The sequence below is a fragment of the Rhipicephalus sanguineus genome, chromosome 3 (assembly GCF_013339695.2).
Source record: "Rhipicephalus sanguineus isolate Rsan-2018 chromosome 3, BIME_Rsan_1.4, whole genome shotgun sequence".
In the NCBI taxonomy this organism is placed as follows: Eukaryota; Metazoa; Arthropoda; class Arachnida; order Ixodida; family Ixodidae; genus Rhipicephalus; species Rhipicephalus sanguineus.
In genome coordinates, this window is record NC_051178.1 from 65,165,761 (window position 1) to 65,309,939 (window position 144,179).

Below are 144,179 nucleotides of genomic sequence, written 5' to 3' on the forward strand. Positions count from 1 at the left end.
GGCTGTCAGACACCGGGATCTTCTGCTCGGCTGGCCATCAAGATACACAAGTGCCGCGTGTAGATTCCAACACAAATATCAAGAACATATACCTAGTACTTTTGAAGTGGTGGAGGCGAGGTTGATGAAGAGAAAAAAATAACTGTGGGAAGGGCAGACAGGAATGGTTAAAGGATACGGTGGGAGGAAGCGTCAAAGATGGTAGACAAGTTCGCCGAGCGTAAGCAGAGGGGTTGGAAGTCTTCGCGTCGGGACCCAGCAGACCACGAGTGACGTGATGCCAACTCGTTCGTGACACAGCGTCCTCCTCACTTACAGGAGCATTCTCTGACTGGTTACCACTGGCACGCTTCAAAAGGCATAATACTTCTTTAAGTAATAATAAAAATATCGGTTGTTTCACGTGCCAAAACTGTGCTATAATTATGAGGCACGCCTTAGCGAAGGGCTCCGGAAATTTCGACCATGTGGTGTTCTTATATACGTGTACTGACATTGCCCAGTACACGGGCCTCTAGCATTCTGTTTCCATTGAAATGCGACCGCCGCTGCCGGGATCGAACCCGCGACCTTCGCGTAAGCAGCCGAACCCCGTGAGCACTGTACCACCGAGGCGGACCATTTCTTTCATCTAGCACAACGGGTTTCAGAGGAATGGTTGATCTAGCCTCTGGTGTGTCGTTAGCAAGCATCGCGGCGTTTGTATGGTGCATCGGTGCTCAGAACATGCGTAATAAGTGGGTAGGTGTCATTGACCACGTCTTGTATCCGGTAATTGATCACTCAAAGAGAGGTTAAGGGCTATTCGTACTCCATTGTGCACAGTCCGTTAAACGCATGTTGAGAAGTGGCAGTGTTGAGTCAAGCAACAACAACGTCAACATGCCCAACAACGTAGGAGGGGAGCCGTAAATGATGAAACTGGAGGAGAAAAAAGGGGGAGTGAACTTTATCAAAATGCAAGTCAATGACCGTCGGGAAAGAAGTCCATCTCCCCATTACCCCTAGCCGTCGGCCGGAACCCCTTGAGACACGGCAGCAGCAAGGGCTTCACCGACGATGTCCTGTTGGACGTTGGGGGTCTGAGGTGCAGAGCTCAGCCTTCCAGGATTCCAGAGTGTGCGAGCTGTCATACTGAGTCGGACATGTCCACACCATGTGGACAAAATCTGCTGCGTCACTACAAAATGTGCACATTGACCTGAATACTTCTTGATAGCACTTGCACTAGAGTACGAGGTTTGTAAGAACCCCAGTAACCTCCGCATAACCTTCGCTTTTTACTAAGCGTTCTGTTCGCTCCCAGATAGATTTGTCAATCGAAGAGAAAGTAATAAAATAATGACTGAACAAAGACGCGTTGCTTTGATGCCATGCTTCAGCAGCACTTCGTCAGTGCCAGTGCATCCTGACGTTCTGATGACGTCCTAATGTGCAGTACGTGCATGCACGTTGCATGTGTCGCTTGGTCGACGCAGTTATCTATTAAAGACGATAGTCTTTCTTGGGGAACTTAAACGCAGAAATTTTGGTCTGTCTTTCTGTCTGTCTGTCTTTCTGTTTGTCGGCACGTCCCTCGGTTCAGCCACTCGGCCAAAGTTGAACCACTTGCCCAAGGGCCAGCCGTCTTGAACTGGTACGGCTGTTCATACTTGTGAACGTTGTCGATCAAAAAGTAAATATCATGCATATCTGAGGTGCAACATCACTAGGTAAGTATTAGGCGGCGTGTTCCTTTAATAGAAAATGCATACATACGTAATTTTAAGGACCCTAGTTTCTTAAGCTGCGCTGAAAATGCATAAGAATGGAAGCTTGAGCGAGTTGGTATGCGTTCATCTTTGTTGAAACAGCGCTCACTAGACGACGACGAAGTAAAAGAAGGCACAGGACAGGCGCGCGAGTTGGTATGCGTTCATCTTTGTTGAAACAGCGCTCACTAGACGACGACGAAGTAAAAGAAGGCACAGGACAGGCGCTGCCTGTCCTGTGCCTTCTTTTACTTCGTCGTCGTCTAGTGAGCGCTGTTTCAACAAAGCTGAAAATGCGACTGCGCTGAAATTTGCCTTCCTCCGTGCCCTTCGCACGAGCTCATTGTTGTGTTTCGGTTTCGGTTCTGTATTGCACTGTACTAATGCCATGGGTTGGTGTTGAAAAACTTTAGTTTTGAGAAGGCCAAGAAGGTGAAAAAAAAAATCTAAAAAATGAAAAAGCAGCGTTGTGGGCGGCCTTCAGGCTGCCGGTTGTGGGCGCCGCTCTGGCGTTCCTGTTTTACCCAGGCGACGTGTAAATAAAAGAGTGTGTGGAGAGTACTCGTTGAGTTCGGACGCTTCTCTGCTTCAGCGCTTCGCGCCAAACCGCGTTTTCGGGCTGACTGGCGTCCCCGCCGGTCGCGTTGGTCACCGCCGGTCTTCGCCTGCTGCTGCGCCGGGACTACCAGCACGAAACACAGCACTCATGTTTCCCGACGTATTGCCAGATGGCGTCCATATCTCACACAGCGCCTCTTCTATCGTCTTTACACGACATTTGCAGCGAAGCACGCAGATACGCGGCCAATTTTGTCATTTGTCCTTTTTCCTTGTTTTCGCTTCGAATTTATATTGTATATCAGATAAAAGGGATGGGAAGCGAATATGCAAGCTTCAAGCCAATTTTTAAAATAAGCTCACAGGAAACGGATACACTTAAAAAAAGTACATGAACGGCCGGTTAGTTCTAGTAATTAGACCGTCGTCATGAGGACATAATAAACGACCTTTGCCTTGATTCTTAAAAGAGGACATAATAACTCAATGTTTAATTTTAAATACCTTATTGACCGATATACCATCTGAGCAAACTATCCAACCATGTTTTCTTATGAACGAGCACACGAAAATAGTTTTTGTTCTCTCCATGGAGCACGCGCTATGCGTGAACAGGATGCTCGCATGACATAATATAACGTTCATTGGCAAATAAACAAGTGCGGTAGGTGACGTAGAAATAAATGGCGTGGAAAGAGCAGAAAATAACAGGCCAATAGAGAATTTACTGCTACGTTCAGCATCACAAGGGCCTTTGTTCTCATCGGATTTAAGCTCTGAACACACTAAGCCGTGCGCGTGGTTTACCTTATTTAGCGCCTTTCTTCGATGTGGCACTGGGATCCTTCGAGCGAAGAAGCACTGAAGCAAAGGAGACCATATGACCAAAAGCGGGAGTACAACAAAGTGAGATAGCACCACAGCGGGGCTGAGACGACAGCTTGGGAGCCCGCGTTCGTTCGGAATACACTTATCGCAACACACGGATGGCGCAACACCGTAGGCTTGTCACGGTTCGGAAGGTAGAACAGCCGAAACGTCGTTTGCTCTCCGCGCGATAAGAAACCTTATTCTGAGCCAACTAATAGCGCCAAGGAAGGAAGCCATATGTGCGCATGTGCAGTAAGGTTGCCTTGGGCTTATATATATATTGGCGCGTGAAACAATAAAGCAGTTGTTAGCGCTTGTGTCGTACGTTTCTTTTCTGCGTGGGTGTCTGGTGCGTTTGCGCTGTAATTTTTCCACAGGATTCTGGTCACGGTGTAAGACATATACTGTGATTCTGGTTCAGCCGTGTTGTGGCTTCCTTCATGTGGCACGAGCCTACAAGAGCCAAAGCGTTCCCACTAGCTCGCGCCACCACGAGCCACGGGACACTTTTTTTCCCTACATATGTATACACACACACACACACACACACACACACACACACACACACACACACACACACACACACACACACACACACACACACACACACACACACACACACACACACACACATATATATATATATATATATATATTATATATATATATATAAGGGACATGACGGCGACGACAAGAATGCGCCGAGTGTGTCCATATAATTGCTATCGCAATAAAAAAAACTGAATATAAACATGGAGCCATCTCCGTTTCCATATAGTGTATGTTTGTTTCTATTAGTGTATGTAGTAGATTTTTGCTGCATGCTACTTATGTGCTGCTGCGAAGATTTTACAAAGTACAATGACGCTTCTCAGCGGATGAGGGCTGTCATCGCGTGGCGGCTTAATGCACTGCTGCGTTTTATTGCGATAGCAATCGTATGGTGACTCTCGGCTGGCTTTTGACGCCGCAGTTGCCGTCGCCGTCATGTCCCGTATTATATATATATATATATATATATATATATATATATATATATATATATATATATATATATATATATATATATATATATATATATCGGAGAGGTTACCCGCAAATTCAGCACAAGGGATAGGCTGTACCGAAACTGCGACTATAATTAAAGCGCCCAACACGAAAACACGCTAAGCCGAGGGATATTACGCAACAGTGTCTCTTTCTGTTGTTTTTGATAGACTAGCCTATAGTAATTCTCGCACTACGGGATATCAGGCAGCCTAAGGGAACTATATATTTAAGAAAACCTAGAACGCTCGTCCTCACAGCTAGTCTAAAGAAACGTCCACGCTGTTCCATTATGGAATAAATGTTGTATAAACAAAAATAACGTGCCTCATACTGGCCGGCGTTTCAAGAGGTAGGCATATGTTTGTACCTTGTCATCATTGACATGCTATTTCTAAATGCCTTGTGCGTGACGCCACGTGGTACCGTTCGTTGTCGGTGGGTTCTATGAGTATTTCGAGAAACTATTTCAATCGGCTTATCCCGGTTTAAGCAATTATTATTCCACAGTGTTTGTACCTATATTGCCCCCCCCCCCCATCTTGGCGCTTTTCTTTTGCTTATTTCATTTAATTTGTATGACAGGCATCGTGTGAAATGTGATCGCACTTCAGTCAGAAAATGGCCGCCCCACTCTTTCGATCTAAGCTTTCGTCGAATAGGTGGCGGTGTTAACTGGAGCAACGTGAACGACGCGGGCAACGGAAGCCTGTCGGACTTGCTGATGGTGAATATGTGCAGCTGCTTCTTGATGACATTGCTCATCTGGTACAAGGACAACATTGTACATTGCGGCCCAGGCATCCACAAGTCCCCCTAGTGTCCTCTCTTGGTACGAACACTGCATAGCACACTGATCTAGCATGGTGGTTAAGCGGGCTTGTTTATACGTAGTTTTTCAAACAAGTCTGAGATGTCGTCACCTGTGCTGAAACAACTGTCTCTGCTTCTTTTGCACGAGAAGTATGCGGACAGTGTACATATATATACAGATGGTTCCACAAACACCCAGTGTTCGTCCGGTGCGATGGTTGTCCCAGCAAGAGCTATTACCATCAGCTTTAGGACTGACCACTCCACGACGTCGACAGCTGCAGAACTAGCTGCTCTGCGCGCTGCACTTTGTTTGGTCAATCAGGGACCACCTCAACATTGGTCTATCTTCAGCGACTCAAAGGCAGCCCTACAATCTGTGCTATCTGCTCTGCGTCGCGGGCCATACGAACAGCTCCTATTTGAAATTCGATGACTTCTCCATACTTCACATGAGAAAGGGCACCACGTGACGTTTCAGTGGCTGCCAAGTCACTGCGGCGTCATAGGGATCGAACACGCCGATAATGCCGCTCGGGCAGCTCTTGAAAGCACACAGGAAGATAGCATATACCACTTTCAAGGTCTGATGCTGCCAGCAGTCTTCGAAGGCTTGCACATGAGATAACGCTCGCTCTATGGTGCCTACCAAGCAGCCGAACCAACCGGACCAATCGTCAACGCCACCTGTCCTCTTTGATGCATCTCTGTATGCCAACTGGACTCCGCCGAAGAGAGGCCACACTGCTTTATCGCTTATGGCTAGGCGTGGCATTTACGAAGTCCTATTCCTTTCGGATTGGAATGGCCGACAACGCTCTTTGCGATGCCTGTCGTTGCGAGGAGACGCTACACCACGTCCTGTGCGACTGTCCGGCATATAATGTTCAGAGACAGTCACTGGCGTCCGTTCTAGCGCGCCTAGACAGTGGACAAATGTCTGTTGAAACAGTTCTTGCATGCCGTCAACAGAAGACATCACAGCTGAAGGCGACGAAGGCACTGCTGAGGTTTTTAAGAGAGACGAACTTGGACAAGCGGCTGTGACAGAAATGTCGCGTACCACGCAAGAGTGACCGACTGATTATGTGTGTGCAGTGTGATGTGCTATCTTTCTATCTTTCTCTCTCTCTTTCCTCTCCATCTTTAATCTCCCCCACCCTGTCCCCATGTGTAGGGTAGCAAACCGGTTGTCCCATACTGGTTAACCTCCCTGCCTTCCCTTCTCTATTATTTCTTCTCTCTTTCAAACAGCGCAGAAACGGGACAACGAGAATAGACAACGCAACACAGGCGCCCCTTTCAGTTGTATCCGTCTATAGTTATATGGTTTTTAAAACGGAAGATGTAGGGCAAAGCATTTTCACACTTACCTGTCATAGAAATTCCGTTGCAATTTCTGTTCAGCCATTGTGGTTTCCTTAATGCCCAAATGCACTCCAAGAACACCATGCATAGGGCATGTTCATTGATTTTAGTGTATTTGTGTCCTTCTACAGAGGACATCGTTGAAATGCGTTTTTACACAAGCTGGCATAGGTCTTGTTTGCTGCTTCCTTATAAGGTGTTAAGTGTGGAGGTACAGCTTGTGCAACAAAGTTTACACCAACATGCTTAGAACCTTTTAAAGTTTCAACAGAGAAGCTGTTAAAGCTGGCAGCAAGACGTCCGTTAACAAAACCTTCAGCTGCACCGTTGCCAGAACAACCGCCACAGCTGCGCACCACCTGTGCTAAAGATAGCCAAGCCACCGCCGCCGCGCCGAGGAGCAGCCGCCGCAGAGTTTCCTCCGGCCGATAACTTGGTACGGCGGGAAACTTGGTACGGGTCGAACCGGGTGAAAAAGAAACACAAGAAGAAGAAATGGTTGATGCCTTTATTGGCGACGACGATCTACCCGATGAGTTTCCAGTCACACGTGTATGGAACGCGACTGGAAACGACGGTGCCGACAGTGACGACGGTGCCAGTCGCGCTAGCTGTGGGTCTCGATCGCTAAAATGAGCATTTATGCACACTTTGGAAGCGAGATAAAATATATTCTAAATGTTTGCTGTGTCAACACTTCGTGCTGAGTGTCCCTGCATACAGAGGAAGCCTACAGCAGGCCTTTCATGGCCTCAAAATTTGGTAACACCACCCTTTTAAGCAATCAAGCTTTACTTGTGGCAATCATCGTGACCCATTCTCGCGACGTATGTATGTCGAATTCAGTTAGCTTGCGTGAAATCATAAAAAAAGTCACAGCTTCGCCGCAAGGGCGATGCAATGAATGCGATAGCAAGAAACTAATACTATACGAAGTGATGCTCGCCAATGGATACTCTCAGTTTGAACAGCGCTCCTGTTGCAAAGGAGGCCAAAGCAGTGAAGGAAACTAGAGTGCTTCAAGTGTCGAGCTGTGACACTTGATAGTTCGCGCTCATCTTCTGTTTGTTCGTTTAGCGGCGTCCCTTGAGCTCGGGTGACTTTCGTACACTTCGTAACATGAGCGCGGACATCACGGTGAAAGCGTGAAACATCCCTGTTCCCCTCACCACGAGAAAACCGCGCTGAGCAGACAGCGGAAGGGCAAGGTTCTTCCTGCGCAAACATAACAAGAAGCGAGCGCGCTCGCCGACGACTTTTAAATCCGCCCGTCGCGCTACTAGTGCCATCTCGCTGGTAATGAAGAAATGCTTATAAGCGCCTAGCGTCTCTGAGTCCGTCCAGCGGTAAAGGGTGCGTATACAGTGAAACCTCGGTGATACGAATCTCACGGGACCACCAAAAATATTTGTATCATGCGAAATTCGTATCACCATAAAGCATAGAAAATTAGCATGCGACGAAAGAAAGCTGGCGTACATTTTCATTTATTGTTTTTCATGGCCGCAGCAACGTCAGGAGGAACCCTGAATGATTGTCAGTTAAGTTTTTAGATGTTGGCAGTCATACCAGCACTCGTAGATATACGGCTCGTACGCGCGTACTTAATGAACCAGATGTGTTGTGACCCGCGACAGCAGTAGCCCCTTGCAAATTTTAGTATGTTTTTTTTTTGCATAACACCGGAGCACTGCAGCGAAAGTAACGAAAGAAGCGTTTTGAGGCGATGCATCAAGGCCACAAGATTACAGAACCACGGTCCTGTGTTATGATTTTGTTATCGGGGAGATGTTGGGGATGTTTGGGGGGGGGGGGATTTACGGCCGTGCCCGCACAAGTACAACCTCAACGGTCGTGCATGTTGACGTTGTGAGGCCTGACTCCTTCGCGAAGACCGTCCTCTCCTTATTTCGGTCCTCGTCCACCTTTCATAGGAAATCTGATGCACGATGCAGGCACGTATAAACAGAGCACAACGACAGCAGCCCGTGTCGACGCTTTAGAAAAAAAAAAGCATGGCGCTAAAGGCCTCTGTAATCTAAACGCGAAGGCACACGGGCACATAAGAGCCTCAGAGATCCACGCCCACAATCTCGGAGGCCGTGACGCGTCTCTGAAGGTCTATTCTGACCGTAAGAAAAGAGTTTTTCTTACACCGTGATTCTGACGATTCGGCGGTGCGGCGCACATGCCCACGCTTGCGTTCCCGCGCTCGCACGTGCTTGGCGCGTCTTCCGCGACAGCGCGGACAGCACCTCTTCGCACCTAGGCGGTAACGTGCGTTCGTATCAAACGTCGCTGGCTAAAAATTGGTTCGCAACAACCGTACTACATTACATTGCAGGCCAATGGGCCTTGGCCGGGACCAACAAAAAATTCGTATCACCCCGAAATTCGTATGAGCTGCGATCGTATCATCGAGGTTTCACTGTATAACGCTCGCCGTTAGTTACGTGGAGGATCTGCGTTTCGTGGCGTAGTGGTTAGCGCCACTCGCTGCGGAGCAAGAGGTCCCTGGTTCGATCCCGCGCTTCGGAAGCATTTCTCTGAATTATTTTTCTTTGGGGCTTTTATTTATATATACATACCTATACATATACGGTGCATGACTGGCGGCGACGGCAAAATTCAGCCGAGACTGTACATATAATTGCTATCGCAATAAAAAGACGGTGTATCCTTTTCGGGTCTTAATAAAAGCCTTCAGAAGCTCTATGCTGCGTTTCTTTAATGTTCATTTGAAGTAAGCGTCTATCTACTATTCCTAAAGCAAGTTGATTCATTACGTAGAAAAGGTAAAAGAATTGTGAACAGCGTAGCGAATATGTGACATATGAATTTATAAATTTAGTTCATTGCGGTGTTGCTACTGAAACGGGTAGACTTGTTTATGACCGTGTTTTTTTGCCATGTTTCCATGGCCCCAAAGCTTCGAGTAGATACTTTATTGAACATGTATAAACATTCGCTGCATGATAGGAGGAAACGAGTAGACAGGAGCATTGTAATATACCATGCTGCCAAATGATTCTCTTCATTTACAAAAATACTTGCTTTGTGTTTGTGTATACTCACCCTCGCAGTCATTACAAGCCTAATTCAGTATCTCGCTTCAGGGAACATCGAGAGTCTATGTCTCCTGGAATTTTGGAATTGACAAGCTCTTTCTGCACGCACACGCACACAAATTTCGAAAAACTGGAGGTTCGCTTTTAACAAGCGCTGTTGTTCCTGTCATGGCAATGCTGCCAACGTTCCTTAACTGTCCCATGACATTTTTGTCAAGAACGTAAGTGGCTCGGTTGCGGGAGATACCCTATATCTTTGGCACAGAATCGAAGCCTGCTGCCGCGAAGCGCACGCCTTTGGTCTTTATGGCTGTTGGTAGTCACATTTTTCTGGCGTCCACTTACGGACACAAATAGCACGTCACAGTAGACGTCCAAGTTTATATACACACGCGACCACTGCACCACTCACTGTCACTCAAGGAGCGAGGAATCAGTTCTTGTTAGTGCGGTTCATTGGACACATCGTGAGGACCACCACCCTCGACTGCGAAGTAGAGCTTGTTTCGAATGCCGCGCTGCACACTAGTCCTTCCATCGACCGTACCCTCTGACACAGTCAAGATGTTCACCTCGTCGTGCTGAGGACGGTAAGAGATGCTGCTGCTCCGCTGGGTGCGGGCATACCGTTCGCGGCAGCCCATGCAGTTGTGGCGCGCCTGCAGCAGAAACACTGTGGTTACGAGGGCAACGAAGAGCAAAAAGCTGCAGCCAGTAATGACTCTCGAAGTGATTGTGGAGTTCCCTTCGGAGCTTGTCTCCTGCCGTTGTTTTTCAGCCACTGGTGGTGCAAGCAGTAGGCTTTGGGGTGCATTGAAGGATAAGGAAGTATGGTTATTTCTTGTTGTTGTTGGAGCTGGTACAGCCGTTTCAACTGTTGGGGGTTCCCAGATGTAATTCAGCATCGTCGTCATGGTGTGCTGAGTCATCACTGTAGGAAGAGTAACGTTACCTGTGCTGTCAGTAATGCTTCTATCTGTTGCAGATGTCAGATTACTTTCGAGGTGAGCTATTAAGCTCCCATTGCTTGCTTTCTGGTCACCTGTCATTTGTGCAGTAATATTTAGGGCTTCTTGTGTCTGTGGTGTTTGAAACAAATCTTCAGCGGCCTTTAGAGCTGTCACGCTGTCAGCTGCAAAAATGCTTGTCTGATTACTCGACACAATTGATGTTGGCTCACCTGATTTTAATCTTGCCCTCATCGTGGAAATGCTTGTTAGTGTTGAAGGCGCAGATATATTAATTGGTGTCAGGATTTCAGAGACAGTGATTGACTCTGGGACGTTTGTCAAGGGAACCCTTTTGATCAAGGCAGCACCCTTTACTTGAGGCATTGGTGCACTTTTTGTGGTGATCTTAACAAAGTCTTCCTCTTTTAATAACATGACAGGCTTGAAATGCAGTGTGAATGGTGATGCGCATCTTATGCTGTAGCTGCTGTAAAACTGGATGTTCGACGTCTTTATCCATTCCGAGAACCATCCCACTTCAGGGCCACAGTGAAACGTGTTGCCTCCCACTTTGAGAACCTTCAGTTTTGGGAAGAAAGACGGGAAATCTGGTGGCAAATGTGTGAGCTTATTGTGCATAATATTCAGCTCCTGGACGTTCCTCAAGCTGTGTAGTGTTCTCGGCGATTTGGTTATGTTGGCCACTAGATCGCTGCTGTCGTACATTTCAAGCTTGATTAGCATCTTCAGCGGATCGAAGACGTATTCTTGGAACTCCACTTTGTACGCTATTCGAGACATCTGCAGTGTTTTGAGTGCATCAAGCCCTTGAAAGCACTGGGGCTCCAGTAACTGCAGCAGATTCTGAGAAATGTCGAGCGTCTGTAAGTTGCTGAGATTGCTGAAAACGTGGTTGGGCAAATGTTGTAAGAGGTTTGCCTGTAGGTCGAGGGTCTTCAGATTCGTAAGATCGCTCAGGGCACTCTCTGAAATGTTTCTGATTTGGTTTCGCTGCAGAAACAATTGCTCCAATTCGGATAGTCCAAGAAAGCTGTTGGCTGGCAGCTCGGTTATCGAGTTCTCCTCTATGTAGAGAGCAACTAGTGTTTGTGGTAGGTTCATCGGGATCTTTGTGAGCCTGTTGCCGTTAAGCCAGAGCCTGGCAAGGTACTCCAGCCGACCAAGCGCATCATCTTCCACATCTTCAATGGCATTGTCATCTAGCACAAGTAAACTAAGGTGTGGGTAGCTCTCCAGGTCACCGAGAGTTATGTGAGTGATATTGTTGCGGCTGAGCCTGATGTCTCGAACGTAATGGGTGAGGCTTTGCGGTATGCGCTCAAGCCCGACGTGAGAAGCATCAATATACTGCAGGCGTGAGCCAAAGAAGTTGAGACGAGAAAGGCTCGTAAGTGGGTTGTTGCTGAAGATGACGTGTCCGAGATTTGACAGGTTCTGGAAGGCACCCGCTTCTACGCTCGAGAGAAGGTTCGAGTCCAGGTTCAGGTACTTGATCTGCTGCAGGCCTGTGAATGTGTAGGTATTTAGCTGGGTGAGCAGGTTGTTGTGAAGAATCAGCTGCTCCAGGTTGCCCAGGCCCTTATAAGAAAGAGAAGGGACAAGGGGGGGGGGGGGCACAGATTAAAATGTGCATTTGAATAAACCACTGGGAACATGTCATACAGTATAGTGAAGAGTTCAATGCATGGTGACTAGAGGACTGCACGGGCCGTGATTCTCGGCCAATTTCTTCTGTGACAATTTTTTCTGCATATAGAATAGATACATCAAGAGCGTTTGGCAGCATACGTTGTAGCAAGAAAAGCGATTTGCAGCTTGAGTTCAGCTTCAACAGGGAGCGCAATAACAACACAGGAGACGGAGAACAAAACACTCTTTTCACTTTGTTTTTATTACGCTGCACTCTTCTTTTTATTACCACGCACTCTTCTTGATATGTAGCACCTTTCTTCAGCATAGTAGCACCTTACCAAGGCAAGAGAACTAGAGGAAAAAATCCAAATTTACTACCTTTGTTGTAAATACGCTAACCTAGATAAATATGATAACGAACTCCGTGCACCGCGTAGGCTATATACTTTTGTCAGTACATATAAACAGCGGAAAGGGCGACAAAAGAAAAACTACTTGTTATACCATTATTTCCATATATGACACTCCTGCTAGTATATAAAGTCTATAAGTTTTTTGTGGCATAGTTTACAGCTGTTATTGTGTTACAGATGTTATTGTGCGAAAAGTAAAACTATCAAGAGATTCCGGCTGCAAGCACGTCATGCGCTGTTGCATCACATATCCTGGCACGCTAAAGTCTTGAGCTGCTTGCGCTGGCTGCATGGGCGCACGAAATCTGTCTTGCGAATTGTGAAGGTGTTGGCAGTCGTAGTGCTCAGACTTCCACCACTGGAGCAAATTTCGGACGTCTATGCGGACTTCGGAGAATGAACATAGCTTTCCAGTTCATACTTTCATTTCTCTTGTTCCGAACGTCGTGTTACTCTTTAATATATTCTATAAAACTCCTCTTTAATGTATTCTCCTTGCAGGTTTCAGCAGTCCATGTTATGCACGGTTTTTACAGTGCTCGTTTTTCACATTATAGTGGTGTATGCCTTGCTAACGATGTTGTACCGGTAGAAGGTAGCGATTGAACTATGCGGGTAGGACTGGCAGGAGGTCGACGAAGGGATTTCGATCTATTTTCGGGATTCGTTATATTTTGGCAATGAAGGCGCGAATAGACTTCTCGATGTTTACTCATTGTATGCATATGGTTCTAGGTAAGGTGACATCACCCCCCGCCATGGTATTCGTGTCTTTTTTCAAGCCAGATATATCGTCAAGTGAATATAATTTTTCCCACACCTTGTTTAATGGACTTATGCTGTTCCTGCACATTCCAACGCTGTTGCGGCAGTATCATGTAGCTTTCGCACCATATAGCGGAACACGACGAAAGCGCAGACAGTTAAAGGGGCCCTGCAACACTTTTTGAGCATGGTCAGAAAAGGCTCTCGATCTATAATCGGGGCTCCTGACAACACGCCGGCCAAACATTATAGCGCAGTACGCGACCTGGAATTTACAGTTGATTCTCAGTCAGCTAGAAATCGCTCCCTCTTCTCTCGACAAATGATGCCATATACCCAAAATGGCCGCGTTATAAACACAAAGTCCGCGGACATTGGCTGATTTGAGCATCGTGAGCTTCCTATAGTTACCGTGGCAGCCACTGGGATGCTGCCACGTGCCCACTCGCGAGCTCGCGATCACACTGAAAGAAACCCGCGTGTTCGAAGAAAAAAAAAGGAAAGTGCTCAATGTCATGACGCGCGCTGATGAAGGTGAAGGGACGCATCTTCTGGCCCCCTTGTGACTCCCCTTCGCAGCGTAGCTTTCAGCGGCTCGTTAGTACGAAAGGATAGAGAAAGCGCTTGAAGCGTGCGACAGATCCCTGTAACTCCGCTCGTACTTGACGGATTCTAGAATATTCTGAACGAGTCAATTCGTGAGGCAACAGGCTCTTTTAATGAAGGCCATTCGACGATTACTTTGAAAAGTGTTGCTGGGCCTTTGGGCACACATAGCAGGCTGTGCATGCACAAGTCGCGTCACATGATCACTGGGAGCCGTGACGGAGTCACGGAAAAAGAATGGGTCTTTATCGTGATGCTATGTAACGAGACTGCGCGCGAACCTTTGGGTTTAGTGGACTGCGAGAACTTTCAAGAACGTTGCCCTGCTTTGGAGCTGTGTGATCACTTTTCCGATGATAAGTCATAGATATCAATTTATTATATTACATTTATTACTGCGATTTGAAAATAATATTTCGGATATCAAGTAATACGAATGCAATTAATAAGACACTGAATAGTGAGATGTTAACTATATAAGCGGCTAGTCTATCAAGTAGCCCCATATGCAAGAAGCAAAAGATGTTCAGCACTTGTTGCTCATAAAACGTCCCAAATAGCTTGTCTCACATAAAAAAAAAACGTGTTTTTTCGAGATAAATTATGTGGAACATATATTTATGCACAACATATGTGGAACAATCTTAAGACCTGAACCATGTCCAAGCCCAGCCGGACCCGGGCCTACCACCTCAAACCCGGTCCCGACCTTAAGCCCGAAGATCCGGCCCGCCGTGAAAGCTACCTTACCTAGTAAAGCCCGGGCCGGGGTTTTACCAGGTAAAGTACCACTTGATAAAGTACCTTCCATTAAACCCGTGCCCGGGTTTTCAGGTAGGTCCGAGCCCGTGCAGTGCTTTAATAGTGACAATAGAACCATTGTACGCAGCTCTCATCTGCAGGGTAGGTAGGTTGGAAAACTGCACGCATTTGAGCTGGATCTCACTTTGAGTCTGAAAAAGTTGCCAGCTTGTCCATTTTAACACGAAAGTGTTTTATGCCGGGGTCCACCAAGATTTTCATGACGTATTTCCGTCACGAAAATATTTCAGAAAAATGAGCGCCATCAAATGACAAAGAAAAAACTATAAGAAAAAGTTCCGTTGACAGGAGACGAACCCATGACCTCTCGGCCGCGATGATGGCTGGTGGGCGTTTAGCCCACTGAGCTACCGCCAAACACGTAACGGAGGCTACATGAGCGCGCCTTTTATCTTTGACACTTTCCTCTCTCGGTGCTCTTGCATGCATGGATGGATAGATGCTATGAGCGTCCCCTTTATAACGGGTTGGTGACATGTGTGCCACCAGGCTCGTAAAACAAAACAAACAAAAAAAAAAACGCGCCGTTGCTGCGACCATCCCATTCGGCGCGTTTCCAAGAGAAGCGTAATTTCGTTTAAAGCACCGCTAGGTGGTGGCTTAAGCCCAAGCCTCGCTCACAGCATCCATACATATCGAAAAATAGCTCTCGGACGCTCGCCTGGCTGTCGCACCGCGTTCCCCGCTCGCCCTGTGAGAATTAACTGCCGGGCTAGACACAACGCGCGTAGCATTTCTCTTCGCGTTTCACGACGCTTTCGAGGAGTGCATATCGAGTATCAGTGTTATTATGTGCTTGTTGATGCCACATTTGCGTAAGTTTCCCCACATGCGGTGTCCACGTAAATGTTAAGAACTTCAGCTACCGCAAGGATTAAATCATGATGGGCGTTAGTCGTCGGTACGGAGATGTGCCACTAGGCGTCAATGTGAGTGCGTCCACGTCAGGCGGTGCTACATCTGCCAAACAACAATAGACATTATACAAGCTCCGACATACCAATGCATTAAAGCAATGAACTACTTCTGTGACGACACGTTTCACTTTCGTGTTATACCGATTCCTGACAGAGGGACCAACCATCTTTTTTTTGGTATTTTTAACAGGATAAATTGTTTTTGTAGGGGCTGAGATCGAAAGACGAAAGCCAGCTATTTCATGAGGGATCCTGGTCCAATGTGCCAATTCATTCTACATTTTGTTCATCGTTACCTTTGGTGAAATGCTGTAGGACTCGATTGTGGAGAGAGGAGCTGCCAGCATGTTGTTATCATTGTGTTGCTAAATGAAAAAAAATTTCCTGTAATCTCCAGACAGCTTGGGATCAACACAGGTGCTGCTTCTATCTGTTGAACAGCCTATCGTAAAACAGTAATGGCATCTGGCTGTTACGCGCAGCAGCTGGCTAGGATGTATATCCGAATTCTGGCAGCCAGCTAGTTCCGGTCCCGATTAGATACGACGTCATAGTGACGTGCTGGAAGCATGATGTATTCCAGAGAGCTGCCAGACCAAAATCCCCTGGTAAAATCGTCCTCACATCACAAATGAAAACGAAGATGTCTTTATTTGTGTTGGCACATCGAATTGCAAAACAGCTGCAAATAACCATCGCGTATACGAGAAAACCAAACAACAGGGCTTAAAGTCAAAATTTTCAATAATGCAGAGTCAAATAAATGCTCCTTTTGTAATTACCTTCACATTGTAAACCTGCTTTATTCTGTTTTCAAGCAAGAAATTGGGTACAGCTGGCATATTGTCTGTTGTCGTTTGCGATACTTCTGATAAGAAAAACAACTTTTCCCAATACGTCGCAATTTGTCTTGAAGGAAGTCTAATCTACGCGTGCGGTACTTACTGAAAAGGCACCGTCAATGTGTGCCAGTTGATTTCAGGACACGTCAAGGTACTTGAGTTGCTGTAGTCCTTTGAACGTTCCCAATGTCAGATTCTCCAGTAAGTTTTGGCTCAGGTCAAGTCGTTGCAGCAAAACCAGCTCGGCCAAGGCCCCATGTTCGACCACCCTTGTTCTACTTTGCTGCAACTTCAATTGCTTGAGAGCTGGTACTCCACTGAGTAGGTGCTGCGTGAGCGCATCTACCGCAAAGTTGCGCAGTTCGAGCCTCTCGCATGATCTGGGCAGGTCTTGTGGCGCTTGTGAGGCGCTGTCTCCGACGCAGCTGACGTACTGGCTTTCACTGTCACAGAAGCAGGCGCTGGGACACTCTGCGCTCGTTGCTTTGAGAAGGCAACACACAACAAGCAGAATGGCAATGCCTCCTGGCTTAGCAATGGTATTCATAACCTGCATGAGTGGCATCCTTGTGGGTGAACTTTTCTTGTTGCACCTCATTTTTTGGTCTTCTCAGGAAAGTTATCAGATGCTAAGTATCAGACTCCTTTCGGGGCTTTGTCTTTGCTGTCTTTCCACTTTTTCGCCAATCAGGACATCAGTTCATGGCGCATTTCCTTACTGAAGCGTGCCTGCATCTTCTTGCTTAGGTACAAGTTGTGTGGCATCAAAGAGGGTAGGCCTGGTAAATATGCCCACCTGTTGCTGTCTTGTTATGTTGCACTTTATGATGGAGTCACGGGACAAGGCCCTGATGTCGACAAGCAGTTTTCCTGTCTTGCTTACTAGTATCGCCTGGCTTGAAATAGCCCTTGCACGTCGAAAAGGTTTTGATCTGGGCCTCTTCCTTTCTGTCCTCTGGAGCCAGGTGTAGTCACTCCCTGCCCGTATCGATGACAGGAAGCACCAGGAAACGGCAGTTACCCTGTAATAAAGAAGTGAAACAGCAGCTCGAGGTTATTATCAGGTTATCAAGACAAAGAAGGCCTACTTTATTCAATTACCGAAACAGACCATTGGAAAGAACATTTGAAAATGCAGTAAAATTGTGGCTAGGCTCACGTGCAGATTAATAAATGTACCTATTTCCTGAAGCTCCCGTTGAAGCCTGTGTATGCTGTGCCAGTGTCATAATCACAACAAACTATTTTAAGTCCACCGCAGGACGCAGGCTTTCCCTTAATTATCTCCTTTTACCCTGTCCTGTGTTAGCTGATTTCATTTTCGTGACTCTGAGTCTGAGTGAGTGCGGTTGAGGAAAATTTTGGTGACTCTGAGTCCGAGTGAGCCCTAAGCACAAAATATATTTATTGAGTGAGTCTGAGTGAGCTCCAAATTTTTTTTGCCGATCTATGGTGATAACTATTGAACTTCAGCATTACTATAAGCCATATGACGGCTCACGTTGATACTCACTTCTGCTCGCAGATACTTCAACGCACTAGCGTTCATACGCCAGCTCAATATTTATTGATCAGAGGCGTGCCCTGACCCCCCCCCCCCCCGCAATAATTTTTCAAAGGAAGGTTTTGATAAAATTATCTCGTGTGAGTCATATCTTTCAATAAAAATGTCCTTACTGAATTCCAATCACTGCTAGCTCGTATGTGAATGTACGAGATTAAAATAAGTGTCGTAGAGCACCTATTATGCGAGATATTGGCGTTTAAGTGCGATGATATTCTCATCGAAAAAGCTAATTATACGCTAACGGACTCATGAGTTGACTCACTCAGACTCAGATCGAGTCGTGAGTGTGAGTGAGTCCGAGTGAGTAATATTTAGGTGAGTCTGAGTCCGCGTGAGTCCGGTTGAGAAACACTTTAGTGAGTCTGAGTCCGAGCGAGTCCGGTTGAGAAAAATGTTGGTGAGTCTGAGTCCGAGTGAGCCCTAAGGGCAAAATATATTCCATGAGCGAGTCTGAGTGAGCTCCAGATTTTTTGCCCACCTATGGAAGAGTCCACTGCTACATGCATTCCACAAAGCCGTTATGCTCGGCACCTGGCCAACAGACTATTCATTAGCACTGCGCATATCAATGTATCTAGCAAAGGCCTGACTGTACTTTGATCTAGGAGCACCACTGCACATGACGAGTTGCCATACAAATCATCTCTTCGATCAAAAACTCTTAGAGTTCCTTATGCATCCCCTTAAGGCGACTCGAAGGTTTAATCCGTCTGGTACAGTCATCATCATAATTATTATTATTATTCTTAATATTATTATATATTATTATTATTATTATTATTATTATTATTATTATTATTATTATTATTATTATTGCAAAAAAGGTGATTTTTGGTGCCACTTGTCTTGACCTCATTATCATCATCATCATCGTAGTTGATGGTGACGATGATTTTGATGGTGCCATTTGTATTGATGACGACTACGACGACTACGTTTGATGGGCATTTACGGCTTTCACCTCAATAACTTCTTTCCAAGCTGTAACATTTCGTTGAAGAAGGATCTTCATGCAAGTAATGATGAAGTGTAATAGAAGAAGCAGATCATATTTAGCGGGCCTGCTTTGAACTTTTCATGCACGTGCTCTATTTGCCCCAGTCACTGTACACGTGGCATTCCTTCTTGACGAACCATCCAAGTGGACCAAGAATGTAGCTTTCCTTTGGAAGGTCTTTTCCATTTTACTTAGGCTACGTTTTTATTGGACTCTCGTGGCTCTCATGTAATGGTATTACAGCGAAAACATAGATGCAAATAACTCTGTTCTTTTTGTATGTTATTCTTTGAACAGATGTGGACAGGAAGGAGAGGTCTGCGGCTCTAAGGACATCATTAAAATAGCTTATTGCCTCAAGAATCGACTGCCTCAAAAATTTTTAGAATCCGTCAAGTATGAGCGGAGTTACAGGGATCTGTGCCACGCTTTAAGCGCTTTTTCTCTTCTTTCATACCTGGGAGCGCGCTGAAAGCTATGCAGGGAGAGAGATAAGAAGGGGGGACAAGAAGATGCGTCCCTTCGTCAGCGCGCGCCATGACCTTGAGCACTTCCTTTTCATTTTTTCTTCCAACGCACGGCTTTCTTTCAGTGCGATCGCGAGTGCGCGCGAGCACATGGCGGCATACCGCGGCGGCCACGGTAACTATGCAGCTCACGATGCTCAAATCAGCCAATTTCCGTGGATTTTGTGCTTATAACGCGGTCATTTTGGGTATACGGCATCTATTGTAGAGATAAGAGGAAGCGATTTCGAGCTGACTTTGAGAATTAATTACAAGTTCTACGCCGGGTGCTGCGCTATGATGTTTGGCTCGCGTGTTCCCAAGAGCGTCGACTACCGATCGGCAGCGTTTCCTGACCACGCTGAAAAAGTGTTGTATGGTCCCTTTAACAACAAACGAATTCGCGACGCGTTGTGCCTGAGCAATGCCCGAACTTTCGTTTCGTAAAGTTGGCATTGCCGCATAAGCGTCAGCCTGCGGGTAAACCAGCTTTAAAAAGCAACATAACTGTGCTGTTAGGGGATATTAACGCGATACCGCTAAAGAGCTCGTATTGCAGAAATTCCGCCGTCGGCGTCGGTGTCGGCGCCGTTGGTTGTGAGCGAAAAATCATCATCTTGTCCGTGACCGAAAAATCGAAAAAGCTGCACATAAAATAAATAATAAAAATGTTGGGTCCGAGTGAGAATCGAACCCAGGCCGCCTGCGTGACAAGCAGGTGTTCTACCACGCAGCCACGCCTTTTTTTTTGCTTTATTGCCTGCTTCCAGACATAAACCATATCACAAACACATAGAATAAATAACATCAAATGTTGTCCGTCCTACTGGACAGACATCAATTTTAAAATTCCTTGAGCACTGTCAAGGGTTCCACTCTCGATAACCACTCAGGTACAATCTCCTGCGTTTTCTGCAATTCAACAAATTTCGACATACACTCTCGAAAGTACATTCTTGAGGGCCTTGCATCTGGATCGCGGTGAAATCCTGCCATACGAGCCCGCCATAGACAGTGGAGGCCGGTTAACATTATTAAGTCTAACGGCAATCCATTCTCATTATCTATTGGTAGAAACCTGATACCGTATTGATCTAACGGGAATTCCTTCTTGATTGTCCTCTGTAGTACATCCCAAAAGTACACGCCCTACCAGCATTGTAAGAAAACATGGTCAATAGTTTCTGGCTTATTACAGATAAGGCAGTCTGAACCCCAAGGTAAGAAAAAACCACGCTCCTCAAGAAATACCTTGACATGCAATGTGCCTGTGTGAAGCTTAAAGAAGAAGGACTTCGTGGAAGGCGCCACTTGCATTCTTTTAACCCTTTTTAGCACGTCCTGCCCTTGGCCTCTACTGTGCATGGCTCTGTACAGAGGGACGGGTAAAATTGCATCACACACATCTTTGTATAGCTTTTTACGTGACACTGAGAACAGATACTCATTAGAAAATCTAACAGACAAAAAGCGAATACTGAGAATCACCTCCTTGAGATACCCGCAGACTGCGCCATTCATGTGATCTGTACCAACTACATATCCAGGTAGAGCCCTGATCAGCCTCAATTGGCACACCGTGCGCAGGAAAGGGTCACTCACATTACGGAAAAAGAAGAACCTGTTTATGATTTGCCGAATGAAAAGAGGTGGCAGTCCCAGACCTCCTTTCTTTACTCGTCTAAACAGATTGGTTCGACTGCATCGTTCCCAACTAGAGGCCCACACGAAAATTGCGAAGACACGATGAAATTTCTGTATATTTGCCCGTGAACAATGCAATACCTGCATCACGTACCACAGTTTCGACGCGAAGAATAAATTGCAAACCGTAGCTCTTGAGAACATTGATAGGTGATTACCCTTCGACCTATTCGCTTTCAACTGAATTACTCTTGCGTGTTCTTGCCAATAGTTATCATTGTCTTTGTAGTATTCGAGCGGTACACCTAGGTATTTGGCAGGTGTCGTCCCCACGCAGCCACGCCTCTGCTTGGAGTTGCGCTGAAAGTAACTTTCATGCTTCCCAAAAATACGCGTCCTGTATACAGGTGTCACAGTACGAGATGTAATATCGCAGTAATATTGCGTGGTACAAGCGTACATTGTCATCGGGCGTCACACCATGTCAAAACCATAACGACTTGGTGGTTTAAAGACAGCCACCCATTACAAAAGGCACACACATTAATGCGCGTGTTAAGACCACGTAGTGGGTGCATCGCAACTTCGAAAAAGTTTCTCGCGCATAACTGCTCCTACTTTAAAGCATGCTACCCATTACATAAGGCACATACCTTAGTGCGCGCATTCTGTTAAACGCTCGTAGTGTTCGAAATGCGCACTAGGGGCAGGATATCGCTATCGCGTTCAACTCTTAAATGCGAAGCTTAAGCGTCCCTCAATTTTAACTTGCTTCTTCACAAAACCTGCGCAACGTTTTCGATCCCTAATATACGTATTCTTGCATTTGTTTTCCGTATCAGCGCAACATGGTGGAACTTTTGACGTTGCACCCCATTGTTCGTCATCCAGTACGGCACAATAATAAACTAGCACTGTCGCAACACCGTTGAGTGTTGACTAAACGAATATTGGTTATGCAGCTGTGCTACTAGTGCTGATAACTCAGACGTTAGTTTGCGTGGTGTAACTTGCACGAAGAGTAATGGTACATGCACTACTTATAATGATATGGCGCTTACGTCTACTTTATTGTTTGAAAATACTCCCTGAATATAGCCACCATAACATGACCATAATGACACAGTTTTGTGTGCAATACGTTGGTTGATCTAGCTGGGATGCTCGTGTGCATCGTAATGCTACATTACAAATGCTGCACGTCGCTCGTTTTCATCCTGCAGAAGAGCGAGCGGCGAAAATGTTACGGTATGCATAAAACGGGCCGTGCTGTTTGCTGTGTCTGGTATATCAACGGTGCACAGCAGTTTGTAGGTAAAGTGCCATGCTACGAAACGCGTTCGCGTTTAATGTGTGCGCACCCCGTGTATGAACGACCAGTTGTGCGAGTTCTGAAAAACAAGCTTCCTTTTTTAAAGACGATAGTCTTTCTTGGGGAACTTAAACGCAGAAATTTTGGTCTGTCTTTCTGTCTGTCTGTCTGTCTTTCTGTTTGTCGGCACGTCCCTCGATTCAGCCACTCGGCCAAAGTTGAACCACTTGCCCAAGGTCCAGCCGTCTTGAACTGGTACGGCTGTTCATACTTGTGAACGTTGTCGATCAAAAAGTAAATATCATGCATATCTGAGGTGCAACATCACTAGGTAAGTATTAGGTGGCGTGTTCCTTTAATAGAAAATGCATACATACGTAATTTTAAGGACCCTAGTTTCTTAAGCTGTGCTGAAAATGCATAAGAATGGAAGCTTGAGCGAGTTGGTATGCGTTCATCTTTGTTGAAACAGCGCTCACTAGACGACGACGAAGTAAAAGAAGGCACAGGACAGACAGCGCCTGTCCTGTGCCTTCTTTTACTTCGTCGTCGTCTAGTGAGCGCTGTTTCAACAAAGCTGAAAATGCGACTGCGCTGAAATTTGCCTTCCTCCGTGCCCTTCGCTCGAGCTCATTGTTGTGTTTCGGTTTCGGTTCTGTATTGCACTGTACGAATGCCATGGGTTGGTGTTGAAAAACTTTAGTTTTGAGAAGGCCAAGAAGGTGAAAAAAAATATTTAAAAAATGAAAAAGCAGCGTTGTGGGCGGCCTTCAGGCTGCCGGTTGTGAGCGCCGCTCTGGCGTTCCTGTTTTACCCAGGCGACGTGTAAATAAAAGAGTGTGTGGAGAGTACTCGTTGAGTGCGGACGTTTCTCTGCTTCAGCGCTTCGCGCCAAACCGTGTTTTCGGGCTGGCTGGCGTCCCCGCCGGTCGCGTTGGTCACCGCCGGTCTTCGCCTGCTGCTGCGCCGGGACTACCAGCACGCAACACAGCACTCATGTTTCCCGACGTATTGCCAGATGGCGTCCATATCTCACACAGCGCCTCTTTTATCGTCTTTACACGACATTTACAGCGAAGTACGCAGATAAGCGGCCAATTTTTTTGCTTTTAAAGACGGTAGCCTTTCTTGGGGAACTAAAACAGAAATTTTGGTCTCTCTGCGTGTCTGTCTGTTTTTCTTTCTGTCTGTCTGTATGTCACACGATTCAGCCACTCGGCCAAAAGTTCAAGCACTTGCTTAACGCCCAGCCATCTTGAACTGGTAGCTGGGTTCATACTTGTGAACAATGTCGATCAAAAAGCAAATATTACGCATATCTGAGGCGCAACATCAATACGTAAGTATTAGGTGGCGTGTACCTTTACTAGAAAATACATAGATACGCAATTCTAAAGACCCTAATGTTTCTTAGGCTGCGCTGAAACGGCGCAGAAATGGCCAGCAGAAGACTATCGTCTTCCGACGACATTTGCAGCGTAGCACGCAGATACGCGGTCAATTTTTTTAAAATGTTTTTAGCACAACAGCGTTTGCACCTGCTGGGTCTCTGGTCTGAGTAAACAAGAACGGGCTGGATGACGCTTTCTAGTGTAAGCGCGCTTTGCTTATGGGCATCATAACCCCATGCGCTTTTCAGTGCCTGCTTTTCTGCCTGCAGGCTAGCTGTATCTTTCCAGACATTCTTTTTTTTTATTTCTGTCTCTTCTTTTTATAAAGCTCATTGTTTTTTGCTCACTGTAGGGACCACTGGCTCGAAGCTTCATCATTATGTACATTTAAAAGAATCCTCTATTGTTAGTTCGAATGGTTGAGCAAGGCCGAGGTGTTTGTAATCATTTAACTTAAAAACGCAGCTGACGCACACGCAGTCCCAGAAAGGGGAGAAAAAAACTGTGCATGATAGAGGGCAAAGCGGGAGGGTGGGAAAAGAAATGCTGTCATGGCGACGAGAAAGTGAAGGCCGCGATAAAAATAGAACCTAATAGTAAGTGTATGCAGATGTCCTCCGTATCATGGGCATAATTAAGGCGTAAAAGAAGAGAGAAAGGTAATCAGGCTTCGCGTTTAATCAAGACGCGCCTGGCGCGCGCCCGGCTGCCAGGCAAATTATCTCGCAACTCCTAATGTAGGACGAAGGTTTTGGGGCCGAGTGGTTGTGCACTTGCTTGCAGAGTGCGCCCAATAAGGCGGACCCTCTCCCATATTTCTTTCCTTCTCCCCCTCGTCGGCCTCTTAACGGCGCTCGCGGTAGTTGGCGGAAGGGAGGAGGCGGGGAGAGGCGAAGAGCGTGCCGTGGCGAATCTGACCGCCGTTTGCCTTGCCGTCTGTGTAATCGGATCTCTCTCGTTATTCAGCGCTTATAATTGGATTGTCTGGCAATCGAAAAATGGCGTCGAGTCGCCGCGCAAGTACTCGAGGAGAGAAGTACGTGCGCCGTTACTGCCGTACGCGCCGCTGCTCGTCGTTCGAGGTGTAGGATTTCGCGTGTTTGCGCCGCCGGGGACTTGCGTGATTGGACCTGGAGGCCGCGACACTAGCATCACCTCGCACTAGAGGCGGAGGGTACAGCGATAAGAAAAGGAAATGTTGGTAGGAACAAAAGCGAAAATATATAGCGACATTAGCGCGCGCGCTGGGTCCTGTTTGCCATTCTTGATTAGAGCGGTCAGTGTCCGAGCTTATAACTGGGAAATCCTGCTTGCCTTCTTCTTCAGTTTTATATCGTCTTTTTTACACCCAGAAATCTTCTCGGGAGCTGGTCCTTTATATCTCTCCTGTTGCTGCCGTTGTCGTCGTGTTGTATTTTTACGAGAGATAGCGCGTGAGTTGCAATCCTTTTGAATCCTATCAAACTTCATCGACCCTCAGGCATGAAAGAAAGAAAGAAAGAAAGAAAGAAAGAAAGAAAGAAAGAAAGAAAGAAAGAAAGAAAGAAAGAAAGAAAGAAAGAAAGGAAGAAAGAAAGAAAGAAAAGAAAGAAAACCAGTTGCAATCGCTGACTTTATTTTTCCCTTTACTTGGCCTGTTTAACGTCACAGGCATGGACCATACTTTCTTCGTCCGCAGCATTTGTGTCTTTTCTTTTCTTTTTTCTTTTCTTTTTTTTTACCGCGCGCCTGCTCTTCTCTCCGCTGTCCTTTCCATCTTTCTTTCCCTTTCCCCCTCCCCTTAGTGTAGGGTAGCAAACCGGATGCTACAATTCTGGTTAACCTCCCTGCCTTTCTCTCGTTTTATTATCTCTCTCTCTCTTCCGCGCGCATAACGTGCTCCGACAGTGCGCGTAAAATTTTTGTACAGCTTTTTTAATCTCGATCTTATGCGAAGGTCGAAAAAGTTGGAATATAGCTTCAGCGTTAATTCGCGGCATAATCGTCACTGCACGCCGAGGGAAACTGGACTAGCTGCTGCCACCTACGATATTTCTTGGCAGTCTCATCTATACTATATTTCTAACGTGCGTTGTGTGCTGAATGTTTAACGTTTCTCTTAGCTTATTATGGAGCGGTGCGTGCGCAACATGGTAAATAGACTGGGCGTGCAAACACAGGCACAAGAAAGAAGTCAAGACACCACAAAGCTTTGAACATGAATGCGTAACAACTAGCTTGGCTCTCTGTTATTCTATGCTTTATTTATAGTACTCAGCCTTTTCCGTGTGATCCTACTTATCTGAACAATGCTGCTTCTTTGGCTTCTATATTTGATATGAAATATTACGGAACTACGTGAATAAAAAAAAAGAATATAAAAACGATGAAGATGTGCGCATTCATGAGGCTCCCAAGCGATACGCCAAGTTTTCGCGTTCGGAAAACGAGGGCGGCTGCGGGCGCCGCCGTTTTTCAGCGGCAGCCATGTTATATTACTACGCTGCCCTTAATGAGGAATGTACGCGTTGTTCACTAGTGAGGTCCCGCAGCCGCTTTGTTAATTTAAATACAACGACACCGCTGTACAGCGGGAAAGGGACCTTTCTTGATGTCCTTTTTTCCCTCCAGTTATCTCGCTGAAGGAATAGCTTACGAATAAAGTGCAGGATAGCAAATCAGGAACCTCTACCGGTCAACCTCACGGCCTTTCCATCATTTCTCTCCTTCCTCTGTCCCTCCCTCCTTTCCTTCCTACTCTCGTACGTTTCCAACCACTGCCGTCCACCTGCACTCTTCCCATCTTCTCCTCTCTCCTCACTGACGCTGAGCCGTGCACCCCTCTAGGGCTGCAGAAGTGGCGTCTGTTCCTTACCTGAGCCTCATCTCTCCTACACAAAGGTGCGCAGCGTCCACACCGCCAAAGTGTTCTTCATTCGCTCACTCTTCAACGTGGACCTTGCGAACGTGCGTACCCTGCGGCGCCCGTACTCGTGTCAAGTGTACTCGGTACACTCGAGCAGCCTTATGGTAATTAGCCACCGTTGAGCATTAAACGTTTCCTTGCATCCGTTCTTCGTCGCTGCTCCTCGCGTGAGCTTCCCTTTTCGACCGCCACGTTGTGTTGCCCCTCCCCCCCTCCCCTGGTCTTCCCACTCCGCCCCCACATCCCTCTAGCCCACGCTGTCGAGACCCTCGATTGCTTTCCGCGCTCCGCAAACCGCTGGATCATATTTTATGCAACGAGGCAGCCATGGAGTCCCGCTCGCGTGCATGGCCTGCAGGAGTCGGGAAGGAAAAAAAAAAATAAAATGGTGGCCGCCACTTGAATGAGCGTCTCTCTGTCGGACGCTCAGTGAAGTGCGGATCGACGCTTCGTGGTTTGTTGTTCGCGTTATATGGCGGTGAGCGTGAGTTTTTATCTAGACTGATTGAACGATTCAGTGCGTGGGTTGTCGCGAGGTAGGGAGCGCAAACATAAATGCCCACTTGCGGAAGTTGGAACGTCTGTGGCCAGACAACGCAGTTAAGGGGCGCCACCGATCATCGTGTAGCTGATGAATGACGCATGCCAACCATCGCTCGTTGCGAAAGTTTTCTACAACGCGCGAAGCACGCGATGGTGAATAGTGCCCGCACTTCTCCGACGGCGGGCGATTGCGGCAGACATTTTTGCCAAAGATCTTTGTCATCCCTCCCACAGCTGCGCGCTCCTTCAACTCGCTTCAGCCATGTTTGTCTGAATCAGGGACTTTCTTTCACCGGTGGTTTTTCACACAGGTGTGCTTTGCAGCTATTGGGTTGTTAACATCCGTGTCCCGACTACTACGTGCCAGTTGACAGCTGAGCTAAACAACTCTATAGGTGTTTTTGCGTCTGCTTATCGGAAAAGGCGAATCCCTGTTTGAAAAAAAAAAAAAATCTGAATTGGGAACCTGTCCACTTGAAATAGCACCTGCATGATCTAACTTCAAACAAGAAGAAAGAAGAACATGAAGATGATGATGACGACGATTATTATGATGATGCAAACTTTATTTGAGTCCAGAGAAGACGCAGGAGAGACCCCGCGCACAATGTTCTTCGCTTGGCGCTACCTACGAAGAAGAACGTTGTGCATGCTTTTTTTAATTGTCGTAATGGTCGCAGTCATATCTTTGTTAAGTGTAGGTTGCTAGTGCGACATCGAATGCCCATTCTCCAATGAAGGGGCTACTGGGCGTGCAGTGCAGCATGGTACGGTAAAGTACAGTACACAGCCTATTGCACTTGCTTTCAGGTATCGGTTTCATGAAACGCCTCGAAGGATGCGGTTACAATCGCGCGTATATATATATATATATATATATATATATATATATATATATATATATATATATATATATATATATATATATATATATATATATATATATATATATTATGAGACTAGCATGCGTTCGTGATTCTTCAAATTTACAAAAGATGTCTGCTTGGTTACAAGGCAGCGTACAGCTCCGCAACGCGTTCTAACTTATTTATTAGTTCATTACGTACGCACGACTTCCTCCTGCGAATCGTGATCTGACTTCAGCCTCGTCAAAATGAACCTAAAGCGACCCTAACGCAAGACTTAGGGGTCTGGACTGGAAGCGGCACTCGCACCGGTTCCATCCCTCTTACAGACGTTTTCGGCGCTTATGTCTCGCGCGCTGCCGAAGCTACGTAGAAAGAAGCGCCTGGCTGAGATCTTATTCGTCAGGTGCCGCGACGAGCCACATCTGACGGGATTCTGATATGTGCTTGCTGCTTACACTCATTTCTACTAATTGTATGACTCCAATTTTTACTTGTCACATGCCTTGATATCCACTATACGATATACAACCCTTCGCTTAACCCATTCCATCCCTTTTATATATGTTTTTATTTTTATCAGGGTTTTCAGACAACTCACACCGTTTGTAGACAGGGTAAGCTGGAAGATAGGAAACAGTGTCACTGGGTGCGCGTGTCACTGAAAAAATGGTTTATTGTGTCTAGTGTCAAGCCATCTCGTCTAGATTTCAATCGGAATAGGAAATTCTAGAAGGGAACAATGATAAAATAAACATCGAGGATGTCAGAATTGAGCTTCGCGCCCTCCTCTCACTGGGGTGCCTCTTGAGATCGCTGCTTGAAGTTGAGGCTTCAAGCAAGTAACTTCTCCGGAGCGCCCGTTGCGGGCAACAAGGCGTGCTTCCGACGCCTGCCGCGGGTCCGCGTCGAGAGGCAACAGAAACGCGAGGAAGCCGCAGCCGCAGGAATGAAAAGTGAAAAGAAAGGATGCGGGGGATACGGCGTTTCCCTAGCCCCCATCTCACGTGTGTGTCTGCATACATTTCTTCGAGAGTTTGCAAGCGCGTCGCGCGCACGTGCGCACCGATCCGCGCGACGCTTGACATCCCAGCGCGCGCGCGCACTTTGCTCTTATCGCTCTAGAACACGTCGGAGAAAGCGAGGAAGAGAACCGGTTCTTTTGTGTTTCGTGGCTCGCCGCTTCTTCCACAATCCTGTGGCATGAGCCGGCGGCGCAAATTCCCGATGCCGCTTCCTTCTCCCGACCGTTTTATTGAAGAAGGGTGTGTCCCCAGGATTTAACCCCCCCCCCCCCCTCCCACCACCCGTCCGCCCGCCCCTTCCTTGCTGATGATGTAAAAACGAGCCTTTCTTTTGTTTTCTCAAACCAGAAAGCGTTTGTCGGTAGGGATGGTGAATGCGGCGGCAGCGGTTGTCCGTGGAGGACACGTGTGTGCGGTGAAGGCGACCGTGCAGGGGGAGCGACTGTTTCCTTCGGCTCGTTGCACGTGATTCTCTCGCGTCGCCGATGACGACGACCATCGACCGGGCCGGGCTGATCTTTGGTTTTGTTTTTTCTTCAAATTTTGGGAGCCTGCTTCGCGTACTGCTTTACGCGCCGTCGGCAAGGTGCGCGCTGAAGGCGCGTAGTTCTTTTTCTTTTTTTTTTGGGGGGGGGGGGGGGGGGGACGAAGGAAAAAGAAAGAAGACCGCGACGATCGTTGCCTCGCGTTCCGAGCAGCATGTGTTGCAAGTTTCGATGATCGCGGTTTGAGATAGGCCGTGATTAATGAGTCTCGGCGCTACAGCGTCGCGTCTTTGGCGAAAGAGTAGCCCTTTCTCTCGTTTTGTTTCGTGTAGCTTTACGCGTGCATTCGCTCTGACTTGTTTTCTTCCGAGGTAAGAAATTGTGTCTCACTTTTGGCGAGATAGAACAAAAAAACGCCAGGCCTGCGCTGAAACCGCAGCACAGTCACAGCGAAAGCTGGAAGAGCGGCGTTTCTAGAGCCCGTTGTAAGCTAGCTCACTTGGGGCTACAATACAAGTACACTAGAAAGGCACCCACTACGCATTAAATCCCAATTTTTGTGAAGTTGCGAAGCACTACTAAGCCATTATTCGTCATTCTGCGGAGAAGCGAGGCACCAGCAGCACGTCTGGAAGGCATTATGTGCACTTTGTTGACGCGGCGACTGATGACGATGAAGAATTATGGCTCAGCCCTTTGTAATGGGTTGGAATCTTTAAACGGCCCAGCAGTTATGTAACTTGCAGTGGGTGACGCCCGGTTGCTATTTCCCTCTCCCGTCATGCTGTATAACATACGTTGCCGTGGGAGAGAGACAGGGTGGGGTGAAGAACTTTACTGAGACCCCAAGTAAATGGATCATGCCCTGATGGGCTTCATTGGCAACCAATACAAGTGCACTTGCGAGGAACCCACTACGCTCTAAATCATTGTAATTTCACTGAGACCCCGAGGAAATGGAACATCCGCTTATGGGCTTCCTTGGCAACCAATACAAGTGCACTTGCGAGAAACCCACTACGCTACTCTGCCATTTTTCGTCATTTACGGAGATCCGTGGTACCTGCTAAACGCATGTAAGACATTATGCGCACTTTGTTAATGCTGTGCCTGATGACGACGAAGAATTATGGTAGAGATCTTTGTAATGGGTTGGAAGCATTTCACAACCTACTCGTTGCGCAATTCGCATTGTGTGACGCCTGGTTACAGAATTCGCGTTGTGCGACGCTTGGTGCTTATTTTACTCTTCTACGACGCTATATTGCATATGCTAATGTGGTTCCTTCCCGACATGAAGCCTGTATAGGACCTTTTTGCCAAGCAGTTTCAAGCAGCGGAATGGCTCAGTCCCAGACCTCCTTTCTTTACTCGTCTAAACAGATTAGGCAAATCATAAACAGGTTCTTCTTTTTCCGTAATGTGAGTGACCCTTTCCTGCGCACGGTGTGCCAACTGAGGCTGAGGAGTGCTCTACCTGGATATGTAGTTGGTACAGATCACATGAATGGCGCAGTCTGCGGGTATCTCAAGGAGGTAATTCTAAGTGTTCGCTTTTTGTCTGTTAGATTTTCTAATGAGTATCTGTTCTCAGTGACACGTAAAAAGCTGTACAAAGATGTGTGTGATGCAATTTTACCTGTCCCTCTGTACAGGGCCATACACAGTAGAGGCCAAGGGCAGGACGTGCTAAAAAGGGTTAAAAGAATGCAAGTGGCGCCTTCCACGAAGTCCTTCTTTTTTAAGCTTCACACAGGCACATTGCATGTCAAGGTATTCCTTGAGGAGCGTGGTTCTTTCTTACCTTGGGGCTCAGACTGCCTTATCTGTAATAAGCCAGAAACTATTGAACATGTTTTCTTACATTGTTGGGAGGGCGTGTACTTTTGGGATGTATTACAGAGGACAATCAAGAAGGAATTCCCGTTAAATCCATATGGTATCAGGTTTCTCCCAATAGATGATGATCATGGATTGCCGTTAGACCTAATAATGTTAACTGCCCTTCACTGCTTATGGCGGGCTCGTATGGCGGGATTTTATTGCGATCCAGATGCACGGCCCGCACGGATGTATTTTCGTGAGTGTATGACTAAGTTTGTGGAACTCCAGAAAGCTCAGGAGTTTGTACCTGAGTGGTTGTCGAGGGTAGAACCCTTGACAGCGCTCAAGGAATTTTAAACTTGTGTCTGTCCAGCAGGACGGACACAACTTTTGTCTTTCTTTCATGTCCTTATTGTTTGATGTACATGTCTAATAACAGGAAATAAAGCAGAAAAAAAACAAAAAAAAACAAAAAAAGCGGAATGGCTCAGAGGTTGAATACTGGGCTCCCACGCAGAGGGCCCAGGTTCGAACCCTCGTTCCATCCTGGAATTTTTTTCTTATTTCGTTTTTTTTTCTTATTTCGATCGATACTGGTTACGGACACCGGCGGCGGCGGCGGCGGACAACTACGGCGCCAAAAACGGCCGGTGAAATGATCTCATAACAGCTTTCGCTGTAAAACATATCATGTGGATACTGTCTTTTTGTTGCAGAACTTTCTTTATAGCATTCTTCTTTTTTTTCTTAATGCAAGATAATCCTAGTACAAAGGCGCTTAAAATTAAACCGCAGTGCCCCACGACGGCGTGCCTCATAATTGTGTCGCGATTTCGTCACGCAAAACACCAGCAATTATCATTAATATCTTCTTTATCCCACACTTCTATTTCTGCCCTATTCATGGTGAATCATCTGTAGTGGGTTTAGCTATCCGTTCAGGACCGAACAAACGAAGCTGCCACAGGATCCAATGGCTGCGCAGTTTTCTCTCTATTACGGCCGTCGGCAAGGTCAAAGCGCCGCGCGGCCTTACGTGCCGAAACACCGACGGTCCTTGTCAGCTCCCAATATGAGCCGGCGACACCCAAATACCGCAGATGGACAACATGCCAGGCGAGCTGCGTCGTCGCCTATCTCAGTTGGGTGGACTGCACTGTCATCGACCGACAGCCAACTGCCAGTCACTCAGCTGCAGCGCTCCCATGCAGGACGCCCAGAAACGGCAGCACTCGCAAGTCGTAGATTAACGCCTGTCGTCGCCGGAGACTACATAGCCAAGAGCACGCAGAAAGCAAACATGCTCATTACTACACAGGAAACCGAAATGACAAGCGCGGTTCACCGGAGTACCGGTAGAAACTACAACCAAGGAACGAAAAAGCCAGCACTCGCGAAGTCGTCCAGGAAAGTGCCGCAGTTCTCGAAGCATCCATTTTCCACAACTCGCGAAGCTTCTTGTCGCCCGCACTATCAGCCTGCAGCTTTCTGCAATTGTCATCACGCAACCCTGCTATCTGTCTACGGCTGCCACCCTACCGAAGAATTCAGGCACGTTAGTCTCGGCGAGGCACTCGTGGAAGACACGATGAAAAGGTCCCGATCCAACCGCTCTTGTCGCGAGCTCCCTCACCCCAGCTCTCCATGCTCACTCTCCGATGCAACGTCACCATTTATATGGAGCGGCACCGAGTCTGAGAACGCATTCGCTGTTAAGAAGCTAAGTGTCGAAGAGAACTCGCTACGTGTGTCGACAGTGAGAGGTGTGTCTGCTTGGCACCACATCGCTTTCATGGGACTAGTGCTGCTCAGTGCCTCACTGCTTACGTTTTGCGCCTTCTACGTTGTCGGCGATATCACCTTGAACGCCAACGCTGTCGTCGAAAAGAGAACGCCCGGTGACAGTTCCAGAATAATGACGGTAGTGCCAGAGGAGGCAGCCGCTGTACCGCGAGAACTTGGCTGGAATGTCGAATCTCTGGGCGCCCGCCTTCATCGTCCTGAATCCGTCCGCTTCAGCAATCTTCGCCGTTCGACTTCTGCCAGCGGCACGCCTAGTAATGATGAATAGGGACGATGAATGAAATATATGCAATAAAAATGCTGCGTTTATGTGGAATTCTTGATATAATTACAATACTTGTGTGTATTTGATGCTTGCTTCGTCTTTTGAAGATTTCAATAAAATTCGCACCGTGGAATTATACCTGACAAAAATGGGTATTCAATCTCCATTGCCGATCTGTTGAGCTCTCATTTCCTCAATCCACAATCTGGGGATAGTCAAAATTCATGTAGTCAGTACAACAAGAACTCAAGGAAATTTCTATTCCTCATATTTCCTTAACTTTTGCCTTCAAGGCACCATATTAATTTTTCATTGTATATTCGTCCCGTAAGTTCCGCGTAAAGAAATGCAGTCACTCGTTATTTTGTTCAATATTCCGGAACCGTGGGAATGAAAAAGTAGGTAACCCTGCACGAGAAATACGCTGTAATTCGACGTGTCACTCAGGCGTCATTATGGGCATCGGTCTTCGCCCATTTACTGGAGTATAACAGCGTCCGCCCAAATTTCAAAAGAGCTCACAGGAACGAGATGGATTTTACACTTTGTATCTGGCTCAGATAGGGGTGTAGCAGAATCTACACTTTCATCCGAAGATACTGTGCAGAAACTGCACTGGAGTTGTCTGGTATGTTTATGAGTATTATGTCACTTGCTCATCTGCTCCGCCTTTCATGCTTCTGCTGTTCTGCTTTTGTCATTGCTGTCCTCGTTTTGCTTGTTAAAACGACAGGACCGATGTTCGCAGATGAGCAAGTGGCAACATGTTTACGCATATTCCTTTGTGTCTTTAATTTTTGTCATTTCATGCCATAGTTGGTAATACAGACTACCGCAGCCTTGCCTTTCACCGTTCCTACGCCACCCTACATCAGTCGCGAGCGGTCCTCGCCTGTTCGATATCGTAGGACTGCGACCACACGTCCGATATCAATCGCACCACGCTCCGCTCACTCAGAGTGAACTTTGTCGTCACGCAAGGAGACATGCTGCGGTTTTCGCGCTGCACTAAGGCTTAAAATGGTCGACGACCAGCTCGCCAAATCTTCAGCTTGCTCGAGCAGACGTGCTTGACGCGTTGACAGCGCTGTCTCCGGTAGAGATGGCTCATATCCATTCACCTCCTGCAATCGTGCGTGTTAAGCCCAGCGGTAAGACACTGGGCTTCTGATCGTGAGGTCGTAAGTTTGAAAAAATCCGCAGATCCCACGCCTTATGACAATCGGTTTCATGCGAAGCACTCAGTGAGTAGTTCTACGCTGCATTTTTTGGCTTTGAGCCAACCGTTACGAGGTAGATCGACGTATTTTTGTAAGTGTAATAGATCTGTGCACATCGTGTGCTTACCAAGCACGTTGGCAACACTTCCGTTTAAAGGGTAACTTGTGGTCTGACGCAATGTCAGCACTCACGTTAGAGCACATACGTCAGTACTAAAGAAAAGAAGTGTACTTAATGGTGCGATGATGTGAATATCATGTGTATATTTAGTTAGCGTATTCCTTCGGGGTCGAGCTATGCTTGAATATAGCTTGATGAATCAGAGCAATAGAAATGTAATGTTTATTAGACTGGTATAAAAGCGAAGCCAACACTGGAACCTCAGACGTTAACCTGACACGACGCCTGTATTGTAGAAGTACATACGATGTAGTGTTTATTGTTTTGTTAAAAAATTAGATAGGCAGCACCACAACGACAATTGACGTTGCACCGATATTACGCCTGTATGGGGTGTTTTTCCAAAGCAGTTTCCAGACTTCGCGTGGCTTTGTGGTAGAATACCTGATTGCTACGCAGAATGTTTGGGTTCGATTCCTGCTGGGATCTTAATTCTTATTCTTTCCATTCGTCGGGTCAACGCTTGCGATGTCGATTTTTCTTAACGGTCTCGCATTATATTACCAATGTCTGTTCTCGCCGTTCCTGGGTAGATGTAAACTGTCAATTACCCGTGGCGCATACCCGTACACCGCGGCCCGTGGTAAACAGGTACACGCCACACGTGTCTGGAGGAAAGGGTTTGACGATGTACGTGACAGGATTTTCACATTATTCATGTCAACACCAGACAGTCATACTCGTCAAATCCTCTTACCCTCCCCTGCCAATTTTGTTCTACACTAAGTAAAGGAGGTAATCACGAGAGCACTCAGACGTAGGCGGCTAGTCAGATAGATAGATAGATAGATACTTAGATAGAAACGCTGAAAGTGCCTTAGGTTCGCTAAGAAACGCTTCGCATTTAAAAACTTCACGTCCAACGCCGTCCTTTACTTATATTTTTACTTTTTTTAAATAATCACAATATCCCACCCATAGACGAACAGAACGTACAACAAACCCTATTGGAAAACACAGCGGTGCTTTCCCAATGTTATACATGATTATTGGACCAGTGTGGTGGTGGGCACTGGGACACGGACACGCTCAGGAGCTCAGGAGCCAGGAGGGCGGTGGGGGCCGTCACGCCAACAGGTTCAAAACCACTGGAGGCCCGCCCCGACTCAAAGCTGTCCCAACACCTCCCTCGCCTTACTCTTCGCTGGTACCAGCCGTGAGGCTAGATACTCCTTTGAATAGTTAAAGGGTGCCCCCTTCCTTGGATAAACAAAACAAAATCTTCTGGAAGCCTATAGCTTCTGACACTCTATTTGTCGGTGATTTTTCTGCGTAAAGAGCGCTGCCTGTTTTCATCTGGTTCAATGTATCTTCCATCCTGGGATAACCCCGCCACGGTGGTCTAGTGGTTATGGCGCTCGACTGCTGACCCGAAGGTCGCGGGATCGAATCCCGGCCGTGGCGGCTGCATTTTCGATGGAGGTGAAAATGTTTGACGCCCGTGTACTTAGATTTAGGTGCACGTTAAAGAGCTCCAGGTGGTCGAAATTTCCGGAGCCCTCCACTACGGCCTCTCTCATAATTATATCTTGGTTTTGGGACGTTAAACCCCAGATATTATTATTTATTATTATCCATCCTGGGGTGCTATGCAGGATGGACCCAGTTTGGCGAAACTCGAAATCTTTCCCAGCTCTGGCGTCACCGCCTTCTGAACGAGCTAATACTACGAAAACGTCAAATCCATCCCTCAGCGCGCGCTGCGTTGGATAGAAAGTGGCGTCAACCAAGTTGGGTGGTGCCTTCAAACCAAGGGCATCTTCTTTCATTTGTTTGTCGTTCCACTGAGTGCAGAAGTGCACCCACGCAGGAAAAGTGTCAGAAGTGCTAATATGTTTTAGAGGTATGGGCTGTATAAATTCATTTTAAAGGATTTAATGTCTGAACTAAGGATGCTTTATAAAAATCAGCACCATGGCCTCTGAGATAAGTTGCGGCCGAGCGCCTTACAACACCGCGGCCGGACTAATCGCCGAGGCCAAGTGTGTATCATCATGGTCGGCCTGTACATTCTAGCGCGTTCCTCGGCCCGCGCGCGGCCTCTTTGACCTCTTATAAATCGGTTGCTAGCTTCCTGAGCACGTGCGCCCGGCTGATTAGCTAATTGACTGGGTGTTATACCTAGCTAATTAAATCAGGACGTGCTGTTACCAAGCTAATTAAGATAAGTCATGCTAAAACCGAGCTAATTAAACTACACTGTACTAAAACCGTGCTAATGAAGCCGTGTAAAGGTCAAATCTACCTAATTAGGGTCATGAGAATTCACACTACGCTAATTAGGAGCATACAAATTAAAGTTGATCTAATTAGGACATTGGTCACCATAATCGTGCTAATTAACAATGCTGTAATTAGAAGAGTGCGAATTAGCGCCATATAAATTAAAACATTACGAATTAAGACACGTCTATTGCGCATCATGGTAATTAAGATCTAGCTAGTTAATTCCATCAAAATTCAGGCCGAACTGACGCGGTCTTCACTCCGAAGCAAACGGAGCAGACTGAGTAGACGAGCCACGTAAAAAGTTGGAAGAAGCTACGTAATCACAGGTTCCTCCGATGTCTCCAGCCTTGGAAAAATAGGGCAAGCTGACAAATTTATTTTATAAGAGAAGAACTACTGCTTAGTGTCCATCGCATGAAACGCTTGACACTCAAACCGGCACTATTACATTCACGAGTTCAACAGCGGCCTTCTCAGAATCAACGAGTTTGCACATGAGTTCGCGCGTCAATCAGTTTGATTGACAAACGCCCGCGGCAAAGATGGGGTCCGCCCACCGCATCTGCTCTTGCCGAGGAGCAGTGCTCACGCCGCAACGCCAGCGAGCAGCACGATTCATCTATGAGCTTAATCGCACAAACTATGCAAATTAAATGCAACCGGTAGCGAAGCTTCCATTGAAGCCCTTGGTCATGGGGCTTAGTGCCATCCGTGTGAGGAGGGAACACTTCTTGCGAAACAAAAAAATAAAGCGGATGTGACGCTATATTCGGTAAAAAAAGTGACGTCATTTTGTTAGCACTAGCGCGAAATTTGACCTCAAAATAGTTTTCCCAGGCCCCTGATCGGTAAGGACTCGCGGCGAGCCGGCGTGTCCTTGGCGAGCGTGCTTGAAGCCAACGCTCGGTAAACTAATATCGACTTGTGACTAAACAGCGGTGTTTAAGTGTACCACCGTTTAATTCGTTTTAGTTTTACCAGGAAACCTTGTTCTTGGAGCTCTTATTCTGCGTTCATGTCACCTTCCACAGCGGGATTAAAGTAAGCAGCACCGTATGTACCTCTCATGTTTGCAGCGTTGCTTATTTGCTTCGCACATGAGGAGGATTCTTAAAGAGCGCATTGCTTGTGTACTTCAGTTCCAACCAGAAGAAATGACGCCCGGTCACGCCAAAATGATCACATTTCAGTTTTACTCAATCGTCAGAATAACGCAATTTTATCACGCCCTACACAATGAGCAAGAAGTGCCGTAATAAATACAAAAAGTGCGTACACTACGTGCACTATGTTTTGCCATATATTCCGATAAATTAACCTTACGTGTAATGTATGCAGACATGCGAATTGTGGCGCGAGAGATAACTTGGCGATCTGCTCACCGATAACAGGAAGTATAGTAGGCACCGCATATTCACGAAGGAAGCCGGGCAGCAGAAATACTGATCCATGAAAATGGAGCAAGCACACTACTCCGAACCGTTGATCTAGAAGAGGTGGGTCGCCAGGCGTACGCGTGTTGCTATTGTATCCTTGAACACCACATCGTTTCCGCGAATACCGTGGAAAGCGTTCGGCGTTATATGTTGGCCGCGTCGTCCCGGTGCCCATTGAACAACGTAGCCAACACGTCCACCAACGATGAAACGAACCTTGCAACTCCGCGCATCAAATCAAGTTATTGTGGTGAGGATCAAATTCTCACCACAATAATCCAGACAAGGCGTGAAAGTGCGAAACACCAGAATACGTGAGGGGGCGTGCGGTTGCAGACAAACTTTAGGAGAGCGCCTTTCCATGCACCGCAGGGGCTGCACTGAATAACAATGACATGCGCCTCTCTGCAGGGGGCGCTAAGAAGGTTTTTCGTAATAATTAAACACTGTCATACATTCTTGGCACATTGTACCTACATAATATTGTTCGGGAAACAAATGTCATTTGTAAAACATAAAGATTGCTTTACGTTTGAATAAAACTTCGTTTTTTGCTATTAGTGTTTGTTCCCTCCAAACATAGTCGCGCTTCAATCGCAGCACCCATAACTCCCCTTGCTGGTGTCGTTGGCAATAGGTTCTGAACCGCTTTTCGCCCGAAGCTTCGCGACCTTTTTGGATCGACATTGGACTATGCACACACGCACGAAGAACTAAAGGTTATGTCATCACGTGGCTACGATTTCTCGCAATCAATTTCAGCGCGCTCACGATGTACCACCCACAGTCATGAAGCAAGCGCCCCTGGTGCCATTTGCGGTGAGAAGTTTTACTATTTACTTGTTTGTGGAGACATTGTTTTTACGGATTCATTAGTATAGAAAAATCTTCAGACGTGTAATGTAAGTAGCAGTAACCTGTTCATTTAATTATCTGTAATATTCGAGCGAAGCGAAAAGTACCGCACGAGAGTGCTGCGTGTGCGCCCTTGTTGCCTTCGAGAGTGGAAATTTCCGTGCTGCCGGTGGAACGAAAGAACTTGCCCGAAAGAGGACAAACGCCCATGAACACGCCTGTAGGAGGCCCGATGTTCTGTGGGCAGAAAGTTAGCGCGACCTACGCGCTGTCGTCGCTGCACTGTAGAAAAGTTTATATAACTTTCAGTATAGCTCGCTGAATCACATGCATAGAAATGTAATGTTTATGAGACTGCTATAAAAGGGGAGCCAACAATGGAACCACAGGACGCCTGTGTCGTAGGAGTACGCATTTAGTGCTTATTGTTCTCTTATAAAGTTAGATAGCCCGCACCACAACCAGAATTGAGGTTGAACCGGCATTACGGCTGCATAGGTTGTTTTTGCAAAGTAGTTTTTTAGACCTGGCGCTGCTCTGTGGTAGTATAGCTCACTGCCACGCATAATAATAATATCTGGGGTTTAACGTCCCAAAACCACCATATGATTATGAGAGACGCCGTAGTGGAGGGCTCCGGAAATTTCGACCACCTGGGGTTCTTTAACGTGCACCTAAATCTAAGTACACGGGCCTCAAACATTTTCGCCTCCATCGAAAATGCAGCCGCCGCGGCCGGGATTCGATCCCGCGACCTTCGGGTCAGCAGTCGAGCGCCATAACCACTAGACCACCGTGGCGGGGCTCACTGCCATGCAGAATGCTTGGGTTTGATTCGTGCTGGGATATTATTTTTATGCTTTGCATTCGTCGGGTCAACGCTTCCGATGTCGGTTTTTCTTAACGCTCTTGCATTTAAATTGCCATTGTCTGTTCTCGGCGTTCCGGGGTATCACTCTAAGCACGGTAACGTTTACTAAAGGTGCACATTTTCACAAATTTGTGTACTTATAAAATAGAAGTTATCTAGTAACCTTTAGTACCCGTTCACAGTATCGAGCATTCTCACGTAAAAATAGAGGTTACGTTGTACAGTACACGGCACACTGTTTACACAAAACGGCTTGCAGGAGATTTTATACGGCCACATCACGTAAAAATAGAGGTTACGTTGTACAGTACACGGTATACTGTGTACACAAAACGGCTTGCAGGAGATTTTATACGGCCACATCACGTAAAAATAGAGGTTACGTTGTACAGTACACGGTATAGTGTTTACACAAAACGGCTTGCAGGAGATTTTTTACGGCCACCGCTCTGCGCCTCTTCTTTCCTTCGCTCTTCTTTCTTTGACGCATTCCAGGAGGTTACGCTCATCACATGGATCAGCCAGTTGTGCCACAGCAACGGAAGCACAACCTTCCACTCTTTCGCACTTCCTGCTGCGCATGCCTCGTGTTTCTTCCGTGCTTCCTTGTGCGGTTTTAATACACCGTCCATATACGTACGCTAAGAAATGCGAACCTTTGCGGAAGGTGTCACATGGAAGGTGCTTCTCGGAACACACGCGATGGCGCATTGTAATAAATCAAGTGCATGACTGCTTATAGAACGTGACAATTGCGGTGACCGAGGCCAAACGCGTCGCCTTCGCTCATTAGAAGAGGCAGCTAACAAAACATTCGCATATTCGAGGCGACTTGGAGATAGCATGCACTACAGCAATGATGAACCGCGATTATTATTAAAATGTGGTCGACCCGTCAATATCAGTGAAGACCAGAGATTTTATAACAGTATCATGGTATACGTGTCAGGCCATCCTCTCTTGGTCCAACTTCTATGCAGTTTAAGCATAGGCTGGCGTGATTATAACACTTCAATTATTTTTCTGCTGCTCGTGCACTTTCATTGACTGTGTGATTCGTGCTTATAAAACTGTGTCTTATCCGATAATCAATACCAGCCGTCTATTTGTTATAGGGCTATTTGCCATTTTGTTCACCTTCAAATATGGGATCAGCATTGGAAACGTGGACACTGACAAAATGGGAAGTTGACAAAGCAGGGAAGCTGCTGAAGGCGGTAAAGAAGTGCGCGGAGAATTAACACTGCTCCTCACGGCGTAGAGTATATTCAAAATTTATATATACAGACCACTCGCCATACGCCACGTTAAGTCAGTTTTACGTACTTCTCGCAAAACCCAAAGAAATGTCTGAAATCATCGCGTAATAAGTAGCTGGCTGGTACGTTTGTGCATATTATATACGAATACTGAATGATATTATCAGAAAAACACACAGTAAATGTAAATGTATGCATACGCAAAACATACAATAATACCAAGAGCGCATATCAAGAGCCGGAACGCGGTTTTCTCGAGAGATGCAAATTGTAATGCTTAAGCATCTGCGTAATTGGATCAAGAGAGGATACTTGTCTGATGCACATGGCACAACTCATGATTAAGAATATCTGTCAATCACCTGCTCTTCTTAATTATCGTTTTAGTGGCAGACCGCATTTGAACGACGCGATGCTTGTGGGCGAAGGTGTGACGTTACGATGCATGCAAGCTCTAAGCCAACTCCAAAGGAAATTGTTTTGTGTTTTTTCTTGCGATTAGGGAAGCGTACATCTCTTGCCACGGACACCGCAACTGTCGTGATCTATGCAGACATGTACCAGAATTATTCCAAAGCTCCAGCGTGTGTATTCAGGACAGGGCAGGCCATATGACACCGCCGTGAAAGTTCTCATTACTCTGTGTACATATTTGTACGCTGCATAATAAAGCCGCAGAAAGAAGTACAAAAGGTTAGGCGTGCACAGAAAGAAGCCCTAAAGGAAGAGCCACGCTTCTCTTGCTAGACGACACTTGGCTGGGCCGATCATGCGTGTAGCGAGTGGTCCGAAATGTGTCGCAGAAAGAAGATCGAAAGAAAAAAGAGGCACATACCCTTTGTTAGGCGACATCTGGGTGGGTGGGCCACGGGTAGAGCTGTTATACTGAGTGGAGCCCCCTGCAAATAATACGTGATCAGCGTCGTGCTTCTCCTTAAGACACTAGTGTGTGCGGCATACCATAAATGCTGGTACTGCAGGACAGCTGAAACCCAGAGGGCAGCCAAAAAGAGGGTGATTGTCAGTCCTTTACTTTTGTTGCTCGGGTTGTGCGTGCTCACAAGAAATTTTCTGAAGAAAAAAAAAACATGCACCATTCGAAAAGAATTCATATTTCATTGCTTTATACCTCCAAAGCAGAATACATCACAGTTTATTGATTTATAGCTTCAGGGACTTGTCTCGCTGATAGAAGACCGCAGGTATTCAAAGCGTTTCTTCTTGTTTTCGCCTGTGGTTGGTACAAATTTACAGGAGCAGGTGGTCAGGATCTGCAGTCAAACCCTCTCTTGCTGCACGCACCATCATGTTTCATCAGTCAATATGTCAGTTGCTGATTCCGCAATCTCCTCGCTGGACAGGCGATCCTAAATGGAGAGGACCGTTATTGTGCACTATTCCAACGGTTACTGCCACTTTGCACACAACTGCCGATAGCACGTAAAGTGCGACACATACTCCAACCCCCCCCGCCCCACACAAAAAAAAGGGGGTGTTACTTGACCAATACATAAGCGTTCCTCAAATCTACTATCCTGCGCAATACGTTTATCGGAAAACAAGAATCTTATTTGAAAACGCACGTTAATCCCAAATGCAATTTACTTCTGTTTAGCACAAGAGTCGGCAATACAATAATGTAAGTAACAGTTTAGTAGCAGAAACACGACAGCAGGTGATTAGAAACAGAAACATTGCAATTTACATTTTTCAGTGACCATACTTGGCATTTCACGTGGAGCTTCAATATGCTCGTACCTAATTGTTTTCCTCAAGGGGCATATTCCACTTGACAGTTCACAACCTCGGCTGCACCGAACGTAAGGCATATCGGCGTCTGGAAGTTTCCAAGCTGCCTGATAGGAGATCATCCCAGCATGCCTTGGGCGGGATGTATGCTGTAAACATTTCCAACGCAACACATTTAATATGGCGGGAAAAAAAGCATTTGTGTTGTCTACGTACCTTTAAACATTCCGGCTTTGACAGTTAAATCACATGTATACTGATTCATTTTTTCTAACCACAATGACACGTTGCTTGCACCCTAGAACAGAACGAGAACACAAAAAAAGTTATCTCAGTGCCAGAGAACAAATTTTTATCGCCAAGGAACTAAGGACATCGAAAGACATATCAACCGCACTGACCATGTCCCCCTTTGAACTCCTACGTCGCACGATTGCTGGCATTCGGCGCTATCTGAAAAATCGTTAAGCCACAGCGTATCGCTTATCGCGTAACATATTCTGAGCTGCCCCGTTTTGATAGCGAAGCAGTTAGACGTAATCGAGAGACGCAGAGCAAATACTGCCGGCAACAATGCGTAAAAGCATGACAATTTATTTTTCTGACTCGACCCAACTCTTACAGCAGCGTATGAGCATGAATTATCTGAATTATGAATGCCGTACATTGTGATCTGTATGAGTGCAACTATGGAATGAAGATGACTTCAGCATATATTTGTGGTAAGGTTTCAAGTTAGGTCAAGACGCAGAAGTTTGAAGTCTGACGGAAGCCCGTCTGGTTGGGTTGATACGTGGTGACGTTGAAAACCCGAGGCACTGAGCCGACTAAAGCAAAAAGCACACACACACATACACACACGCACGCGCACACACACATACACACACGCACGCGCGCGCGTACACGCGAGCACACACGCGCACGAGCACACACGCACGCGCGAGCGCACACACACGCACACACGCGCGAGCACACACACACAAACACGCGAGTACACACGCACACGCGCACGAGCACACACGTGCGCGCGCACACACACACGCACACACGCGCGCACGAGCACACACGCGAGCAAACACACGCGCGCGCGAGCGCAAACACACACACGCGAGCACGAGCACACACGCACGCGCGAATACACACACACACGCGCGCACGAGCACACACACACACACACACACACGTACGCACTCACACACATGGAGTAGTCGGTATCAAGAGCGACTCGAGATAAAGACGTCGTGACAGTCATTTTTCTGTAGCGCGAGCACGTGCCTTCCCCCAGTCGGTTGCGTGTCCCCTGAAACGTGCTCAGCCAAAGCACTGGATTTAGCAATTTATTTTTCACGTCATAAACGTCCTTTTGTGTGTGTGTGTGTATTAAATGTTTACTTCGGTCGGCTCAGTGCCTCGGGTTTGCTACATTCAGCTACACAAGGAAGGATGCTGCGATTTCCTTTAAGACACTTAAAACTACACTTAAAACGCGCTCTTAACGCGATTTCATTGTCTTTCGTGTACTTAAAGCTTTATTCATTTCGGTGGCGCAAAACAATTTATAAAGACAAGAGAGGACACGTAGACAGGACGGGCACTAGAGATCAACTGACTTTACTGCAAGGAAACACACAAAAACCCGCTGCACAGGCGCGACGCGCTACATCACTCTACGAGGGCTTTTTTTTTTAAATGTGTCTAATTTTCTTTGCGCTACCGAAATGAACACCAGTGATCACAACCAACTAGCCCGCATTACCGCCTTAAATCCTCACTCGTCCACCTAAAACTACCGCAGCCGAGTTTGAAGCGTGGCGAAAGGTTGCGTATAGACGCCACGAAATATCATGTACCGGTGACAAGGACATGACAAACAGCCCAGACTGCCATTGACAGGAGCGAGTTACTGCGCACGCAGAGCTCGTCTGGGCAAAGCTGATCTGGGGCACTTTGTTTATGCCGCCTACAGTATTTCACACCGTGATTGCAGCCTTCATCGAGCGTGTTGAAGGTACCAAGACGGCGACAGCAAGAAGGGTTAAACTTCTGTCCATCTCTTCTCACATAAACGTGTATGATAACGAATGATCTTAGTCGGATGTTTGATAATATACGCCCAAACACTCATCTTGTAATGTCAAACGCAGAGCAAATACTGCCAATAACAATGCATTACATAAAAGTATGACACGATTTATTTAAAACATAAAAGTATGACACGACCCATCTCGTACAGTAGCGTAAGCATGAGCATGAATTCAGGTAAACACGCGACATAAGTACACATACACAAGCAAATAACGTACTGAAGAGAGAATATTGCTTACCTGCAAATCACATTTACTACTGTCTTCGGGCAACGTAACAACGGATGCAACCCGCTCGACAATTGCCAGTCTCAAGCGAAGAATCAGCAATGCAGCTCGTCGCAACGGCCGCACAGCCCATTGAACGTGCCCGTTGCAATGCTTCGTGGCTGATTTGCGTCGGATCGCGCACGTTAATGACTGTTCTTGCGTGCTGTATCACTAGTTACACGCCACTCACGTACACAACACGATTAGACCACGCACGTCAACAAAGCGCGGAGTGTAAAACCTGGATAAATCGATGAAACAAAGAACAGCACTGCACAAACGCGACTTCAACAACCGCACCAACCGCCTCGCATTCGAATGCTCTTCCCGGCATACACCTCAAGCTGTGCAAAGCCTAGGAGAGATGACGCCGTCCCTGGTTCGATAAAGTTGAAGCGGCGCCTCGAGGACGCCACATTTGTTACTCACCGCGAGCTCATACATCTCTCTACGCGGCCTTTCAACTGGAGCGGCCGTCCCACGCTGTTTTGTGAACTCAGCGGCATCTTTTTCTCCCGTGTTGGCGAATTGATGACGGTTAAGCGTGTTTGGTGCTATGTTGTCCCGTGACGTTTGCTGCACTTTACGATCCGTTAATTATAACGCGAAAAAAAAAGAAACAAACTAGACAACACGACAGCGAAATTCGAATAAATTGTATTGCGAGTCTCGGAAAAATATTTTTCTCGCGCCACGGGATGGTTCTTCGATCGCATCGTCAGTTTAATTTGGTCGGTTGTCGTGTGCTCACAGTACTTTATCTTGTCGCCATATGCGAAGCTTCCCGGGGGCAAATTAATTACTTCTGCGGCTTAAAACAAAATAGATATAAGAGCTACTTAATAAGTTGTTTAGCACAAACATTTGAGCAGCATACGGCAGTTTTTCGTTCTTGTGCTTCTGCCAATGTCTGTGAAGATTATGTCACTTCATAAATTACGGGTTTTGGAAACGGGCTCACCTTATTGAACTCCAGTTTTAGTTCATACCCCACCATCGCTTGCCTCAGTATGCCGCAATGTAAAATCGCTGCTTCTGTGATTTGCTTTTCTGCTGTCAAGACCCGTTCTGTGTGTACATCATCTGATGTTCAATTGATAAAGCCAGCCTTAAACAAGACAGATCGCGATGTGACACATTCATCAATAAACTTCCACTCCATAGTGTAGGTCCCCTGACGGATGAGTCATTGCGCTTATATAAGTTACAATCTAAAGGTTACAATGCTCATCGCGGTGCTTTAGCTTTTAACTTGGCACGCTACCGTCGATGTAACCTTTATGAGAGAGGGAAATGAAGAAAACACAAAGATAAAATTGCTGTAACAGCCATGTAACTTATAAATCATAGGTTACATGTATTTTTATGCTGTCCTAAACGTTACCGTGATTAGAGTGTACATATAAACGGTCACCTGTGGCGCATACACGTACACTATGGCCCGTGGTAAACGGGTATGTGCCACACATGTCTGGAGGAAAGGGTTTGACGACGTACGTGACAGGATTTTCACGTTATTCATGTCATGACCCGACAGTCACGTTCGTCAAATCCTCTTACCCTCCCATGCCAATTTTGATCTACACCAAGTTAAGAAGGCGATCACGAGAGCACCCGGCAGACGTAGGCGGCAAGATAGAGACGCTCAAAGTGCTTAAGGTTCGCTAAGAAATGCTTGGCTTTTAATAATATATTGGCACGAGCGGGAATCGAACCTATGCATTCTGCAAGGCATTCAAGTATTCTCTCTCAGAGCCACGCCAGTGCTTCTAACTGCTTCGGGAAAAAAACCCTATACATATGTCATGCCAAGGCAACACCAATGGGGATGGCCTTGTCGGCTATCCGCTTTTATATGAATATAATAAGCATGACATATCAGTGACTCCTCAAGCTATAGACAACAGAGCTCGAATACGCCTACGATCGCTACGTATGATATGTACATCATCGCACCGCAGCGTGCACTTCATGATGAAAACTGACATTTCCACTTTAATGCGAGAGCCACCGTTACGTCGGACCATGAGTTACCATTTACACGCCAGTGTATTCGGCGTGCCTCGTAAGCACACGATATGCACACGACTCAATTCACGCGATGACGTCGATCCACCTCGTAATGTTTGGCTCACTGCAAAAAATCCGGCATAGGGTGCTACTGACTGAATTCTTCGCATGAAATTTATTCCCGCAATGCGCAATACCTGCTGGATTTTTTCCACATATGTTCGAAGCTGAGGCGGAGCTTATAAGAGAAAAAATTCGGCAGATCCCACGTGTTGTGGGAATCGGTTTCATGAGAAACAGTCAGCGAGTACTTCTATGCTGTATTTTATGGCTTTGAGCCAAGCCTTACGAGGTGAATCGACGTGTTTTTATAAGTGTAGTAGCTGTGTGCACATCGTGGGCTTACTAGGTACGTCGATAGCACTGGCGATTAAAGGGTAACTTATGGTGCAACGTAACGTCAGCCCTCACGTTAGAGTACATAAGTCAGTATTACGAAACTAAGTGTACTTTATGGTGCAATCATATGAATATCATACGTAACATTCGTAAATGTATTTCTCCGGGATTGGGCAATGCTTCAATATAGCTTGCTGAATCATAGCGATGAAAATTTGTTGTTTATTAGACTGGTACAATAGCGGAAGCAACACTGGAACCACAGACGTTAATCTGATATGACGCCTGCATCGTAAGAGTACATATGTAGTGTTTGTTGCTTTCTTGTAAAATTAGATAGGCAGCACTACAACTACAATTGACGCTGCACCGACATTACGCCTTCATGGGCTGTTTTTCCAAACCTGTTTATAGACCCTGCGTGGCTTTGTCGTAGAATACCTCATTGCCACGCAGAATGCTTGGGTTCGATTCCTGCTGGGATCCTAATTTTTATTCTTTCCATTCGTCGGGCCAGTTGCTGTCGATGTCAGTTTTTCTTAACGCCCTCGCACTTAAGTTATCAATGCCTGTTCTCGCAGTTCCTGGGTAGATATAAACTGTCAATGACCTGTGGCGCATAGCCGTACACCGCGGCCCGTGGTAAACGGGTATGTGCCATATGTGCCTGGAGGAAGAGGTTTGACGACGTATGCGAGAGGATTTTCACGTTATTCATTTCATGACCAGGCAGTGATATTCGTCAAATCATCTTACCCTCCCATTACAGTTTTCGTGTAAACCAAGTTTTAAGGAGGCGATCATGAGAGCACCCAGACGTAGGCGGCTAGATAGATAGATAGATAGATAGATAGATACGTCAATAGAAACGCTCAAAGTGCCAAAGGTAAAAAATGCAGTGAAATAGATTGTGGTAGACACTGAACTTCCGAAAATTTTTATTCGCAGTGATGCCTGATGTTGCGCACTCCTGCTTGTTTCCGTCATGGGTACAAATCGAAAGCGCGGCATTCATAGGGCTGGTCCATGATAACTTGCTCATATTATTGCTTCGCCAGCCGAGCCGCTCTGCTTCTTGTCATCGGTCCGCTCCATGATGCCTCCTCTGTGCGGGCTTTACCAGAAGTCGCTTGGGCATTGCTTGCTGAAGCGGCGCGCTTTCGAGTCGTTTTGCTGAGACGAAGAAGGTTCGCGCCAGAGCTTGAACCATCCTCGTATGAAGACAACGGTGCTGAATCGGGACCTGGCGCTGGCTGTTGCGAGCCCGCATCGCTCGCTTGCTGCATGGTGTCACCACCTGCATCGGGCATGTCTGATGCTACAGCCACTGTGTCGGAGACCTCAACGCCCGTGAGGGGATGTCCAACTTCAGCGCCTTCCACAAAGTTCGCCGCCTCCGGTACTTGATACAAGCCGGTGTGGAGTTTCGAGCCACAGGCGAGAGAATCGAGGCTTTCAGACGGCACGGCGTCCAAAGAAGGTGACGAAGTTCCGGATATCTCCTTATAGGTAGACGTAATCGGACGGGCCATTACTGGAAACAGCTCTTGTTTTGAATACTCTGGATTCTTTGCGGCGTTGGATTCCACGACCGCTGATCCAGGCAACCAGGCTTTGTTGGTGCAGGCATTCATCTGCTCAACGCTGGTCTCGGACATAGGAGTGGGTGCAACCCGAAAATCGTGTGCAGTGGCAAACTGTAGGCTTGAATCCTGCACATTATCCGTGGCTCCACACTGCACGAAGCCTGAAGCAAACGTCGAGGGCTGATCGATGGAGGCGTCCCTTTCCTTTAGGCTGGTTTCGCGCGCCGGAGAGTTCTGCGGTAGTTCAGGTCCTTCGCAAGTCATGAAAGGCCGCACTCGGTCACTTGAATCCACAGGCACTTCGTTCACCCTCTTGTCCAGGGTGAACGTACATCGTCCGTACACCTTCAACGTGTCGGCAGCCTTGAGCAGCGCAAATAACTGGTGCTTGCCCAGAATCACTTCGCCGAAATACATAGACTCTATCAGCGTCGTCAAATCAGCGAAGCTCACGTCCTTCGGTATGACCACAGTGCCGCTGTCGGGATCGTCTGCGAAATGCTCTCTGAAGAAAGTACTGTTCGCTGTCAGCACTGTCTTGTGTGCCTTAACGGACTTGCCCTCGCACAGAAGCATAACATCCGCCTCGCAGAGGTGCTGCTGTGCGGCGGCACTCGCATCCGCAGCCTCGTGTCTTTTCCACTTGAAACAGAACTTCTCCGGTGCCATAGCGGGTTGGTTTCTGGACGGTTGCTCTTACGTGGGCTATGCTGCTTAGAAGGGCGGTTAGGACAGGGAGCTCACCATTGGTTCCGTACCTTGACCTTCTGGCCTTGCTTTTGTGGCCTCGTCCTTCAACGGTGACCAGCGTTAGAACACGCTGCACGCCAGCAGATGCCGCCGTCCCCGACAGGCTCCGTGCGGTTGCGCCTGCCGACAGCGAATGCCCTTCGTTTTTTTTTTCTTCTTTGCTGGGCTGCTCTATAATCCAAGGAAGATGACGAAACGGAAAATTGCGAAAATATCGGAAGTAATCCAATTTATTTATTTAAATTTTCGTATGCGGTGATTTCTGTTACTGGGGCGTCGAAGTCATGTGCTATATGAATTTGTATTTGGCCAATCTAGTTCACGTCCAAGGAAAGTACTCGAAAAAAAATGAAACCATGTTGTTCGTAGACAGCGTATGAGTTTTTCACTGAATGAAGTGATAATTTAGCCATATCAATTACCTGTATGAATTTGGATTTCTTGAAAAAAAAATACCCCAGCATCCTTCAAATTTAGGTTGAAGCCACTTCAGCAAAGAAGACGCACAGTAGACAGCTGTAGCCACATTTTCTTGCCTCTTGTCGTTGCCATTGTATGAGGCACATACCCACGAGGGAGCATTAGGGGGGTTTACATCTAAAAACGTAATGGGTCTGCTTTCATCTATAATGCAGTAGTGTACAATAATCTTTTAATGATAGCAGTTACGAGAGTGTCCCGGATATTTAAAAGTGATCGCGCCAATGTATTATGAGGACGCCCTCAAATGGGACAACTTAATTGCCAAAATTGTGAAAAAACATGTGTGGCTACTCTGTGTATTTGCTTTTCACTCTGCAGCATCTTACGTGCGTCGGTAGTGCTGCGGAACCGCTGCCATTTCTTGGAACAGTGGTCCCCAAGCAATTATCTCTTTGAAACATTATACGGAAACGATGAAGGATGTGTGGCTGAGCTTTGTAGGCATGTGACGTTTGGCGAGTGGTCGGCGTGTGCAAATGTTGCGCCACGTCCTGTGGTCGCTGTGGAAGTCAATTCCCGCTGAAAGCGGAGCGCAAGTTATTTTAATCCTGCTCATCGCAGTTGACCTCAGCCATGGCGCTGTAATTAAAAAACACGCAGGGTTTCTTATGCATTCGCTTAAGACGGCTCGAAGGCGAAAGCCATCCGGTGTGACTGTTTTAACGGGCAATTGATAACAAGCGAACGCCGTGAAGACGAAGTCAAAGCGCAGCTTGCACGCTCACGTGATATTTTCTCAACCTCACAACGCGACATTGTTCTTGTTCTTGTTCACCTTAAACTGTGACTCACACCCACTGTGAGGGATTGGCCAAGAATTGAGTACGGTACGGTACGGAGAACTTTATTCAAAGATCCGGGGAAGTGCCACCCCTTAGGGTGACACCGCGGGCCGCTCCCACGTGGGGAGAGTTAGACCTAGCCTAACCGCCGCATCGCAGGCTCTCTGGACAGCCCAAAGTTGATGCTGATATTCCGAGCTCTTGAGGGCCGAGGTCCATTTCTGCTCTGTGAGGTCCTTATCCCCACGTAACGAGGGGCACCGCCAAAGCATGTGCTCTAAATCGCACGTTCCCCTGCAGCCAGGGCATTGCGAGCTAAAGTCACTTGGAAATAGACAGTGCATGAAAGAATTGAGAATTGAGGGGTTTTATAAAATGTTGGAGTACTTTAGAAGCGTGGTTACAGAATAGAAACATTACAAATTTGATAGAAAATTTTGGCGCTCGATCAAATATTAAAAAAATAGTGATAATAGAATAAAATAAATCAATACCCAATTATTTAAAAAAAAAACGTGTGTCGACAGAAGGATAATAATATAGATTAGCTAGTTAAACCGATTGGTTTCATTGAGGTAATCCCTCACAGCCACGCAACCCTTCGCATTGGAGAACCCAGAAATAGAGGCGCTAAAAGACAAAATCGCAGGCATGGATAAGTTCATTCCAATAGCACATAAAGGTGTTTCCAAAAATATTTTTCGTTATGTAGTATATCGCCTGCAGGTCATACCTTGAAACATAGAGATCTGCGGCTTTCATGATTAATATGAGGTTGACTCCTTTGTCCAGGTATAGCCGAGGAACAATATAATGGCGCACAGAGAAAAATTTCAAAAGCCTTTGTTTAGTAATATTTTCTTTTGCTTGCAACGTACATGTAAATAGAATAAAGAGGGGAGTGACAGTAAGGCCGAATATAATGGCCAATAGAATACCTGATTGAAGAGAAGAAAAAACTGAAAGCCTGCATGGAACAACCATACCATAGTAGCGGCTAGATTTCGGAGGCAAATGATGATGCGAGAATTCAGTATACCATCTCTCAGAAATTCCCCGGACTTTAATCATCTATTGACACCCTGGAAAAGTTCAACATGTCATAACAGAGATCTGGATGTTATAATGACGAAGTTGCGTTGCCGCATTCCATCATTAAATTTTTATTTATATAGAGCCGGTTTATCACCATCACCAGCATTGTTCTTATTGTATGGAAGAGGAAACAATAGAACACTTTCTGATCTCTTCTCGAAAGTTTTTTGCAATACGAAAGACATCTCCAGACACGCCGTTACGCATAATAGGATTAGAGTTGACAACCTCAAATTTACTATATCTAGGTGCACTTACCCTTGGGCACAGCAGCGGGAATGTATGCGAGGCCATGCAAGATTCCATAGAACAATCAAATAAATTTACACAAAAACCACAGTTCCAAAGTTCCATAGTTAAGCAAAAGTAAAATACAGCAAGATTCTTTTCTATAATAATTTATTTCTGATTTGATGAGAATTAGTTCCACCCGCCTTTCACCTTTTTTAAATTATTATTCTCGCAAAATTACCTTGTAAAAAACCTTTTTGTTATACAAAATAAGAAATTATTCTCATTTCTAGTTTTGAAATATTTTTTCTAAACTACCCGATTCTTGGCCAATCCCCCTGAGTGGGTGTGAGCCATCAGTACAGGATCTGCATCTACATCTGCAGCAACAATGTAAGCTGGAGGAGCGGCTTTCTAAAAGCCCGTTGTAAACTCCCTTAGGGCGCCTGGTGAAAGTGCGTGTCATAGAGTGCAGCATTTTAATGAGCACGCATTTATCGAATGTTTGTCAGACGCTATTTGCAATAAAAAAGTGCGTTCCCAAGGACATGCAGTTTTACGCTAGGACACATCGTTCTTTATAAAAGAGAAGTCCACTTGAGGCCATGGTCATGCCAAGAGAGTGGTAACCACAGGTCATAGACATCCGTTCACTGTTACCGAGAACATGAAAGCGCCCACGCTAGCCGAGAGACGAGGAAAGCTATGGGCAAGCTGATGCAGCTGATAAATTGTGGCATAGCCTCTCACGGGTTGGTAGCATTGGAGCGTGTGCGTTAACAGGGCTATTGAAAAAGCTGTTGTTGGGATACTAAACGTGAATTGTGCCACAGCCATTTGTATCGATGGGAATTCGGTAGCTTTAAACATGCTACCTATTACGCAATTCATTAGCGTCACAGGTGCGGTCATGCTAAGCAAACACAAGCGATGTTCTCGATGTTGCTCATCATGACGATGTCAGTAGTCTGCTTGAGCCACATGTAATGTGGACGCCGCTTAGAGGCACTCAGTTCACTTGGCGGGACACCTAACGCAATTCTGCACTTGTCACGCAACGTTAGCAGCTGTGTAGCTGCACTCCTCCTGCAATGAATGGCCGCTGTTCATGCTACTATATGCGATAGTCATAGCTAGTTGTGGAATAACTGTTTGCAACTGGTTAACATCCTTGTGATGCGCCAACACATTTTACTCTTGAAGAGGTGTGACATATGCGGCTAAGCTACGGAAATGCAACGTGTGCACCGATGTAGCTTATAAACAAAGTTTCAACTTCAGCTTCAAATTTGCCTTTAAAAACTAACCGGTTCTTGGCCAATCCCCCAGTGTGGGTATGGGCCACAGCTTCTAGGGTCTACTCTACTCTACTTTATACTCTATGTAGCTGCACACGTGACTTGATGGTTCATGCTGCTGCTGCTGATGATGAAGAAGTGTGGCACAGCCCTTTTCGAAGGGGCAATCTTAAACCTCTTGAAGTCGTTCCGCAGCTTTATAGATCGCTACCATTGCACAAAAATTAAATTTCATGACATAACGCCTGCAGTTTTACTATGCTACTGTAAGGCGATACCGTGGCTGATGGTCATGATGGATCGTGGCTACGCCTTTTGTGATGGGTGCGCGCCTTTGAACCATGCCTTCGTTAAGCAATTAACATGGCTTGGCACCTGGTGCAGTTCCATGTTTGTGTGAGGCAAAGTCTGCACAGTTGTACATGCGCATTTGCGACGACATTGCGCGTCTACAAGTTATTTTTCCTAAGCCATTTCAATCGCATGCGTGGCTCTGTGGTGCAATAATTGGCTCCTATGGGAAATGCATGGATTTGGTTGAAGCTAGAACCCGTTTTTAGATGCGAAGTATCTTAAGGCCGAGCTCAATCCGGTGGTGTGCGGCGTGACCACACTTACTGCGCATGCGCATACCCTCTCCACACACCTCCTCTCCACTCACCCTCTCCACTATCCCTCTCCACTTTCCCTCTCCTCTCCCCCTTTCCACTCTTCCTCTGAAACGCGGGCTAGACATGCCGAAATTCTCTCCTGCGCAACGCCGTGATGAGCTCGAGCGCATGCGCGTCCCCTCCCCTTCTCTCTCCTCTCCTACGCTGCCCCCTCTCGCCCGCCTGTCGACCGCGTTCCCCGCTCGCCCTGTGAGAATTAACGGCCAGGCTAGATGGAAGATACGACGCGCGTAGCGTCCCTCTTCGCGTTCCACGACGCGAGGTCGGTAGCATGCCCAACGAACGCCAACGGAACGCGATCGTGCAAGTGCTCCGGCTTCGCATCGCCTCATGGTCCCCTTTAGCGGGAGATGGTGTAATTTTTTTGTTATTTTCTTTTCTTTAAGCGTGACAGCTGCGATGAACACTGTTCGCGGTGCACAACATTGCCCCCATGATCGAACAGGTAGTGCTCGAACAGGTAGTGCCCATGATCGAACAGGTAGTGCTACAGCTCATGTAGTGGGCTGATAACAGCTTATGCTGCAAAAAGTGATGTAAACGGCCATACGTTTACAATCACACTCTGTTAAATAAGGTTTAGAGGCACGCGTTGCTCGAGCCAGGACCATCAAATGGTCTTTAATAGCATACACTGAATTTAGCTGCTAAAGTCGTGATGAGGAACATGCACTTTGCCACGGTTCGTTTAATCAGCGGTAATTGATGTTAGATTATGTGCGCTTTACGAATGGCTCTGGCCTAATTTGCAATATGATCGTAGATGATGCTGCTAGATTTTAAAAGAAGTTTGTAAAAGCCTTCAGTGGGGATGCAGTACCTACACAAACTAGCGCGTCGAATGTCCCTGAGCCACTCAGTCGTTTGAGGGAGACCGCAGTACAGACATCCAGACAGACAGACAACGAACTTTATTATACAGACTTCCAGTTCCAGATAATTTTTTTTTTGTGCTCGCGGCTCTTAAAGGGTCATTGACACAAAAATTTTGGCCTCGTGTGTTTTTACTGCAGTGTGTTGCTTGGGGCCTGTTAGTCATAACACGGCACATCGTTTGCTGCCGCGCGCGACGGATAATCAATTATAGGCTGAGGCTCAGTTTCGGTTCGAGAGATTTCTAAAAACGACAAGTCGCCGGGTGCAACTATCACTACCTAGCGTGTGCAACGTTCGAACACGTCAGCACACAGAACTGTGACGCACTTCCAAACGGGACGCATCAAGAAGTCCGTTCGAATAGGAAACGGGACAGCAGCGTCGCCCCACACAAAACTTTCAACCCGTGCGCCGCGGCCACGGACTCTCGAGCAGCCGCCGCGTAGTAGTCTGCTGGAGCAAAGGCGGCAAAAAAAATGGCGCCTATGACGTCATCATAACTTGTATTGACTGCCGCGTGGTGACGTGAGGGAAGTAGGGGGGGTCTCCGTGGGTCTCTTTTGAGGGGCGGTGCTCGATCGCGCACGCAAACTTCAAAATTCATGTAAAATACCTTCCAAGCTACGTTCGCTGTTGATAGTTTGCAGATGATATACGCATGTTCACGGGAATCGATCCCGCAGGCTATCTCGGCCGCGAAATTTTGCTTCAGTACCCTTTAAACCTGGATGTAGAAGTACATGAGCGGGTTTATAATTCGGCTTCATCAAAACACTGCCGCCGCGGCCGCAAATCAAAGCTTCCCCTTTGTGTTTAGGATCTCAATCTGTCCCAACAACACCTTCAAGCTGAAAGCTTCTTTGTAAACTGAAATTTTGTACGCAGCGCAAGCCGATAATTTATCTCGACAAAAATTGCAATATATACACAAAGCAAAAAGTCTGCAATGCTTCCTACATACCGAGCTATTTGGGACCCAGCTTGCTTCACGAAGTAACAGTAAAGCGATAAACAACGGGAGGAAGCTGTGCACGGGCGCTTTTCGGCGTACTTTTTTTTATATTGCTTAACAATTACGATTCACCTCTGCTACTTTTTGTTTGCGTGTAGTTTGCGAGACAGCGCACTTTATGCTGCTGAAGGTCCGCAAGGCTGTATCTTTAATTATTCCACATAAGATGTGAAGAACATCGCAAGCTCCTTCACGGTGACTTTGGTCCCGCAACACGTTTACAAAGAAATACACGCGAAGTACGGCGATCATGCGAAGCGGCTGCTGTGGGCAGGAATTGATATACTGTAAGTACTCCAAAGAAGGCACCATAGAACCGTACATTGAGTATTTCATTTTCACGAGTGACAACGTTTACTTTCTCCCTACAGTGGTACGTTCCAGTTTCAGCATGCTGTAATCATGAAATGACCACTGTTTCCGTGCATGTTCACGTGTTGCTCTCAGTCGCCTTGACACGCTTTCTAACGACGCCGATATTTCTGAGGTGCGGAAAGCCCGTTTCCATACCCAGCGGCTGCTCCACTAACACCGAGCGTGTAGCTAGCAGCGTATCCTGAGGAACCATAGGGAGTGAAGCTGCTGTAGGATGGTGTACCGGGAGCTGCGTTGCTGGATCTGTAATTGTAACTTCCGAGAAGAGCGTACACGAAACCGCAAGCGGCGGGCGAGTACGGGCCGGTCGCAGACTGGCCGTAACCGTCGTAACCAGCGGCGTTAGGTGCCACACCCCTTGGGCCGTAAGCCGCAGCTGCAGCTTCTTGCGCAGACCTTGTCGGAGTAAGCTGGATTGCCGGTGCAGCGTCGAAGGGCGCATTGTTTCTGACGCCAGAGACAGTAGCACGGAAACCTTGTAAGGCGTCCGCGTAGTTCATTGGGCGGTAGAGGCCACTGACATCCGAATAGCTGTTCAGGCCGAACCGGAGAACGCCATCCAGCTCCGTTCCGTACTGCCGATTGTTGAACTGGTTCGCCGCATCGTAGCGGAAGTTGTATGGCGCCGCATTCTGGAACAGCTAGGGAACACAATACGATCAGGTTTGCAATATTGCATAGTTGTACACGATATAACGCAGGTTCACTGTCATATATTGCCAGTTTTCGTTTTTGCTTGCAGAAAACGAAATATTTTGCCCCCATTTTTCTTAAATATTGAATCTTGCAGCGCTTGCTGGGATACCCTGAAACGCTTGTTATGATATGAACTCATTTCTGAAGACGGCCTAAGTATTTATTTATTCATTTACTTATTTATTTATTTACAATACCCTCAGAGTAAATATGCGTTATAGAGGGGAGAGGCAATATGAATAGTTCAAATCATATTATACAAAAAAGCAAATCATATGTAACAATGAAAAGTTATCATAGCTCACTAATTACGTTTTATAACAACCACCTTAATTAACGCATTACCTTAATCAACGTTGTAAATCCGGATGTGTACATGTACTAGCATTCTCAATGAATGAGTATATACACACTATGAAAACGGCATACATACAATCGAATGCGGCGCCGCAGGAAATGTATGACCTAACAAGCCGGCACTGGCAACGTGGCAATTGCGTATTGCCATTAAGAGAAATAAATGAAGGTAGTGATGCATGTACTGAGTAACTTTGGGCTTGTGCTGCCTGCCAGAAGAGAACGCGACCACGAGGAGTGGTGTTAGCAGTGCTACATCCGGGAAATGTCGGCGAATAAGACACTTTCCTTTTATTGCGATAGCAATTATACAGGTTGTTTCAGCTAAAAAGCACCAAGTATTAAAAAAATGAAACATGGGTGCTACGCATCTCCAATTAATGCAGTATTCTTATGAGCCATATAGAGAATGTCAGAATATTTTTTCCATTCCGCCTAGCTTGGTAATTAACAAAGATTGCTTAATGAACTCTTTAAATAATAAAGCTAGCGAAACGTTTTCACTGCAAAAGGTGTGGCGCTTGCTCAGAAACATCGAATTTTTTAATCCATGCTAACTCCCCTGCCTAATTTTTTTCCGGCCTTTATTTAAAGCGCGCGAATTTTAAAAAAATAGCACGTGACTGCCGCTTAACGCGAGGCGCTTTTAGAGCCCTAAAATATAAGTTGAACGAATTATCAAAGGCTGCTCGGCGCACGAAGGTCGATTGTGCAGGCTACCGGTGACTGCGATGGACGCTAAATGATGATAGGGGCTTGCCATCTAAAAAAAAAAAAAAAAATATGCACGAAAGAGCGGCCGTCACGTGTGAGGGCATCTTTTATCTCCGTCCTTCATCACGCTGTCGCCCTCGCCCCTTCCCATGTGTTTCTTCATTGGTACGAAAAGAGAAGGAAAAAACGCCAGGCCTGCGCTGAAACCGCAACACAGTCACAGCGAAAGCTGGAAGAGCGGCGTTGCTAGAGCCGTTGTTAGCTCTCTTGGGCCTACAATAGAAGTACACTAGAAAGCTACCCACTACGCCATAAATCACAATTTTTGTGACGTTGGGAAGCACCTACTAAGCCATTATTCGTCATTCTGCAGAGAAGCGAGGCACCAGCTACACGTCTGTAAGGCATTAAGTGCACTTTGTTGACGCGACGACTGATGACGATGAAGAATTATGGCTCAACCCTTTGTAATGGGTTGGAAGTTTTAAAAGGCCCACCAGTTATGTAATTTGCATTGGGTGACGCCCGGTCGCTATTTCCCTCTCCCGTCATGCTGTATAACATACGTTGACGTGGGAGAGAGACGGAGGGGGGGGGCGAAGAACTTTACTGAGACCCCGTGGAAATGGATCATGCGCTTATGGGCTCCCTTGGCAGCCAATACAAGTGCACTTGCGAGGAACCCGCTACGCTATAAATCATTCTAATTTTACTGAGACCCCGAGGAAATGGATCATGCGCTTATGGGCTTCCTTGGTAACCAATACAAGTGCACTTGCGAGGAACCCACTACGCTCTAAATCATTGTAATTTTACTGAGACCCCGAGTAAATGGATCACGCGCTTATGGGCTTCCTTGGCAGCCAATACAAGTGCACTTGCGAGGAACCCACTACGCTATAAATCATTCTAATTTTACTGAGACCCCGAGGAAATGGATCATGCGCTTATCGGCTTCCTTGGTAACCAATACAAGTGCACTTGCGAGGAACCCACTACGCTCTAAATCATTGTAATTTTACTGAGACCCCGAGTAAATGGATCACGCGCTTATGGGCTTCCTTGGCAAACAATACAAGTGCACTTGCGAGGAACCCACTACGCTATAAATCATTGTCATTTTTGAGAAGTAGGGCAGCAGGCACTGTGCCATTTTTCGTCGTTCTACGGAGAGCCGTAATACCTGCTTAACGCATGTAAGGCATTATGCGCACTTTGTTGATGCTGTGCCTGATGACGACGAAGAATTATGGCAGATCCCTTTGTAATGGGTTGGAAGCATTCAACAAGCTACTCGTTGCGCAATTCGCATTGTGTGACGCCTGGTTACAGAATTCGCGTTGTGCGACGCTTGGTGCTTATTTTACTCTTCTACGACGCTATATTGCATATGCTAATGTGGTTCCTTCCCGACATGAAGCCTGTATAGGACCTTTTTGCAAAGCAGTTTCAAGCACCGGTATGGCTCAGACTTCCTTAAAGAAACCTCGCGTTTCTTTAAGGAAGTCTGAGCCATACCGGTGCTTGAAACTACTTTGCAAAAAGGTCCTATACAGGCTTCATGTCCGCTTTTTGTCAGTTAGGTTTTCAAGTGAATACCTGTTTTCAGTCGGTCGAAAGAAACTGCATAAAGACATATGCGACATGATTTTTCCGGTACCTATGTATAGGGTAATAAATAGTGGGGGCAAGGGTAACGATGTTCTCAAACGTGTTAAGAAAATGCAAATTCAGGCGAGCGCAAAAACCTTTTTCTTTAAGTTACATTCGGGCACCCTGCCGGTTCGGACCTTTTTAGAAGATCGAGGTGTTTATATGCCGTGGGGTTCCGATTGTTTTACCTGCAGAAAGCCAGAAACAATAGATCATGTATTTTTGCATTGTTGGGAAGGGGTTTATTTCTGGGACGTTTTACAGAGAACGCTCAAAAAAGAACTTCCCTTGCATTCACTTGGAATAAGATTTTTACTTTAGAAACAGCGCTAAAAGACGGGACGAAGAAAGGACACAAACCACGGCGCTGACTAACAACCAAATGTGTTTTATTCTTCCAGTCTGCCTATATATACTCCGCCACAATCTCAAGGAAACAAAAGCACAGAAACAAAGAAAAATTGATTAGCCTGCGCAGAGGCTCAAAAATCTTCAATCGGACAGAAACGTCAACTCCTTCGGAAGGAGGGAGATCGAGGGGAGGCTGACACATGCTTCTCCGCCATTATAGATATGATACGCTTCAGAAATGACACGCGCCCGTTCATCATGGTACTTCGACAGGAAAATGGAATCTTTAAAAGATGGCTGGCAACCACATTCATTACAGTGAAGCGACAATTGACTATCTCTGGCTTGTTTACGGACGTTGTTCGCATGCTCGCGCATACGGTCATTAGCGCACCGCCCCGTTTGTCCAACATAGTAACGGCCGCAAGAAAGAGGTATCTTATACACAACACTATCACAACATTCCACGTACTTCTGGCGATGCTTCTTGCTGCATCTTTTCGTCTTGGTCTCTCGATTTACTTGCTGACACAGGCTACCAAGCTTATTTTTGGCAGAAAACAACACCTACTGTTCAATCAGTGACACACCCGCAGAAAAAAGTAGTGGTCATTCCTTATGTGCACAAGGTGGCACATAATCTCAAGAAAGTGGTCAGCAGGGCAGGCGTTAGACTGTTGTTTTCTGCCAAAAATAAGCTTGGTAGCCTGTGTCAGCAAGTAAATCGAGAGACCAAGACGAAAAGATGCAGCAAGAAGCATCGCCAGAAGTACGTGGAATGTTGTGATAGTGTTGTGTATAAGATACCTCTTTCTTGCGGCCGTTACTATGTTGGACAAACGGGGCGGTGCGCTAATGACCGTATGCGCGAGCATGCGAACAACGTCCGTAAACAAGCCAGAGATAGTCAATTGTCGCTTCACTGTAATGAATGTGGTTGCCAGCCATCTTTTAAAGATTCCATTTTCCTGTCGAAGTACCATGATGAACGGGCGCGTGTCATTTCTGAAGCGTATCATATCTATAATGGCGGAGAAGCATGTGTCAGCCTCCCCTCGATCTCCCTCCTTCCGAAGGAGTTGACGTTTCTGTCCGATTGAAGATTTTTGAGCATCTGCGCAGGCTAATCAATTTTTCTTTGTTTCTGTGCTTTTGTTTCCTTGAGATTGTGGCGGAGTATATATAGGCAGACTGGAAGAATAAAACACATTTGGTTATTAGTCAGCGCCGTGGTTTGTGTCCTTTCTTCGTCCCGTCTTTTAGCGCTGTTTCTAAAGTTAATCATGAACCAACCAGCCCAAATTCGTACCTTATTGAAGATTTTTACCAATAGAAAATGAGGATGGAGTGCCTTTCGATCTAATAATGCTTCTTGGCCTCCATTGTCTATGGCGGGCTAGGATGGCCGGTTTCCACTGCGACCCTGACAGGAGACCTGCACGCGTGCTTTTTCGCGAAAGCATTTGTCAATATGTTGATGTACTCAAACAACAAGACTTTGTCCCTGACTGGCTTTCCAGGGTTGAGCCCCTGGCTTATCTAAAGGAATTTTAGGCATGTAACTAATCATAGGTGTGCACTGCTTTGACATTGCTTCAGTCGTGTCTATTGTTGTATTTTCTGCTGTTATTCCTGTGTCGTGTTATGAAACCGGTAATAATAAAAAAAAAACCGGTATGGCTCAGAGGTTGAAAACTGGGCTCCCAGGCAGAGGGCCCAGGTTCGAACCTCGTTCCATCCTGGAATTTTTTCTTATTTCGTTTTTTTTTTCTTATTTCGAGCGATACTGGTTACGGACACCGGCGGCGGCGGCGGCGGACAACTACGGCACCAGAAACGGCCGGTGAAATGATCTCATAACAGCTTTCGCTGTAAAACAGCCGGTGAAATGATCTGATAACAGCTTTCGCTGTAATAAGTGTATGGGGCATAGACTCATAATTTCTGTTGTATTACTGGTTCTACAACTTCGCTTTATGGGCTGACAAAGAATGACAAACTTCTAGTTCTGCTGCTACGGCGAGGTAAGGGCCTCATTTACGGAGGTTACGCCCCCCTTTTGCCTTTTCTTGCTGCCTAGTCTCGTACTTATGTTGCCCGAAATCAATTACTTTGAACTTAAAGAAAATATGTCAGTTTATAATCACCGAAGCATAGGCGTCATATCCTCCTCCGTAAGGGGCCGCCGCAGCAGGAAAGCCGCGTAAGCCGACACCAGGAGGTGTACCTTGTGTGGGTTGCTTCTGATGTTGCGCGTAGGCGTCACCGACGAGCCAGAGCAGCAGCGCTTGCACCTTGCGTTTAAAAGAAACAACGCCAAGTTATGAGAACGCATATCTATCCTTGTTATGCGGCGTGAACTGCGCTCGTTATAAAATGCGCGTAGCTCATTCCCCTCAAGTGCATGCTACATGTTAGATACAGAGCTTTAGGATTATGAACTTGCAGACATCCTGAAATAACTAAAGTTTGGGCATGTTGTTATTACATTTAGGCAAACAGTGCACAACAGAAGACAAGGACAGCGTTCGTCAGTTTGCGCTCTGTCCTCGTCAGGGCCTACAGTCGCCCTTCTTCGAAGAGGAGACCCTTATGAGGTGGTGACCAATGCATATATACCGGCTGTCCCAGCTAATTTGGACCAAGATTTTCGTAATAACAGTTATGTTTTTCTTTTGTTCGTTTTCTCCTTGATGTGGATTGAAGTCCCGTCAAGGAGATGATCGACGTCGATGAAGCAGGAGGCAGGTTGGAGGTAATGAAAACTTGAAGGTATATTGCAGCGAAATATTTACAGTCATATGTACATCTTGCCGAAGCACACTGATGATAACATAGACATCAACAGCATCTTACTCTTCTACTTAACTTTTCTTAAGTTAGAGCCTAGAACACTGTTACTACATACGAAGAACCGAGTCTCACTGTTCGACCACCAAGTGGTTACGGCCCAGACGAAAGTTGCATCGTACGGAGTCTTACTGATCGATCAGTTTAGTGATTACAGCCTAGACTGAAGGGAAACGAATTCCGTCCAGTCTTAAGTACCTTGCGGTAACAAAGAAAAGGGGAGGTGGCCACTGGTGGTCCGCCTCGACATTCCCTTATCCAATCCGTTCATTCTCAGATTAAGCCACTCCCTACCGGGCTGTCCTTAATCTCGACAGCAGTGTCTTTACAGCGCAGACAGGCGTTTTGGCACTCTTTCCCATCATGGCTCTCCCTCTCCTTCCCACGCTCTCAGGGATTCTCACGGTCGAAATACATCTGTATTTTAGCCCTGGTGCATTCACGCCATTTTCCCATACACATCGAGTTGAACTCGCGGTGCCAGTCGTTAAACCGTTCCGGGAAAGAAAAGGCGTCTGCGTGACCCTGCCTCCCACGCATTCGACCTTGCATTGTTGCAAAAGCACATCTTGGTCCGTGTTGGGGTCACGCATACTGTCGCCTCGAGCGACTGCTTAGAGCGGGGGATGTCCTCCTCATTTTCCCACACATTCAGGCCGCCGACCTCTGAGAACGGTCGCCTGACCGCAACCCATGCTGGCCATCGGGGCAGACAAGCTTGCTCAAAGGAAGCCGTTTGCTTTCTCTTGATAATTGCCCAGCGAAAAGACCAGGCAGGGGGAGAGCCGAGAAAGAAGCTTTGTACGACGTACCGTGCCGCGCCGTCCTGTCTGCAGGATCGACTTATGAGCGGCAAACATAACACGTCCCCCCTAAAGAGTACGCTGGGCTGTTCTACGCTCAGTGGTACGATAAATCACTGCCGCGATTAGGTCACTGGACTTTCTAACCATACAACAGTCTACACAAACATCAAACACAATTGCGAGACAACACGACAGGAGAATACAAGAAACGTAAACAAGTACATGCTAAACAATCAAGCACACCATTGCTGCTTCAAGCAGTATGATCACTAGTGTCTGTTTCCTGAATTCACAATCACACAGTCCACGATATACAGCAGCAAGTGGGCAGGAACATTCACGTCCCCCCCCAGTTGGCATGACACTGTTATTCTGATGGCTTCCATAAACTATTCTGGAGCCTTGATAATGCATCCGCATTACCGTGACATACGCCCTTCCGATGTTGTACTGACACATGATATCGCTGCAACGCCAGCGCCCATCTTGTCAATTTCGCCCCGTGCGGAGTCGAAGTTGTAAGGTACGACAGCGGATTGTGGTCGGAAACGACGTTTACTATGGCACCAAAAAGCCAGTAGTCAAACTTCTTTAAGGCCCATATTATTGCGAACGCTTCCCTCTCAATAGTCGACCAGCGCATCTGGGTCGGTGAGAAGCGGTGACTTGCAAAGGCGATAGGCTTCTCTTGCCCCTCGGCTGACATTTGCGCCAAACATGCTCCCGCCGCCGTAGCTGATGCGTCTGTGAAAAGCCAGTAGCACTGAGATGGCTCTGGAGTGTTAAGCGCCACGGCCTCACACAAAGATTGTTTGAGAATCTCAAATGCCGCCTGGGCTTCCTCCGGCCAGGGTATCTTATTAGGTACCGCTTTCTTTGTTAACAGCGTGAGTGGGCTCGTCACCTCTGCGTATCCTCGGACGCCGTCAAAGAGTGTGCAATGTCTTTGGAACACCGCCTGTATTTCCGCCTGCGCGTCAGCATCAAGATGAGCAACCTTCTCGCTCGTTAGCACCAGCTCTTCCCGCTTTATAGTGGTTGGTTGTGGAGCATATTCCACCTCCCCAAAATCATGGTCCTCATCGAAGACGACCCCAATGTGACTGACCCTTGCATAGTAAGGTCGAATGTTGTTAGCGTGGACACTTTTCACCTTTCCCTCAGATGTTTCAACGCGGTAAGAATGTTCGCGCTCACGTCCAACCACTGTGAATGGGCCTAGCCATTTAGGTGACATCTTACAATTCCGATCATTGTCGAAAACCACAACTTGGTCGCCAACGTTAAAAGCTTTGAGCCTGGTGCTGCGATTATACGCACTGGCGTAACTCTCCTGATGAGTTGCACTCATTAGCTCAGCAATATTAGCGGCAGTCTCGAGCTGCTCTTTAAGTTGCTGTAAATACTTAGCGGGGTTTTCTCTCAGTGTTGCGGGCACCGGCATTTCTCCCGTCCACGTCCTCTGCAGTATTAGAAGCGGTCCCGTGGGATTCCTTCCATACAATAGACGAAACGGAGCTACTCCGGTTACCTCATGGGGAACTTCCCGATAAGCCCATAAAACCATTGGGATCAATTTGTCCCAATTCTTGGAGTCTCTCTGAATGACATGATACAACATGTTTTTGAGTACCCGATTCCACCTCTCTACAACTCCATTACTCTCTGGGTGTTCTGGGGTTGAGAATCTTGGTGTGCAACCTAATTTCTCCAGCATCGTTTGCGTGAGCTGAGATTTGAAATTAGTGCCCTGATCGGAGCAGATCATCTCCGGAACGCCTGTGCGACTGAAGATCTCAATCAGTGCATCACAAGTCGCCTTAGCTGTCAAAGAGCGCAGTGGGACCACCTCTGGCCACCTCGTGCAAAGGTCCACTAAGCACAGCGCGTACTTATGCCCTCTCGCTGACGGTGTGTCTAGGGGTCCGATTACATCTACATTGACAACTTGGAAAGGGTGCTCGGGTCTAGTGAGCGGAGTTATAGGCACCCTATCCGTGCGACGCCTGTCTGAACGAATTTGACATCCATGGCACGAACGACAATGCTCTAATATCTCCTTCGCCATACCCGGCCAAAAGAAGTTATACCTAATGCGAGCTTTTGTTTTCTTTGGCCCTAGGTGCCCCCCACATAGTGACTCATGGGCTAAGTGCATTACCTCAGTACGCTTATCTTTGGGGACAACTAGCTGACTCACTCGAGTGCCTGCTATTGAGTCGCAGTGGTATAATAGTCCGTCTGAAATGAACATGCCGGATTTCCCACTACGAGCATCATCCCAACATTTTTTTAGCGTAGTGTCACCCAACGGCATTTTGCGGAACTCTTCTCTTTGGCCTAACGACGCCTCCCTCTCTTCATCAATTTGCGCATCTTCGCCGGAAACGTCTTTCTCCTCCAAGGTAAGATTGCAAACCACTACTTTTGGTTTCTCTACTACTTGTTCTGCCTCATGAGCAGGCTCGGCCGGTGCTCGACAGGGTGCCAGAGGGCTGCTGGCCTTCAACAAAAGTTTCCAATCTTCCTCGGTCAACAAACAATCTGTGCCCTCGACGAGCTCATCAGTTAACGCGCAGAGTAGGTCGACGCTCTGAGGCTCCGTAACCTCTCGCGGGCTATTTAATTTGACCGGCAACGTAGCTAGCCTTGCCTCGATCGTTTTACCAAAAGCAGACACCAATCTCACCTTGCCACACGACTCTATTAGACTACGCGGAAGCAGACTCTCCCGAATGACGGTTATCTCACTCCCCGTATCCAAAATCGCATCTGCGGCTATACCTACACATGATACAGGAATTAACTGCAGTTTATTTGTGCCTTGACCCTCGTGTTTCAGAGACTTCACCTTTGCGCTAAGTACTCCATCAGGTATTTCAATTTCCGACTCGTCGGCTAATATTACCTTTTGTACTTTCCGCTTTGGCTCGATAGCCTTCTTGGTGTTGCTCTCCTCACTAGCCTTCGGGCACTCCTTAGCGAAATGGTCTGAGCCGTGACATAAGTGGCATTTCAGAGCCCCTTTCTCAACACGTGTCACCGGCTTCTGCCCCATTTCTACACTTAGTTGCTTTGAAGCACGCCCTTTCCCTTTCGCTTGTTCGAAAGTTTGGAGCACTTTAGCGATCTCCGTTGGCCTAAGCCATCCCTCGCCTTCCCTTAATCTCACATACTCCAGACCCTCCGTACTTAGTCCCGATTTTATACGGTCAGCAACCATGAGTTCGGCCATCACTTCTACCGTGTCGGCCTCTCTCACTTGAAGGTAGTATGAGAAATAAGTTCTCACACGCGACGCGAACTGCGCCCACGTCTCTTCCTTCCGCTTTACTGCTCGTTCAAACCTCTGCAGATACTCTGCCGGAGAAAGCTTCAGTTCCGTCAGCACTGCTGCTTTAACTGCCTCGTAATCTGCACTCTCTTCAGGGTTGAGGTTACGCAGTAAGTAACGAACTCGTTCCGTTAGTGCTGGTATAACCAAATGCACGCGACTCTCATACGGTACTTGGTAAGTAGTAAACAGCTTTTCTACTTCCTCAAACCATAATGGCACATCCTCGTCACTCGGCAGGCGAAACCCTTTCAGCACTTTTGCACATTGCTGGACAGAATCGAAACACCGTCGCCTCTGATCACCCGTCTCCGACCCAGAGTTGGACAACGTGCCACTGAGACATTCCGCGTTCATTCTAGTTTGCAATAGCTTTTCGTACTCAATCTGGAGATTGAGCCTTTGAATTTCAAGTTCGAGCATTCTCGTTTCACTTGAATTCGGCAAAACCTGAGATGCCTGCTGCATCGATTCTTGCGTCTGAGTAGGCACTCTCGCCTCATTTGATTTATCAGAATTTAGACTACCATTATTTGATGGCTCTCGATTCCGATCCACTTCCGCTACACTCGCACCTTCATCTCCATTAAACTCCATTGTTTCAGCACCTCCGCGTGTTCTCACCATGTGCTCTACACATAAACTGCCATGCCAACTTGAGAAAGACGCAAGAAATCCTGCTCACCCTTTGCTGAATGCTCTGTCGTTCCTGGATCTCCTCCACGGCGCCGGAGTTGACTGCTGTGGGATCGTCTCGACGTTGCCGCTGGTGGCTGTTGGATGCCTTGCCCCTCGGGTCTTCTCAGCGCTGGTCCAGTGTATGGTGTTGTAGAGCTCGCCGATCCCTGTCAGACTGCGCCAGTTATGTTTTTCTTTTGTTCGTTTTCTCCTTGATGTGGATTGAAGTCCCGTCAAGGAGATGATCGACGTCGATGAAGCAGGAGGCAGGTTGGAGGTAATGAAAACTTGAAGGTATATTGCAGCGAAATATTTACAGTCATATGTACATCTTGCCGAAGCACACTGATGATAACATAGACATCAACAGCATCTTACTTTTCTACTTAACTTTTCTTAAGTTAGAGCCTAGAACACTGTTACTACATACGAAGAACCGAGTCTCACTGTTCGACCACCAAGTGGTTACGGCCCAGACGAAAGTTGCATCGTACGGAGTCTTACTGATCGATCAGTTTAGTGATTACAGCCTAGACTGAAGGGAAACGAATTCCGTCCAGTCTTAAGTACCTTGCGGTAACAAAGGAAAGGGGAGGTGGCCACTGGTGGTCCGCCTCGACATTCCCTTATCCAATCCGTTCATTCTCAGATTAAGCCACTCCCTACCGGGCTGTCCTTAATCTCGACAGCAGTGTCTTTACAGCGCAGACAGGCGTTTTGGCACTCTTTCCCATCATGGCTCTCCCTCTCCTTCCCACGCTCTCAGGGATTCTCACGGTCGAAATACATCTGTATTTTAGCCCTGGTGCATTCACGCCATTTTCCCATACACATCGAGTTGAACTCGCGGTGCCAGTCGTTAAACCGTTCCGGGAAAGAAAAGGCGTCTGCGTGACCCTGCCTCCCACGCATTCGACCTTGCATTGTTGCAGAAGCACATCTTGGTCCGTGTTGGGGTCACGCATACTGTCGCCTCGAGCGACTGCTTAGAGCGGGGGATGTCCTCCTCATTTTCCCACACATTCAGGCCGCCGACCTCTGAGAACGGTCGCCTGACCGCAACCCATGCTGGCCATCGGGGCAGACAAGCTTGCTCAAAGGAAGCCGTTTGCTTTCTCTTGATAATTGCCCAGCGAAAAGACCAGGCAGGGGAGAGCCGAGAAAGAAGCTTTGTACGACGTACCGTGCCGCGCCGTCCTGTCTGCAGGATCGACTTATGAGCGGCAAACATAACAATAACCATACGCTCTAGAAACGTTCCACCTGTTGTATATTGGTGGTAGTCGTGCGTACATACAAAATACATTTTTTTCATGACTAAGCGCTTATTACCTAATGAACTTTAATTAGCCAACTTTCTTATTCTTGCTCAAATTGGTAAAATAATAATTTTATGATCTACCTCGCCTCAAATAACCCCAGAATCAAGCATGTATTTCTTGCTGAAACCAGCCTGATTGTTTTTTTCCTAGAAAAAGAACAACAAAAGCGCGCGAAACACGCCAAATATGAAAAAAAAGCATACTCGCGCGCCGCTGCTAAAACGCCAGCCGTTTGTTGATTGTACAGGGCTTCACGCTATTTGATCGACGCGCATCAAAACACGCTGCTGACGCGTCCATCATCGAGCCTCAAGCCCCGTAGAATGCGGTGATGAACGAACGCAGCAGGTGCATCAACTACAAACGCTTGGAAGCGCTGGAGTATAGTGGCGCGCGAGCGCACGTCTATTTCATATTTAACGTGTTTCGTGCGCTTTTTGTTTCAAAGACGATAGTCTTTCTTGGGATACTTAATCGGAGAAATTTTGGTCTGTCTGTCTTTCTGTTTGTCGGCACGTCACTCGATTCAGCCACTCGGCCAAAGTTGAACCACTTGCCCAAGGGCCAGAAATCTTGAACTGGTACGGCTGTTCATACTTGTGAACGTTGTCGGTCAAGAAGTGAATATCACGCATATCTGAGGCGCAACATCACTAGGTAAGTATTAGGTGGTGTGTTCCTTTAATAGAAAATGCATACATACGTAATTCTAAAGACCCTAGTTTCTTAAGCTGCGCTAAAGGGGGTCGAGCGCCGCCTCCGGATAATAAAGTTCTTTGCTTGCCTCCCTGCCTGCCTGCCAGCTGAAAATGCGACTGCGCTGAAACTTGCCTTCCTCCGTGCCCTCTGCACGAGCTCAATGTTGTGTTTCGGTTTCGGTTCTGTATTTCACTGTACGAATGCCACGGGGCGCCGCTCTGGCATTCCTGTTTTACCCCCAGGCGACGTGTAAATAAAAGAGTGTGTGGAGAGTACCCGTTGAGTGCGGACGTTTCTTCTGCTTCAGCGCTTCGCGCCAAACCGCGTGTTCGGGCTGGCTGGCGTCCCCGCCGGTCGCGTTGGTCACCGCCGGTCTTCGCCTGCTGCTGCGCCGGGACTACCAGCCCGCAACACAGCACTCATGTTTCCCGACGTATTGTCAGATGGCGTTCATATCTCACGCAGCGCCTCTTCTATCGTCTTTAGACGACATTTGCAGCGAAGCACGCAGATACGCGGCCAATTTTTTCTTGAAAAAAAACAACCAGCCAGTTTTCAGCAAAAGATAAGTGCTTGATTCTGGGTATGTTTTAGTTGACGTACAAAATAAAGTTAATATTTTACCGATTCGAGTAAGAACAAGAAACTTGCCTAATTAAAAGTCAATTAATGAATTAGCGCTTAGTCACGAAACAAATACAGGTTGTATGTACACACGACTACCACAAAAAATTCGGCAGATCCCACGTACCGTGGGAGTCGATGTTATGGGAAGCATGCAGCGGGTAGGAGACTGTGGCGTAACTTTTTTTACTGAGCGACACGTTACAAAATGACGCTAAAGATTTGTATGAATTTTATACGCACACATATATATGTTGAAGTGCCGCATATGTGTTATATAACCAGTTGTTTACGGTTGGGTATGCAACGTGGGTATTACCAACACCAGAAGTAGTAAGCTGATATGTAGTGCTTATACGTGTCCCGAGAACGCACGCACGTTTCACGAACCCGTGTACATGTGTGCAAGAAGTTCTTGACAGTTCTTGAACAAGGGAATTATCACCGTGATCAGTGAGCACCAGCAGCTGGTCATGACTTGTTATAGGATCCGGTCGTGATCGTGGTGACGGGAGGTCCATGTGTAGTGAAGTATGTGGTATAGTAGAGCTGTTGGAATTCGTGGATGCTGCGGTCATTTCGTCCACAAATTGTCTGTCGACAGAGCCGGCGACATGTCGGAACCTGAAGCCGCCCATCGCGTTGGTAAGGTATAGGCCTTCGAGGCTGGTAGGCCTGGATAGTGCTACGTAGACCAACATGAGTGGATGGTGTTTGTCGTATTCGTAGACTACCTGGGCGTATATGGCCTACGTAGCCTAGTCTACAAAGCGGCTGTCAAGCAATCTCGGATCATCCTCGGTCACCATGAGGCCATCGCCCAACCTCATAAGAAATGAAGAGGACACTGCGCCGTTCTGGTGGACGAAGTGCACTTTACGGTGCGGTGATGTGGATATCATATGTAACTTTCGTTAATGTATTCCTCCGGGGTCGAGCAATCCTTCAATATAGCTTGCTGAATGATAGGTATACAAATGTAATGCTGATTAGACAGCTATAAAAGGGGAGCCAACACTGGAACAACAGACGTTAATCTGGTATGACGCGTGTATCGTAGGAGTACACATTGTAGGAGTATCATGTAGTGTTTATTGCTTTCTTGTAAAATTAGATAGACAGCACGACAACCACAATTGACGTTGCGCCTATATTACGCCTGCGTAGGCTGTTTTTCCAAACCAGTTTATAGAACTGGCGTAGCTCAGTGGTAGAATACCTGATTGTCACGTAGAATGCTTGGGTTCGATTCCTGCTGGGATCCTAATTTTCATTCTTTCCATTCGCTGAGTCAACGCTGCCGATGTTGGTTTTCGTTAACGCTCTAGCATTTAAGTTACCAATGTCTGTTCTCGCCGTTCCTGGGTAGATATTAACTGTCAATCACCTGTGGCGCATACCCGTACACCGCGGCCCATGGTAAACGGGTATGTGCCACACGTGTCTAATGGAAAGGGCTTGACGACGTACGCGACAGGATTTTAACGTTATTCATGTCATGACCCGGCAATCATATTCGTCAAATCCTCTTACCCTCACATGCAAACTTTGGTCTACACCAAGTTAAGGAGGCGATCATGAGAGCGCCCAGACGTAGGCGGCTAGATAGATAGATAGATAGATAGATAGAAACGCTCAAAGTGCCAGAGGTTCGCTAAGAAATGCTTCGCATTTAATAAACAATAGTGACAACTTTCTTAGAGCGCATGTTTAAAAAAAAAAATCTTGGTCCAGGTTAGCTGGGACAGCCGGTATATATATATAACTCTCTATAGACGTTTCTTTAGAACAAATAAAGATATTATTCCGAATCTATTTAGGACATTTATGTAATGTGTAGATCCAATGTAACACAGCAATATTTTATTTTATTTACAATACTGCCAGTCTCTACTGAGACCATAGCAGGTGGGCACTATGTAAAGATACTATGAATACTCATCATATTAACCAATCAGCAACGCAGAAAAAAAGAGTAACATCAACTTTGCTCTTTATATGCAATTTACGCTGCATAATATTTGAACAAAATACGAGTACATATAAATGGCAGATAAACATTATAAGCTGTATACACGACTACATACACAATGTACAAGTACATATGCTTATTGCATGAATGATGTTACTCGCAAATTGAACATGCTACGAAATTTTTTCAATGTCTGACTCAAACTGAGACAGTGACTCAGTGTTGGCATTTTTTAAAAATGATTTTTCAAAAATGACACGGTATGTAAAGGGTTAAAGATATGTGAGCTCAAAGCAAACAACTCTAGCTGCAACGCAGAACGTGATCTTACTCACTGCAATGAGAACCACAGGCACAACAACGCTATATTTTATTTTCGCGACTACTTAGCTAAAGGAGTAGGCGAAATGGATGCGTTTTGGGGTATTACACCAGGCTCTTAATGCACAACTAAACGAACGAAAATTGGCTCGTAAAGTGAAGAGACCAAGGTGAACCTTCCCTATTTCACGAACAGCTAGTGCCACGCTCAAGTGCCTCGTGAAACAGTATGCTGTGCCAGTAAGCTTAGCTGAAGAGCGTGGTGACCCGTCATGTGCAGTTTCCAGAGGAAATGCACGGAGCAGTACGAAGATACCTGTTTTCCTGTTTTAATCGCGCTACGTCAACCGAATAATAGCGTTTAAATCATTATTCACAAAATTAGAGAAGAAAGAAATCAAGGCAGCTTCGCGCAAGGGGTGCCAAGCCTGAAGGAAGTGGGAAGCTGCGCAGCCCTCTTTGTTTCTCTTCGCTTTTGTCTTTCTTCCCTCCTCTCGTTCTTTCTTTTTCTCTTTTTTCATTTTTTTAAAATCTTTTTCTTGTCTCTTTATTTCTAGTTATTACTTCTCTCTCTATCCGTTTCTTTCTCTTTCGTGCTCTTTCTAGTTTTCTGCCTATTTTTCTCTTTATCTCTCTTTCTATTTCTCGCTTGCTTCCTCTTTTTTTCTATTTTTATACCTGGTTTTGCCGGGCCCCTAAAGTGTTGCGCACTTATCATCATCAAGGCGCTCGAACAACAAGAGGAAGAAGACTTCTCCTTGGCTCGAGCACTCGCTCGATATGCTACAGATGCTATTAATGGTTTTGCCTGCGTTACGCCAATCTACAACAGCATACAATGACAGCATTCAACAGCCCGGTCCCTTAAATTTCTCCGCACTTAAACAAAAAAAAAGAAAAAAAACTTCAGCGCTCGCCGAATGGGTGCTGCAGCAATGCTACAGTCGAAGTGCCGAAGGGAGGCCGAGCACCTCCTTAATAAACGGAGGTGGGGTCGGGCCCCCTGGGCCCCTCCTCTTTTGTTGTGCGCTGGATGCTGAAATAAGGCATCCTCAACGTCAAGATCTCACACAGTGCTTAGGTATTACGTACGCTCGGTATTTTACATATTCTTCTTTCGAAATTCCCCCGAACTTCTCTTTCTCTCATTTCACTAAAGACGAAACTTTATTACGCTGTAGAGATTGGGAAGCAATTTCTTGGCTAATATACTTCAAGTGTGCTCCACTGTATGCCACCGTACTTAAATTATTCTACGTGCAGGGTTATGCGTACTTAAGTTGTACAATGCTCACGCGTACCAACTGTATAAATGAAGAAATTAAACACACAAAAACTGAGCTATTGGTCCATTCTAATAAAGGTGCCGTTTTGCGTCTTACCGTAAGAAACATTTCTGGTTTGTGAAGCTTCTTGAATTGCCCACCAACGTCGCTCAGCAGGAGAGAAGCTGAGACGATGGCCAGTGGTTTCTCTACGCTCCTTGCGGACCACCGCTACCTTTTATACTCTTGTCAAAGGTGTCCGTGTACCGGATGAGCGCACGTATCGCGCATTGCATGCAACCTGTTCTTTTTATTTTTACTGCAGGGCTCGTTTCTACTTCTAGCAAAACTGCATTTTGTTGTGTTACTTCGACTGAGGCTATCTATCACGAAAAGCGTGCGTTTGCCCTGAAACACGCATTTGACGTCCGCGACGCAAGCGCGGAAGTTTATGCGGGTAGTAAACGTGACTACAACCATCTTGCAGATCTTTAGCATATGTAACAGTTTTGCTGAAAGGCTACCGAAGCGATCCTTGTGCAGTGCCATGGCTTTAGTTCAGTGGCCGCCTCTTTCGAAAACGTATATATTCTTCATTTTTCGTTCAGGATGCGCATGCTTTTTTATTTCTTTCCAAAATACCTCAAGGATGAAATGCGCATGTTTTATGGCATTCGCATGTGAGTTTCTCTTATAGAACTGAAAACTTAGAGTACTGAAAGAACTTTTATTTAACAGTAAGTTCCTATTTACGTAAGCGCGAGCAAAAGTCAAGTAACGTGTTTCGTCCCGCCACCCGGCACTTACTCGATAAATTCCGGGTGTTAGGGCGAAGCGGATCCCAGTTGCCGCGGGAAATAATTGAGGCAGCGGGGTTTGTTAGATTGGACATGAATTGTGTAAGCGTGCCGTCCGTTACTTTGACGGAAACAGAACTGCAATATTTGTCCCTTGCACATGACAAGCTCAAGCGATGTAAGTTTTTATCGCGTATGACTTTTTTGTAATTGTCGCTATTGCTGTTGTTTTTGTGTTTTCTTAGTTCATGTTCTCTTGATATCCTTTTGCACCTCTGCATGAATTTCACTTTGCAGATCAGTGCTCCATAGCTTTGCGCTGTTAGCCTTCGAGATGCAATTTCGTCAAACCTGACTAAATTTTTCAAGCAGCGGCTTGTATTTCTTTCGACCGGCCGCGGTGGTGTAGCGGTTACGGTGCTGGGCTGCTGGCCCGAAGGTCGCCGCTTCGATCCTAGCCGCGGCGGTCGCATTTCGATGGAGGCGAAATGGTAGAGGCCTGTCTACTGTGCGATGTCAGTGCTCGTTAAAGAACACCACATTGTCAAAATTTCCCGAGCCCTCCACTACGGCGTCCTTCATAATCATATCGTGATTTTGGGACGTTAAACGCCCAGATATTTTATTATATTGTATTTATTTCCTTAAACCTTCAATCTGGACTTACAGATGGATAATAAAAATGATGTACCGTTCGCCGTGCCTAATTGTTTGCTAGTTATACGACCTGCCTACAACTCTAGAAGCTGTATTCAGGAAGAAACCTTACGTAGAGATATGCGATCAAACCTGAGGCGTCACCTTCAGTTTCCCCGCACGTAAAATACATTGTTCCAGTTCACTTGAATTGAGCCACGTAATGCGAAATGCTCTGGTGAAAATACAAAAGCTTTCGCTGCTGGTAAAAGTGGTATACGTAAAACTACTTTGTCGCAGGGTCCATGAGCAGCGCACGTCTTAATTGGCGTACTAAAAATATTCCAAGTTTAACGCACTAATATTGCAGTTTGTTCAAGTAGTCATCAGTGAGATACCTTATACACAGAACGTTCGCTCACAGTTTTAGGAATCTGGGTGCCTATATAGAGTTATAGACACCTCATTTCCATGTATTTTTGGCGATACTGCTGCTGCCTCGTTGTCTCGTGCCCCAGCTCCGATTACTGAATCTCAAGCAGTCATTCTTTTTCCGAAAAAACATTGGCGTCCACGTTAATATTGAGGACATCGTAGGAGGCATGTAATGTCAACAGTGGGGCGCTGAGAAGTGCTAGTGACCCCTAAGAATAAAGTGTCGAAACTTGGTGATGAGCAGGAATTTCGGAATTTCATTCTGCTACTCTCTTTTGAACGTTTGTAGCTTTCAAAACACAGAAGCACGTGTCACTCACGGGCCCCTGTAACCAGAAGAAGTGCACGACGTTATAGCGTAATTCTTCCCCCGTCAGTGAACAGATTAAACTATGGAATTATATTGATATATTATTTATATTTACACAATATTTAATATTTCTGTATTATATATTTGGTATAGCTACATGGCATCAGATAAGTTCTATGAAAATGTCCATTTTAACGAAGCGAGCGCAAGAAAGCTACCGTCCACTTTGAATGCAATATAATTCCCTGTATTGCTTTTCTGTAGAAAGCAAGTTTGATAGTTTGCAGCAGGCGGCAGTATTGGCTAGTTTCGAGGAATTCGTCGCAGTCAATATCTTACGCATCGGCAGCACTGTTCAAGAAGCTGCCCAGTCTCCATTGTTGGAGTCCCACCTATGGAAGGTCATTAAATTCATACGGCGTAGAACAGGCGCAAAAAGAACGATTCATATCGCCACACCATATGCCTTCATCGTTGAAGGCATATGGTGTGGCGAAGTTCATTTGTCTCGTTAAATACGGTGTGGAGCCCATTATGTTCCAACTTATTTCGACGTACTACCCCCCCCCCCCCCAGCATTTTTCGCATCAAACCAAATACAAATTAAAGACACTGCTACGGCATATCTGTCTATAATTGTAATGCATGCCTGGTGTTATTTCATATGCACTCATTTGCAAGCATGCTGCTGAACAATCACCTAGTGTGGTACTTTGCTTAAAAAACATTCGCTGTATTTCAGTTTTTGTTCACTTTCAATTTCTGTAACTATTGTATACTGCTAATAACTATCGCTTGTATGCCCTGTTGCTTCTAATCTAATGTGCACGTTGTTTTTCGTCGTATCATCCCTCTTATGCCATGAACTACAACCTTGTAACGCGTTCGGTTTGTTTTGCTGTCTGCCAGGTTCTGCCACTCAAACCACCAATTGGCTTTGGCAGGCCTAGCCGCATGTACTGCTTTACTTGAAGAAATAAAAGGCATTATTATTATTATTATTATTATTATTATTATTATTATTATTATTATTATTATTATTATTATTATTATTATTATTATTATTATTATCATTATTATTATTACAATCTCCTGTATTTGTCTTGCGATAATTATCGCCAATTATTTATATGTTTCTGTCTCAAGCCAGAGTGGGGTTCAGACATTATGGCTCCCAGCCTCAGCAGTGTGAAGCAAGCAAATACTATTTGCACGCATGCAGTTTTTTCTCGTCTTCACTAAAGCAGGCGACGGTGAATGCTTGTAGAGTCCTCCTCACCGAACATGTGTGTGGACGAACTCCTAGAGTGTAAATGAACGCATCGATGGCTTTATTTGAAACAAAATATAGGCAAAAGTATTTTGGCGCTGAGGCAGCAGGTGGTATTCAGCAACTGACTAATATGGTGGCGTTCCTTCTGCAACAATTGTTCATCCTCTTTGGCGGCACTGGCTCTCTGGGATGCAGCCTCCTCTTGGAGTGCGGATGTAACCACGTCGGCAGAAGCACCCCGCCACGCATTGCAGGGTGCACGCTTGGGGCGGTGGTCGGCCGCAGACGCGCGGACACGCAGTGCCGCATTGGGTTGAAGACCTCGCCTCGACCGCAGCGCCGACCCCGAGAACCACCTGCGCAAGGGAATGCCCCGAGTATGAAGATGCATGCAACTGCATATGACTGGTATGATATGTGTTTCAGCGGATATTTGAAGACAGGTTATCGAAATGATGGCAGTAAAGGTGAACGGCATGGAAAGGCAAATGAATTCCGCAAGCTAGACGAATTTTCATAAAAGGTTGGTTAAATCTAACATATTTACGAGGATATAAATACAAAATAGACTGCCGTTCCTGATTGTAAGACTCTAGTTTCTCTCTAGGTCAATGTTCTCAACCACTAGCCCTTTCATACAGAAAGCGGTCACTTTGTTGAGCCATAAATTATTTGGTGACTCGGGGCATTGTTTGGCAATAGTTAACATTCTAATGCACGTAAATTGCTAACTTTTCAGCTACCAGAACAACGTTTCACTTTCGAAAAGGAGGCTGACAAGAAGCATGGTATGGTATGAAAAGCTTTATTAGGTTGTGAAGGTTCACATTGGGTTGACGCGGACTGCTCCCACGTTGGGGCTGTCAGGCCAAGCCCTTAAAGGGACACTAAAGAGAAACAATCAATTGGCCTAGATCGATAAATTGTGCTCTGACAACTCTAATGTCGTTAATTTCGCCATCATAGGTTCATTATTAGAGGAGAAAATAAAGTTCAAAGTTTCATTTTTAAATTTAGCGCCGAAATCTCCCCGCGTGACGTCACGGATTTCAAAGTGTACTTACCGTATCTTGGCGCCATTGGTTCAACAAAATTGCCCCAAACTTGGTATGTTAAGTCTATGGCCCCCTCAGAGGACAATGTACTTCATTTTTACCGATTAGAAACTACGTAGCTCCTAGTAGGCGCCTTCCGAACATGTGACGTCACGGCGAATGGCGCGGAAACTTCAAGGTGGCGTCTCCACCCAAATTTTGTTTTTGCGCGTTCTCTCGCTTACTAAGCGTCTTCTCGCAGCAAGCGTGGTGCTTTGGTATCGTGATAGAGTACCTTACTAATATGGAAAAAGTCGTTTTGCTCTTTAGTGTCCCTTTAAGCCACATCGCGGGCTTTCTGGGCTGTCCGTAATTGTCCGGGTAGTGATCAACTGCGCAACATTTGCGGCCACTATTCTTGTTTCCTGTCACAGTCTGTGAAGACCGCGGGCCACGGCCAAAGCATGTGGTCAAGAGTAAAGATGCAGGGATATTTTAAATATTGGTGCCCTGTCAAGTGTCTTCACTTAGGGTAGTTTGTTTGGAATATGCTATATTTTGCTCAGAAACGACACGCCATATCTAGCAAGCCAGTGCGGTGGGTAATTACTGCTGTAAACTGCCACTAGATACATGTTGCGTTTGAATGCATTTGCCTCATTTTTTCCCTTATGGCTTCTAGCATCTTTGTCTCTTTCTTAAAGGGGCCCTGCAACACTTTTCTGAGTTATAATGGAGTAGTCTCAGTAATAGCGTGTGACGCCTCACAAATCACATGCCGCAAAAATTTTTAGAATCCGTCAAGCACGAGTGGAGTTACAGTGATTTGACGCACGCTCTAAGCGCTTCCTCTCTCCTTTCGTGCCAGCTAACGCGCTGAAAGGTGCGCAGGGAGGGGATGAAAAGGGGTAAAGATGCGTCCGTTCGTCCGCGCGCCATACAATATACAAGACATAACAATGTTTACAGCGTCTGTCTGTCCTCTTGTACTAAGTTAGGAGTAGAGGGAAAAGGAAGGGAAAGAGGAACGTAACAAGGAAAAAAAAAAGAAAAAAAAACGCCAGGCCTGCGCGGAAAGCGGTCCCTCCTTTCCTGCTGGTTGCGCAGCAAGTCGAGTTTACAGTGAGAAGGGTTTTGCCTAACGCGAACGTTCTGTGTAGTCCAGAAAGCCATGCCGTATTTTGACAACAATACAGCCTTCGCGCCCCCACCTTCCCCAAATCGGACAATGTAGTGACCCCTCGCGTCTGTAATGACCCCTCGCGTTGTGCAAGGCCACGGGCAGAATTTCTGACATCTCTCCGCGACGCATACCGTGTTAAACGAATTGGTGGGGTGGGGACTGAGAGCTTTCAGCGCATGCTTTTTCGTGCCGGCGAGGGTGTAAGATCTGAAGAGGCCGGTAGTGTTGCCACGCCGTCAATACCCATTAAGTGCATTGGCTCTTTTTGGGACAGAAAACGTTGTAGAAAATGAGAAGGGTTTTAAAGGAAGAAGACCAACTAAAACCTTATTAGTGTAATGACATGTTTAAGTACACTGCTATACGACGTACACTACACTGTACGACGTCCGGTACCACTGATCTGTGCATGCCGGCTGGGATCGAAGCGGCAAATGAATCCTAGATTATGAAACACATAAGCCTACAGCTGCGCCAAGCAGCGGTATCATTCAAAGCATTATTATTCTCGCTATGGGTGGCAAGGGGCCTGGGACTGATTAGAGAGTGGCGTTTGAGCATTTTAATGATCATAATGCGGAGAGGGTGCCTGAGTGTTCATTTACTCCGTTTCTTATCGTGTTCGAATTGTAGATAAAGTAAGATTCACGTTGTTCCCGTTCTTTAGTTGTTCGAAAATTGTTTTCCAAGAGTGTAACCCTGATACCGTGAAAGTTGCGATCTTTCAATGCGATATGTTTAGAAAGCGGAAGGCCGGGCAGAGAACGTACACGCGACCGATAGTTGTTAAAACTTCATTCTAAAAGGTGTGTCTGTCTGGCCTACGTATTACATGTTACAATCCCACATTCCAAAAGATAAAGACGTTGCTTGAGTCGCAGTCGAGTGCACCACTTATCCTATGAGTAAAATTTGAATGTGTGCTTTCCGGCACTGTCGCTTTCTGCATATGTTTGTATCCTCTGCATTGTCCTTTTCCGCAAGGGCGACAGCCGATTTGAGGCTTTGTACCTATCTTTTAATATATTAAATGATCCCTGATACTTCTTGGCCGCCTGTATAACACACCCGGAGGGGAAGTGAAAATTTTGGATATTCGCTTACTCTGTTACAATTTCCCGCTTTTTTGATCGCGCCATCAATGATAGCTGGTGGGTATTCTTGATCATTATGCATACGTGCAGCGTATTTGTGTAAATACTCAGTGCGAGAGCAGACTCTTCTGAATCTGTCTGCTTGGGAATAGGGAATGCTGGTCTTGCAGTGGCACGGGTGGCAGTATTTGAAGTGCAGGTGCTGTTGCCTGTCCGTATGTTTTCTACATACATAGTGACCAACGCACCATCCTCGTTTCGAATGTGTTCATCAAGGAAGCTTATTTCAGTTAGAGTAGGAGTGCGTAAAAGAATTTTTTTCCAAGAGGGAGAACAAACATTTATTTATTCAAATCAGGGCTTGGAATGGTTAGGGTGATTGGTGCCCTTCTTTCAGGGCCCCACTGGCTACAGCGGCTCGCCGGGCCTGGTCGAGGGTCGCCAGTTGGCTTCCCATTTCCAGTTCAGCGAGCCGCGCCTCCCACGACCAATTCAGAGAATCGTTGTTGAACAGAGGCGAGATGGCAGCCTCCGGACGTTGTGTGCACCGATATGTAATGTGTTCCATTGTCGGTGTTGCTTCGTACCACGGACATTTGTTGTTGTATCTGTGAGGGTACATTCTGTGTAACCTGTGTAAATTGTTCCTACAACCACTACCGTTGACATACATTGTAGAATTAGGACGGACGCAAGAAGTGTAGCAAAAATCACATGAGACATCGTAATATCTTTGCCCTATGTTGTATGTATCTATATGTTGTTATAATGAATGTTGTTATGTTTTTCACTGTGACGAGTCTTCTTTCATATATATATATATATATATATATATATATTGTTAAGGTGTTTAATAGACAGCACTCAACGACAATGAGTAATGGCGACAGTCACGGCAAGGCACGAACTCCCTGCGCGAGCGGCGTTCTTTCTTCAAGCAACCAAAGAGGATGACCCACTAGAAGGCGCTGGAGAGGGTAACCCATTACCATGTCCCAAGGCTTCTCTACAATTACCCCGGGTACGAAAAGGGAGCCGTCCGGCGACCTAACAGCTCGTCACTATGAGTGGGTCATAGTAGGCCTTGAGGCGCTCCACGTTGACAATGTCGCGCCCTCGACGGCGCATGTCCGAAGCTGGTTCGATGGGTTCGATCAAGTAGTTGACCGGGGATGTGCGCTCGACGACCCGGTATGGGCCTTCGTATTTCGGCAGCAGTTTTGAAGAAAGGCCACTTGCAGTGGTAGGGACCGAGAGCCATACGAGCGCTCCAGGAAGGAACGTGGGTTCAGAAGTGGTGGTGCCATCGCGAATGCTCTTCTGCAGCTCTTGTTCCTGCGTCGTAAATGTCTTGGCAAGCTCGCGACACTCTTCAGCGAGCCTGGCTGTGTCAGAAATAGGCGCACACTCAGATGAATCCGGCTTGTATGGAAGTATCGTGTCGATGGTGTGCGACGGGTGCCTTCCGTACAGTAAGAAGAACGGTGAAAAACCAGTAGTGCTCTGAGGGGCGGTGTTATAGGCGTAGGTGACGAAGGGCAGAATGGCATCCCAATTGGTGTGGTCGGCGGCGACGTACATTGACAGCATGTCGCCGAGCGTGCGGTTAAAGCGTTCGGTTAGGCCATTCGTCTGCGGGTGGTAAGCAGTAGTTTTGCGGTGAACAGCATGGCACTCTTTCAGAATGGCTTCCACGACTTCCGATAAGAAGACACGGCCTCGGTCGCTGAGAAGCTCTTGGGGTGGACCGTGACGCAGTATGAATCGGTGTAGTAGGAAGGAGGCAACATCGCGCGCTGTAGCCGCTGGGAGGGCGGCGGTTTCGGCGTATCGCGTTAGATGGTCAACAGCGACGATGGCCCAGCGGTTACCAGCCGAACTCAAGGAAGTGGTCCATACAAATCGATGCCCACGCGCCCGAACGGACGGTTAGGGCAAGGTAATGGTTGTAGACCTGCTGGCGACACGTGCGTTGCAGGTTTTCGGCGTTGGCAATCGAGGCAGGAGCGAACGAACTTCTGCACGTAGCGGTACATCCCACGCCAGAAGTATCGTTGTCGAATGCGGTGGTAAGTTTTGGATACCCCAGAGTGCGCGCATTGCGGGTCGGAGTGGAAGGCCTCGCATATATCAGAACGCAGACTGCTGGGTATCACTAGTAGCCACTGGCGGCCGTCGGCGTTGTAATTGCGTCGGTGCAGGAGGTCGTCACGAACGGCGAAATGGTGGGCTTGACGACGTAACGCGCGAGTGGATGGTGTTGCCGTCGGATCAGTGAGCAAGTCGATCAGCGAGGTGATCCATTTATCCTTGCGCTGTTCGGTAGCGATGGTGTGAACGCTGATTGAAGCAACAGCTATGTGAGATACTGAGCAGGGGGCATTGTCGTCAGGCAAGGGAGAGCGCGAGAGGGCGTCGGCGTCAGCATGCTGGCGTCCGTTGCGGTACAGCACGCGGATGTCGTAGTCCTGCAGGCGAAGTGCCCAGCGGGCGAGACGGCCTGAGGGATCCTTCAATGACGACAGCCAGCATAGTGCATGATGGTCGGTGACGACATCAAATGGGCGACCATACAAATAAGGTCGAAACTTTGTAAGGGCCCATATGATCGCCAGGCACTCTTTTTCCGTGACTGAGTAATTGGTCTCGGCTCTGGTAAGCGTACGGCTTGCGTATGCCACGACATATTCGGGGAACCCTGGTTTGCGTTGCGCAAGGACGGCGCCGAGGCCTACACCGCTGGCGTCCGTGTGTACCTCCGTAGGGGCCGTAGGGTCGTAGTGACGTAGTATGGGAGGAGACGTCAACAAACGACGGAGCTTTGCGAACGCGTCGTCACACTCGGACGACCACGAATTTAGGGGTCCGTTACTTCCAAGGAGCTTCGTCAGCGGCGATATGATGGTGGCAAAGTTTCGTATGAAGCGTCGAAAGTATGAACACAGTCCGACGAAACTGCGCAGTTCTTTGACGGACGTAGGTTTGGGAAATTCGGCCACGGCCCGAAGCTTGGCCGGATCGGGAAGGATTCCGTCTTTGGACACGACGTAGCCGAGGATTGTCAGCTGCCGTGCCGCAAATCGGCACTTCTTCAGATTCAGTTGGAGGCCGGCGTTGCTCAAACGTGTCAAAACATGCCGCAGACGTTGGAGATGCGTGGAGAAGTCCGGAGCGAAGACGACGACGTCGTCCAGGTAACACAGGCACGTGTGCCATTTCAAGTTACGCAGAATGGTGTCCATCATGCGCTCGAAGGTCGCGGGCGCATTACACAGACCGAACGGCATGACGTTGAACTCGTACAAGCCGTCGGGCGTGACAAAGGCTGTCTTTGGTCGAGCGTCATCAGCCATGGGTACTTGCCAGTACCCGGAGCGCAAATCGAGAGATGAAAAGAATTCTGCTCCTTGGAGGCTGTCAATCGCGTCGTCGATTCGCGGCAGTGGATAAACATCCTTGCGGGTGACCTTGTTGAGCCGTCGGTAGTCCACACAGAACCGCACAGAACCGTCCTTCTTCGTAACGAGAACAACAGGAGACGCCCATGGGCTGTCGGAGGGCCGAATTACATCGCGTCGAAGCATATCGTCCACTTGCTCGTTAATTACCCGGCGTTCTGTGGGAGACACGCGATATGGACGTTGCCGCAGTGGTGGTTGGGCGCCAGTGTCGATGCGATGCGTAACAGCGGACGTGCGGCCGAGGGAAGTTTGCCCGACATCGAAAGAATGACGAAATTCATCCAACAAGCACAGAAGCTGCGAACGCTGGACCGACGTAAGGTTGTCAGCAATGGAGGGACCAAATACATCAGTAGGTGACGAATCAGACGTGGAAACAGCACTGATGGTGCGGGAACTGGTACAGTGCGAGTCATCGGGTGCGTCCAGAACTTGTGCGTCTTCAACGGGTTCCACTTTGCCGAGACATTCCCCTCGAACCAACGTAACAATGCACGTGGATGGGTTGGTAACAAAAATAGTGGTGCTGCCCTGAGTGACTCGCACGGTCGCAAAAGGTACCAGCAACCCTTTCCTAGTGCAGACGCGGGCAGATGGCGAAAGGAGTGCAGTGGTGTCGGAGAGACCGGCGCAGTAGACCGACACAGCCGTTGACGAGTTTGGAGGCACTTTCGTATCGTCTTGGACGAGGATCTTGCTCATTGCCGATGGACTGTCTGTCGGCGTCAAATGTGAGAACGGTGAGAGTTCGATTTCGGCTGGTGCGCAACGAATTACGGCGTCGTGGCGGGAGAGGAAATCCCATCCCAAGATGACGTCGTGAGAGCATGCCGCAATTATGATGAACTCGACGTCGTACAGAACGTCCTGAATGACGACGCGAGCAGTGCATACTGCTGTGGGATGAATACTCTGGGAGCTCGCGGTACGAAGGGACATCCCAGAAAGTGGCGTCATCACTTTTCGAAGTAAGCGGCAAAGTTTTGCGTCCATAACGGATACAGCGGCTCCAGTATCGATAAGGGCCGATGCGCGAACACCGTCCACAAGCACGTCGATTACATTCGATGGACTTCGCTGAGGGCTTTCACAGTTCGATAGCGTCGCAGCCCTTGCCTCCTGGACTGCGACGACTAGTTTTCCTGCTCTCGTGCGACCGAACGAGGCCGCATGGGTGACAGTGACCGACGTCGGGGAGACGGAGAGCGGCGAGTAGCTGGAGGTGGGCGTGACGTCGGCGACATAGGTGGAGGTGGGTCGTAGAATGCACGGCTTGACTGGCTGGTGACAGGTGACGCGACTCGAGGCGGCTGCACGCGTTGACAATAACGTGCTACGTGACCGGCGTAACCGCAAGCAAAGCAGATGGGCCGGTTGTCGGGGGTGCGCCATCGGTTCGCCGGGGTAGGTCCCGCCCATGTCGCAGTACGTGATTGACGAGTCGGCTGCTGAAATGACTGCATAGTGGGCTGCAGTCGGGGCCGAGGGATGGCGTCAGCATATGTAGCCGGCACACCCGCCTCAAAGAACGGAGGTCTAGCGGCGGCTTCGGCGTAACTCATTGGGGCAGCCGCAGGAATTACTTGGGGCGTCCTGGCGACAACTTGAGCGTAACTCTGAGGCGCAGGAGCCGGAGGTTGCGGGTGGTACTCAGGCATGACCTCCGCAATTTCCTGCTCAATCGCTCGGTGGAGAGGAGGAAGAAGGGTGGTCGACGACTGTTGAACGTGCGGCGGGTGGGCAAAGGCGAGGAGGGAGATCTGGCGTGCAATTTCCTCGCGCACGAATGACTTGACTTCTGCCAGCAACGCGGCCTGGTCAGATATTGCCGCCAAGCCAGCAAGCTCTGCGTCGCGTGATGGGGAGCGACGGGTCATCGAACGCTGCCGGCGGAGCTCCTCGTAGCTCTGGCACAGCGTTATGACCTCGGCCACTGTGCCAGGGTTTTTGGCGAGCAGCATGGTGAAGGCATCGTCGTCAATGCCTTTCATTATGTTCCGGATCTTGTCAGACTCAGACATGGTTCCGTTGGCCTTCTTACACAAGTCGAGGACGTCTTCGATATAACTTGTGAAGGATTCACCGGCCTGCTGAGATCGCTCACGTAAGCGCTGTTCGGCTTGCAGCTTACGAACTGCTGGGCGGCCAAAAACGCTGATGACGGCGGTCTTGAAATCGGCCCAAGTCGCAAAATCGGACGCGTGGTTGTTGTACCACAAGCTTGCTACGCCCGCGAGGTAGAACACCAAGTTGCTTAACTTGCCTTCTTCGTCCCATTTGTTGGGGATGCTGACGCGCTCGTAAATTGCGAGCCAGTCCTCCACGTCGGTGCTATCGGCGCCAGTGAAGATAGGTGGGTCGCGTATACGGGGGACACCGGGACATGTGCTCGTTGCGAGAGGAGGCGTTTGCTGGGCGGCGTCTTGAGGCATGGTAGATGGCAAGGTACGGGATCGGAGCTCCAGGGGCATTGAATGGGAGCAGAGCACTCTCCACCAAATTGTTAAGGTGTTTAATAGACAGCACTCAACGACAATGAGTAATGGCGACAGTCACGGCAAGGCACGAACTCCCTGCGCGAGCGGCGTTCTTTCTTCAAGCAACCAAAGAGGATGACCCACTAGAAGGCGCTGGAGAGGGTAACCCATTACCATGTCCCAAGGCTTCTCTACAATATATATTGTCACGTGGTCGTGACGTTGACGAAGACAACAGTCAGCACGTCCGAGATGAAACTGTTTATTTGGCCGAACTTGTGGCCGAGAAACTCAAAGTCAAACTACAGCAATACGCTGATAGCGGCGAACAGAGTGTCGACCGTCGATCAACTGACAAGCGGTCAAGCGCGTCGGCTTTTATACAGGCGCTATGGAATTTTCCAGCAATATCGCTGATGGCGGCGTTATCTCTCGACAAAGCTGGAACATTCGCGTGCGGCGCGCAATCTTAACAAAACGAACTACTAAAATCGTGAAGCTTCTCGAACACTGCTTCGCGGCCAGCGTCGAGCGTTGATAACCGTCCTTGCTGGTCAAACTCGAACACACCAAAATAAAAGAAGAAGCGGGCGTGGCAATATATATATATATATATATATATATATATATATATATACATATATATATATATATATACACACACACACACACACAACATATGGCAAAGATGTTCCGATTTATCATGTGATTTTTGCTGCACACTTCTTGTGTCCGTCCTATAATTCTACAATGTATGTCAACGGTATGTGGTTGTTGGAATACTAAAGTTTAAACAGACTCACCCTGTGCTTCGGCTAAGCTGACAAGCAGAACAGCCAGCAGGGCGGCGAAGATCACGTAACGGGCCTGCATTCTTGTGTCCTGCATGGGCATATAATCACAAAAGCAACTTCCCTTTTCTTTCTTTTTTTTGATCACTAAACTTTGTATATGTACATGTACATGGCGAGAATTGGAAGTTTCTGTGGAGGCTAGAGTTTGTTTCTACTTCAAATACTGAGTGGCTGGCCTCTTTTTATTAGTAAGAGCTCTGGCTCATTGTTCGTTTGCATAAGCTATTACGTATATCGTCACCGTTCACATGCACTTGTCCTTAACTCTTCCACAGAACGAAAGGCTTCTGATGAGCAATGATCCAGGATGAGAAGAAAATATGCTTCAGAAAATAATTAGGCTTGCATTTCGGGACACAACTTAAAGAGTATAACTATTTTTGTAGAGTGGTTTACACGCGTTGTAAGTTCGAACTGCAGCGTTTTCTGGCACAGAAATGGCACTGTCGATTTATGAGACACGCCGATCGGAATGCCTTCGCTATGAGTTAAACAACTTGCGACGCTTCACCATAAGGACAATATCAGCGTACATTCCGCTTTAGCAGCGTTGGTTGAATATAAGGCCCTAGCAGTCGAAAGAACTATGTCGGAGAGTCCGGATTTCTTCACGTCTGTTTCAGAGCAACATCACGCAACGTGCTGCAGTGGTCCAATTCTTGGTCAATAAAACAATATAAGTCAATAAGCCGTCACTTCTCTCAATGTTTAACGTACGCCGCAATGGTTCAATGCCATGTCAACAACTCGTTTTATTCGTAAGTGCTCTTTCCATTTGAAAATTTATCTTAAGAGTATTTTAAGTGCAAAAGGTTTTTGTTTTGCGAATGTGGGCGAATTGTCTCAAGCTAGAATTTTGGTGTTTTATATTGCTCGAAACGTACTTTGAAGTCGAATAGCAGCCGCATGATGGCTTATAAAAGATTGCAGGAATAAAACAAAAACAAAGAAAAAAGGAGAACTAGTGTATGTACTTAAACATCGAATGAATATACGGCTGCTCTCATTGTGCTTTTTAATTTTTTCGTAATTTTCTAAGTCTAAGCGATATGTCTTCAAATCGCGATGATCGCTACATATTTGAATGCCTTGCTCGCAGTTTATATTTTCCTATTTTGTCGTTTACTTTAGCGTTGACTGTACTTCCTATTCTCTCATATGCACTGGCGACGCGTGTATAAGATCATTAGCCCGTCCTCCCAATCAACTCTGTCTTTAAAGGGACACTAAAGAGAAACAATGAATATGTTTAGATCGATAAACTGTGCTCCGAGAACTCCAGTGTCGTTAATTTCGCCATCATAGGTTTATAAATAGAAAAAAAAATTAAGTTCAAAGTTTCATTTTTAAATTTCGCGCCGAAATCTTCCTGCGTGACGTCACGGATTTCAAAGTGCATATATCGTATCTTGACGCCATTGGCTCAACAAAATTACCCCAAACTTGGTATGTTAAGTCTGTGGGCACCTTAAAGGACAATGTACTTCATTTTTACCGATTAGGAACTACGTAGTCCCTAGTGGGCGCCGTCAAAACATGTGACGTCACAGCGAATGGTGTGCAAACTTCTAGGTGGCGTCACCACCCGCATTTCGTTTTGCGCGTTTTCTCGCTTACTCAGCGTCTTCTCGCAGCAAGCGTGGTGTTTCTGGTATCGTGAAAGTGTACTTTACCAATATAAGAAAAATCGTTTTGCTCTTTAGTGTCCCTTTGTAGCATCAGTTCTCAAGAAAAGCGTACTTTTAAGTGCCGAGTTCTTTTGTATTCTATACTATGCAAGCGCTGCTTGCCCCTCTCGCCTGTAGTACTACTACTACTGCTACTACTGCGACTACAACTACTACTGCTACTACTACTACAACTACTACTACTACTACGACGACGACGGCGACGACGATGACTACTGCTACTACTACTACTACTACTACTACTACCACCACTACTACTACTACTACTACTACGACGACGACGACGACGATGACTACCGCTACTACTGCGACTACTACTACTACTACTACTACTACTACTACTACTACTACGACGACGACGACGACGATGACTACTGCTACTACTGCGACTACTACTACTACTACTACTACTACTACTACTACTACTACTACTACTACTACTACTACTACTACTACTACTACGACGACAACGACGACGACTACTGCTACTACTGCGACTACTACTACTACTGGGCTACTACTACTACTGCTACTACTACTACTACTACTACTACTACTACTACTACTGCTTCTGCTACTGTTGTGACCGATATTCTGAATGATAGTTCGAAAGAACATCGTAAACCGTGTGTTATGCGCAGTACTTATCCATAATGAGCACTATTTAGCCTTCATTAACCAGTTTACCTGCGTGCCCGACTGGGCTGTACTACGTTAGACATGTGCATATTTTTTTCAGAACTCGTGTTTTTGCATTATCAAGCTGCCTTAGCTGATAACGTTTGTGACGTCGAGGATGACATCTAAGTTTGCGAAATTTCTGCGTCAAAACTCTTTCTGAATATTGGCCCATGAACAAATGAGAGATTTGTGACAAAGTTTCATAAAGCACATACACATTGCAAAGGCCACGAAAACTTACAATATATTGCAACGGACTCATAACAAAACGCAGTGCACGGGGCGGCATGAATATCAGTCTAAAAGGTTTAAAAGAGAAACATGGGCGTGTTGGTCGACATTTATCTTTAACAACCAACAGCTCGAATTAGACGAGTAATCCTTAAATTTGCGTAATCAGACAACTCATTTGTTCCCATCTACGTAGAAAAGTGTCGGGCTCTCGTTATGGCGTGTAATTCATGTTGCGAGAAGGGGGGGGGGGGGACCGTAGGAGAGGAGAAACATCTGGCGTCTTTCGTTAAGCAGCTGGCGTCTTTTCGTTTTGCTTTAGAAACATCTCTTTTCGCTTTGCTTTTAGAAAACATCTGGCGTATTTCGTTGGTTTATTTCATCAATCAACGGCGTTTTGAACAAACTTTTTATTGTTTAATCACGCACAGGAGAAATCTCACCAGGCACTACCTTGGAGGTAAACAATGGCTGCTAATGGGAATGAGAGACAGAAGTCGGCTTTTAGCTAACACTTACACTTCTACTTCTACTAACGTTTCCTACTGGAACATGCCAATGGCTGCTAATGGGGAATGAGAGACAGAAGAATTCGGCTTTTAGTTAACGCGCACGCTGCGAATTTTTTATTGTTCAACAACGCACAGGAGAAATCTCCCACCGGTACCACCTTGGAGGTCAAGATCTGGTGCTAGCGTTAAGACTAGTTACGCACTACGACGGGGACGAACGGGTGCCGCTTTAAGGAGCTTCGCCCCTAAAAAAATAGATGCGTCGGATGTATATCTTCCGTTATTTACAGGCTGCTATTATCATGCGGGCATGTGGATAGGTCAAACTGTGCGTTCTGTGAATATGAGATTAAAGAAACACACGTCTTCGCTGAATAGTTCATGCGATTGGCACTTGCCTTCGCATTGCAGTGCCTGTGCATGTCAGTCAAAAATGAAAGTCAAAAATGAAAAATGAAAGGACCAAAGTACAAGAGGGCTAAAGAAGCCTTGTAAAATCAATGGTAGCAAAAGGGAAAGTGTGCATGCAAACCGTCTGTCACCCTTAGTGGTTATGAGTTGCGGTTTTAAATGTGAATTTCGCACGTTAGAATACCACGGGGTTGTTTTTTTGGATTAGTAGGTTCGTCATTTCCTGTTTTCTTGTTGGCTTTGGTGCATGTGTTTCCTCTCTAAGTATTGGCTTGTTCGGTCGCTCGGATGACTGCTGCGCATGCTCAGTAGATCTGTTGCCACCAGGCCGGCTGTAGTATATATTCATATCGGTTGATCAAACGAACTGTTAGCTGTGAGAGCTCGCGTTTGTGGCCTATTTTCATCCGTGCTCGTCTAATTGGCGCTGTTCCAGAGGAACCATGCAGCACTCTCGGGACCCTCGGTAGTCGGGAACATTTGTTTCTGCCGAAGGCATGGAGCTTTCATGTATACAAATCACGAATGAAATACGCGGAGGAGCAAGACCGAAAAGTTAGGTTTGAAATGACTTTATTGCCCCAAGCTCCCTGCTGACAGAATTGTGTCGCTTTTGCAGGAATACGCCCGTAACCACCATAATTTTTAGTCTTAGTGGTAGCTAGTTATGCGATACGGAATCATTGCAGATGCATATTAAAAGAGTTACGAGCGCGTTTATTATAAAATAAACATTACATACTCCAGAAAGACACCCGAAGGCCGCTGTTTGCAATCAAGAGAAACATCATGAGATCACCTATTCACTTTTAGCACGAACACATAAATTCATGTGAAGCGTTTGCGACTGTCATTTTGAGCTTGGTTTGTTGTTTGTGTCGTAAAAACGGTAGCTGATGAACTAAGAAGAGTGATGGTAAGGTCGTGCTACCTTGTCAATTTACTGGGAAACGCGTTAGTCAGAAACCAGAATAAAGCAGCGGTCGTTTCAAGTAATTTTCTGATGCCATAATAAGTCAAATGGGGTCAGCACGTTCACTGCAGCTGACATGCACGGACTATTGGTTATCGCGCTTTCGCTTCCAGAGACTGTAGCCACCGCCGTTTTAAAAAGTTGTCAAAGGTCTAGAATCCAGCCTGCTCATAGACATAAACGTACGCAGACACTGCTCAACATTCTGCTATGAAACCTCCGAGCCCTTTTGCTTAAAAGCTGCTCTGTGGCACATGAATACTAACAGGTGCGTCTCACTGTATTTCGACAATTTGTCTTGCCGCCCTTTTGAAAGTCCTGTTAAAAGAGATATTAACCAACGGAATTCAAAACTGCAGCCGTGTAATTGCTCAGGTAGGCATAGGTCATCAGTAAGCATCGTGTAAGCACCCCTTAGTAAGCACTCTCTTATAATACGTCCTTCGTGTTCGATTGTACAAGGTGCTTGCATTTAAATGTACAGCTGTAACTGTTTGATCGCAATGAAATGCAGTAAATAAAACAGCTTACATATGGCTCGAGATCTCTTCTGTGAACACGGTAACTGGCCTGTGCTGGCAACTTCAGAATAACTGACACGTCTTGCACAGAAAAGTGGATTAATCTTACCTTGCAGCAATAACAAAAAAAAGAAGTTCACGGTCACGACATTGTGGTACCAATACTCGCTTACAGCCAAAGTCGTTCGTAAGAGTTTATTTATAATTTGATAATTACTAGATTTTTGCTTGTTTTGGAATTCATCCAGTAATTTAAGCTTTTGACGCTGATCGTAATTTATAATTTTTTTCGGTAATGTGCGGTTGGCGCACGCCATTCAATAGCCTCAACCTTGTACGCAACACGTTTGTAAATTACAACACTGTCCTTTCCGTGTTGTTGCTGGTGGGTGCATAATAAAACAAGAGAAACTGTTAGAAGAAATTTTTAAAAACACTTGCTAGTGAAGAATAACTACATGTGAAGAGGTGAAGTGGGCGCTCTCAAACAGTGGGTTCAGCTTGTTCCATTCACTCTGTCTTTAGGAATACAGGCTGAGGTTGGGAAAAAATTAACGCAAATGTTACCGATTGCGTGTTAGTTACTGTTCAGGTATTTTCCTGGGGGAGTAATTTGTAAATGAAGTCAATAATATTCCGAAGCAAGTAAGCGCAATTTTGTTTTGTGGTTTTTTATTAACGGAAACCTCTGTAATACAATAGCTTTAATGCAGTAGTTGTTGTAGACGACCTAGCAGTGCTAATAAATTCATATAAATAAAATGTATACAACTGTGCAAATTTTACGCCCTTAAAGCACGACATGATTATGAGGGACGCCATAGTGAAATGCTCCGGAAGTTTTTACCATGTGGTGTTCTTTAACGTGCACCGAAATCTAAATACACGGATATCTAGCATTTCGCTTCCATCGAAATGCGGCCTCCGCGGCCTGCATTCGATCCCGCGACCTTCGGGTCAGCAGTCAAACACCATAACTAAAAGGCCGCCGTGGCAGGGTGTCCAAAGAAATGCTTACATGGTGACTAACATAACTGAAATGGTAAAAAAAAAAACTGCGTCGCCGTATCTGTTTTTGTTCTTCCAGAATAACAAAAGTTCACAGAATAAAAATACCCAACTCAAGGACTGCGCTAGCGAGCTACAATGCAAATTAGTTGAAATTACATAGCAACGTGTGTAACATAACCGAACGAACAACTGGCGAGATAAAAGCATCTATTCTGCGGGAATGAAAAAAGCAAGAAAGAAGAGGAGGACTTGCAACTGCTGTGGATTCCTTTGTTTGTTTGTTTGTTTGTTTGTTTGTTTGTTTGTTTGTTTGTTTGTTTGTTTGTTTGCTTGCTTGCTTGCTTGCTTGCTTGCTTGGGAGGGGTGACTACGTGAAAGGGGGCATACGGCGTGTTTCGGCTTAACGCACGCACGACTTAACAGGCGAAAATTGTGGAATTCTATAGCGCGTTATCTTAAATCATGGGAGCCATGCAGTTTACGAATACTTTTGGGTGCGCTCCACTTGATTTCTTAGAACCTTTGCTAATTTGGAATAAAAACGAATGGTTAAGATCAATCTCCGAAAGCAGTTTAGCATATTTGATGCTGCGTCAAGGTTGCCGTGTTAAAGCAGGTCGTGCATTCGGAGTGGGAACTCACGCCGCAACCTTTTTTCGGCAAGGCAAAACATCAACGATGTGTCCAAGCTGAAATTTCCTCATTGGAACTGAACAAATGTAAAACTTTTAAAACTTTGGTTGATCTCTCCATTAATGGGTAAATGCCAGGGGAGCAGTTTATTGCAGTCATTGAGCCGGCGGGGCTAAGTTTTATGGTCGATATTTCACTGTCCAATAAACCAGCAGTTAAGAGTTGGTTGACAATGGAAAAGCCTAAACACAGAGCGGTTGCAAAGGTAGAACCTATGCGATTGATATTAGAACACACCTTTACCAACTTCACTGAAAGCACATTAGTTACATGGTTACAGCTAACTGTGATGTAAAAACTACATTAAAATATTGAAATATATATTGATCAACAGGATCCAATTACAGATATTGCCCGCCTTTTCTAATCCGTCTTGGTGATATTTGAGTGATACAATGTGGCGCCGATAATGAACGGATCTGAGAAGGGGCGAAGTGCGTCACAACTGCTTTCTTTTTTTTTTGCCGATTCACTGCATGAATTGAAATTATTAAAGGAGGTATTTGATATACCCGTATTTCTCGTAAGCACTAGAAGTGCTCTATTTTCGACTGTGATATTTCAAAACTTAAACTATTGTGGCTGCTTTAGTTATAATAATAGTCCTTAAAGATAAGTATACCTCACCAGAATAAAATTATCAGAATGTAAAAATCGTTCTATATGTCACAGCAAATACTTTAGGTACAGTTGCTCTGGCATTTCGAATAATCGCCACAGAACACATGCCATGAGTCTATGCATACGAGAATGCAATAGCATTTCAGCGTTGGCGTGTACTGCGACATGATTCATAACTTGATGTATATTTAATGGTACATTTATTGTGACTGCTTCGAATGTAGTTGCGCTGAGCGAAAGGCACGAATTACTAAAGACAAAGAAAACGGGGCAGGAACTATGTGCAGTTGAAAATTTGCGCACATACTTGTCCTGTTTTCATTGTTCTCAGTCCTTGTTGCCCTTCACTCAGCGCAACTACATTAGAATACCGTACGAACTAGCCCAAATGAAAGATTTGTTAAGAATAATTCTACAACACTCAATGGAGTCATGGTGTTCCACAAAAATCTTTCCACATGGCAACAACTTAGATACAGCACAGCGTGAGCTTCTGCCTAGTCACCTGTCGCTACCTGATTGATGATATAAATTTAACATGTCGACGGAGAGCATTTCTACCCGCTGCTTGCGTCGAAAGCCCGCGCTATCTCGACGCTAACGTGTAACGAGCCGAACACGCCCGATGTATAAACCTATAAACCAGAATCTTGCAGCCAGCCAGAGGGGGACCGACATTATGAGGTCTTTTTAGTAATCTTGGGTAAACTTTATATTTCTTACGAGCAGCCCCATGCTCGTAAGAAAGTAGACCTTACGCCAGAGTCGTTCATAAAAAAACATCTAAGCCAGTCCTTATTTTGAGCTTATCATTAGCGAAGGCAGCCAGTGAATTTCAAATAGCAATTACGAATGAAAAGCTGTGTGAATTTAAATTTGGGAAGATTATAGTGTTACCGTTATAGTATTATAGTAAAAGATTTAGTATTAGTGGTAGTAGACAAAGTAGCCCGCTCACGGCTAGTTGTCTCCTATCGCCAAAATAACGACTGCCAGGTCTTCACTATGTGATATCACCGTGATCACTGTGCTCTAAAGGAGCCAGCACTGCTGCCGCGCTTAATTACAATTGACAGCGACGCTTCCAGAATGTGATGTCGCGATGGATATCATAACAGTTTTAAATTAAGCGTATTACCGACAGCAATTTTAGTAAATAACGACGTCATAACGCGCCATTTAATTACACTAATGGAGGTAGCGCGCACTCACGTTAAGCCAGAGTGCACCGAGAAAGCCACGCTGACGCCTGGAGTTCAGTTACGCGGAGTTTGCGCTCTGGCGCCTTTATATATGCAGTCGCTGTGTTTCCGTCGTGCGTCGCTTTCAAAGGGGCGTTCTTACGAGGAAGTACCTTAAACGGAAGAGGATGGACGATTGCCTGTCGCTTTCTCGCGAGCCCACGCAAAGAGAGCAATCGAAGCTGAGGGGCAAGGCGGCTTGAAAAATTGAACGGAGGAGAGGCGGCCTTGGCACTCGCGCTTTCTCGGCGCGTGTCTGGACGGCGTAATCAATGTGCTTGCAGCCACCGGTTCTCCCGGTTAGGCATCCACTCTTCCTCGGGACGTCCCGCTGCTTGTTGACGGCAATCGCGTGCCGCTCAGGATATCCACGAGACAAGGCGCGGCTCTTAGCAGTGCACGTGTATCCCTATCGTCTTTGAAAAAAAAAAGCACGGTCCGCGCTGAGCGGTACGTCCTTCAGGGTCGAGTTACTTGGCGCGACTACAAAGCAATCCATTCTTTTGGTATGAATCATCAGTTCAAATAGACGAATAAATTTAAGGTCAAGCGGATTTTGACATGTTTAGGGCTGTTATTTTCTTGCATGATTCCAATTAGTGTTTCCATACTTTTCATAATTGCAATGTAAGAATTTTTTCTCTGCAATTTAATATCATCCTCTCTGCATATAATTTGGTATGTTATACCCAACGCCCAAAGTGCGGCGTACCGAACACATGATTCTCGAGTGCCTATGTCATCCCGACACACTCTTTTTTTAACGGAGTGAAATTAGCGCAAATAAAGACGGACACAAAGACGAGGCAGACAAGGACAGGCGCTACTGACAACTGTTTATTGGGAAAAATGGTCTCCGAGTCATGCACTGTATCGCGCATATAACGCATCATGCTTGCGCCTCAAAAATAGCATGGTGAAACAACAGATCAAAGATCGCGCTGCATCGAATCGTATTCCGGAGAATGGAGTCCTATCGAAGCGTCGCTGACACAGATAGGGTTGTTCTTTTTTATGAAGAAAACTTCTAAAGCTAAACGAGCAGTACAGGTCTTACTACTTCTAAAATGTTTCCAGGAAACCAAGGAAACTGACAGTTTCGTGATATAATAGTACACGTACGTAGGATTATGTGCTATTAGAGAGCAGAGAAGTCGCATAGTAAAACGCTCTACAGGGGCCTCTCATATCAGAAAACAATAGCAATACTAGTAAACAACGAAAAGGAAATATTGATAGTACTAGTGGCAAAAATTCAGGGCTGTGCAGGACCGTGGTAAAAGAGAATCGTGACAGTATCTTAGAAATACTTGTTTGTATGCATTTCTGTATCGATATACACTTGAAAAATACATCTATCTCGGGGGTGCAATACATTTACAATATATCGATTGCTTCCCGATACTGCGCAGGACACGAGTGTGCGGTTGCGTTTTATTTGTCGGGAATGAGCTGACGTAAAAATAAAAAAAAATGTGCGTTTAACGTATTAAAAACCACAATATTATAATCAGGGATGCAGCATTGAGGGCTCAAGAAATTTCGACCACCAGGGGTTCTTTAACGTGCGCCTAAATTTAAGCACACGGGCATCTAGCATTTCGCCTCTTTTGCAAAGCAGCAGCTGCGGCCAGGATATGTGAGCTGTCCTGTCTCTAAAGGCGAAAAAAAGACTTTTTTGTGCTAAGCCAAGCAAGGGCGGCATGGGTTTACGGATCGCATAGAATGGCCATGCGGTAATGCGCCTGACGCCGGTGGCGGCAGAATCGCGGAGGTAGATTGCCTGCCGCTGTCGACGAAAGTCGCTGTCTCTCAAGGCTGGTGCAGTATCCTGAATTTTTTTTCGATATCTAGATGAGCCCAGCAGAAATACGGGCTTTGTTTAGGACATTCCGGCTATGATGGCGGTTATTTTTAATAACACGAACATGTGCACGTCTGCAGCGGTTGACACTTTTCTCGTTCGCCAGTCCTATGTTGCGATCGAGTGGACGCTGTCTAGAAGACAGTATCCTTGGAAACTGCTGCTGCTTATGAGCAATTTTCGAAGCAACCTTCTACGCAATACAGGTGTTGTAGGTAAAATAAAGGCATATATCTTTTTAATTCACTGGTCTTCGTTAGCGGTTCAAGATATATGGTTGACTTGGTTTCACTGCGCTGCAGTGCTGTTCACAATACCATATTGCACTCAATAAGTGTGTTTTCGGAGTATCAGGATCCCCTAAATGAAAATGTACCCCGGTATTCCGCGATGCTTTTTTGTCTTTTGGCAAATGCAGCTCTGGAATATCCTGTTACTTAAAAGAAAAATATATTTCAGTATCTGTATTCTATGCTTCTAGGACATGTATTTCAATATCTGTGTCCCGGAATACTTTTCCGAGTATCTCTGCCCAAAACTCAATGTGGTAATGAGGCAGGCAATAACATTTTTATGGAAAATACGACGATACGAACTGTAATTGGTCAGCTGAAAACAACAGAAGTAAGGTGGAGTCTTGAATGCCGTGTTATTGCAAAATCTTGTCATTGTATGAGGACTCAGTCTAAGATGATATTTTTGCATGCGTGCTTTACGCTGTGAGCTGACATGCGTGCTTTACGCTGTGTGGCACCAGAACGTCTGATGATCGAACCTTGCAGGAACATCGCAGCGTTTTAGAATACAGAATGGGTTCAGATCAGCATAAAAATGACGGCTCACACGAAACAGGTCAAGCCTGTGTGAACCAAATGTTCAATTATTATCTACTAACTGCCTGTTATTGTATGTAAGTGCCCGTAGAACTTTAGCATCATTCAACAGTTCCAGTCCGGCCTCCAACTGAATATTTGCAGCGAAGAATGCGTAGCGAAGCTTGCAATTTTTGTTTTCTTAAAATGTCCCGAAAAGCAATCGAAATTGCATCATATTCTCTCAGCGTAGCCGATACGAGATTCTGACATTCTTATGTCACTTGTATTGGGAGCCAGAGCCCACACTGTATAAAAATACACCCTCTCCTTTCAAAGTAAGGCTTCCATATTATAATTCTTTCAAAAGTTTTGCAAGCTCACAATGTAGATTGTATTGTTTCCTACCACTTTTTCTGTCGTGATAAGTAAAGTCCATCTTGTTTGTTTTTTGCAATGCTACTTAGATTTCTCTTCCTCGAGTGAAATGCCCTCACCTTTTCACGTACTCCACTCCTAGCTGACTTGTTTGACACACGATTGAGCTTGGAAGGCGCGAAGCGCTTCGATATTTGCCGAGACTAGGAAGCCCACTTAGTGAAAGAACTGTAGTCCTTTAATTCATAAAAAAAGATACGAGTGTTTGTGAAAGCTTGGTGTTAGCTTTAGAGGCACATGTCACCATGTCTTGCAAAGATAGAAGGTGTAAGCAGATTCAACTAGCACGTAGATACAAACAGCCACACAGACACAGCGCCACGTCTGTGTCTACATTTTTATTCGTCCTCGTCTAATAGTGCTTGCGCACTCCACTGCCAATCGTAACTAATCGCCTGCCAACGTGTTTTAGCCATCTCTTTTAACACGAAAGTTTTTCGTGCCGGGGTCCACCACGGCTCCACTGACGTATATCCATCACGGATATGGCGTTGTAAAATATGAAGACTAACAGGTGGCAAAGAAAAAGCTAGAAGAAAAACTTCCGTCACCGGGAGTCGAACCTACGACCCCTCGCTCCGCAGCGCGAAACGATTCGGCCATAGACGGCACACCTTCGCCATGCTAACCGCGAGCTATTTATATACACCATTTGCCGCTGGCGGTACTCAGAGATCGGTGGTCCATCAGAGTGTTTTCGTTATCACTAGCGAGATGGCGCGCAGGGCTCGAAGATTGCGCTTGAGAGGTCGTCGCCCCACGCGTTGTGGTCAGCGCACGCCTCTGCAGGGCGGGGTCGCTCGTTTGCTTTGAGAGTACGAAGAGAGAGAGAGAGAGATAATAAAACGAGAGAAAGGCAGGGAGGTTAACCAGAATTGTAGCATCCGGTTTGCTACCCTACACTAAGGGGAGGGGGAAAGGGAAAGAAAGATGTCACTTCGCTCACTGCAGCGTCCGCTTTTGCAAAAGGAGCGCGCTGCTCATACAAAAATTAGTTACAACTGGGGCAGTTCGCGCTCATATTGTGTATGTTCGTTCAATGCGTGCTTTCTGTTTAAGCAGCGCGTTGCAAGTTTAGAGCTGCTTGCCGTTCTTTGTGGTACATTACAACTTGATGCTTTAGCATTCATTCCTTCGCCCTTGGGGCGAAAGAATGCACAACAAATGCTCAACTACGTATGGGAAGACACATTTCACTTTCGTGTTATACCGATTCTTATGACAGAGGGACCCGCCATGTTTTTTTTCTTTCACGGAGCACATCAGATGGGGTCTAGTTTTATTGTTTCACTTTATTAAGCACGCAGCCAGACCATTCCAACTCATCGCCAGAATTTGGTAAGATTGCAGGCATTCCTTACCATCAGGAGGACGGGTAGACCTGATAAAGCTACACAGTTCGTTTTTTTTTCGAGAGGAATTTAGCCTTCTCGAACGCACAGGCGCTCGGGCACACAACCTCCGTTGATTGCGCGAATGAATCCAGGTCGGCAGAAGCACCCCACGACGCACTGGTATGTGCAGGCCTGCGGTGGAGGTTTGCCACATACTGCAGGGCAGGCGGTGCCGCACTCCAAGAATTGCTCATGAGGCCCACAACGCTTTGCAGGAACAACAACTGCGATAGCCAAGCGCAGAAGTTAGCATGAATGGATGAAAATATTTCCCAAGCGTGACGTTCTGTGAGCATGCAGAATACGCTGAATTACCATGTCATCAAATTACTGCAGCATGTTATTAGGCCTTTAAGAAAGCGACCAGTGGTGTGTCATTAAAGATAGAACACTAATATGAGGTTGGAGTTGCACGTTAGGGCTATTTTCTTGTGTAATAATTTATTGTCGCAACCGCGCAAACAAGCCCCCGACGAACGCACACAAAAAAACAGCAAAGCGGCCTATTGAAGTTAGAAATCATGTTTTCCTCAAGTATAAGGATAGGGTAATTATTTGTAATTGTAATGAAGTTGTTATAAAATTTCAAAAATATTTAACAATTTCCACAGTGCTCCCTTTGGCACCACTGTATGCCATGTTGGTTTGGCAGTCACAAACTAATAATGCGGTCTCTCGCATTCTATATATTTTTATCTGTAATATTTTATTTATTCCTCCGCCTGCCGTTCACGATAAAACCATGTTTGACATCCTTCGCCTTGAAGTAAAGAGACTAGCGTCTAACACGCTCCTAACATTTAAAGTGGCACCTACATCATCAGCTGATCACCAGGGCGAGATAAATAAGGCGTCTTGTAAACGAACTACTGGATAATCGTGTTCGGCGGGTATAGCTCTTGACTTTAGCAGAGTGTTACGTTGGGCGAGTTGGTGCATAGCTTAATAAAATATTTGTGGCGCAACTGAGACAAGCAAGGAAAAAAAGAGAAGACAGGATAGGGCGCCATAGCTCTTAACCTCCGTCAAAGCGATCTTCTGTTACCTGCTTGGAACGCTGCCCCAAAATTAATTTCATTGGCTCGTGTGAAAAATACTTACTTTGGGCTGAAGCAATGCCAAAGAGCAGTGCCACAAGTAGTGCCGCTGGGTACAGGAAACAGGATCGCATCTTGGGATTCTGAAGGCACTGGGCGGGGAAAATTATGTTAAAGACGCTTAGAAGGGCAGTTTGGTTAGCAAGTACCTTAAGTGAGCAAGAAATCATGTTTGAAGCAATCGTACACGGAAAGTCGGCATTTATTGCATGTCCTCATGCGATCTTTGACAGTTCTCCTGTGAGGCTTTATTTGACAGGCACAGCCCAAACTGCGAGATGGAACGAGATGGCGGTTAAATTGACCACAGCAAGGTCAATGTGGACTTTCTTTAGGAAATTCTGTAACGAAAGAATTAAGTTTTCATGAAGACGATTGCTTTTTTCGCGCTAAATGGGAAAGTAAATGAACGCGAAATAATATCCATTGAATGATTTTTTAGCAGTTTTGTGTCATTAAGTTACAACAACAGTAAGTTTTTGCAGCGCGCGAACATAGGAAAAAAATGACAGAGTAGACAGAAAGAGCGCTCTTTCTGCCTACACTGTCCTTTTTCCTATGTTCGCGCGCTGAAAAAACATGCCAGTATGATTACAAGCCAACTAGCCCAAACCTCTACACTTATAAACAACACCAGTGTTTTCTGCATCCAAAACTTCTTGCGCGTGTGTCAGGAGATTCAGTCCTTAGCGAATAGCTATCGATGAAACAACATTGTGCTCACGTTTCAACTGACTTCATTCCTAGCTACTTCGACTGCTACTGAGCGAACGGGCTTGTTGAAAAGCTTCGACAAACATAAGTTGAAAATCCGCAGCACCCAAGCACCCAACCCGCAGCGCCCAAGCTTTGGCCTATGCATGCCGTTGTTTACGAAGCCAAACACACTACTAATTACAACGTAGCGCAGAACCGTGTGAAAAATTTGCTGTGGTCACTCAGTTGCTACTGAAGAACCTTTTTCAAAGAAAGAATAAGTAAAATTGTAGTATGCATGTAATAGCAGCATTTTTCTGGCCGCTGCAAATTTTATGACGAGGACGTCTACATCCATCCTTGCAACAACATATCGACCTATTGCTGAGGCGACGTTGGTTATGATGAAATGTAACTGTCTTGGCTATGACGTTCCCGACAGGTATATTTTATATATGGGGGAAATATTTAGGAAACTTTTGCACGCAATTCTTTATTACTGCCCGTAATAAATTCGTTCAGCGCAATCTCTATGTTTGAAGACAAGCTTCTGCGGAACGACAATGTCGAAATTACTCAATTTCGCGGAGGTAACATATCGTAATCCTGTACATAAATATGCTAGGACTATTCTCCTCCATGTAAGGCTTTTGCAATCTATAGTTCTATTCACGCGCGATTTCTCCAATGATTTTGGCAATTAGTCTTGCTCAGAAATGCTTTCGTATTGTTTGCATGTAGTGACGGCTGTGTGCGAAATTCTGTGGCTTCTTTTCTGACAAGTCGCTACTCATCACTTATATCATAATTGTATCTCCCTCTTGCCAGTACAAATCCAGGAATTAAATTTTTTTCTACACCCAGCATGCAACCGCCACAGCTGCTATTTCATAGCGACTGGGGAAAGTGCCGGTATCCATGGGAGCTGGACAGCCAGTCCACTCGCGCTTTTTAGTTCAAAAGTATACCTACAGAGAAAGAAAAAAAGAGGAGCCATTAGATAGTTACATTGAAGTATTCGAATAAATGAAGAGAGCAAGCTAAGATTGTTTCATGTAAGTTGCGTTAAGTATGCACCAGATGATATTGGGATGTTTCTGTTGTACAGGTATTCGTTTATGTATTCCGGCGGCTCGAAGGTTCGCGGGCGAAGCAAGCAGTTTATAGCTGAGTTATGAAGCTAACAAATGTTTAAGGTGCGTAAATTCAACTCCGACGCCCGCTTTATTAGCGAAGCCTTACTTAGTTACCCGAAAGTATATCTAACGACGGTGTGTTCTAACTGATACTATATGCGCATGTGCTATTGAGCATCTACATAGAAAATACGTTGCTCAAGGTAGAGCGGCTTGGTCTTCATATAGAAACATATAATGGTCGGAAAAGCTGCGAGGTTCGCCTGGAAACCTTGTGTCTCGACTGCTACAGTACAACTGTGTTAGTCTTAGGTGTCGAAAGGGAAGAAAGAGGGGTCAATAAAGTGACAATGAAATTGCTGCAGTGAATGGTGCAATAGCAACGAGTTGAATGCGTGCGCTAAGGTACACACTCCATCTACCGCTGCAAAAGATGTATTCTTTCCTGAATTAGATTTAGGCACTCACGTTGTGTTCCACGGGACTTCCATAAATTCACTCACTGCGAATCCTGCACAGGCGGCCGTCACAGGCTGGTTTTCAATCGTGCAACAAAAGTTGGCCCGTCGCTTTTATATTGAAAGGCGGCGGCTCCTTACGAAAAACAAAACGGGAGAAGCCCGCGATTGCGCTCCGTAGTCACACGCACTGCGCGAGTATCCGCCTAATTAATGTAAACAGAAAGAAGGGCATTGGCGCCCGCCACTGGCGGTCGGTGGGAAGGCGATCGGGCTGTTGCCGTCCTAATCCTTCTCTCCATCTTGCAGCGCTTTCGCCGTACAACAGAACAAGTCTCGCACCAGGCACACCAGGCTCGTGGACGCAATAGTGCCTCACGTGCTGGGTTATCATCGCACGCGCCTTGGCTGCTGCCTGGCACGTTCAGTGTGAAATTTGCTCGAATACGCAGAAAAACAGTTGTCGCAATCAAAGACGCTTGCGAAAGACCAGCGTTGGACCTAACGCTTTTGCACTTATCAATAAATTTGTTTTGTGCTTGAGAACACGTTCGTTCGACATCATGAAAATAGTTCTTTTAGTAGTTTACGAAGCTTCATGTAGTTAACGAAACCATATTCGCTGAGATGAAAGTAATCCGCGCTAGCTGGAGCCGGTAACAAAAACAGCAATCGAAATGTTTGTATGGGGTAAGTTTGTGCACACATAAGCCAGCACGAGAAAGGCAAGTGCATTCCAATTGAACTTTCGGGAACAGATGCTGCCAGTTGGCAGCGCGATTTTGCGTGTTTACCATTACGAGCAAGTGCACATGCGCCCAACTTAGGCACACCAGACTGCATAAAAGTAAGCATCGTTCAACAATTTGTTGGGAGTTCTCTGCGGTAGGATCCAAGTGAAGGCATCTTGTGCGCAGCGTTCAAGCACGCCTTCGTTGTGTGCTGTGGTGAGCAGTCGCAATCATGATAACTTATTCACTATTATTGCGAGGGACTGACACTGCTGAATGTGTTGTAAGGGTATTTTTTTACCAAAGCCAACGCTTACAACATAGCAAAAAAATTGGCGACGCTTGCACTAAGTCGCGCAAGGCTTGAAAAAGTGAAATTGGACGATTTCAAAGTCTAATCTGGTTCCTTCTTGGTTGTTACTAGGCTTTAGTTAGGCTAGCCATGACATGGATGTCCGAACTACAGAACCAAGCGTTCGCACTTCTCATAGACCTGCGGGCACGTCGTCATTGGCGAAGGGCTTCCATCGCTTCGGGCTCTTCTCGTAGCCGCCGTTGCCTTTCCCTTTCCCTAGTATGGCAGCTTCGCACTGGTCGTGCCAATCCTGAAGGAAGACCACAGCTGGGTGGCCTTCTCATTATCTTTTTAAAATCGAAGCTGTTTAAGCTGGCCGTTCTTTGTGCGGCCAATCAGACAACTATCATCATCAACAGATATGCGTCACGGAAATTGGGCAAAACCTGAAAGAGATAGAGATAGAAAGCTATAGAAAGACAGGGAGAGAGAAAGAAATAGAGAGAAATAATGGGAATAAATACATAACAAGATATAAAGACAGACAGAATTGTAGGATGATAGAGAAAGAGAAAGAAAGTGAGGGAAGCAGAGAGAGAAAGAGATAAAAAAATGAAGATCCAGAGAGAAACAAAGAGCAAGAGAAGAAAGAAAGAAAAAAATAATGAGAAACAAAGAACGCCACCCAGCTGCGCTCTTCCTTCAGGCTTGGCACTACTAGTGCGATGCTGCCATACTAGGGAACCGGAAAGGCAACGGCGGCTACGAGAAGAGCCCGAAGCGATGGAAGCCCTACGGCAACGACGACGTGCCCACAGATCTATGATGGTTGCGAAAGCTCGATTCTGGAGTTTGGACATCCCTGTCGTGACTAACCTAGCTGAAGCCTAGCTACAACCTAGAAGCAACCAGATTAGACTACAGAATCGTCCAGTTTCGCGATTTGAAGCCTTGCCCGACTTAGTGGAAGCGTCGCCATTTTTTTAAATGCGAAGCATTTCTTAGCGAACTTCTGCGACTTTGAACGTATCTATCTATCTATCTATCTATCTATCTATCTATCTATCTATCTATCTATCTATCTATCTATCTATCTATCTATCTATCTATCTATCTATCTATCTATCTATCTATCTATCTATCTATCTATCTATCTATCTATCTATCTATCTATCTATCTATCTAGTAGCCTACGACTTTGTGCTCTCCTGGCCGTTTCGTTAATCGGATGTATACCAAAACTGGTATGGAATAACATGACCGTATTACGAACATAAATGACAGGTCATAACATGAAAATCATGATATTCATGTCATGAACAGCATGATTTACATTCCATGGCCTTGGGGCTCTTGCGGTCATTCCGTTAATTTAATAAATGCCGAAATTGGTATGGTATGACAAGAGTTCATGACGAACATGATGACAGGTCCTAACGGGCAAATCATGACACGCATGTCACGTGCAGCATGATTCACATGACATGATCTCGGGCCTCTTGCGGCCGTTTAAATGAATGGATATATACGAAAAGTGGTATGACGAGACATTTCTGTATGATGAACATAACTGACACGTGGTAACATGAAAATTATGATATGCATGTCATGTACGAGATCATTTACATGCCCCGCTCATGGCGCACTCGCGGCCGTTTCGCTAGATTGATATACACCAAAATTGGTATTGCGCGCCCCGACTGTACGACGAACGTCAATGAGACGAGGTAACATGAAAATCATGACATGCAAGTCATGTACGACATGGTTTGCTCATGGTGGATTCGCGGCCGTATCGCTAGCTTGATATAGACCAGTGCTGGGCAGCATCGAAGATACATGTATCTTAGATACTATCTTAGATACTCTTTGGGTATCTTGTATCTGTATCGCGACACGTCTCGCAAGACGAGTATCTGTATCTGTATCTCCGATACATTCAATAATGTATCGTGTATCTTAAGATACAAGATACTCCTATAGGAACACCACCGTGCGGAACGACGATCGTTCGCTGAACTTCGCTTCCAAAGCTAATGGTGCTGCCACTAAGCCACCCGAAGAAAACTAATGACAGCGACAGTCGTTTATATTTTTGCCAGAGTCTTCCAGCGAGGGCAGGCGATTAGGTCTGCGCGTCTCAATTGGTGGAGCAGAGTTAAGTGGTGGCGCGATCGTATACGCTCGGCCGACCTTTGTTTTCTCGATATTTTTTATCTTTATAGTTGTGTCGGTGCCATGGCACTTGCTCGTAGCCACTGTACTGTGCCGCGTACTACAATGCGTGTGGCGTCTTTCGCGAAAATTCCTATGCCGCTATATGTCGTTATCGAAGTTTCTCTTGCGTGGTGCTTCGTTGCGAAGTGTGAAGAATGCAAGAATGGGGTTCTTCTCGTCTCGCGGCTATCACACATCAGCAATTTGAAAGATCTCGTGCAGGTAGGTTGGACTTGCTTGCGATGAGATTGACTTATGTGAAATTGAGATTCTAACAACCGTGCCACCCTTTGGTGCCGATTGTAGATGTAATAGAACAAGCGTAACATGCGATATTTTTTGTTGTACTAGCTGTAATAAATGCGAAGCGTTTCTTAGCGAACCTCAGGCACTTTGGCCGCTTCTATCTACGTATCTATCTATCTATCTAGCCGCCTACGTCGGGGCGCTCTCCTGGTCGCCTCCATAACTTGTAATATACCAAAATTGGCATAGCAGGGGAGCAGTGTATGACGAACACGATTCACTGGTCATGACATGGATAACGCAAAATACCTGTCGCGTACGTCACGAAACCCTTTCTCTCAGTCACGTGTGACACATACCCGTAAACCAGAGTTAACGTTATGCGGGTATGTGCCACAGGTAATACAGAGTGTCAACCAACACAGTAACCTCGAACACACACATTGACACGCAAGAAAAGTGATAATAATGACATGTGTTGGGGTTTTATGTCCGCAAACTACGCTATGATATGAGAGACGCCGTAGCGAAGGGCTCAGGAAATTTTGACCATCGGGTATTCTTCAACATATACCGAGATCGCACAGAACACGGGCATCTAGCATTCTGCCTCCATCGAAAAGCGGCCGCCGCGGCCGGGATCGAACCCGCGACTTTCGGGTCAGCAGCCGAGCACCGTAACCGCTACACCACCGCGGCGGTCGCAAGGAAAGTGAGGAAGCTGAAGACAGAACAGCTCTGGAGCACGCTCAACTACTTTCCACTCGTCCACGTGGTCCGCAACGTGGACCACGTGGATTACGCAACAACCGGCGTCAATGCCTCCTACAATAAATTGGCTGAGAAAACTAGGCCTCTCATCATTATCGCTGACTTCAACATTGATTTATCAAGACCCAACAATGCTTGGTGCTTATACTGCGTGAAAGAAGGATTGGATGTGGAGAGGGCATCGAAAGACCTCGCTGCCACGTCCACGACAGGAGGCATAATAGATCATTTCATCGTAAGAGGCATCCAGGATTTCCACCAGCTGCACCATACCTCGCACTTCACGACACTTAGACTCCTCATAGCCGCGATTACGAAGGGATCAGATTAACAAGTTCGGTCCAGCGGTGCTCACTGTCCCCTTCTACACATACACACGGGTTCGTGAAACGTGCTTGCGTTCTCCGTCGTAACAGAGAAGTATAAGCGTAACAACTGTAATTGTGACAGTAACGTACGTGCAGTGCGCCTGCGCGTGCCACTCGACTGTGCATATATCTAGGGAAACTTTCCTGAATGAAGCTTAGTTGCGAGTAACGCCTGTTCTGTGCATCTGTGTTGCTTCTTTGTCCTGTTCGGATTCGCGCTATCTAGTTTTAAAGAATATAAGCACTACATATCAGCTTACCGCGTCTGGTGTTGTTAACACCCATGTTGCTGTTGGCATCGTTACCAACTGTAAACAACTGGTTATATAATAGATATGCGACTATTCAACATATCAGTGTGAGTATACCCCTTCCATATTTTCATAGCGTCATTCCGTAACGTTTCGCTCAATGTGAAAAATCACCATCCCGCGCATGCTTCGCATAACATCGATTCCCACGGTACCTGGGATCTGCCAATTTTTTATATTATTCCTGCTGAATTTCAAGCAGTTATTTTAATCATAATTTCATTGTTAGCATAAGTGCTCTCATTGGTGTCCTCCGTTTGCACCCTACCCGCCACGGTGGTCTATTGGTTATGGTGCTCGACTGCTGACCCGGAGGTCGCAGGATCGTATCCCTGCCACGGCGGCCGCATTTACATGGAGGCTAAACGTTAAGGCCCGCGTACTTATATTTAGGTGCACAATAAAGAACTCTAGGTGGTCTAAATTTCCGGAACCCTCTACGGTGCCCCTCATATTTCGTTTTGTGACGTTAAATCCCAACCATTATTATAGTTATTATCAGTTTGCATTCCATACATTATCTAAGCCTCTGTTTTTGGCCGTTTGCGCATTGCATTATATATTTCGTAACCTGCTCCCAAAAAAACGTTCTGCTTTATTTTCTTCTTTGACTGTCATCGTTATTCCTACTATTTATATATGTAGATTTCATTTGAGTTTACTGTTACGTCACGGTGATGTTGAGGACAAATGTAAAATAATGCGGGCATGCCTGGAGTATGCAGTAACAAAATGTCTGCGTACGTATGCAGCAATGAAAATTCTAAGCAAAATAGCAATATCGAATTGGCAGGGAACATTTTAAAGATGTTAGGAAGGGGATTTGAGAAACATAATACCAAGTACTCTGTTTTTCTCACTAGCGTCTCCACGAGCCGTTTTATGCAACTTTCCATAGGCACTGAATTTTTTCCTCTGACCTTAACATCTAAGTTCACGATGGTCATGCTCAACAGTCATTGCTTTTAGAGATGCCGCCTGTATGATGTTTATTCAGGGTGTTTCGCGTAATTGGAACCAAATATTTACAAAGAAGTGGTTAGCCTCAACTGAATAAAAATAACGACATGGTTTGCCGTCTTGTGGCGCACCTTAGGTATTATTATATTGGACTCAACTCGTTAATAACTAAGATCAATTATTCAACACTTTTAATATTCCCTTAAGGGCGAAGTGCGCTTCGCAACGTTGTAGAGGGTATTTTGGGAACGACTGATCTGATTTTTTGTGGCAACGTACATGCGGCGTAGTGAGTTTTCCAGTGTTTAAAGAAAGCCAGCGAAAAATGACCACGTGATTGCCCTCGTGCACTACCGCTCTGCAGCGCTCTCAAACGTGCTTCGAGCGAAATAACCAACGCCAGGACCATGACGAAATGAGCGGGCGCGGCTCTAGCATCGGCTTCACAGTGTGTCAATATTTTTGACGGACGCACCCGGCAAGAAAACGCCATCGTCAATGAGATGTGTAGACTGACGGTCCGCGCAACGGCTCTTTCGCTCGAAGCACGGTTGAGAGCCCTGCAGTACGGTACAACGTTACTAGAACAAACTCAGTTTCAAAGCTCCGTATCTCCGCCAGCGGAGGAGGGTGGTCCGAACGGCGGTCGCGAGAACTAGCGGCGCTGCAGTTCCGTCTTGCGCCACTATCGGCGCGTCGTCTGCTGCCACGGCATAACGCTGCGGTCCGCCGCGCAGTTGCTCGCGGCAACTGCGCGGCAACTTTCTTATTATACTAGTTAGGTGGATACTTAGGTGGATATGCATAAGGTCGTCTGTATGCATTGGCCCGCGTGCGTTGTTCATTGATTGGCTAAGAATCGATGTTCGGTCTATATTGCCACGCCTACTTCTTGTTTTATTTTGATGTATTCGGGTTTAACCAGCAAGGACGGTTATCAACGCTCGACGCTGTCCGCGAAGCAGTGTTCGAGAAGCTTCGCGATTGTAATAGATCGTTTTGGTAAGATTGCGCGCTGCACGCGAATATTCCAGCTTTGTCGAGAGATAACGCCGCCCCCAGCGATATCGCTGGAAGGTTCGATAGCGCCTGTATAAAAGCCGACGCGCTTGACCGCTTGTCAGTTGATCGACGGTCGACGCTCTGTTCGCCGCTATCAGTGTATTGCTATAGTTTACTTTGAGTTTCCCGGCCACGAGTTCGGCCAAATAAAGAGTTTCATGTCGGACCTGCTGACTGCTGCCTTCGTCGACGTCACGACCCTGTGACAATATTTGAGTTGTCTAAATTGCGCTTAACTTCCAAGGATAGGAGTTTCTAAGCGAATGAGGGTTTTCAGAGTAATTTTTATGACTACCACTACAATTTTAGCCGCTGCCGTCTTATCTAGACCAAGAACAACCCAACACGTTTGTAAAAGCCTTCATAGTGCACAAAGAAGCGTACATATTCTAGATACAAACACGTTCTAGAAAAACAGTACTCATGTTTCTACAATTTATGGAAAAAAACTTTCTCGAAAAACATGACCAATGCTTTGCAATGTTTACAAGACACTTTTTCGCGACGGTTAAAGGGATACTGACCCAAAATCGGAAAATTTTACGAGAACTCTGTAAATGAAATCTCAGTGTGCGATTACATCGAATAGATGTCGTCTCTGAGCAATTTTTTCAGCGGATAGTTGTACTTTCGGTGTGTCATCTTTCTACGTCGCATCCTTCTACGGTGCCTTAAACAATTCGAACAGATCGGCCGTGATGTGAGCACCGAGCAGTTATTGGCGCGTACTCTGTCGCTAGAAGAGTCGTCAGTATTCAACTTCAATTTTTCAACTTCACCGAGCAGATGTTCCATGCCCGCAGCACTTTACACTGTACGACATCCGTTTGCGTTTCGTGCTGTAGCCGCTCACTACGCAGTTAAACTGCTCGTCAACTACAATTATCCTTTGCACAAGTAAGTCTCCGTTCCCGAAGCAAAGTGTGGAATTGGGCTAGTTGGTATTCCATTATTAAACTGCGCAGCGCAAAAAATTTGACACGGTACACATAGAAAAGACGAGGACCAGCGCTGGTCCGCGTCTTTTGTATATGTGTACCGTGTCAAATTTTTGCGCTGAGCAGCCCGTTCCCGAGCCGGCGAGTGTAAAATATTCCGCACATCTTGTTCAATACCTCATCGTAAAATCTCTCGAAAATCCACTGCTTTGAAGGCATAGCGACAGCTGACAACTGATCGAATGTTAGTGTGATGCAGCTCTCAGTCTCGGTGGCGTATATAGGTAATCGCCTGCTTTTCGTTTTGCTGTTCTATTTCTGGCGGCTCCTCCAAATTGGGCACTGGGCTCTCGCGGGACGCCGTGCGTTTTGGGGGGGATTTGCGCCTAAACCCCGAACATTTTGGCTTTGAAATGTGGGGTGGAAGTGCTGGGAACAAGCGCGGCACGGCACCTGGCGCGAGTTCCCACTTTCCACGTGGGATCAAAACTTCTTGTCCCGCAACGACACGACGATAGTGCTTTACAATGTCGTCACTCTCAAAATGAAAGTCACAGACTTTGCATTTCGCAGTAAGCTTTCTATCTTTGCGATGCAAAGCTTGAATGGCGTCTTTTGCGGGTCCGAAGAAGTGTCGTGAAGCGGAGTCGTCGTTGCGGTAGCCGCTCTTGCAGCCCGGCGCAAAGCAAGTCGGCATACCGCACTGTGAATCTGTTCGCCCTCGTTACGCTTCGTACATCATGCATGTGTCTTCGTACAAGACGCTAAGCCTGGTTAAGAACAGTCGCAAAAATGACGAGCTAACAAAACGCAGACGACGCTGTAACCCACGTGCGCTCGTACATCGGCGGCGCCGATCACAACAGGCGCCAGCCGCGGGAGCTAGACGTGACTGCAGCGCCACTAGTTCTCACGACCGCCACGCGGACCGCCTCTCCGGCGGAGCTTTTAAACTGAGTTTGTTCTAGTAACGTTGGTACGGTAGTCCATAAGCGCATGCTGTCTCGAGGATTTATTTCATATTTCGCGGGCCTTCTTTAAAAGATGGGAAAAATCACGCTCAATGTACGTCGCCACAAAAAATTGGATCGGTCGTTTTTGAATGCCCTCTGCGACGTGACGATACGCACTTGGACCTAAAGTAAGTATTTATTATGTCGCATAATAGACATTAGTTATTTACCAAATTAGCGCAATATAAAAATACCATAACAAGCGCCACATGACGGCAAGTCATATAACGTTGGTCTCATTCAGTCGTTCCAACCATTTCTTGAATATGTGTTTCCAGTTACGTGAAACGCCCTGCATACTTATTCACTGATTCCTCATACAGACACCTTTTGCTGTTTGACTTAGATATATTTGTTTTCCCTTTTATGTCACCTTAAAGTTTTTTTTGACTGTTACAAACCACCAGGTAGTCTGAAATATTATTGCCAATAGTGTGACTAAGTGGTATCTTGCGGCGCTTTGTGCCACTGCGATGCGTCTTACACGCTTCTTGGCAGCACAAGTACTCTCAGAGAAGAAACATTTCAGGTTAGTGAATATTATGATTTGTGGCTCTATGGGCCCCACTATAGAGCACTGTTGACGTATATAGCGGAAACTGGCCTCTATTTGTATATTTAACTATGTATGGCGTTGGGCAAACTCGAAATAAAAGAAAAGGTTAGTGAATACGGTTCTAACGAACGCTGTAGGCCATCAGATAAGTAAAATACGAAAAATCATTCCAGTTTATGTCCTCAATACAAACACGATGTGTCCCTAAAATGTCGCTACCAGCGTTATTGCAGCTTTACACCTGTCGGGTGATCCGGTATTGCGAAAAAGGTAATACACTTACGGACATGGTAAGATTGCACAACGGTATTTGGGCCATCGTGCGTAGGCTTCTTACTGAAAATTTTGTAATTGGATGGCAACTCGCTCGCTGGTCGGCAAACAGAGCAGCGACTCCCATCAATTATAAAAGTGTCAAGCAAGAATCATTGAAAGCGCAGAGTGTAAAGAGCTGTCATGTTTCTAATAAGTTGTTTGGGAATTAAACTAATATATACATTCAGCAAGAAAGAACTTTTGCGATAGAAACAGATATTTCCTAAAAATTAATCATAGTTGACCGCAGTTAGGAAAGTTTCAAGCAAACAATTTTGTAGATAGGCATTTGCTGCTTCATAATATAGATGTATAACAGCAAATTTTCAAATGTATCGAAGTATCTTAAGATACAACTGGTAAGTATCGTATCGGATACAATTTCAAAGTGTATCTTTGCCCAGCCCTGATATATATATATATATATATATATATATATATATATATATATATATCCATATATATGGCGTGTTGCGTGACCAGAATAACGAATTTCAAAGAACGGGTTGTCCGCCAACAACTGAAACCAACCACATGTGGTATTCGCTTCCTTTTTGTATGGTTCGAAACTGATTTATTAGGTGTAATGTTACTGCGCAGAAACACTGGGTAGCCGGAGGTTCTTGAATGGCGGTGGGGAGGCCCTCACTCCAGGGCTCCACTTGCGGCTGCCTCTCTGCGGGGGCTGGCCAGTGAGACTCAGCTGATCGTGCAGGCTCTCGCTGGCCAGCAGCTCCTCCCATCGATCAGCTGTTAATTGCTGCATGGGTGGTATGGCAGTGATCGCCCGCCATGCCCACGTGACATGATATAGCGTAGCTTTGGCTGAGCACTATGGGCAGCGAGGAGAATAAGCCGAAGGATGAATTCTGCTAAGGGTAGGCAAATTAGGATACGCGCCAGCTTAGATTTGCCTACAAGTTACGCCGTCCTCTTTATTTTGTGCTAAGTGGGGTATGGAGTAAGTACGCCTGAGTCCTCTATAGTGGTTTAGTATGACCGATAGTAACGCGGGAAGGGGACGGGTACCTCGTGTACGTATAGTGACTGGCCGCTAGTCGGATGCTCTTGTTCTTTCACCGTGCCATACGGAACATTTCTTTCACTTGTGCGTATTCATTTTCTACCCTGCTTTTACACATTCTCGGCTTAGGTCACCAATTGCTTGTTTTGCGCTTCGTTGTCATCATTAGTGAAGAGCAAATTTTTATCTGCTACTGCAGCTTGAGGATATTTTCTTGGTTTGTTCGTCGTCCAGGAAATAGCCCTGGTTGAGCTCGGCCACAAGAAGACACACGAAACAGGCGCTGCTTCTTCTATCCTTGTTCAACCGCCGCTAATTTCTTCGACGATAATACACCAACAAGCCCAAAGTTCAACTGCGGCAGTGCTGGGCAGTATCGAAGATACATGTATCTTAGATACTATCTTATATACTCTTTGGGTATCTTGTATCTGTATCGTGATACGTCTCGCAAGACGAGTATCTGTATCTGTGTTTCCGATACATTCGATAATGTATCGTGTATTTAAGATACAAGATACCGCTATCGCAAAACCACCGTGCGAAACAACTATCGCTGGCTGAATTCTGCTTCTCAAGCTGGTACTGGCGCCACTAATCCACCTAAATAAAACTAAATACAGCGACATAATTTATCTTTCCGTCAGAGTCCTCTAATGAGAGCAGATGATGAGGTCTGCGCGCCGCTATTGGTGGGACAGAGTCACGTGGCAGCGCTCGCACACTCTCGACAGAAACAAGCCCGGAAACGTCTACGCCCAGCGCACGTAGTTTTGGTTATTTCGATTTTTTTTTCTTTTTAGCTGTGTCAGTTTATGACACTTGCTCTTAGTCATGGTCCTGCACCGCGTACTCCAATCAGTGCAGAAAATTCTTATGCCGGTTTTGTGTCGTCATTGAAGATACTCTTGCGCAGTGCTTCGTTACGAAATCTGAAGCATGCAAGAATGGGGTTGCTTTGCGTCTCATGGCTTTCACGCATCAGCGATATGAAGGACCTCGTGGATGTAGGTTTGCCTGTGCGGACATGCGAGGACATTGACTTATATGTAAATAAGATTCTAAGAACCACAGAACCACTGATACCGACGCGAGATCTAATAGAACAAGCCTTTACATAACGAAAGATATCTCGGTGTACCGTATCTTTTTTTCCCTGCTATCTGTATTCAAAGAGTTTTTGAAGAGATAATTTGATTGTTAGCACGAATGCTTTCTTGGCTGTCCTCTTTCTGCATTCCATACATTACCTAGATCTCTTTATTGTTTTTTATGCTGTGTTCCCTGCGATATACCTTGTTATGCGTGCTGCGAAAATAAGCACTCTGCTTTATTATTACATTTAGATGTTTGCGTAATCTCTTTTACTGTTTACACATTTATACTTCCCTTGAGTTTGCTGTTCTTCTAAGGTAATTTTGAAAACAAATGTAAAAATAAATATATACAAATATGAATAATTTTGATAAGAAACACAAATATGTGGGCATGCCTAGAGTACACATTACCAAACATTCTGTATAACCTTTAATAAAATAGTGAAATTTTTCGCATTATTATAATGGAAATTATTAGAAGCCATCTCAAATATGTTAGATGAGAGATTGGAGAAATTTTATACCAAATTTTTCTGATGAGCGTCCTAACGAGTCGTTTCAGGCAATTTTACATAGCCACTGAATTTTCTGTTCTCTTACCTTAACTCCTGAGCAGCGACTCCCACCAATTACAAGAAGACAAGCAAGAGCCAATATCAGCGAAGTGTATAAAGAGATGTCCTGTTAACTCTTTCGTTACCGCGCCCATTCAAATCGATCACCGGCGATCGATGCTTCGAATCGTCAATTTTGGCATTTGAATTTGTTTCTCGTGCACCTATCACGTCCTTCTGTTAGTCCGGCCACTGGACTTTCAGAATCAGTTTGAATTTACCCGTTTTGTCAGCATAGTGATTTTTGACAGACCTTTGCGCAAACCAATGTGCGTGTGTTGGGAAAATGCACTTTGCTGATTAACTTGAGAGAAATGCGTACCGCTCGCGGTTATGCTCCAGTAACATCAAATTTCTGTAATCTAAAGACATTTTTCAAGTGAAATGTCGAATTATGGTGTCAGCCTTGCAATCTGACAGCGTTGAGTGGTAATAATTGCCTGAAATTTATGCCAACTCTTCACAAGAGAGCTGTTGTTTTGAGTCGAGGAAGATTTATTGTACCAAAAAATTATTTCCGAATGTCCGCCGCATGTATGACGTGCAGACGGGGCCTTTTCAGCCAGTTTCCAGCATATTCTGTTTCGCTTCTATTGGTATATCACACACAGGGCCGCATCCCGCGTCGCTAGTCGTTCCTATGGCGTCGTCGTCACGCGCGCATGGGTGCTCACCTGCGCCGCGAGAAACGCGCGCCACTCGAAACTGTATTGCAACCGCACCTGAATTTAGTGACGACGAGCTCTGAGTCCAAAGATGACAGCACCTCAGCTTCATGTTCTGATGGCGACGATGTTTTGCATCAGTCTGGGACATCCACAGCCGTTCATGGGTTGGTTTCGTTTACAGCCTCAAGTGGTCTCCTCCGCAGCGCGTGCGTAGCTGCTGACTTTTGTGCACAATCTTAGATGTACGTGGTTACGTGAGAGGTCCACACGTATGTATATATATGAATTGTATATTCTGAATTTTCTTTGTCCTGAGTGCTTTTGTGCGTATGGTGTTTTTTATTGCTCTGTTTATCAGCTGGCAATAAGAAGTTACACACTGTCAAATTTTTTACATTCCACAATAATGTTTTTGCTTTACAACTTATATTTTTTTTGGAAAGACGATTTTATTACACATAATTAGGTATGCTGCAATGCATACTGGGTACTTTTCAAACTGGCAACAGTTTTCTTTCCGAGACATATGAAAAACAACCATTTTCTCGCGGTAACGAAACAGTTAAGCAGTTTAAACACACCCCAGTAAGTTGTTTCGGAATTGAACTAATATGCTTAGAGTACGAAGTACAGAACGTTTACTGTACAAATAGATATTTCATTCAAACGAAACAAAATTCGTCACAGTTAAGAAATTTTCATGAAGATATTTGTGCATTTGCGTTTGCTGCTACGTGATATAATAACAGACTTGCGAATGCATCGAAGTATCTTAAGATACAATTGGCAAGTATCGTATCAGATACATTTATTGCGGCAGTATCTTGTATCTGTATCTCAAATACTTCTTGCCTGAGTATTTTTTATCGTATCGCGATACAATTTCAAAGTATCTTTGCCCAGCCTTGAACTGCGCTCAGCTATATTCATTTTCCTTCCTAGTCTAGTCATCTGGATACTTCTTCCAGCTATACAGAGATAAATTTCTGAGATTGTGTCCCCGTGATTGGCGCCTTTGTCGTTCGCAATTCGCTTGCATTTCTTGTGGAACTGCATGGCGGCCATAGAATACTTTGAGATGTTCGCTAATTCATACGCATACCTTTGAAGTACTCATTGGTGATTTTCTTGTTCCAAAAGTGCTGGTATTCCTCTACCGAATCACATTAGTTTTCGAAGTCGATGAAAGCGACATAAAGGGGGTTCTCGCACTAAGCAGATTTTTCAATTACTTCGTTTATCACATGGCCGTGGTCCATTGTAGAGTAGACCTGTGCGCGGCCGCGCACAGGTCTACGCCGGTGCCGCGCCGCCGCCACCGCCTGTTTTAGATGCGAAGCATCTTATAGCGGAGTTCAAGCCGGTGATGGTGGTGGTGGTGGTGTGCGGCGTGACCACTCTCCACACACCTCCTCTCAACTTCGCCTCTACTCCTCCTCTCCCCTCTCGCTCTCCACATCCCCTCCGTATTGGCCGTATTGTCATACACTAGCGTTTTCTAGCGTGACGAGAGATTGGATAAAAAAAAGCTTAGCTGCTAGCCTTCGTTCATATAACATTATATGTTGCTATCGCATTCACTGCTTCGCCCTTTCATTGAAACATATTTTTTTCAAGATTCAAGGGAAAAATTTCTCGCCCCATCAACTCTCGGATCTACAACCCCACATCCATGCCGCGCCGCCGCCGATCCGATGAACCCCGCGCCGTTCATGCGCCACCGCCGGAGGTGGAAACACCGGCGCGCCGCCGCCAGCAACTTTGGCACCGGCGCACAGGTCTATTGTAGAGTGCCCCTTCCTGTAGGCAGCTCGACCTCTCGGTTAATTTAAGTCGAGTGTTTCTGTCAGCCTATCCTAACTTATTTTCATGAATATTTTTTTCTGTTACAGAAGGCAAGTAGACTTTTTAAAATTCTTGGTGTTTTATTCTCCCATCCTAATTATAATACTGGCATTTTTATAACTCAGTCTTACATTTCAAGCCATAAAACATTGTGTGCATGGTGTAGCAAGCTTCCTAACTATAATATAACCCACATTCCAGATCATGTAAAGGTGGCTGTCTTATTTGTCCGCTTTTAAACAGGACACACCTAAGACACGCATTTTAGCCTCAACAATAGTTACACATCGGATGTCAGTGTTCTCTTCTACTGTTGTTCTATTTCACTCAAAAATTTGTCTTATCCGAGAAATGTACAAATCAAGGAAGAAGCCTCCTATTACGCCATAATGTCACTGACAATACTAATATGTATTGGCCTTTTTATCTCTCAGTGCGTGAATGTTCGTCCGTTCAAGACAAAGCTTTATTTTAACTGTTTTGATACTGCCTTTTCTTGTTTTCTAGGGCGCCTTGTATTGCTTTGGGCTTTTCTTTCCATATATCACTCACTTTTGTGTTGTTTTTAATGTTTCAAAGTTCTGAAATTTCTATTTCACCTGGCAATGTCGCCAGTTTTATCTGTTCTCGTTTCTTTGTCCCTACAGCGAGCACGCTCTCTTCATTGCTTGGTATTTCACGTCTTACTTCAACTGCTCTTTCAGAAATCAGAGTGGTTACAACTTCGCTAATTTTTTCTAAATTTTTAGTTCCTTGTTCTTCTGAAAAAATTTCTTTGTTCTGAAGGAGAATCCTAAATTCCCATTTTTTTACTATGCGTGTACAGTGGCTAGCCGGTGTCTCAGTGCTTAATTTTGTTTTGTTATCTTTGCAGAACCATGTTCTTGCTTTCTAGTAATGTTATTAGGGAGAAGCGTTTCTCACAAGCAAGCTAGCCTAGGCAAGTCTTTTCTTTTTTCGTTTTATCTATATTTACACTCCACCTATGCAAGATGCACCCGGCACATTACACATACACCTCTCCGTGGTGTGGCGCAATATCCACGCCGGCCGACATAACGTTGGGAAAGTACGGCTAGGCCAAAACACATCAACTCACCCCTCCAAAGGGTAGCGGACTTCGTTGGGAAGTGGGACGCACTGCTCGCAAGCGAGGACTGGGGGAGCCAATAAGGGAGGGGTGGATATAGATGGATGCTATGAGCATCCCCTTTATTACATGGCGGTGACATGTGCGCCAGTGGAATCGACAAAAAGAAAAAGAAAAGGAAACATTTTTTTAAAGTTCGCCTAATTTCTTGTCAATTTCCAATAAATCGATCTTACTATAGAAAAAAAAGCATGAATTAACAGCCCAGCTCTCTACCCCTTACGGCAGAATGTCCTTAGTTTCGACACTGTTACAGCGAAAGCTCTATATGGCTAGGCGAAACGAAAATCCGTCTGTCCTGGTGCTGCTAGAAACTTCTCCATTGGCTGCGCCGTTAGTGACGTCCATCTTTACGTCGTACCCAAAAAGTGCGGCACTGGTCTGTGACGTCGTTCTCTCCGTCGTAACGAAGCATACGCGCAAGGGTGGGCAGACTCTTGGATGGTGGTGGTGGTGGTGAAAAGCATTTATTTACAAGGAGAGGCGTGGGACCTCTTTAGAGGTTCCTACAGACTAGGTGGAGTCTCTATTCCGGGACCCCATTGGTTGAAGCCGCCGCCCTGGCTCTCTGTACCAAGGCCTGTTGGGCCTGAAGGTCTGAGCAGCCGAGCAGGGCCGCCTCCCAGTCCTCTCGGGTAGGGTTCGGGTGAGGAGTAAGGGCTGAGTTGTTTTGACAGGCCCACACCATGTGGTAGGTGTCCGCCACCTCCCCACAAAGAGGATGCAGCGAAACACGGCGGTGCGGGCGGAGCAGCGTCAACGTGACAATGGTGCGAATGCGTTCGGCGGGGGCAACGCGCGCTTTCGGAAAAAGTTTCTCGCGCGGCACTTCGGCTAAGACGATCGCGTTCAGTGCGCGCCTGTCATGCACGCAGTGAGCCACACGGCGGTGTTTGACAACGAAGCCGTGAACTCGACTCGTCTCGTCTACGACACGCATTACCTAGTCATCGCTCCCGGAGAAGGGCAGGTTCCCCTTTCACTACTCGACGACGAATACGCCGAGGAGTTGTCGTTTCCGCAGATATACCACGACTACCCGCACGCCACGTCGTTCTCCAAAGCCACCATTGAGATACGGTGCTCGGACAATAGAGGCGTGGAACCGGCTCACATCTTGCACGTTGTAATAAGAGCGATTTGGTTTAGCATCGTCGAAAAGACCGTCCCATTCCGTACCAAGGATGTTACGAGAATCATGCATCACTCGTCAACAACTATAGAGAACGGTGACCTCGTGAGAGATGCGCTTGACCGAGACATGGCGTTCATGCGTGGAGCTCCAAACACGGTCCACTGCTGGCACAAGCGCCAGAAGGAGGTATTCACAATGACAAGGCAACTAGGCAAGCCTACAGCATTTCTGACTTCGTCGCCTCCGAAGTCCACTTGGAGCGCTTAACTGAGCTGCTCGAACGCATCAGAGAACACGGCGACGACATGCAACGCCGGTCCGTGCAGGAGATGGCGTTCCTCGAACGTGTCGAAGTTTGGAACAATGATCCTGCGGCGTCTGCAGTATACGCCAACAAACTCTTCGACTTCATCCTCAGTATCGTCGAAGAGCGGCGGATTTCGCCATTCAAACCATACCAATTACTAAGAGAGAGAGAGAGAGAGAGAGAGAGAGAGAGAGCTCTTTATTGAAATGCAGAGAATTTAGCCGGCGTGTGTGAATTCGCTGACTTGCTACTCTGCGTGGGGAAGGGGATTGGGGACTGAAAGACACAAAGAGAGAGATATATATAGAAAAAATATATATATAAAAAAGTTAGAATAAAAAAGAGGTAAAAACACAAACTGAGTTTTTTGTATCTTGGGCGGGGACGTGTGCTTGACAGTGACATTACGTGCTCTCAAGGTGTCATTAAAGTTTGTCGAGCTGACCGATGCTCCCTAAATATCTGAAGAGTAGTTTCATCGCTTGCCTCTGTTGCGTGGCGCAGGGTAAAGGGCCAAAGACACAGTGAATTGATAAAGTTCTTTCGGTCAGCATATGCATGCAATGTTCATAGAGCGCACGCTCTTCGGCATACGCTCGGCACTCCAACAAAATATGCTCGACAGTTTCTATAGAGCCACAGTTATTACAGTACGGACTTTCGGTTTGACCGAAGCGGTGCCGTAAACCGTTTCCATAAGCAATGTTTAGTAGAAGACGATGGTACAGAGTTTCGAGGTGTCGAGGAATTCTGCATGGGAGTCTTGTTCTTAGATGTGGGTCGATAGAGTAGAGGAAAGCATAATGATGTGTCGAAAGGTTCCAGAGCCTCTTGTTTTCTTCGGAAGCAAGTCTCTTAGCCAGCTGGGAAGCATCAGATTTAGTGAAATAGGTTCGCCTATAATTTCGGCTTTGAAGTCCTTTGCGTGCCGCTTCATCCGCTTTTTCGTTGGCCAGAATCCCACAATGAGCTGGTATCCACTGAAATGTGATAAAGTTACCTGTGGTAACAGCCAAGTGGTGTAAGTACGCTATATCAAATGAAATCGGATGATGATTTGTTTTCTTTAAGAGGTTGAACAGTATCTGGAGAGCTGCCTTGGAGTCGGTGAGGACCACCCATCGGTTCGGCGTTTCACGTAGAATGTAGAGGACAGCTTCTATGATGCCATGAAGTTCTGCTGTCGTCGAGGATGTCCTCCTCTGTAGCCGATAAGATAGCATTTGTCTTGCGGAGGGGACATAGAGGCCATAGGATGACGTCTCCTGAGTGGTGGAGGCGTCAGTATAAATATGAGTGTGCTGGGTATAGTGCTCGGCTAAGTAGAGGAGAGTAGTCTGCAGCTGTGCGGTCTGTGAGATGCGTCTCTTTGCTCCGTTGATGCCTGGTACAAATGGTTTTATATCAAGAGGCGAAAGTGCCCAAGGAGGAAATCTCGGAGGCATTGTTTGCAGTGGCTGTCGAATAGCAGTAAGTTGCAGCTTTCGCACGGTTTGTCCGAATGCAGAATTGCTGTGGGTAAGATGTGCGCGGTAGAGAAAATTCTTCTTCCCTTGTATGAGATGTCGAAAATGAGTGCGCATGGTTTCTTGAGTAGCGATAACTTCTAGCGGAAGACATCCTGCTTCCGCTACAGTTTCCGAGGTTGATGAGCTCTTCGGGAGGCCTAGACAGATTCGTAGGCAATTGTTTCGTGCGGCTTATAAGGTTCTCTTGTTTGCTGGTGATAATCGGTGAAGCACCGGTAGGCAATAGCGCAAGGTACCTTCAATGTACGCTTTCTCAAGTAGTACCATTGAGCGGCAATTGCACCCCCATCGTGTCCCCGCCATGAATTTGAAGAGTTGCCTTGCTGCAACTATCCTCGCTCGAAGTTTCTTCACCTGAGGAGACCAGGAAAGATTTCTGCCGATGACTATTCCAAGAAATCGCTGAGACCGTACATAGGTCAGCGGCCGTCCACCGAGGAGGAGCGGATACTTGGTCATTTTCTTTCTCGTGAAAGCGATGGCTGTGCTCTTTTCTGGAGAAAAGTGTAGACCTCGGGGAGCCAAATACGTGGAGAGGTTCCGTAATGCTTTTTGAAGGCGTTGTTTGGTGATGTAACGCGAAGTTGAAGCGCTCCAGATACAGATATCATCGGCGTAAATCATGATATGAACTCCTCGCGGCAATATCCTTGTTATATGTATCAGGGTGAGGTTGAAAAGTAGCGGACTGAGCACAGCACCCTGGGGTACGCCCTTCTCTACTGAGTAGAACTGTGTGGGACCGTTTGGAGTGCTCATATATATCTTCCGTTCTTTTAGGTAGCTCTCAATCCATTTGTACAACTTTCCTCCGAGGCCAAGGCTGTCCATGGCTGCCAGAATGGCATGGTGAAAGACCGAGTCAAAAGCTGCTTTGATGTCTAGGAAGACAGCTATCGGTATGCATCCAGCAAAGAGGCCCTCTTCGAGTGAAGAGACGAGGGTGATGACATTGTCGATAGCTACCCTGCCTTGGCGGAACCCGTTCATTTCTTGGGGAAATTTGTCGTGGCTTTCTAAGAACCATTTCACTCGTTTATGAATCATTCTCTCCATAAGCTTGCCAACACAACTCAGCAGGACGACGGGCCGGAAAGAGGCGTAGCTTGTTGGCTGTTTACCAGGTTTCAAAATGGGCACTATTTTCGCGAGTTTCCATTCTGCAGGGACCTCGCCAGACAGCCATGAAGAATTATAATATTCCAGAAGTCGTAGGCGGGAGGTGTGGGGTAGTTTTGCGATGGCTTCGTAGCTTATTTCGTCATGGCCGGGTGATGTGTGCCTGTTCGATTCACTGATAGCAGTGTTCAGTTCTTCAATTTTAAAAAGCAAGTCCAATGCTGGCACTGCCGCTCGTGAGTTATCAGGCTGATTGGCTGCGGAAGAGGTCCAAGGCATTGAAGTTGCTTCTGATAGCAGTGCGCAGTATCCTTCAGAGAGTTCTTTGAGGGATTTTCGTTCGTGGAAAGAGAGTGCGGCGAAAGGGTGAAGTTGTTGGAGTGGCGTGCGCATGCCTCTAAAGACCCTCCAGATTTTAGCTACCGGTTGACGAACATCCAGCGTGGAGCAAAAGTCACGCCATCTTTACCAGCTACGTTTATCCAGGTAACGTCGGATATGACGCTGTGTCCGTCGACAGGCTCGAAGGTCTTCAAGACACTTTGTGCGCAATACTTTCCTTTCAGTTCGCCTGCGAATGGCACACAGTTTTTCAAACTCCTCGTCGCTTGATGGAAATCTGTCATTCTTAGATGAAACTCGTGTGCATTCTCTTAGGCAATGAGCCATTGTAGAAAGTAATTCGTCGTCCTGGGTTGCAGCAGTGATTCCTTTGCTAGCGGCGTCTTTGTATGCATCCCACTCTGTAAATCTTGTAACTAGTTTCCTTGATGACGTCTTCGCACCCACAGCTGATATCATTATTGGGTAGTGGTCACTCCCACGTGTTTCCAAGTCGGTGCACCAGTGAAAATTACGGGCAACTGAGCTTGTTACGAAGGTCACGTCGATGCTGCTGGTAGACGTAGTGCCTCGTAGTTAGGTGATGCTGCCGTCATTTAGAGGTTCAATTGAATGCGTTGAAAGTAGTTCTGCGAGCTTGGCTCCTCGCGCACAAGTATGTGAGCTGCCCCAGATTTCATTGTGGGCATTGAAATCTCCACAAATGATGTGTGGAAAAGGTGTCCTTGAAATCAAGTTTTCAAGTCTTGAAGCGTCGAAAGGCCTGCCTGGCTCCAGGTATACTCCAATCAGGGTGTATTCTTGTTTACCTATTAATGTAATGGCGCACACATATTCATTATCGCTGTGGGGTGGGATGTCGATCTCGGAGGCCGGAATATCTCTGCGGAAGCCTATTAGTAGCCTACTGATATTGTCAGGTCGTTTTGAGTGATGAAAATAATATCCGTTCGGAAATCCGAAAGCTTCGAGCGAAGCCCGCGAGCGTTCCACTGTAATATGGTGCATGTGCGAAAGATTGTATGGATGGTCAGTTCAGGTGAAGATGTCGTTGGGGAAGCCATGATTAATACTGCGAGGGAGCGCGCCCCTGCGGAGCGTAAAACGTCGACACCAGCGGCTCCATTGTAAGGATTGCTTCCACCTCTGGGAGACTTCTTGACGAGGGATTTGCGCGGACAAGGGCTTTGATGGCTGCAAACAACATCGGTATCAGTATGCATGTAACATCTTGGTCGGTGTTTCCGAGTTGCTGCCTCTCGCAGTTCACCTTGTCCTGGTGAAGCGACTGAGACTGTTGACGGCCGTAATCGCTTGGTGGGTCTTGTGAGAACGGTTGCGGTGGTTTCGATGAATGCGACAAGCCCATGGATTTACCACGTTTCTTTTTAGTAACATCGGCGTATGTGTTACCAGATGTGTTTTGGCTTTCGGGTGATTGTTCCTGGGAGACGTCTGTCATACTCGTGAATACCACTTCAGGGTTAGGCGGTGGTTCATTACGCCTCGGTGGTTTTCCTTGTGCTTGCTCCAACGTGCGTGCGAGTGTAGCAGCCTTCTTTTTAATACATCCTCCATATGAAGCAGGGTGTGGACCACCGCAGTTTGCACATTTAGGTTGAGCTCTTGAGGTGCACTCCTTGTGCGAGTGAGGCCCAGCACACACTTTGCAGCGCACCGGGCCAGTACAGTGTCTCGATATGTGACAATGTCTTTGACACTTGTAACACTGCGTAGCTGCCCCGACGTATTCGGCGACCGGGTAACTACAGAACCCAAGAGTAACTCTGCTTAACACCAGGGCCGCACGTTTCAGCTTCGCTGGCTGACCATCTGTACGGAGTGTTTAGGCGGTGCTTTTGAATGTGAAGCATTTCTTAGCGAACCTTTGGCACTTTGAGCGTATCTATCTATCTATCTATCTATCTATCTATCTATCTATCTATCTATCTATCTATCTATCTATCTATCTATCTATCTATCTATCTATCTATCTATCTATCTATCTATCTATCTATCTATCTATCTATCTATCTATCTATCTATCTATCTATCTATCTATCTATGTCTGGGTGCTCTCGTGATCACCTCCTTAACTTGGTGTAGACCAAAGTTGGCATGGGAGGGTAATAAATTTGATTCATATGAATGTCTGGTCATGACATGAATAGCGTGCAAATCCTGTCGCGTACGTCGTCAGACCCTTTCCTCCAGACACGTGTGACCCGTACCCGTTGACCACGGGCCGCGGTTTACGGGTATGCGCCACAGGTGATTGACAGTTTATGTCTACCCATAAACGGCGAGAACAGACACTGGTCATTTAAATGCGAGAGCGTTAACAAAAGCCGACATCCGCAGCGTTGAGTACTTGGTTATCAATGCTATGGGCACACTGCGCTTGCATACACGGCTCCACCAGCGCGGCGGCGTTCAGCGCCAACGCGGCCGTTTCCGCGTCCCTGGGGTGATAGCGTTCCCTCTCAGACCACACGCGCGGCTGCTTGTGCAAGCACGGTGTCGTCTGCGTGCGTTCTTCTGCAACTGCTGACTGGTTTTCAGACCATCGAAAGTTTGGATAAATTTTTCTGGGGAGTAATCATTGATAAAGGCAAGCTTCTGTAGGATGGCAGGTCATGTACATAATGTTAAAGGATTTGTCGCTTCGGAAGGAAGCGTGATGACAGCTCAGTGTGTGTCTCGACCGCGCATCAACGCTCCGTCGGAGACCATGAAGTTGACAGTAAATAAACATGTTTATTCAATAGTCTCGTTTTATTTCATTCTGTTTTATTGTGTTGAAGTTCTCTCGAAACGGATGCGTCATTGACGCGACCTGCGACTGCAGAGCAGGCATAGCCGGCTAGTGGAAGCACGCTGCGGCAGTGGCCGTGTTCCTGCAGAAATATAGAAAACTGATTTTAGCACGAAGATCTTTGTTGTTTAAAGCTAACGAAAATAACGTTCGAGCATGACAAGCGCTAAACAGGTACACTACCCTAAAGATATAAGCTGTGAACCGAATACGTCTAGAACGAAAGGAATATTCATCGCTGTCAAGCCTAAACAACATGCAAAACACGCATAAATGTTACCGCAACCTTTGGTAATGTTCACGTGAGCGACCTGTTCCTGCCTTCTTGTAAGGGGATGGAAAAATTGTTGGGAGGTAGGCTGGGTGCTCCTGTTCACTAGCCTTAGCATTGCCCACAAGATGCCTACTGCAAATTCTGCTATTTTCTGTGGGTTCCCATTCCAAATTTAAACAATATCTTCGCGATACCGATTCAGCGTGAAAGAAAAATATCATGAATAATGGGTGTATAAATATTAAGGCAGGTCTGAAACAATGTTTCATTCCAAGGGCGTCTCTCACACGGAATAAACGTAACACCCTGCACTAGGGAGCCTTCATGTGTGCGCGCAAAAACGGAGGGGGCGCGCACACATGAAGGCTGCCTACCCTGCAACAAATATAATGACAAAAAGTCTTACTTGTCACGGCGAACAAGTTGTATCCAACGTTGGCGTCTCTCCTTCTCCCTGTGTGTGTCTCCCTTTTCGTCCGTCGTCTTCTTTGCACCTAATATTTCGAATCCCCCAGTGAGCCTTCGGGAAGCGGTAAAGCTTTGTTCCAGGTGAATTGCTGTCGGTATCGTGACAGCCCACAACACGACAAACCTTGTTGCTGCGACGCTGAGCCATGGAACGACCACCCAAGAAGAAACGCTTCGCAAAACTGCGAAAAAACACGAAGGAGCTGGCATGAAAGCTGCCGCCGGCCGCGGCGTTCGAAAGCTCTTATCACTCCAAGGCCGCGCGCGCCGCCGCTAAAGGCGTTCCCGTCAGCAGAGAGTTAGAAGCGCAGAGTGCCCACAGGCTGGTTGAGCTGTGCTTTAGGGTCTTTATGCGCTTCGTTGCTGCCTTTGCTTAGAGCATCCTGTGCGTAATGTCTTTCGATGAATGTTTCGTTTACGCTGCTTACGTGGTAAGCGTAGTATCTTGATAAGGGATGGAAACGTGGCTGCTATGTAAGATAAATGATGTTTTTAAAAAATTCACCGATGATTACGATACTGCCTTACATATTCTGAGCGCTGCTGTTTACGTGTTTTGATTTCCCTATAAGTTGGGGCGCGACTGCCTCGCTCACCGGAAGACCGTGGAAGGCAGCGCGTGGGCGCGTTCCACACAAGCCGCCGCAGGCGGGCCTCAGATCATGCGGCGCTTCACTTCCGTATATAGTATCGCTGAACGCGCTCGCCGAATTCCTTAGAGATGACGTCATCGGCGACCGCACGACGGCGCGCACAACTGTGGCGCCGCTAGGGTGCCTTGATGCGCGTTTTGTTGCGCGTTTTGTCCAGGGTGAGGACATCTGCGGCGTCTACTGCGGCGCGGCTGCCATATTTTAGCCCACGGCTTCTTACCGGCGTCTCACCCCTCTACGGCAGCTGCGCTGAGAGGCACGAGACGCGGGGCAAAAAATGGCGTCGTGGCGGCATCAGCCCCTTCAAAGAATGGCAACACCCTAAGGGGGGCGCACAGATCGAGGCACACTATGGCGCCGCGGTTGGCCGCCACACCACCTGTCGTCTCGCCACTGTCGTTCTCTCCTGCTCGCGCTCTCCTCGATATCACCGTCGTTCAATCCTCCGCTGCCCTCTGCATTCGCTCTCGTTCCTCCTTATTCCCTCAGCTGGTTATTACGACGCCGACGCTATTCAACGCAGTAACGGGCGCCTAAGAGCCGCGCTCTAATACTTGTTTATTATGGGCGAACTTGTGCCCGGAAAACTAGATGCCAGGTCTAAAAGTCCACTAGGGACCAACGCACAATGTCTTCTTCTCCCAAGCCTCGCAGGTCAACCCACTTTCTCGTGCCCATGCGCGAGAGGTATGCGTTGCGCTTTCACAAGAAGCGCGAGCATGCACGAGGCATTGCAAACGCTAACAGAGCAGCTCGCTGCGCTCCACGCTCGCTCTCTTTCGTCCTCGTTCCCTCTATCGGTTAGGCCGACGACGGCGACGCCGCTCAATGCGGTAACGGGCGCCTAAGAGCTGCACTGAAAAAAATTTCGATGACAGCTCAGTAGGTGTGTTGTTGGATACTACAAATCTGCCTCGGATTTGTGCGATAAGTAATTCATCCAAGGAAATCATATTGAAACGTGCTGACGAAGATTCGACGAAGAGGAGGACGAGGCTGGACTGACTCGTGTTCGGTTTCTTTGGGTCCCCGGGCATGCTGGAATTGCACTAAATGAAACCGCTGACTCGCTCGCTTCGGCATCGTTAAATTTCCCGGTGGTACTAGTAGCTCCACAGTTTTCTTTTATTACTGCTGAACGATTCAAACGCCTATTAATCTTAAAAATCAACGAAACATCGCTGCTACAATCTGAAGAATTTCGGCACTTGCAATTCACATGGAACACCGCAAACTGCCTTTCCCGTCAATGTGAGGTGACCCTAACAAGCTTTCGCTGTAGAGTTCCTCGGTTAAATTATTATCTCCACAAATCAGGATTTTCATTAACTAACCTATGTGCAGTTTGTAATGAACCGGAAAAAATAGATCACTTTCTTCTCACATGCCGCCGTTTCGCCTCACTGCGCCGAATAGTTCTTGAGAGACCGATTGGCATGCTCGGATTGGCAGTTGATACACCCACCCTTTTATCGTTTGGAGCCAGTCAGTTGGGTGCGGGCCGCAGTGTTATTCTGTCAACGCTACATAAATTCATTCAGGCAACCGGAAGGATACGCTGCTAGTGGTACCGCCAGTTGCATCCAATTCTTTGACCCCCTTCTTTATTTTTGCTAATTTGTTTATATATTATGGTTTATCGAAAGCTTCTGCCCCTTTCACTTTTTTTTAAGGAATGTTATTATAGTTCTTATCTAATTTTTCTCTCTTTTTTATTTTTTAGCAAGCGTTGTGTAAACCATTTACATTATAAAGTACAGTGTGGCCAACCCCCCTTGTGGGTATGAGGCAAGATCTAGGCGACAAGACAAGACAAGACTCGTGAGCGGTGCGGCGCGCTGTTCTTCACTGATCTACACCTCTGCATTGCTCATCTTGGCTATAAACGCGTTCCGTCGACAAAATTGTGGGGGAAATCGGGAACCTTTGGCTCCCGACCCCTTCGCGGGCGATGCCCTCCGCGGGTTTTTAGGAACCCTCGTCCCAGGACACAATAAAGTTCCTCTGTCTGTCTGTCTGGTGCTGAGTGAGCAAGCTACTACCAAGTGATACCGGAGAGACACTGTCCTCTGACGGAACCACCTTGCAGTACGATCTTCGCCGCAACCGTCGACTAGCGGGCATGCACCACCACCTCCCTCAAGAAATGAGCTCGTACGGAGACAACCAGCAGTCATCCGCAAGGACGTCGCCATACCACTACTGGGAGCCGCGGACCTTCACAGGGAAACCCGGCAATGATGTGTACGAATGGCTTACCCACTATCAGGTGGTGAGCCGATTCAATGGTTCGAATGCGCCTACCCAGTGTCTCATATGGGGCTGTTCCAAGACTTCACTGAGCTTGTATGGTTTGAGAACCAGGATGACACTTTGACAACCGGGACCAATTTGTGGAGGAAATTAAGAAATGTTTTGGAGACCCAGCAATGGAGTAGAAACCCGCAGATCAGATGTCACAAAGGGCTAAAGTCACCGGTGCGACTTGCAGAACCTGCATTGAAGAGTTCCTGAACTTGTGCAAGTCGTTGGAGGCACACATGACGAACGGAAAGAAGGTGGGCCACATACTCAAAGGTATCGCCTATGGCCATTACCACTTTCTCATCGGCAAGAAGAGTCTGGTATGTGTGGCCGACGTGATACACTGTCGAACCTTCGAGGTTTTAAAAGCCGTCGCATCGCATCGAAGTTCGGACGTCTGGCGAACGCCACGACTGTCAGCACTGTCGATCTTTGCCAAGTTTCCGTACCTGGCAACCTTTCCTCCACCATTCGTCTGATTGTACGCATCCCATTGTACGCCATGATTCTCTTCCCGTGCAAGCTGGAGATCCGCAGTGTAGTCCAGCCTCGTCCTGCACTTCGTCGATGCTTAACTAGTACGTTCAAATATGAACATTCGAAAGATGCTGGAAACTGCCTGCTTGCTTATCTTTAGGCATGAGGAAGCGGTACTCGTAATGTGTGAATAATTGCCAGGCTAGAAAAGCCGTTGTCATATTTTGTGTATTCTTGCTATGTTGTTGAAATGGGTTGGATGCTAATACTCGATGATGACATTGTTACTGACGGCTAATAGCCTCGTTGTCATACCTTTCGATACGCCGGATACTACTACTATACTATCCTCCATTGTCCCTAGGTTTTTTGGTTTTTTTTTCAGTTTTCGATTTGTTTCAAGCCGTCGTGCTCTGCATAAGTTACGTTCTTGGGATGTATACTCTGTCTAGTCCTGCTCAGAATTTACTTGGAGGTTTGTTGGCTCAGGCCCCACCATGTTCTGCCCGATCATCGCCCGCCGGATCCCAGCAGCTCCTGATTTCGGCCCCCTGCACGGCGATATCGCCTTAGCGGAGCTATGGGCGCTGAAACGGGCGTTCCTGGACATGGCCGCCTACGGAGTCTACGGCCCCGTCCTCCTACATCAGCCGGTCGAGACCCTCGTGTGCCTCTGCATTTCCGGGAAAATAACCCCCGACGAGCAGCGGCGTGCCATCATCGCCCTGGAGCACCTCGGTGCTTCCTTCGGCGTCCCGGCGCCCGTGCAGGTCAAGGAGGCTCTGGCGCACTCGTGTGGCGAGGCGGCACTTAAGGCCGACAACGAGAGCGCCGACGACGCGTGCACTGACGAGGTCGGCGTCGGCGCTCGTGCGAGCTTGTGCGGCGGGCCGGCACCGCCGGACGATAAGTGCTGCGCCGGCGACGCATCGTCCGCCAACGACGGTGCAGAGCCCTGGCACGGTGAGGCGAACACGGCGTTGGACGAAGCGGTTTCTGGGGACACGGCCGGTGACTGCGGCGACCTTGAAACAGTGGTCAAAAAGTCCCGGGATGACGTTGCGGCAGCCGTGAAGAAAAGAAAGAAGAAAAAGGAAAAGAAAAAGAAAGGCCACGGCGAACGGAGCGGTCATGTGGAGGCTGCGGAGAACGTAAACGACGAGAAATACGCGGACGTTGACGAAATGATCGTTCGCGACGCAGATGGTGACTGCCAGGACGGTGAAGAAGAGATCGGCGAGTTTCACCACTACGATGAGCAGGTCGGGGAGCCACAGCCTGGTGACGCAAAGGTCGAAGAGTCCCGGGATGATCAGGCTGCGGTCGTGAAGGAACACAAGACGAATAAGCGAACGAAGCAGCAGCAGAACACAGGGACGAACGGCCAGGTGGGACAAACGCGTTGGTCGAGGGGAAGGAGCCGAGAAAGCGAACGGTCGCTGGCGAGAACGAAGACGATAAGGACGACGCCAACGATCGCAAGGCCAACCGTGAAACTGACGACAGCGACAACAACAACGACACTGACAACGACAATTACAAAGACACCGACAAGAAGGACGCAGATAGCAGCGAGAAAGCGTCGGACGCTGAGGACAGACGGACGGGCAGAACGAGCTCAAGAGACGGAGGTCGCCAGCATTTAACGCCTACCACCTGGAGGAGTGGCCACCACCCCGATGTGACTGTCCTGGCGGTTACAACGGAAAAACACGACACAGCGAGCGACACAGCGAAACATCTACGACAACGGCACCAGCACCAAGCAACAACGTCAGCGCCCGGAGCTCTACTGTGACTACTCTGCGCCGGCTAGCTCGGTGGGAGTGGTGCTGCACCGGGCTCTCGCGGATGAACGTGGTCGTCAACCTAAGTGAGTCCGGTGACCCTCAGTCTTCGTGCGGCTGCGGAAGTGGTACCCATGCACAAGTCAGCGGTTACAACATCCGACAGCCCATGAGGTCCTACAAGGAGTTGTGGACGGACAGTGCTGGCAGGTCGTCCTGTGTGACACGCGCAGTCCGCCGTGGCCAAGGATAGCCAGGACACTTGCGAGGGCTACCTTTGTGAAGTTTGCGTACTTTTCGCTCACTTCTTTCCGAGGGGAAGGGGCAGTATGGGGGCGCTATACTCGCGGAGAACTTTTCTAGGAAATGAAGGAAAGCCTACGGGGGCGGAGCTACTGCACATGTACTGCTCCGCGAAGTAGTCCGGTTCGGCGCGCGTTTCGAATGAAGTTTTGGTTTTTGAACCTTCCGTACCTCCTGTGACGGCCATTTGATTGTTCGAGCGGTCGTCACAGGCTTACACAGCCATTTGTTAGTGAAATTCGTCACAAGCTCCCTCGGCGAGCTGTCGGAAAAGCTGGAAGGTGACAAGCGTCCACCTGAAGACGAAGACGCCATTCTGATTGTGAGGTGCGCGTAAAAGGTGCGGCGTTTTCACAGGTGCAAAAACGCGAAATGGCACTGCATGAAGCAAAACAAATATAAATATCTCTTCGGTGCGCGCTGACCCTCTCTTCAAACAGCGCCCCGTAGAAAAAAATCCGGCAGATCCCACGCACTGTGGGAATCGATGTAATGCGAAGCAGCCAGCAAAGAGCTGCATACATTGCTTTGTTTATTTTTGAGCCAAATGAAATCATTCATGCCATGGCATCTAGTTCAACATATATCGCATGTTTGCCATGCACGCGTGCATGCACAATATGATATACACCATGCCAATGAAACGTATATTCTGGTGTATACACTAGAGCTGTGCATGGGCCGTATTTCCGAGCCCGAGCCCGGCCCGGGCCCGCTGACTTTGTCGAAGGCCCGCCCGAGCCCGACGGCAAAGGGCTGCGAGCCCGCCCGGCCCGGCCCAGCCCGACGTGCGAAAACACAATCCCGGCCCGGCCCGGCCCGGCTTTTTAAAGGTTCGCTGCGAAAACAAAACATAGTTTTCCGGTAATTTGGCATTTTATTGAGCATATCAAATATGATCAAACGATACACGACGAACAGTCTCTATTACACAGATTACAAATTGTAGTGCAAAAACAGCAAGCAAGTAGACGGCCTCATGCCAGCAACAATGGAGTTCGCTCGCCAAAGCCGTCACGTGTATGGGGTATGCCCATGCAAGCGTCAGCTTACACGAAGGCGATCTACGTCGGTTCGCTCGTCGCTGTCGCGTGCATTTTCAGTCATATGGAATTTGGCCTTAAATCTAACGCGAACAGTCGCGTGGCGCCGTCACTAGCTCAGGTGGTGTTACTTCTCTGTTTGTCGGAGTGCCACAGAGGCAGTGCTTTACCTGCTCCCCTTTTGTTTAAAGTAGCGAATGGAAAGCAAAAGTGGTAAAGGGCGGTCGCGGAAAAGGTGTTGTATGCGTGCTGGAAAACAATTTGCGCTCATTCTCTATATTTCGGGCTTGAGTCGGGCTTTGCGCCGGGCCCGAGCCCGGCCCGATAAAACTCCAAGTAGCCCGAGCCCGGCCTGGGCCCGAGGTGAAAGTACGTCGGCCCGCCCGAGCCCGACCCGGCCCGCGGGTCGGGCTCGGGCGGGCCGACGTACCCGAAGCCCGTGCACACCTCTAGTATACACTGCACGACCGGTCATTTATGTTCATCACGCACTCCTGTCATGCCATACCAATTTTGGTATATATCCAGTTATCTAAACGGCCGGAAGCGCACCATAACAGCGTCATGTGAATCATACCACATGACATGCATGACATAATGCGCATGTTAGGACCTGTCATTTATGTTCGTCATACAGTCACATCGCACAATACCAATTTTGGTGTACATCAAACGAGTGAAAGGGCCGTGAGTCCACCATGAGCGTGGCATGTAAATCATGCCATACATGACATGCATGTCATGGTTTTCATGTTACACCTGTCATTTATGTTCGCCGTACATTCGCGTCACGCAATGCCAATTTTGGTGTATATCAAGCTAGCGAAACGGCCGCGATCGGACAATGAGCGTGGCATGTAAATCATGCCGTAAGTGATATGCATATCATAATTTTCAAGTTGCCACCTGTAAGATATGTTTTTCATACAGTCACGTTGCGCAATACCAATTTTGGTGCATATAAATCTAGCGAAACGGCCGCGAGCGCACCATGAGCGTGCCATGTAAATCCTGTTCTACATGACACGCATGTCATGATTTTCATGTTACCACCTCTAATTCACGTTCGTCATACAGTCGCGTCCTGCAATACCAATTTTGGTGTATATCAAGCCCGCGAAACGGACGCGAATGCACCATGAGCGTGGCATGTAAATCATGACATACATGACATCCATATCATGGTTTTCATGTTACCACCTGTTCTTCATGTTCTCCATGCAGTCACATCGCGCAATACCAATTTTGGTGTATATCAACCTAGCGAAACGGCCGCGAGTGCGTCATGAGCGTGGCATGTAAATTATGTCGTGCGTGACACGCATGTCATGATTTTCATGTTACCACCTCTAATTTACGTTTCTCATACAGTCTCGTCGCGCAATACCAATTTTGGTGTATATCAAGCCTGCGAAACGGCCGCGAATGCAGCATGAGCATGGCATGTAAATCATGACATACATGACATGCATATCATGGTTTCCATGTTACCACCTCTAATTTACGTTCGTCATACAGTCGCGTCGTGCAATACCAATTTTGGTGTATATCAAGCCCGCGAAACGGCCGCCAATGCACCATGAGCGTGGCATGCAAATCATGACATACATGACACGCATATCATGGTTTTCATGTTACCACCCGTTATTCATGTTCTTCATACAGTCGCATCGCGCAATACCAATTTTGGTGTATATCAACCTAGCGAAATGGCCACGAGTGTGTCATGAGCGTGGCATGTAAATCATGACGTGCATGACACGCATGTCATAATTTTTATGTTACCACGTGTCATTTATGTTCGTCATGTCGAAATGTCTCGTCATACCAGTTTTTGTATATATCCATTCATTTAAACGGCCGCGAGCGCCCCGAGACCATGTCATGTAAATCATGTCGCACATGACATGCGTGTCATGATTTGCGCGTTAGGACCTGTCATTATGTTCGCCATGAATTCTTGTCACGTCATACCAGTTTTGGCATATATGAAATTAACGGAATGGCCGCAAGAGCCCCAAGGCCGTGGAATGTAAATCATGCTGTTCATGACATGCATGTCATAATTTTCATGTTATGACCTGTCATTTATGTTCGTAATACGGTCATGCTATTCCATACCAATGTTGGTATACATCCAATTAACGAAACGGCCAGGAGAGCACAAAGTGGTAGGCGGCTAGATAGATAGATAGATAGATAGATAGATAGATAGATAGATAGATAGATAGATAGATAGATAGATAGATAGATAGATAGATAGATAGATAGATAGATAGATAGATAGATAGATAGATACGCTCAAACTCGCAGAAGTTCGCTAAGAAATGCTTCGCACAAGATACTTTATAACGGGCTCTAGAAATGCCGCTCTTCGATCGTTCGCTGTGACTGTGCTGCACTTTCCGCGCAGGCCTGGCGTTTTTTTTTTTTTTTTTTATTCTCATGCAGAAAACACGGACGCAATTGTCTTCAGCGGTAGCACACGCGTAGTTCGGCTCTCTAGCCTTCCCTTCATTGCCAAGAAAAGTTGTCCGCGAGTATAGACAAGAACACAGAGAATTCCATGCGCATCGCCATATTTGCATCGCGCGTCGCGCCATCTATCGCACACGCGACGAAACAACATGCGCGGGCCACGGCCGCCTGGATCATCGGCGCGCGGCGGTGTTGCTCCGGCCGTCCCATTCGGCGCGCGACCCTTTGAAAAACTGTAATTGAGGTAGTTCCGCCGCGCGCCGCGACGCCGCGCTCTTTTCCTACCCCTTTGCGGATGATGCCGCGCTGGCCGCGCCGTAGACAGCCGCAGGCGTGCTTGGAAAAATGCGCGTTGGACATCGTGCACGTGGTGACTGGAATCAAGGTACGCTGTTATGTATTCTTAATCGGGCTTTACACAGTGAGTGTTGTTCTCTGTAGCATATTACGATCGAGATAGAGCCAAGCAGCGTGCTTAGGCGACTTCGTGTGGCGCGACGCGTTCATATGCCATGGCACATGCATTGTACCGAGTACGTGATCTGCCGTGCTTCTCATTTGTTCTGGCGCTCGTTTCTCCCACGGCCGCCTGGATTGGCGCGCGCCATGCCTCTTTTTAAAGGAAATGCACTTCGTCGTCTTCGACGCTGCATAACGATATGTTCTGCGGTCGAGCGCTGAAATTGCGGTAATGATAATGCTGTAGTCGTTTTCACCTTGCCGATGATAGGCAACATTTTGTTGTGGGCATGTCTCTTTGCATTCCGAAGTTCCCACGATATGACGGTGATATGAATGCGACGTTCTTATTTAAGCGCAGGCGGCATGTAGGCGAATTTGAACGCTTGTCGCCTGCGAATTATTAAGGGTTGGTCGCGCAATGACCACTTTCTCTCGTTTTGGTATCGCTTGTACAGCATGAAAGAGCCCGTTTCGCTGTAATCCCGGTGTCGACGGTAGTGTACGCGTGTATGCGCGCAGATATCGCTGTCGCGTTTAACTCTTAAAGGCGAAGCTTAAGGGTCCCCCAATTTCCGCATCCATTATTGCGTGCATGCGGTTTGCCCTTTATGATTCGAACTAATCTGCGGGTTCGTTGGCGGAGTGGCTGCTGATATGGCTTTCTGCGACTAGCATATATGTTTTCATATGCATTTTCACACTGTCATACCACACTGACTTCAGGCAACTAATTTGTTTTTTAGACCGCGTTGGGATTCCGTGTGTAATTTACCATGTTTTTCAGAAACTTGCCGTACTGTAAGCCAAGCATCAAGAAAGGTTATGTTGCCTCAAAGCCAAAGTGGCATTCCTTCCAGCAGGTAAAGCTCCAAGAGAAATCTGCCAACCTCATTTAAAGGAGCACTGACAACAAATTTACGCATGTCAAGATTTCTGCATCCAGGAGTAGTTATTTATTTATTTATTTATTTATTTATTAAAGATACTTTCAAGGCCCGAAGGCACTACAGAAAGGAGTGGGGAAAACATTTACAAGTGCAGTTAACAAAAAAAAAGAAAAAAAAAGAAAAAAGAAAAGTTACTGGGCATCTTGTACGGCGAGCTTGAAATCTTTTTCGTCCGTTATGCAGGCGATGGAGGCGGGAAGGCGGTTCCAGGCGGCGCTTGTCCTAGGAATAAACGAGTCATTGCACAGTCTGGTGCGACAGGATGGTAGGCCCACCTTATAGCGATGATCAGTCCTCGGTGATATGAAACGAGGTGGATGAAATAGGGCGTCCTTCAAATAGCTGTTGTAGTGATAGATTTTCTGAAAAAGGTTAAGGCGAGACAATCTGCGGCGCAACGAAAGGTCAGGCAAGTTTAGGGTGTTCTTAATGGATGTGACACTGGAATGACGTGAATAATTCGATAAGATGAAACGCGCTGCGCGATTTTGAATGGCTTCGAGAGTTTGAATGAGAATGGCATGAGTTGAGTCCCATATGGCGCATGCGTACTCTAATTTTGATCTTACCAATGTTTTGTACAGTGTTAGCTTGATGGACGATGGGGCAGAGGAAAAATTTCGACGCAGGTAACCAAGCATGCGGTTAGCATTGTTACTCACATATTCTACGTGCATATTCCATGAAAGATTAGAAGATATATGAACACCAAGATATTTATAATTTTGAACAGATGGTAATGGAATGTTATTGAGGGAGTATGTACGCGAACAGTGGGTAGTGGTGTGGCGTGAAACTCGCATGCTCTTACATTTAGTAATATTAAGTGTCATGAGCCATTTCTTGCACCATTCATATATTGCATCTAGATCGCGTTGGAGGTTAAGATGATCGGCATGGTTAGTAATCTTTGGTAAACTACGCAGTCATCTGCGAATAGTCGGACTGTTGAGAAAGAAACACAAGAAGGAAGATCATTAATATAAATTAGGAAAAGCAGTGGGCCTAAAACGGACCCTTGTGGTACACCAGAGGTTACAGCGGAATTAGGGGAACAAAAATTGTTAGCTGTCACATACTGGCTACGGTTAGAGAGAAATTCTTTAATCCATGCAAGTACGTTGGGGTCAATATTGAGCTGATTAAGTTTGAAAATTAGTAGTTCATGTGAGACGGTGTCGAATGCTTTAGCGAAATCTAAGTATATACAGTCAGTATCAAGTTCAAGATCTGCGTTAATAAATAAGTCGTTAGTAAAACACAGCAACTGCGTTTCGCACGAAACTGCTTTACGGAATCCATGCTGATAAATACTAAAGAAGGAATTAGACTCAAGGAAATCTATAAGGTGCGAGTATATTACATGTTCCAAGATTTTTACTGGGATGGATGTTAATGATATCGGACGGTAGTTATTAGGGGAATGTACATCACCAGATTTATGCACAGGGACCACCTTCCCAGCCTTCCAGTCAGATGGCAGTTATCGACCCCCTAGTAGCGATTCGCGACCCAAAATGCAACTGAGGGACGAATAACTATCTGTTTTATTGATTTAGATCACCGGTATTTAGCACGATTCAAAACGGCCGGCAAGCCCGCCATTTCATAGCCCTGGCAGCGCTCCCACGCGGTCAATCCCAGACCGCGCCCCAGTTTACCACTTGTCCACAGAAAGGAGTGACGTGAGGATCAGCTGCTCAGCTAAAATTTCGTCTGCTAGACGCGCACGTTCAGTCATGCCTTGTCATCAGCATCGCCGTCGTCGCCGTCAAAAGTATCGACTAGTGTTGAAGACGGCATTCTGGAACTTATAATCACCGCGATACGCGACGTCGCGAATCATTTACGCTTCGACCCTTTGCAAAACAGCAATTCAAAAATGGACGCCGTTCCAAGCAGCAACGAGGAGGTGCCCGGGGACGCACGCTTGGGCCATACTCGCTGGTGTGTCTCAATTAGCTATATCAGATAATTTTAGCGTGCGCAGCATTCCGGTATACGCAAAGGGGTCTATGGAATATCGGCATAGCGAATGCACACCAACGGAGAAATAAAATACGATAGGGTTCTACAATAACAATTCTGTGCTTGCCAGGTTCTTCATTCCGCCGCCAGATGGCCCCACCTATCCGGCCTCTCACGGTTACGGCTGCAGTAACCCGGTATTACGCTAGCGCAAGGAAGTCCACGGACGAACTAACATTCACTAATAACGCTACATACGTGTTACTTGTTAGCGATGGTATTTATCTATAGGCAGCTCCACTTTGATAGCTTGTGGTCGTGTTGGCGTTTACCGTAAGTGCAATGAAACGTCACGCACTTTCCGCTTTTTCCACGCCTCGACGAGCAGGTCCGTACTACACAGCGGTTCCCCGACATGCTGGCACGTAGTCGCTCCGATTTATCGCACTCGCGCTGAGGATCACACGACAAATCGCTCGATACGACAAGCTGAATCGCAGGCACGGATCGGGACAGCAAGGCGATCCACTGGCTTGGAGTGAGAGCCGGTGAGAGCGTCGCCTGGCGTTGGCGGCACAATAAATACACTCAGATCGTCGACGTCATTGTTACTAGGGTATCGTCACTCAAGATGGTATTTGCGGAATGTATCACACTTGTTACGTAGCACTAGTGTCGATGTCGCAGCGTGATCAATCTTCCGTTGAGCTTTCGTACGCTGTTTGCCCTCGAAATAAAATTACTTCCACGCGACGGACGCCATTCAAATTTGGCCAAGTATACCTATGCATACCGAGCAATCGAATGAAGGGCACATTTCGACTTTGAAATTTGGTGTCAGTGCTCCTTTAAGCAGCGGAACCAACCGTCGGATCGTTTCCCATATTCTGGAAGCACGCAGAAAAAAAGGAGTTTTTAATAAATCTCGTGCTTTCCCTCGCATGTATACTTTTGTACTGATATGTTGCACAACACCAAAACAATTTTCTTGAAAAGTGGCTCACGGTTGTTTTCGCTTCGGGCACCATCATCACGACAGGTACTGGCGCACACACACACAAAAATAAAGAATATAGCGATAGCAGCCGTCCATCCTTTTATGTGCGTTTTTGTGAGGGTGGGGGAGGTGCTATGCTAACCAACGGTTACTACACAGCGATATATTCGAGGCGCCGCAAACCTTCCTGTATAGATAGCAAAGAAACGGAGGGGCAGTAGGCGCGCGCCGCGGTGCGGCAAAAGGAGCGGCCACGCCCCTTTCTGCAATTACGCCTCCTCCGTCCGAATGGGACGGCCGGAGCAACACCGCCGCGCGCCCCGATCCAGGCGGCCGTGCGCGGGCTGCCACGCCAGCAGACGCTACACAGAGCAAACATGAAACTCCCGAAACTCAGCCCGTTGGAGAGCGTGTTTCGCGTCTTTTCTAGCCTGGACATTTTCGCTGATTTTATTGGAACACCAAGAACACCTTGCTCATGCTAGTCCAAAATGTATACAGTACGTGCTGAGTGGGCTGCGGAAGCAACCTCGTCAGATACGCACGCTGTTACCTTTGTAAAAAAAACGTTCTCGCTGTAGTACGCGTGAATCGTAATTGCAGTGCGGCTCGCGAAAGAGTGAAACGATGTTTTGTTGCCCCATATTACAAGTTGTGCACAAAGTTTTGTGAAAGCTGATCATTTCAGCATGCTTCGCGTAATAATAAGAGTACGCTTTAAGGGTCGTTTCGCGGAAGGTAATTTTTGTTTCACGAGCGCTCTTACAATAATGCGTCTTGCTCACAAAAGCGTGCTATCAGAGAGTATAACCTGCAGTATCGTTCAGCGATTCCTTTTGGAAGCTACCTGCACGATTTTATTCTTGTAACGATGGTGCTTTACAAGCGAAACTGCTACTCTTAGTTAAGCCGGTTAGCTACGCCTGCGATGTAAAGGACACTGGCGCGAGTACTGCTTACTTACGTGCCAATATATGTATTATGTGCAGCTGGATGCCTCGTGTCCAAATAAATTTGGGGACATCAAACACTGCAATGAAAGCACGAAATTCTGACCAGCTGTTGAGGAGCACCGTGTCATTTATTACCTTTTGAAGACGAAATCTCGAAGGCGTGGATGCCGTCAAATCACTAAAGCTTAATACTACGTTGAAAGTGGCAAAGCATGCTGATTGCTTGTGCTTGAAAGCACTACTTTGCGCTAGACTTTCGTCAAAGGAAACGCTCAAAGGTATGAAGTGCACCCCCACACAAAGCTCGCGCCTGCCTTCAACCCAGCTGCGTGTCACGCAAATTAGGTTCGCAAAATGATATAGGTGGGCATCACACTGCAAAATACACGCGGTTAGTGTACTTACTCGCGCATTTTCACTCTGATCCTAGTATTTTTTTATATAAATATTTATGTTTCTATGATGCGACCAATATAAGCATAAATTGTATCACCTTTTTCTAGGTTGCGGTTACAAGCATGGTGGCCTTGAATTTCATCCGTCTTTCATTAATGAGACCTTAATCAATGAGCACCGGTAATGAGACCGGAGCTTGTTGATTAATCGTTGATTAATCATTGACCGGTGCTCGTTGATCAGGTGCACAATTGGCACTGTGAGAAAAG

The 144,179-nt window shown here is 46.6% G+C and overlaps 3 protein-coding genes and 1 long non-coding RNA gene across 4 annotated transcripts; all 4 read right to left on the reverse strand.

Moving 5' to 3' along the window:
• Positions 1 to 9,332: 9,332 nt before the first annotated feature.
• On the reverse strand, positions 9,333 to 16,978 carry LOC119385525 (leucine-rich repeat-containing protein 4C-like). Its single transcript, XM_049413220.1, has 2 exons — positions 16,547 to 16,978; positions 9,333 to 12,024 (listed from the first exon to the last, which is right to left on the reverse strand). The coding sequence occupies exon 2, from the start codon at positions 11,545 to 11,547 to the stop codon at positions 9,919 to 9,921; it is 1,629 nt and encodes a 542-aa protein (XP_049269177.1). The 5' UTR covers positions 11,548 to 12,024; positions 16,547 to 16,978; the 3' UTR covers positions 9,333 to 9,918.
• Positions 16,979 to 43,430: 26,452 nt separating this feature from the next.
• On the reverse strand, positions 43,431 to 45,812 carry LOC125757946 (uncharacterized). Its single transcript, XR_007415585.1, has 3 exons — positions 45,701 to 45,812; positions 43,593 to 43,674; positions 43,431 to 43,525 (listed from the first exon to the last, which is right to left on the reverse strand). It is a non-coding gene; the product is annotated as an uncharacterized LOC125757946 (long non-coding RNA).
• Positions 45,813 to 49,182: 3,370 nt separating this feature from the next.
• On the reverse strand, positions 49,183 to 50,394 carry LOC119385526 (longitudinals lacking protein, isoforms H/M/V). Its single transcript, XM_037652945.2, has one exon. The coding sequence runs from the start codon at positions 50,392 to 50,394 to the stop codon at positions 49,183 to 49,185; it is 1,212 nt and encodes a 403-aa protein (XP_037508873.1).
• A 28,038-nt stretch (positions 50,395 to 78,432) lies between these two features.
• LOC119384955 (chymotrypsin-elastase inhibitor ixodidin-like) lies at positions 78,433 to 97,091 on the reverse strand. The gene is given in 4 exon segments (XM_049414347.1): positions 78,433 to 78,702; positions 78,704 to 78,747; positions 88,444 to 88,522; positions 97,049 to 97,091. Coding segments are annotated over 3 exon segments (267 nt in total). The 5' UTR covers positions 88,514 to 88,522; positions 97,049 to 97,091; the 3' UTR covers positions 78,433 to 78,549.
• Between the last annotated feature and the right edge of the window lie 47,088 nt (positions 97,092 to 144,179).

Bases quoted from the DNA above. Each gene is read 5' to 3' on its own strand.
- LOC119385525 (XM_049413220.1), bottom strand. From the start codon at position 11,547: ATGAACCTACCACAAACACTAGTTGCTCTCTACATAGAGGAGAACTCG.
- LOC119385526 (XM_037652945.2), bottom strand. From the start codon at position 50,394: ATGGCACCGGAGAAGTTCTGTTTCAAGTGGAAAAGACACGAGGCTGCG.